The sequence below is a fragment of the Bufo bufo genome, chromosome 1 (assembly GCF_905171765.1).
Source record: "Bufo bufo chromosome 1, aBufBuf1.1, whole genome shotgun sequence".
In the NCBI taxonomy this organism is placed as follows: Eukaryota; Metazoa; Chordata; class Amphibia; order Anura; family Bufonidae; genus Bufo; species Bufo bufo.
Window position 1 is genome coordinate 254,721,517 of NC_053389.1, and position 144,179 is coordinate 254,865,695.

At 44.8% G+C, this 144,179-nt stretch overlaps 1 protein-coding gene across 3 annotated transcripts; it reads right to left on the reverse strand.

The window, feature by feature from the left end:
- Positions 1-24,009: 24,009 nt before the first annotated feature.
- DENND5B (DENN domain containing 5B) lies at positions 24,010-118,930 on the reverse strand. 3 transcript variants are annotated; one of them, XM_040438906.1, is made up of 22 exons: positions 118,719-118,930; positions 91,303-91,350; positions 83,162-83,271; positions 79,048-79,714; positions 75,601-75,788; positions 66,845-67,381; positions 65,863-66,094; positions 61,748-61,898; positions 60,298-60,391; positions 49,206-49,337; positions 47,511-47,663; positions 47,011-47,089; positions 46,761-46,842; positions 44,037-44,165; positions 43,294-43,415; positions 42,209-42,354; positions 40,807-40,925; positions 38,305-38,492; positions 35,743-35,825; positions 34,889-35,015; positions 29,339-29,513; positions 24,010-26,236 (listed from the first exon to the last, which is right to left on the reverse strand). In XM_040438906.1, the coding sequence occupies exons 1-22, from the start codon at positions 118,831-118,833 to the stop codon at positions 26,053-26,055; spliced, it is 3,861 nt and encodes a 1,286-aa protein (XP_040294840.1). In that variant the 5' UTR covers positions 118,834-118,930; the 3' UTR covers positions 24,010-26,052. The 3 variants fall into 3 exon arrangements, with proteins under 3 accessions (XP_040294840.1, XP_040294832.1, XP_040294848.1); XM_040438898.1 differs by having other exon boundaries at positions 91,285-91,350; XM_040438914.1 differs by lacking the exon at positions 91,303-91,350.
- Between the last annotated feature and the right edge of the window lie 25,249 nt (positions 118,931-144,179).

The following is a 144,179-nucleotide window of genomic DNA, read 5'->3' on the forward strand; positions in this document are numbered from 1 at the left end:
CTGAAATATGGCCAAACTGGTGGCAAGTGGCATCTTGGCAGCTGCACGCTTGACTTTTCTCAGTTCATGGGCAGTTATTTTGCGCCTTGGTTTTTCCACACGCTTCTTGCGACCCTGTTGACTATTTTGAATGAAGCACTTGATTGTTCGATGATCACGCTTCAGAAGCTTTGCAATTTTAAGAGTGCTGCATCCCTCTGCAAGATATCTCACTATTTTTGACTTTTCTGAGCCTGTCAAGTCCTTCTTTTGACCCATTTTGCCAAAGGAAAGGAAGTTGCCTAATAATTATGCACACCTAATATAGGGTGTTGATGTCATTAGACCACACCCCTTCTCATTACAGAGATGCACATCACCTAATATGCTTAATTGGTAGTAGGCTTTCGAGCCTATACAGCTTGGAGTAAGACAACATGCATAAAGAGGATGATGTGGTCAAAATACTCATTTGCCTAATAATTCTGCACGCAGTGTATACCCAGCAAAACCAAATACAACAGCACAGCACAAAATACTGCTCCAGGAGATGCAAAAACTACTGTCTAGAACAATATACTGCCCCAGTAAAACCATATACCCCAGTGTCACACAATACTGCCCCATCATCACCAAATACTACAGTGCAGCACAATATACTGCCCCAGCAAAACCATATATCACAGTGTCACACAATACACTGCCCCATCAGAACCAAATACCACAGTGCAGCACAATATACTGCCCTAGCAAAACCATATACCACAGTGTCACATAATACACTGCTCCATCAGAACCAAATTCCAAAGTGCAGCACAATATACTGCCCCAGCGGTACAAAATAGATTGTGCTGTACTGTGTTATTTGGCTCCGTTGGGGTAGTATTTTGTTCTGCACTGTGGTATTTGGTTCTGCTAGGGCAGTATATTGTGCTGAAATGTGGTATTTGGTTCTGCAGTAGAAGTTAATGCCACAGTGCAGCACAATATACTGCTCCAGCAGAGCCAGATACCAGAATGGAGCTGTCACGGTACCCTCTGTGACAGAGGTTAGAAGATCAGAGAGACTGACTGCACGTGAGGGTAACTGACAGTCTCTTGATTCTCATTGTTGTTGTTTGGTAATGACCACACCTCTTGTCAGGTGCAGCTGGCGGTCATTATTGCTTCCCTATTAAGTTTAGTTTCACACTTCATACCATGCAGTTGATATTCTCTGCTTGGATTTGGAGGAGTTGGTGTGTGGACCTTGCTTGTGTTCCTGCTCATCCATTTTCTATAAGATAAGTTTTACTGCTCTTGTATTTGGTTGTTCCCTTGTGCTTGTTGTTACTAGGCCTCAGGGAAACGCTGGTTCATTCACCTGGGAAGGAACCAGTAGTCTCATGCCATTTCACTACCTTTAGGGCATCTCAGGGCTCCTAGGGTTTAGGTTCCGGCGTATGTATTTTCCCACCTTCAGGGTCTATACATACTGACAGGAGTCAGGGCCACATCTAGGGGTTTCCTAGGAGGTGACCTTTCCCTTCTCCCTAGCCTTGAGGCTTAGTTCTTTGTCCTCTACCTTCTGTTGTCTTTCTGGTATCCCTCCTCTCCCCATTATTCGTGATATTATCAACCGCCCAAATAACCGCCATTTTGTTTGTATCAATGCGGCAATGGATCCTATTTCTGCACTGGTCGAACAACTCCAGGGGTTGTCTCTGGAGGTAGCTGACCTCCGCACGACCGTCTCACAGATCCAGAGACCACAGGTGGCTGGTTCCTACAGCAGGAACCAGTCTGCCCCGAACCCAAGGTGGCTCTTCTGGGCGAAGTGACAATTTTAGTCGGTTCAGGGAATCGTGCAAATGATATTTTAAACTGCGTCCACGCTCTTCTGGGGACAAGAGTCAAAGAGTGGGTATAATCATTTCTTTGCTAAAAGGTGACGCTCAATATTGGGCTTTTTTGTTGCGGACAAGATCACAGCCCCTCCGGGCGGTAGATAAATTTTTCAAAGCTCTAGGGCTTATCTATTATGACCCAGATCGGATATCCCTGGCCGAGTCCAAGTTGCGTGGCTTACAGCAGGGAGGACGTTCTGCGGAGACCTATTGCTCTGAATTTAGGAGATGGGCTACGGATACGGAGTGGAATGATCCTGCTCTCCGTAGTCAATTCTGCCAAGGGCTATCCGAGGGCCTGAGGGACGCATTGGCATTTCACGAAAATCCCGAGTCATTGGAGGCGGCTATGTCCCTTGCTGTACGTATTGATAGACGGTTGAGGGAGAGATCTAAGGTTCCTCACACTCAGGACGTACTATCATATAAGGTGGTGGCCTCTTCCGACACTTTGGGTAAAGAGACACTTGAGCACATGTCTGGTGATGAGCCAATGCAGATGCGGGGAGCTACCCCTGGATCTGGTAATAAGAACTTTAGGCTTAAGATGAGACTCTGCTTTTTCTGTGGAAAAGGGGGACATTTTGTTAATGTCCTTATGTTAAACGTCAAGGTGAAAAAGAGAAAAAAAAAAGTGTTTAGCCCTCATCTCACTCTCGGTGGTGTGGGTGGGGAATCTGAGAAATTAGTTTTGTCTTTTGCCGGTAGTAGCCGCTTTCTCCTGCCTGCCAAGGTGGCGCTAGACTCCAAAACTGTGGGAATTAAAGTATTTATTGACAGTGGGGCAGGGGTTAACCTAGTTGATGGTCAGTTCGTTCGTATGCAGGGGTTGACAAGTGCATTGGACAAAAATATTTCAGTGTTTGCTATTGATTCTGCTCCTCTCACACAAAAATATTTATCATAAATGGTGCAGGACATTTGTTTAATGGTGGGTGATTTTCATCAAGAATATATTTCGTGTTTTGTGCTGGAGGGTCTGCCTGCACCCTTGGTGCTAGGTTTACCATGGTTAATCAAACATAATCCTACCATCAATTGGCAAGCGACCCAGATTCTTGATTGGAGTGATTATTGCATAGACAACTGTCTTAGCACATCGCTTTCTGTTGTAACCATTAAAGTTATACCTTCGTTTATTTTTGATTTTTCTGATGTATTCTCTGAAAGTAGAGATCAGGAGTTACCTCCACATCGGGAGTATGATTGCCCCGTCAACCTTATTCCTGGAGCTAGGTTGCCCAAGTCTCGGTTGTATAATCTTTCTGAACCCGAAAGAGTAGCCATGCGAGAATATATCACCGAGAGTTTGGCTAAAGGTCATATTAGACCATCCAAATCCCCAGTGGACGCAGGGATCCCCAGTTACCTCCACATCGGGAGTATGATTGCCCTGTCAACCTTATTCCCGGAGCTAGGTTGCCTAAGTCTCGGTTGTATAATCTTTCTGAACCCGAAAGAGTAGCCATGCAAGAATATATCACAGAGAGTTTGGCTAAAGGTCATATTAGACCATCCAAATCCCCAGTGGACGCAGGGTTCTTCTTTGTTAAGAAAAAGGACAGAACTCTTAGGCCATGTTTGGACTTCCGTGAGCTTAATCGCATTACTGTCCGTGATCTTAGCCCCTTCCTTTGATCCCGGATTTGTTCAATCAGATTGTCAGTGCCAAGGTGTTCTCTAAATTGGATTTGAGGGGGCATGTAATCTGGTAAGAATCAAGGAGGGGGATGAATGGAAGACGGCCTTTAATATCCCTGAAGTTCATTTAGAGAATTTGGTCATGCCTTTTGGGTTGACCAATGATCCTGCGGTTTTCCAACATTTCAGTAATGACATCTTTCATCTGCTGGGCAGGTTTGTTGTGCTGTATCTGGATGATATTGTAATTTATTCTCCAGACATGGAAACTCATCAGGATCATGTGAGACAAGTGTTACAGATCCTAAGAGAGAATAAATTGTATGCTAAGATGGAGAAGTGTGTATTTGCAGTTCTGGAAGAGAAATTCCTGGGTTACCTACTCTCATCTTCGGGTTTTTGTATGAATCCGGAGAAAGTCTGTACTGTGTTGGACTGGGATCGACCCGAAAATCCGAAAGCGCTCATGCAATTTTTGGGGTTCACCAACTACTACCGTAAATTTATCTTGAATTACTCGACTGTTCTTAAACCATTAACAGATAGGACTAGGAAAAGTGTGGATTTATCAGTCTGGTCTAAAGAGGCATTACATGCCTTTTCAGCGGTGAAGGAGTGTTTTGCTTCTGCTCTTATACTGGTGCAACCTGATGTGTCACAGCGATTCATTGTGGAAGTTGACGCATCTGAGGTAGGGGTTGGAGCAGTCTTGTCGCAAGGCCCTTCACCTAGTAAATGGCGCCCATGTGCATTCTTCTCTAAGAAACTTTCGGCTGCTGAAAGAAGTTATGACGTTGGCAATAGAGAATTGCTGGCCATTAAGTTGGCTTTTGAGGAATGGCGGCATTGGTTGGAAGGAGCGATGCACCCTATTACGGTAATTACTGATCACAAGAATCTGGCTTACCTGGAGTCGGCTAAAAGTCTGAACCCAAGGCAGGCAGATGGTCGTTGTTTTTTTTACCAGATTTAATTTCACTGTCACCTATCGCCCTGGGATTAAGAACATTAAGGCAGACGCCTTGTCGCGTAGCTTTCCTTGGGGGAATAGGGGGTGATTCGGAAGTTCCTGGTCCTATCTTGTCTGAAGGGGTAGTAATATCCGCTCTTTATCCCGATCTTGAGGCAGAGGTGTTGGAGGCCCAGGGAGATGCACCGGATTCTTGTCCTCTGGGAAAGTTGTTTGTTCCTTTGGAATTATGGCACAAGGTATTTGAGGAACATCACTGTACTGTTCTTACAGGACACCCTGGGAGCAGATCCACGGTCGATCTCCTCTCTTGTAGATTCTGGTGGCCGGGGTTGCGTAAATGTGTGGAGGGCTATGTGTCAGCCTGTAGTACTTGTGCACGTGCTAAGGCGACACATACTCTGCCTTCAAGATCTCTACTTCTGTTGTCCATCCCATCCAGACCTTGGACTTATTTGTCCATGGACTTTATCACAGATTTGCCGAATTCCTCAAGAAAAACTGGGATTCTGGTGGTTTTTGATCACTTCAGTAAAATGTTGCACTTTATAGCATTACCAGGGCTACCTAATGCTAAAACTCTGCACAAGTGTTTGTTGACAACATCATGAAGCTATATGGTATTTCCTCTGATGTGATGTCTGATACAGGGAGTTTGTTTCCAGAATCTGGAAGGCGTTATGCTCTCGCTTGGAGGTACAATTGTCTTTCTCTTCTGCCTTTCACCCTCAGTCGAATGGACAGACTGAGCGCACTAATCAGAATCTGGAGACTTATCCGAGATGTTTTGTCTCAGAGAATCAGGAGGAGTGGTCTTCTTTTTTGTCTTTGGCTGAGTTCGCCATAAATAACCGTAGGCAGGAGTCCACTGATAAGTGCTGCATCCCTCTGCAAGATATCTCACTATTTTTGACTTTTCTGAGCCTGTCAAGTCCTTCTTTTGACCCATTTTGCCAAAGGAAAGGAAGTTGCCTAATAATTATGCACACCTAATATAGGGTGTTGATGTCATTAGACCACACCCCTTCTCATTACAGAGATGCACATCACCTAATATGCTTAATTGGTAGTAGGCTTTCGAGCCTATACAGCTTGGAGTAAGACAACATGCATAAAGAGGATGATGTGGTCAAAATACTCATTTGCCTAATAATTCTGCACGCAGTGTATACCCAGCAAAACCAAATACAACAGCACAGCACAAAATACTGCTCCAGGAGATGCAAAAACTACTGTCTAGAACAATATACTGCCCCAGTAAAACCATATACCCCAGTGTCACACAATACTGCCCCATCATCACCAAATACTACAGTGCAGCACAATATACTGCCCCAGCAAAACCATATATCACAGTGTCACACAATACACTGCCCCATCAGAACCAAATACCACAGTGCAGCACAATATACTGCCCTAGCAAAACCATATACCACAGTGTCACATAATACACTGCTCCATCAGAACCAAATTCCAAAGTGCAGCACAATATACTGCCCCAGCGGTACAAAATAGATTGTGCTGTACTGTGTTATTTGGCTCCGTTGGGGTAGTATTTTGTTCTGCACTGTGGTATTTGGTTCTGCTAGGGCAGTATATTGTGCTGAAATGTGGTATTTGGTTCTGCAGTAGAAGTTAATGCCACAGTGCAGCACAATATACTGCTCCAGCAGAGCCAGATACCAGAATGGAGCTGTCACGGTACCCTCTGTGACAGAGGTTAGAAGATCAGAGAGACTGACTGCACGTGAGGGTAACTGACAGTCTCTTGATTCTCATTGTTGTTGTTTGGTAATGACCACACCTCTTGTCAGGTGCAGCTGGCGGTCATTATTGCTTCCCTATTAAGTTTAGTTTCACACTTCATACCATGCAGTTGATATTCTCTGCTTGGATTTGGAGGAGTTGGTGTGTGGACCTTGCTTGTGTTCCTGCTCATCCATTTTCTATAAGATAAGTTTTACTGCTCTTGTATTTGGTTGTTCCCTTGTGCTTGTTGTTACTAGGCCTCAGGGAAACGCTGGTTCATTCACCTGGGAAGGAACCAGTAGTCTCATGCCATTTCACTACCTTTAGGGCATCTCAGGGCTCCTAGGGTTTAGGTTAGAGTGGGTATAATCATTTCTTTGCTAAAAGGTGACGCTCAATATTGGGCTTTTTTGTTGCGGACAAGATCACAGCCCCTCCGGGCGGTAGATAAATTTTTCAAAGCTCTAGGGCTTATCTATTATGACCCAGATCGGATATCCCTGGCCGAGTCCAAGTTGCGTGGCTTACAGCAGGGAGGACGTTCTGCGGAGACCTATTGCTCTGAATTTAGGAGATGGGCTACGGATACGGAGTGGAATGATCCTGCTCTCCGTAGTCAATTCTGCCAAGGGCTATCCGAGGGCCTGAGGGACGCATTGGCATTTCACGAAAATCCCGAGTCATTGGAGGCGGCTATGTCCCTTGCTGTACGTATTGATAGACGGTTGAGGGAGAGATCTAAGGTTCCTCACACTCAGGACGTACTATCATATAAGGTGGTGGCCTCTTCCGACACTTTGGGTAAAGAGACACTTGAGCACATGTCTGGTGATGAGCCAATGCAGATGCGGGGAGCTACCCCTGGATCTGGTAATAAGAACTTTAGGCTTAAGATGAGACTCTGCTTTTTCTGTGGAAAAGGGGGACATTTTGTTAATGTCCTTATGTTAAACGTCAAGGTGAAAAAGAGAAAAAAAAAAGTGTTTAGCCCTCATCTCACTCTCGGTGGTGTGGGTGGGGAATCTGAGAAATTAGTTTTGTCTTTTGCCGGTAGTAGCCGCTTTCTCCTGCCTGCCAAGGTGGCGCTAGACTCCAAAACTGTGGGAATTAAAGTATTTATTGACAGTGGGGCAGGGGTTAACCTAGTTGATGGTCAGTTCGTTCGTATGCAGGGGTTGACAAGTGCATTGGACAAAAATATTTCAGTGTTTGCTATTGATTCTGCTCCTCTCACACAAAAATATTTATCATAAATGGTGCAGGACATTTGTTTAATGGTGGGTGATTTTCATCAAGAATATATTTCGTGTTTTGTGCTGGAGGGTCTGCCTGCACCCTTGGTGCTAGGTTTACCATGGTTAATCAAACATAATCCTACCATCAATTGGCAAGCGACCCAGATTCTTGATTGGAGTGATTATTGCATAGACAACTGTCTTAGCACATCGCTTTCTGTTGTAACCATTAAAGTTATACCTTCGTTTATTTTTGATTTTTCTGATGTATTCTCTGAAAGTAGAGATCAGGAGTTACCTCCACATCGGGAGTATGATTGCCCCGTCAACCTTATTCCTGGAGCTAGGTTGCCCAAGTCTCGGTTGTATAATCTTTCTGAACCCGAAAGAGTAGCCATGCGAGAATATATCACCGAGAGTTTGGCTAAAGGTCATATTAGACCATCCAAATCCCCAGTGGACGCAGGGATCCCCAGTTACCTCCACATCGGGAGTATGATTGCCCTGTCAACCTTATTCCCGGAGCTAGGTTGCCTAAGTCTCGGTTGTATAATCTTTCTGAACCCGAAAGAGTAGCCATGCAAGAATATATCACAGAGAGTTTGGCTAAAGGTCATATTAGACCATCCAAATCCCCAGTGGACGCAGGGTTCTTCTTTGTTAAGAAAAAGGACAGAACTCTTAGGCCATGTTTGGACTTCCGTGAGCTTAATCGCATTACTGTCCGTGATCTTAGCCCCTTCCTTTGATCCCGGATTTGTTCAATCAGATTGTCAGTGCCAAGGTGTTCTCTAAATTGGATTTGAGGGGGCATGTAATCTGGTAAGAATCAAGGAGGGGGATGAATGGAAGACGGCCTTTAATATCCCTGAAGTTCATTTAGAGAATTTGGTCATGCCTTTTGGGTTGACCAATGATCCTGCGGTTTTCCAACATTTCAGTAATGACATCTTTCATCTGCTGGGCAGGTTTGTTGTGCTGTATCTGGATGATATTGTAATTTATTCTCCAGACATGGAAACTCATCAGGATCATGTGAGACAAGTGTTACAGATCCTAAGAGAGAATAAATTGTATGCTAAGATGGAGAAGTGTGTATTTGCAGTTCTGGAAGAGAAATTCCTGGGTTACCTACTCTCATCTTCGGGTTTTTGTATGAATCCGGAGAAAGTCTGTACTGTGTTGGACTGGGATCGACCCGAAAATCCGAAAGCGCTCATGCAATTTTTGGGGTTCACCAACTACTACCGTAAATTTATCTTGAATTACTCGACTGTTCTTAAACCATTAACAGATAGGACTAGGAAAAGTGTGGATTTATCAGTCTGGTCTAAAGAGGCATTACATGCCTTTTCAGCGGTGAAGGAGTGTTTTGCTTCTGCTCTTATACTGGTGCAACCTGATGTGTCACAGCGATTCATTGTGGAAGTTGACGCATCTGAGGTAGGGGTTGGAGCAGTCTTGTCGCAAGGCCCTTCACCTAGTAAATGGCGCCCATGTGCATTCTTCTCTAAGAAACTTTCGGCTGCTGAAAGAAGTTATGACGTTGGCAATAGAGAATTGCTGGCCATTAAGTTGGCTTTTGAGGAATGGCGGCATTGGTTGGAAGGAGCGATGCACCCTATTACGGTAATTACTGATCACAAGAATCTGGCTTACCTGGAGTCGGCTAAAAGTCTGAACCCAAGGCAGGCAGATGGTCGTTGTTTTTTTTACCAGATTTAATTTCACTGTCACCTATCGCCCTGGGATTAAGAACATTAAGGCAGACGCCTTGTCGCGTAGCTTTCCTTGGGGGAATAGGGGGTGATTCGGAAGTTCCTGGTCCTATCTTGTCTGAAGGGGTAGTAATATCCGCTCTTTATCCCGATCTTGAGGCAGAGGTGTTGGAGGCCCAGGGAGATGCACCGGATTCTTGTCCTCTGGGAAAGTTGTTTGTTCCTTTGGAATTATGGCACAAGGTATTTGAGGAACATCACTGTACTGTTCTTACAGGACACCCTGGGAGCAGATCCACGGTCGATCTCCTCTCTTGTAGATTCTGGTGGCCGGGGTTGCGTAAATGTGTGGAGGGCTATGTGTCAGCCTGTAGTACTTGTGCACGTGCTAAGGCGACACATACTCTGCCTTCAAGATCTCTACTTCTGTTGTCCATCCCATCCAGACCTTGGACTTATTTGTCCATGGACTTTATCACAGATTTGCCGAATTCCTCAAGAAAAACTGGGATTCTGGTGGTTTTTGATCACTTCAGTAAAATGTTGCACTTTATAGCATTACCAGGGCTACCTAATGCTAAAACTCTGCACAAGTGTTTGTTGACAACATCATGAAGCTATATGGTATTTCCTCTGATGTGATGTCTGATACAGGGAGTTTGTTTCCAGAATCTGGAAGGCGTTATGCTCTCGCTTGGAGGTACAATTGTCTTTCTCTTCTGCCTTTCACCCTCAGTCGAATGGACAGACTGAGCGCACTAATCAGAATCTGGAGACTTATCCGAGATGTTTTGTCTCAGAGAATCAGGAGGAGTGGTCTTCTTTTTTGTCTTTGGCTGAGTTCGCCATAAATAACCGTAGGCAGGAGTCCACTGATAAGTCGCAGTTTTTTGGGGCATATGGGTTCCATCCGCAGTTTGGCACATTTTCTGGTACTGAGACTTCTGGTATACCTGAAGAGGAAAGATTTTCCTCTTCTTTGTCATCTATTTGCCGAACAATTCAAAATAATAAAAAAAAAAAAATGGGCAAGTAGTATAAACGTATGGCTGACAAGAGACGTATGAATGGTCTGGACCTGAGAGTGGGTGATTCTGTGTGGCTGTCCACAAGAAATATTAAGTTGAAAGTACCTTCTTGGAAGTTGGGCCCAAGATATATTGGTCCATATAAGATCTCTGCTATTATTAACTCGGTAGCCTTTCGTCTTAAACTTCCGCAGACTTTAAAGACTCATAATGTGTTCCACAAATCATTACTGAAGAGATATGTCGAACCTACTGAACCGTCCTCCCTGCCCCCCCCGCCTGTCATGGTGGACGGTAATCTCGAATTTCAGATCACTAGGATAGTGGACTCCCGAATTCTCTGTAGATCCCTCCAGTATCTCGCTTACTGGAAGGGTTATGGTCCAGAGGAAAGAATGTGGTTTCCAGCAGCCGACGTTAATGCCAGTCGCCTTGTTAAAGCCCTTCACAGGGCAAATCAGGATAAGGTCGGTCATGGGTGTTCAGAGGTCACCAGTAGAAGGAAGGGAGGGTACTGTCACGGTACTTTCTGTGACAGAGGTTAGAAGATCAGTGAGACTGACTGCACGTGAGGTTAACTGACAGTCTCTTGATTCTCAGTGTTGTTTGGTAATGACCACACCTCTTGTCAGGTGCAGCTAGCGGTCATTACTGCTTCCCTATTTAGTTTGGTTTCACACTTCATACCATGCGGTTGATATTCTCTGCTTGGATTTGGAGGAGTTAGTGTGTGGACCTTGCTTGTGTTCCTGCTCATCCATTTTCTATAAGATAAGTTGTACTGCTCTTGTATTTGGTTGTTCCCTTGTGCTTGTTGTTACTAGGCCTCAGGGAGACGCTGGTTCGTTCACCTGGGAAGGAACCAGTAGTCTCATGCTCTTTCACTACCTTTAGGACATCTCAGGGCAACTAGGGATTAGGTTCCGGGGTATGTATTTTCCCACCTTCAGGGTCTATACATACTGACAGGAGTCAGGGCTAGATCTAGGGGCTTCCTAGGAGGTGACCTTTCCCTTCTCCCTAGCCTTGAGGCTTAGTTCTTTGTCCTCTCCCTTCTGTTGTCTTTCTGGTGTCCCTCCTCTCCCCATCATTCGTGACAGGAGCACAAAATATCACCTCAGAAGAACCAAATACCACAGTCCACAACAAAATAGTACTGCAGCAGAAGCAAATACCACATCCCGGCAACAAGAATACTGTACCCCCAGAAGCTGTCCCTCTTTGGTGGCCAGCACCATCTTCCATGTTCTGTCCTCTAGTTGTCTCAAAGTAAATGGGATATCTGGTAAAATAAAATGATGACCTATCCTCTGGGTAGGTCATATCAGATAGACTGTTAGAAGAGGCTGGCGCACTGTGAGCACCGCGGCCTCTTCCTAGGTCATGTGACGTCACTGTACCTCGGTCACATGGCCTAGTTGCTGATCAGCCCTATCCTGAGGATAGGTCATCATTATATTTACCAGGATAACCCCTTTAGATATAGAGGAGGTGAGACATGGGCCACAGCACCAGGCAAGCCCTACTGTTAGCATGCTGCCTAGTCATACAGCAGAAAACAGCAATAAATAGACCTTGCATTCAGTGTTTTCTCCTCTAATGTAAACATTCTCCTTTCCTCATCTTTTCTATTCAGTCAAGACCACCAAGATGACTTCTTTTAGCTCTTGTCTCGTCTCTGCAGAGTTTTTTTTTTTTTTACACAGACATCTTAGATTCCTCACTTTTCAATTATCCTCCCCAACTTCTCAACACAAATTTCCCACCCTTCTGCCACCCCCAATACTCTGCCTGCTGTGCTCCCAAATGGGGATGAGCGAATCGACTTCAGATGAAACATCCGAAGTCGATTGGCATAAAACTTAATTTCAATACTGTACGCAGTGAGCGCTCTGTACAGTATTAGAATGTATTGGCTCCTATGAACCGAAGTTATTACTTCATAAATTGATTTCTGCTGTAAAAAACTATTTCACGAACTCGGGTACAGTTCCAACTTGGAACAGTAGAAATCAATTTATGAAGTTATTACATGAAGTCTCACGAGACTTCGCAAAGTAATAACTGAGGCTACTTTCACACTAGCGTTCGGAGCGGATCCGTCTGATGTTTCATTAGACGGATCCGCTCCGATAATGCAGACGTTCGCATCCGTTCAGAACGGATGCGTCTGCATTAAAACGTAGAAAATTTTCTAAGTGTGAAAGTTGTCTGAGCGGATCCGTTCAGACTTTACATTGTAAGTCAATGGGGAACTGATCCGCTTGAAGATTGAGCCATATGATGTCATCTTCAAGCGGATCCGCCCCCATTGACTTACATTGTAAGTCTGGACGGATCCGCTCGCCTCCGCACGGCCAGGCGGACACCCGAACGCTGCAAGCAGCGTTCAGGTGTCCGCTCACTGAGCGGAGCGGAGGCTGAGCGCTGGCAGGCGGATGCATTCTCAATGGATCCGCCTCCACTGAGAATGCATTGGGGCCAGACGGATGCGTTCGGGACCGCTCGTGAGCCCCTTCAAACGGAGCGCACGAGCGGACACCCGAACGCTAGTGTGAAAGTAGCCTTAGCTCATCGGACCAATACATTCTAATACTGTACAGAGCGCTCACTGCGTACAGTATTGAAACAAAGTTTTATGCGAATCGACTTGGGATATTTCATCGGAAGTCGTTTCGCTTATCCCTAGCCCCAAATACTGTATTGCAGTAAAAATAAATCTAATAAAAATAGTTCTCCCACTAAAAATGCCCCTATAGTGCCCACCATGATTAATAATGCTCCTTATAGTGCCTTAAAGGGGTATTCCGGTTACCAAAAATATAACATGCTTTAGACTAATTCATCATCAATAATTACCTAATATTAGTAGTTATAAAAGTAGTTTTTTCCTATGCTACCCACTGTGTTTCCTCATAAATTACCATGCATCGACCTGTAGTTCTGAGCCTCTGTTAGGTCGAGCATGTTCAGTGTGTTGCTATCAATTCTCTAGCTAAATGTCTTGTGAAACAAGGGCTACAAGCACACGACAAAATCGCAGATCCTCAAAAAACGGAATCCGCCCGTGTGCCTTCCGCAATTTGCAGAACGGAACGGGCGGCCCATTGTAGACATGCCTATTCTTGTCTGCAAAACGGACAAGAATAGGACATGCTATATTTTTTTTGCGGGGCCACGGAACGGTGCATCTTTTGAAAATCAGGAGCCATGATACTCTGTCAGTGGCGTGCCTAGGGTGTTTGGCACCCAGGGCGGGTTCTTTCTCTGGCAACCCTCCCAAAAAAAACGTAAAGAATATTTTTTTTTACCCCCTCACAGTAGTATTGCCCTCATTGTACAACCATTACAGTAGTTGTGTACAGATGTGTGCTCCCTCACAGTAGTTATGCCCACATTGTGCCCCCTCACAATAGTTATGCCCTCTTTGCCCCTTTCACAGTTGTAATGCCCTCTTTGTGCTCCTTTTACAGTAATAATGCCCATTGTACCCCCTTAATAGTAATAATGCCCTCTGTGCCCCTTCATTGTAGTAATGCCCTCTGTCTCTGTGCCCCTCCATAGTATAAATGCCCATTGTGCCTCCTCCATAGTAATAAAGTCCACTGTGCCCCTCTATAGTAATAAAGTCCTCTGTGCCCCTCCATAGTAATAAAGTCCTCTGTGCCCCTCCATAGTAATAAAGTCCTCTGTATTAACCCCCCTCCCCCCCCAAAAAAAACAAAAAACAAAAAACTCTGTAACTACTCACCTTGTCCCATTCATTAAGCTCACATACCTCTCTTCCCTGCAGGCACAGATCGCTATGCAGCACTGTGTTGGTGGAACTTATGCAGATTTCGGGCTGCAGGCTCCGCCCACACAGGCTGGCAGCGCGATCTGTGTCTGCAGGCTGAATGGTGGAGCGGGGAGAAGTCTTCCTGCTTCACCATTCTGTGCGCTGCAAGCCTGAAGGAGGGGAGGAGCGCTGGGACCTGAGCAGTGAGTGACAGGACCGCAGCTCCCAGCGCTCCATCAATGAGCGCTTCCATCTGTATTGATGGAAGCGCTCAATGCTTCTGGTACCACCTGAGAGCTGGCACCTGGGGCGGACTGCACCCCACGCTCCCCTCCCTTAGTACGCCAAAAATGGATTGTGAGGTAAATTGAAACTCTGGTTATATGTATAGGTTCTGTTTGGGTCACAACTTGAAGCCTTAATGCAGTTTTTCAAAAATTAAGTTGGTTTACTGGAATACCCCTTTAAGGAATAATACCTTCCAATTGTGCTTCCAGTAAAAATAATTTCCCCTAAAATGCCCCTGGTAAAAAAAAAAAATACCCCCCATAGTGCCTCTAGTATTACAAAATGCCCCATACAGTGTTCTTGTTATTAAAATTCCCCCCATAATTCCCACAGTGAGTAATGCCTCCTATAGTGCCCCAGTATTAAAAGTTCCCTCATTGAAAAATTACCCCATGGTGCTGCCAGTAAGGCCCCTATAGGGTCCTAGTAATGTCTACTATAGTGCTACCACTAATGCTGATGTTAAAAAAACCACTAATACTCACCTGAGTCTCATTCCCTGCCACCTTCTGCGATGCAGGACCTCTTCCAGCCTGTGGCCTGACAGCAGCAGTCACGTGTCAGGCTTCGGTGTGGGAGGGAAACACCACACCGAGCATAGGAGATCTCCTGCCACTCACTGTCGCTGGGACGTCCGTATGTCTCGGTACGTCCATGACATCACGATGACATCATTGCGCCAATTGTGTCACAATGATGTCATCCCTTTGCGAATGCCTGTGCCATTTTACTGCCACATAAGCTTCAGTTTTCTGAAACCCATGAGGGTGAATAGTGGGGCAGAGAACCATCGTCTCAGATTCTCCACTGAAGTATTGAACTGTATTGCCATCTTCAGGACAGCGATACAATTAAATACAGTTGGCATTAATTAAAGAATTAAAGATGGGAGTGTCAGAGCATTATGCACCTGGCTGGCTGTTCAGGAGGCTGGGGGGGGGGGGGGGGGGGGGGTCGGAGGATGTAGTGGGCATCAGAGGGGCTGGGGGTGTTACATTATGTACTATGTGGGGCTGGGGGTGTTACAGTATGTACTATGAGGGGCTGGGGGTGTTACATTATGTACTATGAGGGGCTGGGGGTGTTACATTATGTACTATGTGGGGCTGGGGGTGTTACAGTATGTACTATGTGGGGCTGGGGGGTGTTACATTATGTACTATGTGGGTCTGGGGGTGTTACATTATGTACTATGAGTGGCTGGGGGTGTTACATTATGTACTATGAGGGGCTGGGGGTGTTACATTATGTACTATGAGGGGCTGGGGGTGTTACATTATGTACTATGAGGGGCTGGGGGTGTTACATTATGTACTATGTGGGGCTGGGGGTGTTACATTATGTACTATGAGGGGCTGATATTCATTGCAATTGCATTTTCATACATAAACGTATACAGATGGCGGGTTGTGAATTTTTTTTATTTCTTTTTCTTCATGGGTGATTATTGAAGGCGGATGATTTATATTGTTTTCTTTTAACTTAAACTTTGTTTCTTTGGGCTAGGTTCAATAGACAAAATAGCATAGTAGGGTAACCTGGTTTGTCAAGTAAAAAGCAGACAACATGGCGGAACCCTGAAGGAAAATCAATGAGGTCCATCGGGTGCTGCTGGTGTCTTGTCCTATAATGCTGTCATTTCCGTTGTTTTGCTCCTATGACTGAGCAGAACAATGGAAATAACCGCCGGTATGAAATAAGCTTTATATATTGATTACCACCATTTACCTCTAGGGCGGTGCACTCTGCAAACAAATAAATACGGCTCATAGAACTTTAAGGGATTTTCCGTGATTACTATGGTTTTTAACAAATATACTCAAGGAATTGTAGTTGCTTGGACACATTTCTGATTTGATATTACATGTATGGATAGTCAGAGGTGATAAACCAGTAGATGAAGCTGGAGGCATGCTCCGAGAAACTGCAGCGCCATTGTGCAGGCCTACACACTGAATCACTTCATGTGCGGGTGGTAAATTGGGAAAAGTCATTTTAATGTATTCTAATGGAATTATTGCTGTCAGTACAACAGTTCTCAGGCCCTTTATGTCAAAAAGACTGATCCACTGTTTAATTCTAGTTTTTATCAGGAAACAGAAGGTTTCACCAAGTTTCCTGAAGAGCTGACAGTCCACATTTAGAATAACTGTAGAACTGTAAGGCTACCTGCATCTTTCCGAACAGATGTACAGTAGTGGCCAAAAGTTTTTAGAATGATATTATAATAAAATATAAAATATTAGTTTTCACAAAGTTTCCTGCTAAACTGCTTTTAGATCTTTGTTTCAGTTGTTTCTGTGATGTAGTGAAATATAATTACACGCACTTCATACGTTTCAAAGGCTTTTATCGACAATTACATGACATTTATGCAAAGAGTCAGTATTTGCAGTGTTGGCCCTTCTTTTTCAGGACCTCTGCAATTCGACTGGGCATGCTCTCAATCAACTTCTAAGCCAATTCCTGACTGATAGCAACCCATTCTTTCATAATCACTTCTTGGAGTTTGTCAGAATTAGTGGGTTTTTGTTTGTCCACCCGCCTCTTGAGGTTTGACCACAAGTTCTCAATGGGATTAAGATCTGGGGAGTTTCCAGGCCATGGACCCAAAATGTCAATGGTTTGGTCCCCGAGCCACTTAGTTATCACTTTTGCCTTATGGCACGGGGCTCCATCGTGCTGGAAAATGCATTGTTCTTCACCAAACGGTTGTTGGAAGAAGTTGCTGTTGGAGGGTGTTTTGGTACCATTCTTTATTCATGGCTGTGTTTTTGGGCAAAATTGAGAGTGAGCCCACTCCCTTGGATGAGAAGCGACCCCACACATGAATGGTCTCAGAATGCTTTACTGTTGGCATGACACAGGACTGATGGTAGCGCTCACCTTGTCTTCTCCGGACAAGCCTTTTTCCAGATGCCCCAAACAATCGGAAAGAGGCTTCATCGGAGAATATGACTTTGCCCCAGTCCTCAGCAGTCCATTCACCATTCTTTCTGCAGAAGATCAATCTGTCCCTGATGTTTTTTTTGGCGAGAAGTGGCTTCTTTGCTGCCCTTCTTGACACCAGGCCATCTTCCAAAAGCCTTCGCCTCACTGTGTGTGCAGATGCGCTCACACCTGCCTGCTGCCATTCCTGAGCAAGCTCTGCACTGGTGGCACTCCGATCCCGCAGCTGAATCCTCTTTAGGAGATGATCCTGGCGCTTGCTGGACTTTCTTGGACGCCCTGAAGCCTTCTTAACAAGAATTGAACCTCTTTCCTTGAAGTTCTTGATGATCCTATAAATTGTTGATTGAGGTGCAATCTTAGTAGCCACAATATCCTTGCCTGTGAAGCCATTTTTATGCAACACAATGATGGCTGCAGGTCACCATGGTTAGCAATGGAAGAACAATGATTTCAAGCATCACCCTCCTTTTAACATGTCAAGTCTGCCATTTTAACCCAATCAGCCTGACATAATGATCTCCAGCCTTGTGCTCGTCAACATTCTCACCGGAGTTAACAAGACGATAACTGAAATGATCTCAGCAGGTCCTTTAATGACAGCAATGAAATGCAGTGGAAAGTTTTTTTTGGGATTAAGTTAATTTTCAAGGCAAAGGAGGACTATGCAATTCATCTGATCACTCTTCATAACATTCTGGAGTATATGCAAATTGCTATTATAAAAACTTAAGCAGCAACTTTTCCAATTTCCAATATTTATGTAATTCTCAAAACTTTTGGCCACGACTGTACATGAGATCAGTTTTTCTTCTTCTTCTGAGGGATCAAAAGAATGGAACGTTAAATGGTGATTTGAACTTGGCCTAACTGGAGCTTTACTTTGGTCACTATTAGGGATGAGCAAATCGACTTCGGATAAAACATCCGAAGTCGATCCGCATAAAACTTCGTTCCAATACTATACGGAGTAGGAGCTCCGTACAGTATTAGAATGTATTGGCTCCGATGAGCCGAAGTTATTGCTTCTCGAAGTCTCACTTGGAACCGAATCCGAGTTCGGGAAATGTTTTTTTACAGTACAAATTATTTTTTCCGGAAGTTATTATGCAAAGTCTTGCAAGACTTCACGAAGCAATAACTTCGGCTCATCTGAGCCAATACATTCTAATACTGTACGGAGCTCCTGCTCCATACAGTATTGGAACGAAGTGTTATGCGAATCGACTTCCGATGTTTTATCCGAAGTTGATTCGCTCATCCCTAGTCACTATGAATGATGAGAAGCAATGCTGATTAAAACCTGGCTGCTGTAGGAGGAATCCCAATCACTTTATACAGCGAATGCTTCTCTTCTCACCTGAGTCACTCACCATTCTCAGCCAAGAATGTGAAGAATGCGGCCTCTCATGTTACTTGGTTCTCAGGGAGCTGAGGTGCTCCATGCGGATATTTCAGGATAAGCAATCAAATACAAGTACAGCAGACAAAGGAAAAGCAGCTAAAATGAAACTTGCTATGGAAGGTCCGTGTGCAGTGCATGCCTAAAATTCCAGATAATTTAGACCTCATAGTAACTGCCATTTAATAGATTTGCAATGATTGTGTATTTGCTGTAATGAATGTACAAATGCTTTTTTACTTATCAAGAATGGAGATCAAAATCTATCGGGATTTAATCTTATAGCATAGTAAAACATTAGAAAGTCTCCAGGGCTGTGAATACTTTTTATTTGGATTGTATCACTAAGCTTATGCAGAGATGTATCTGTCTGTGCTATAGTTAGTAGGTTCTCCTATTATGAACGGAGCAGATTTTGACTTAAGGGTACAACCACCACTGTGCTCTGTATGGCCATGTCGCAAACACACCATGTGGCCATACCCTAAAATAGGTATGAGTGGCGCCCGTTTCCTTGCCTCCTGTATCCGAAGATCTGCCAGGTCTTCCCCTGCAGTATGTCGACTTTGCAGAAGTCATCAGCAAGAGGGTGAGACGCTACCTCCACACCGATCCTATGATTGTGATAGACCTCCTTCCCAATGTCACTCCTCCTCATGGTCAGGTATACCCTCTCTTGCTCCCCGAGACCCAAGCAAGGTCAGAATACATCAAGGAGAGAATCTCGAGGGGGTTTATCCAGAAATCTGCATCACCAGCTGGTGCTGGGTTCTTCTTTGTTCGAAAGAAATATGGTTCCTTATGACCCAGTATTGACTATTGAGGGCTGAATAAAGTCACAGTCAAAAACTATTACCCTCTACTGCTGATTTCTGAACTTTGAATAGATCCGGGGAGCTAAGATCTTTATGAAATTGGACTTGCGGTGGTGCATACAACCCGATTCTCATTTGTGAGGGCGATGAGTGGAAGACCACTTTCAACACCTGTGACTGTCACTACAAGTATCTAGTCATGCCCTTTGGTCTATACATTGCTCCCGCTGTATTTCAGGGGTTCATTAATCACATTTTCTGGGATTCGCAAGACTTCAGAGCCCTTATTATGGCACTACTGGTGGCAGACACTTCGGAGTGATGTGCACGACTACGTATCTGCCTGTACAGTCTGTGCTCAAAATAAGGTTGCTAGGACCAAACCTTCTAGGCTGTTACGACCCCTTCCTGTTGACCCATGGCAACACATTGCCATGGATTTTTATCACTGAGCTTCCACCTTCTGCCAGATGTACTGGTATCTGGGTGGTTGTAGACTGGTTCTTCAAAATTGCTCGCTTTGTCAGATTTACCCTCTGCCACAAAACTTGCCAAATTGTTCATTGAGCATATATTCTGCTTACATGGACTACCTTTGCACATAGGGGGACATGTATTAACCCCTTGGCTACTGAAGTTTTTTTCGTTTTCATTTTTCTTCCCTATTTTCCGTGAGCCATAACCTTTCTATATTTCCAGTCACATAGCTGTATGAGGACTTATTTTTTGCGGGACAAGTTGTACTTTCTAATGCCACCATTAATTATGGCATAAAATGTAGTGGGGAAAAATTCCAAATGGGGTGAAGTTGGGGAAAGAAACGCAATCCCTCCACCATTTTACGGGTTTTGTTCCCATGGCGTTTTGTTTACTGCAAAACCGACCCATGCCCTTAATTTTCTGGTTCAGTACGATTACAATGATACCCCATATGTATAGGGTTTTTATGTCTAAATAGTGTAAAAATAAATTTAAACTGGGAACTTATTTTTTTTACATCACCATATTCTGACCCCCATAACTTTGTTTATACTTAGGTCTACTGAGCTGTTTAGGGGCTCATTTTTTTTGCGGGACAATCCGTAGTTTTTATTAATACCATTTTGGAGTGTATGTGACTTTTTGATCACATTTTATTACTTTTTTTATATTTTTTGGGGTAAGAGAAGCAATGAAAAAATGGCAAATCGGACATTTTGACCTTTTATTCTGTTACGCCATTCACCGTATTGGAATTCTTTTTCTATTTTAATAGTATGGGCGTTTTCAGTCACGGTGATAGCCATGATGATATATATATATATTGTTATTTAGGTATTATTATTATAATACGGAAAGTGGGGCGATTTAAACTTTTATAGATTTTTTTAGATATTTTAAAAATTTGTGATAATTTTGTGCATCATATGAGTTTATTAATTATAATTTTTAATTTTGGTTTATCAGGGATTTTATATTTGCAATTTACAGTCAAATTTGCTCATTTCTTATCCTGGCCTGCCAACTGGTAGCCAAAATAAGAATTGCAGCATGAACACTTTCAGCCTTATCAGCAAGGATGAGTGTTCAGCCCAACCACAGATGGCATTTATGTGCTGTGATCTCACTCGATCACGTCATCTAAAGCATTTAATTACCGCGATTACGGTGCTGGTAGCAAAAGGGTTAAGACCGGCATTTTCAGCCGCCGGAATTAATAAGCCCTATAGCTGGCGATGGATCCACCAGTTATGTAGAGACGCTGGCCTCTCCATAACTTCAGTGCATCCAGTGCCAGTTCTAAATGTAAGACAGCTCAGAAGCATTTAGACCTTTTTTCTACACCTAAAACAGGCACTTTGTCTCTGCCCAACATGACCTCTGGGTTCAACTTCTTCCTTGGGCAGAGTTGTTCTACAACCAGTCTAGTGAGTCTACTGGATCCTCACTATTCTTTGTTGTTTATCGACAACATCCTCGAATTTGATAGAGGTTCTTGTCTTGTTTTTGACTCAAGTTGAGGGGGCATAAGGAAAGGAGTACTGTAACAGTGGTTGCTGACTGCAGATGTTCCCATACTCACCACCGCGGTCCCAGGCTCCATGTTCTGGTAAACATTGTCCACCATGGCCGCCTCCACAACATTGTCTGTGTCCAGTCGCATTGCAAGGTCAGCTGCTGGTGTCTCCCTATTCACTGGCGCAGTCCTGGGCTCTGTCCTTGCAGGCACCATCTTCCCCGGACACTGCCACCGCGGTTTCTTTCCAGCCCTGAGTGCAGCATGCTTTCCAGCCTATTTCCTGTAGCACATTTGTTTATGGGCCAGCACGATTCACTTCCTGTGACCTGTGCTGACCTTCTGACCAATCCCAACCCTCCTGCACCTAAGGGGTCCAGCCCTCTTCCCCGATGCCTGAGCGTCAAAGGTCCTTGTGTCCTGCTGTTGCTTTCGTACGCGTTTGTGTTTCTGAACTCCTGACCTGTGCCTGTCTTCTGGATTTCGCTACCCGTCTGATCCTTGCCTGCTCCATATCCACTCTCCTGTTGCTAACCCAGATTGCCTGGCCTGACTTCGCCTCTACCTGATCCTTGCACTGTCGCTCATTCTTACGACTCAGCCTGTACTACATCTGTACCTCTGGTACTTTTCACTGGTAACCCTTGGTCCGCCTGGGCCAGCTGTTTTGTGTGCCAACCCACCTCAAGAGGTAGCGACCTGGTGTTCTCAGAAAAGTCTTTCCCCACCATCAGGGGTACTGTGAAGCACGAGGGGTTCACTTAGACAACACTCTTAGAGGAGGTTGGTCAAGTGGTTTGTGACACGAGACATGGTTTGCCCATGGGTCCAGGTGTGTGCGGTTGGGATGTTTACATCTATTATATAGGAGGGTCAACCCTAAATTCTCTTTTCAAATTGTCAGGGACAGGCTATCCATTTCAAAGTACCATATAACCTTTAAATAACTCCAGGTGTTACCTGGGGGCAGCAGTTTTACAAAATGTTCTGCTAGAGAACGGCTATTTTCTTGATCTCTACAATGTAACATTAGGGCTAGTTCACACAGCTGCATTTTTTTCAGTTTGAAGGCCATGGACCTACTTGCAATTTAGCTCTATTAAATGCAGCTAAACTGCGAGCGGACTCCCACTGTGGTTTCCAGTACCATTAGTACAGTGCAGCCTTGACCTCCCATTGAAAAAAATGGTAGGCAGAATTAGGGTGCTTTCAATGTGGAGTCTGTGTCAAATAACCCTGTGTGAATGCGGCCCTAGACCATTGCAGGAAAAGGATCACATTAGATCAAACCATTTAAAAAAAATAAGCACAAAAAAATAAATACATGCTTAAATATGCCATAACAAGTGAGGTGAGAATAGAGTTGTTACTAATAGACAACTTGGAAGAGGAAGAAAATCTAAGGCTAGTTTCACACCGGTCTCCGGCAGATGACAACCTGCTGGAGCTCTTTGGATCCAGCACAGACGGATGTTACCGCAATGCCCACTGGCCTCTGACTATAATGGGATCCGCCCGTGTGAAACGTTTTTTGGCTGAATCCTGGTATATTTGCCGGGTACCGGCCGGATCTCCGCTGGATCCCATTATAGTCACTGGGGCTGGCGGGCATTGCAGTAACATCCTGCTATGCTGGATCCAGAGAGCTCGGGCAGGCTGTTCTTTGCTGGAGACTGGTAACGCTAATGTTAAAGAACCATTATACATTACAAAAAAAAAAATCTAAGTACAAGACAGAAAAACTAAAAATAATTCAGACGCAGTTATATAAAACTGTAAAACCGTTTGGAGATATAACACATTTTAATACTGAAAAAAGTGACAGTGATGTAATAAAATCATACAGTACAGGGAAGTTAATACTGATGAGGAAACAAAAGCAGCATTGCCCAAAGCAACTTTCACTGGTTACAGAGAAGACAGTTAAATCAACGGTTCCATTATACTGATACATTTACTAGATAAAAAGAAAAAAAATAACACAAAAACACTCTTTCCTGGGTCCTGAAGTACATGTAATGCACTAAAACTGAATACTGACTAGTCTTAAAGTACAGCATATGCATTATTGTATTGCTCAACATTTTTTGTTGTCTCAAGTCCAAGTGGTTTGACAGTGAAGGATTCCTTTAAGGGGATGGAAAATGCCGCTGCTTCATGAGAGTATCCCGCCACGTGTCGTGGCTCTGAGGTGCTACTGAACTACTACTCCCAGCGATCCTTACCAGCCTTTAAAAGTATCCCAATATAAAATTAAAGTTTTCACAATACAACAGTGTTACAAAAACCAGGCATTGTGGAGAGAACACTGTAGCCCAAGTCTAACTAGTCTTCTGCGTGAACAGGCTGATCTTAGGCCCCTTTCAGACGAGCGAGTTTTCCGCGCGGGTCCAATGCGTGATGTGAACGCATAGCACCTGCACTGAATCCTGACCCATTCATTTCAATGGGTCTGTGTACATGAGCGTTGTTTTTCACGCAACACTTCTGCGTTGCGTGAAAAATCGCAGCATGTTCTATATTCTGCGTTTTTCACGCAGCACCATAGAAGTGAATGGGGCTTCAGTGAAAGCACGTCTGAAAGAGGCCTTAAAGAGCACCTAAACCTTTACTGAAAGTACGGAAAGTGCAGCACCGCCTCTCAGAGCACTGTGCATGTGGAATACAGATCCATAAAAAGTATATACAGTCTGTACTCTGCATGCTGAAGAAGCGCTGCTGCATCTGCTGTGCTTTCAGTAGATGTGTAGGCCCCCTTTAAACATGACAACGCATTTCAGGTTCTCTGCAGATGACAAGAAAAAGAAAACACACAACTGAAAGTGGAACAACATATACAGTTAATGGAAGTTTTACTTTCACACAGTACAACCCCCTTATCAAATGTAACAAGTAGTGCAAAATATCTCTTAGTCAACCCCTGACCCCCAAAATCCCAGTGTATGCGAATAAATAGGTAGATTTACACTAAAATGATTACAGGAAAAAAAAAACTCTAGTATCATTTGACTGACATAGATATTCCCATTAAATGGAACAACAATCACACCATGATGAGACTTAGAAAAATAGGAGTAGTTGCTATAGAATAAGTAATCTATGCAATAAATGCATAATATCACAGCTTCTTGATTCTCCCAATGTCAAAATTGGAAAATTCTGGCCAGTCTTCCCCCATTACATGTTTACTGAGATGTAAAACAGTTTTCAGTCATAAAATGAAATCCATGAGTCAGGACAAGGGAAACGGAAATGTTTTAGGTCCTACAGGTAGGAGGTACATGAACAATATAAAAGACCAACATGAGAGATGGCCACGTCTTAATACTCGCAGTGGTTTCTTGCAATATAACTTAGGAAAATAGTTGCTTTAGGATTATCAAGGTATTTACAACTTGCATCATTTCTTTAAGCATGCTTATGGTTTATCAAATTTGGAATATATCTGAAACCTGTACGCGGTGGTTGTGCCCATTTTTGGGATAATGATATACCGTAATTGCGAAAATATATTTGTGATATGTTAAAGCAACCAGTTTGAGAATCAAACCCATACCTATGCAACACTAGGTCTTGTTTCCAGTGAAAACGGAACGCTCTTTGATGTCACTGTTTCTAGTATGGAATAAGCTGCATGCTCGGTGACATCACCGATTGGCAGCTTGCACAATGAGGTCACTAAATCTAGGGAAGGACAGGCTTCATGCTCAATGATGTCATCAGTTTTAGTGAAGGCAGAAATAGCGTGTTCAGTTAGGTCATTGGTGCTAGTCAAGCGACACGCTGCAAGCTTAGTGAAGGTGTAAACTGCATGTTCAGTGGCATCACTGACTCTAGTGAAAGATTAGGCTGCATCCTCAGTGATGTCCCGGCTCTAGCGAAGGCATACGCTGCATGCGCAGTAATGTCACTGGTTCTAGTAAAGGGATAGGCTGTATTGCGCAGCAATGTCACTAGCTTTAGTGAAATTGGAAACTGCATCTCAGTAACATAGGTTCCAGTGAAAGGATATTCTGCATGCAGAGTGCATAAGAGGCAAACGCCATGATCTCACTGGTTCCTAGTAAAAAAAAATAAAAAATTTCCTGATCGGCAGCTCAAAAAGAAAAGAAAAAAAAGTTGCCGCATTTACTGTATTCAAGTGCCAATTTTCTATGGCTCAGAAGAACGGTCTATGTAACGGAAACAAATGAGAATCTGCTGAACAAATGATCTGAGCACCATTTTAGGGAGAAGAAATTCTTGCAATCGTCCTACCATCCAGGAAGAACTTCAGAATTAGAAATAAGTAGAAGGTAAATCCACCTGTAATATAGTCTCGCTCTTTAAAAAACTACAGCAGTATGTACAGACACAACAGGAAAAATACTCTATTGTACTAAATATCTGATTCAAATTTACTAAGCAACAGTGTCGAGACGCCTCGCGGCAAGGCTACCATTCAGAGTCCTGCCGGCTTGACGCTGAAGCGCTTTGCAGCAGCTGCCAGTGACTTGCTACTATTCAGTGTATTGCACCACAGAACTCTGTAGAACATTATAAAGGTTCAGACACCGCTCTGAAATAAAAAATAAATCCAGAAAAAGTGAAAGCTATTTTTGAGTTCCCAAACAAAGTACTAAACATCTACTCCTTTAGTAAGTGACCCTTCCAGGACAATGTTGAAATCTTGTAGAGTCTGCAGGACCCGGACAAGAGAATTCACCATCATGGTGTCCCTTAGCAGAGCAGTCTCTTCATACATCCGAGTGATGGCCGGACACTCAGCCAAAAGGGAAATCCACTGGGCAAGTAAGTGATCCCTGACAAATATGAAGATGAAAGTAAAGGGTTACAGAAGTTTAGGCTCCAAAGGCAAATATGAATATCAAGGTTGAACTGCACTGCATCCATCTAGCCCCCCCCCCTCCTCCAGACTACAGTGTGTGTTTGTAGTCTGTGGCTATGGAGACACATAAATCTAAGACAGTTTTGCAATATTATTAGGAAAAGTATATACAGGCTGTAATTGACTGCAAAGGATTTGCAACCAAGTATTAAAAAGTGAAAGTTTGATTTATGATTATTATTCTGTCCCATTACTTTTAGCCCCTTAACAAGTGGGAGGCACATATACAAACTGTTGTAATTCCTACACCGTTCACCTGATTTGGATGTAAATACCCTCAAATTAAAGCTGACAGTCTGCAGTTAAGGCCTCCTGCACACTACTGTTTTTTTTTGCGGTCCGTTCCGTTTTTCCGTGATCCTTGACCGTTTTTTCGTCCGTGGGTCTTCCTTGATTTTTGGAGGATCCACGGAAATGAAAAAAAGAGTTGTTTTGGTGTCCGCCTGGCTGTGCGGAGCCAAACGGATCCGTCCTGACTTACAATGCAAGTCAATGGGGACGGATCCGTTTGACGTTGACACAATATGGTGCAATTGCAAACGGATCCGTCCCCCATTGGCTTTCAATGTAAAGTCAGGAGTTAACCATCACCATGGGAACGCCTCTATGTTAGAATATACCATCGGATTTGAGTTACATCGTGAAACTCATATCCGACAGTATATTCTAACAAAGGCGTTCCCATGGTGATGGGGACGCTTCAAGTTAGAATATCCTACGAACTGTGTACATGACTGCCCCCTGCTGCCTGGCAGCACCCGATCTCTTACAGGGGGCTGTGATCAGCACAATTAACCCCTCAGGTGCCGCACCTGAAGGGGTTAATTGTGCGTATCATAGCCCCCTGTAAGAGATCAGGGGCTGCCAGGCAGCAGGGGGCAGACCCCCCTCCCTCCCCAGTTTGAATATCATTGGTGGCCAGTGTGCGCCCCCCCCTCCCTCTATTGTATTATCATTGGTGGCCAGTGTGCGCCCCCCCCTCTATTGTATTATCATTGGTGGCCAGTGTGCGCCCCACCCCCCTCTATTGTGTTAATATCATTGGTGGACAGTGTGCGGCCTCCCCTCTCCCCCCCCGATCATTGGTGGCAGCGGAGAGTTCCGATCGGAGTCACAGACAGCGCAGCAGGTAAGTATGATGCTTCTAATATTGTAATATTGCTAAGTAACCATGGCAACCAGGCCTGCAGTAGCGTCCTGGTTGCCATGGTTACCGATCGGAGCCCCAGCGATTAAACTGGGACTCCGATCGGAACTCTCCGCTGCCACCAGTGATCGGGGGGAAGATGCACACTGGCCACCAATGATAATACAATAGAGGGAGGGAAGGGGGGCCGTACACTGGCCACCAATGATATTACAATAGAGGGGGGCCCGGGGGGGCCGCACACTGGCCACCAATGATAATACAATAGAGGGGGGGCGCGCACACTGGCCACCAATGATATCACAATAGAGGGAGGGGGGGCCGGGGGAGGCCGCACACTGGCCACCAATGATATTACAATAGAGGGAGGGAAGGGGGGCCGCACACTGGCCACCAATGATATTACAATAGAGGGAGGGAAGGGGGGCCGGGGGAGGCCGCACATTGGCCACCAATGATATTACAATAGAGGGAGGGAAGGGGGGCCGCACACTGGCCACCAATGATATTACAATAGAGGGAGGGAGGGGGGGCCGGGGGGAGGCTGCACACTGGCCACCAATGATATTACAATAGAGGGGGGGCCGGGGGGGCGCACACTGGCCACCAATGATATTACAATAGAGGGAGGGAAGGGGGGCCGGGGGAGGCCGCACATTGGCCACCAATGAAATTAAAACTGGGGAGGGAGGGGGGGGGTCTGCCCCCTCCTGCCTGGCAGCAACTGATCTCTTACAGGGGGCTAAGATACACACAATTAACCCCTCAGGTGTGTAACCTGAGGGGTTAATTGTGCGGATCACAGCCCCCTGTAAGAGATCGGGTGCTGCCAGGCAGCAGGGGGCAGTCATGTACCCAGTTCGTAGTATATTCTAACTAGAAGCGTCCCCGTCACTATGGGAACGCCTCTGTGTTAGAATATACTGTCGGATTTGAGTTTTCACAAAGTGAAAACTCAGCTCTGAAAAAGCTTTTATGCAGACGGATCTTCGGATCCGTCTGCATGAGAGTAGCCTACAGGCCACAGACACGGATGCCAATCTTGTGTGCATCCGTGTTTTTTCACGGACCCATTGACTTGAATGGGTCCGTGAACCGTTGGCCGTGAAAAAAATAGGACAGGTCTTATTTTTTTTCACGGCCAGGAAACACGGATCACGGATGCGGCTGCCAAACGGTGCATTTTCCGATTTTTCCACGGACCCATTGAAAGTCAATGGGTCTGCAAAAAAAAAAAAAACACGGAACACGGCACAACGGCCACGGGTGCACACAACGGTCATGTGCAGGAGGCCTAAAGCACATCTTGTTCATTTGTTTGTTTCATTTCAAATCCATTGTGGTGGTGAATAGAGCCAAAAATGTTAGAATGGTGTCGATATCCCAATATTCATGGACCTGGCTGTATACCCTTTAAGTGGTCTGTAACTTACTCCCTGTAATGAAACTTAGTTGGAGTTTTGCCTCAACTTCTCCCTGCTCAATCCACTATGGTCCCATGTCTAATATCCAAAAATGTATTTTCCCTTCATATGACCTAACCGGTCATTCCTCCCCCAAATTCAATGGTCATGAACCCCCTTGTTAGGCATAGTTCACGCTTTAGTTATTTGGTCACTTATTGTGATCCAAAACCAGTAGGGAAGACTACTCAGAGATAAGGTAGAATGGAAGGTTTTCCTGCTGGTTCTGTGTTTTTGACCCGCACCTGGTTTTGGCTCACAATAACTGATGGAAATAACTGACCAGATAACTAAAGTGTGAACTCAGCCTTATCAGAATTTTGCCCAGAATGTTTCTTGGCAATATATTGGTTGTCACCAGCTTACTTACATACAGAATGTTAGAAGCACTAAAGACATAGCTCACCTTGCTCCGAGGCACACGAGCAGCTGGAACTTCCCATCCTTGCCAATGTTTCTGGGAGCCGCTACTATGCGGTTCACATAGTGGCAGAAAGTTTTGCAGGATGATCTCTGCAGAAGCTGGTCTTCCTCACAGTCTCCAACTTGATCAGTAGTTTCAAAGAAAATCACAGCCTTTTCTGCAAAGGAGCACAACACATTGGTCACATTTTCTGAACAGACCTGTTACTTAAAAGGGCATCTGTCAGCAGATTTCTACCTATGACATCCCTGTGTTGGTCCCATGTTCATATGTGCCCGCATTGCTGAGGAAAATGATGTTTTCATATATGCAAATGAGCCTCTAGGAGCAACAAGGGCGTTGCCATTACTCCTTGGAGCTCTGCTCTCTCAACTGCTGCACCCCCTGCACTTTGATTGACAGAACCAGGCAGTGTAAATATCATCACGCCTGGCCCTGTCAAAGTGCAGAGGGCACGGCAGTTGCAGAGAGAGCAGAGCCTCTAGGTGTATTGGCAACGCCCCCATTGCTCCTAGAGGCCTATTTGCATATATTAAAACATTTTTCTCAGCAAGGTGGGCACATATGAACATGGGACCAACACAGATGCCTTCAGCTGCCAAGTGCACATGTAACAGGTCAGCCAGTTACATAGGTACAAATCTGCTGACAGATGCCCTTTAAAGATTAAAGAGGAACTTTTATAGGTCTAGACATTATGAAATAAGTAGGGGGTTGTGTAGGGCATGATTCATTGATGTAATATCCATGAATTATGCCCTACACAACCCCCTACTTATTTCACAATGTCTGGACCCATGAAAGGTCCTATTGAACTGCACTTTGTGAAAACTTTTGACGTTATAGGGACATAGCAAAGATTTTGATTGGTGGAGGTCAAATGCTGAGACCCCGGCAATTGCTAAGTGAGGACTTTTAAAACTTAGTTGGGCTCACAGACTTTCTATTGAGGCCGTTTACAACTCAGTTCAATTTACATTAATATAAAATTATGATGTGAATGCAGCTCTGGCTGTGAATAGAGTAAAGCCACTCAAGTAAAGTTACTCTGCATTATATTTAGAATGAAGTTCTGAAAGTGCGGTTACACTACAAAAGTGATATTTAACATTTTTAAGGAGACCTTAAAAACAGATAAAGGCCATCTGCCACTTTTATCTCACAACAGCAGGTCTATAAAGCTGTCTACAAAGGCCCATTTCATTACCCAAACATACAAAGGTTGTGTGCATTCCCTGCATGGACTTTCTTACAGTATCAGGATGCAATAGAACAGAACGCTTTCAATCCATATTGGGGAATGTGACATTTAATAAAATGTCAAGCTGGAACTTGGCATTAGTCATCAGCAATAACCGCACAATGTGACATATCTGGCATTTTAGCTACTGAAGGGTGGATTCTAGGTAGTGTAATGATCAGAGGATGCCTGCAGGTGGCAGCACATAGTCACAAGTCTCGCAAAAGCTAATTAATTAGCTGGAATTTAGCAAATGCCCCTTGTTCTAGGTATCCAGAATCCCCTCACTTATGATGGTTTAATAGCACTGCTACCATGCTGTGGGGAAGGTACCTTAAAACTAGGTCACATGGTGTTCATTTTTCTTAAAGTGAAAGTCCTTGAAAAATCAATCTGTCTAAAATGTTGTGCTGAACAATTTCCTAATATACAATGCATTTGGAAAGACCCTGTCACCCTTTTCCCCCACGTTTTCCTATATTGCAGCCTTGTGCTAAAATGTAAAAAAAAATAAAAATCCCCCCCCCCCCCCCCCCCATAATGACAAAGTGAAAACAGAATGTTAGAAATCTGTGCTAATTTATTAAAAGGGAAAAACTAAAATCTTGCATTGACATAAGTATTCAGACCCTTTACTCAGGACTTAGTTGATGCCCCATTAGTAGAGATTACAGCCTCCAGTCTTCTTGGGTATGATGCCACAATATTTGCACTCCTGGATTTGGGGATTTTTTTTTTGCAATTTTTCTCTGTAGATCCTCTAAAGCTCTGTCCGATTGGATGGGGACCGTCGGTGGAAAGCAATTTTCAGCTCTCTCTAGAGATGTTTGATTGGGTTCAAGTCAAGACTGGGCCAGTCAAGACATTCACAGAGTTGTCCCTAGCCACTCCTGTGTTGTCTTGGCTGTGTGCTTAGGGTCACTGTCTTGTTGGAAGGTGGACCTTCGGCACAGTGTGAGGTCCAGAGCACTCTAGATCAGGTTTTTATTAAGAATATATCTCTGTACTTTGCTCCATTCAGCTTTTTCTCTACCCTGACCAGTCTCGCTCTGTCCCACCCGCTGAAAAACACCCCCCACAGCAGGATGATGCCACCACCATGCTTCACTGGAGGTATGGTACTTGGCAAGCGATGCCTGGTTTCCTCCAAACAGGACGCTTAGAATTGAGGCCAAAAAGGTCACTCTTTGTTTAATCAGACCAGAGAATCCTGAAAGCCTTGCTTGGTTGTGCAGCGTCCCACTAGCTTATGTGGGAACTGCAAAAGCTTTTTGTTATCATCTGTAATATCATGCTGTATTGTGTTATCCTGTGATATTACTATTTACCAGGCTGTCAGGTGCACTACATACATCCACCACTAGATGGGAGTAGCACCACAGTATAAATAGTGCAGTTCAGGCCTAGTTAGGGGAGTGAGTCTCTCTAAGGAGATGGAGTGAGGAGCTATAGGGGGAAGGAGAGGTCCCCTCTCCTCTCAGCTCTCTCTCTGGAGCTCCACGGCCCAGAGAAGCCATCATACACCTCAGTATCTAAGCCAGGAAGACAGACGGAGGGAAGTCTACATTTATTCTTCAGGAGTGACAAGTGAATTTCTTGTATTTATTGGATCAAGACAAAGGAAGGACAAGGCCATTATTATAGGCTCTAGGCGCCTTTGTAATTTGGTGAAGGACATAATAGCTTCTGGCAGCCTCATCGTTATTCTTAAGACAGATAAGGATTCTGTCATATCACTTGTGTAGAAGCTCCGGATTGGGACTACCTCAACTAAGACTGAAGCAAGGAAAGAGCTGTTTTTCAAGTGAGTACATAACTTATCACCCTGGCCTGACACAGTACCACCAGCACAGCCTGTTACTGGGATTAATCACATCCTACTTGCATGTGTCTCAGAGACTGTTTTATTGCTGGATGTAAACTTATCAAGAACCTGGTTATAGTAAAGTTTACTGTTGGATTTAAACCTGCCTCATTCTTCTAACTCCACACCACTATTACTCTCAACATTTTGCACCACCAAGGTGCTGGCACCACGAGAAAACCTAAACAAGGGGCCCAGCCGCACAAGCACTCAGCAACCATGCACCATCAAGGGCACCTCAATGACCACCTGGCCGTTGTCCCCTGTAACCGAGTGTGCCCCGGAGAATCCAGTGCTAGTTCTCCCCTTCACTGCACTGCTGTCCCAGGGAGGTGACTGCTAAACCGTGAGTAACCGATGAACTGTATGTACATTCCGGCCCACTGTGAACCTCACATGTTCTACCCCTGCGGACTGGCACGTTGCAGTTGCTTTTTTGAAAACTTTCATGTGTCTTTTACGGAGCACAAGCTTCTTTCTGGCCACTGTACCATAAAGCCTAGATTGGTGGAATATTGCAGTGATGGTTGACCTTCTGGAAGTATCTCCCATCTGCACACAGGATCTTTGGAGCTAAGCTAGTGTGACCAATGGATTCTTGGTCACCTCTCTTACCAAGGTCCTTCTCCCCTGATTACTTAGTTTGGTGGGGTGGCCAGCTCTAGGAAGGGTCCTGGTTGTTTCAAACTTCTTCCATTTAAGAATTATGGAGGCCACCTGTGCTCTTGGGAACGTTTAGCGCAGCAGGAATTTTTTTTTGCACCTTTATCTGTTTCTTCACATCTGTGCCTCCACACAATCCTGAGCTCTACAGGCAGTTCTTTCCTTCTCATGGCTTGGTTATGCATTGTCAACTGAGACCTTATGTAGACAAGGGTATGTCTTTCCAAGTCATGCCCAATCTAATGAATTTACCACAGGTGGACTCCAATCAAGGTATGGAAACATCTCAAAGATGATCAAGAGAAATGGGAGGCCCCTGAGCTAAATTTCAAGTGTCATCACAAAGGGTCTAAATACTTATGTCCATGTGAAATTCTGGTTTTTCCTTTTTAAAAATTTGCAAAACTTTCTAAAATTAAGTTTTCACTTTCTCATCATGGGGTATTAAAGGGTTTCTATCACTTTGTTTCACCTATTTAGCTTTCAGACACTAGCGATCCGCTAGTGTCTGCTTTATCTAACCATCCTAATATAAGAGCTTATTGTCCTGCCGTTTAGCTAAAAAAATAACTTATATAGATATGCAAATGAGCCTCTAGGTGCTATGGGGGCGTGATTAGCACCTAGAGGCTCCGTCTACCTTAACAAACTGCCGCCGCCCAGCGCGTCCCTCCAGCCCGCCCATCTCCAGCTGAAGCGATCCTCTCCGTGCGCGTCTCTGTTCTGCGCATGCGCAGTGAATGTCTGATCGCTTCCCTGCTCAGACATCTCCACTGCGCCTGTTCCTCGGAGCACTATGACGTCATCGGCGCAGGCGCAGTGGAGATGTCTGAGCTGGGAAGCGATCAGACATTCACTGCGCATGCGCCGAATACGAGGACCATCGCATTCCGGAGGAGATGGGCGGGCTGGAGGGACGCGCTGGGCGGCGGCAGTTTGTTAAGGTAGACGGAGCCTCTAGGTGCTAATCACGCCCCCATAGCACCTAGAGGCTCATTTGCATATCTATATAAGTTATTTTTTTAGCTAAACGGCAGGACAATAAGCTCTTATATTAGGATGGTTAGATAAAGCAGACACTAGCGGATCGCTAGTGTCTGAAAGCTAAATAGGTGAAACGAAGTGATAGAAACCCTTTAAGTACAGATTGATGGGGGAAACTTTATTTTATTTTTTTAAATCTTGACACAAGGCCGCAACATAAAATGTAAAAAATAAATAAAATTAAAGGGTCTGAAGACATTCCCAATACATTGTATCTTTAAAAGGGTCAAAACTCTTTCCCAAATACAGATCTTCAAATCCCTTGCATAGAGTTAAAGGGGTTATTCCACAAAGAACATTTATTACCTATTCACAGGATTGGTTATACATGTATGATTGATGGGTGCTTCATCGTAAAAAAAACAGGGGTCCCAAGACCCCTTGGCCCTAAGGAGCACATGCACCGACTGAGAAAGCTTCCTGTAGTGGCGATTGTAAGCAGCGTTTTATCATTTAGGTATATGCATCTGATATTAATTATGCAAATCCTTTTATACTATTTTTCTGAAGGAATCGACCTTTATATTTTAGCTCCTGAGGTGTCAGGTGAAGCGGCAGTGAGATTATGGACGAAAATCCTGCACCCCATTCACTTAGAATGTGTCTGTCTTTGCAAGGTTACAATAAAATTCTGCTCCAAATCACACATCTGGACCAAAATAGCAGCGACAGCATTGTCCCCGTGCAGGGGACAATATAGACACCAGACTCTTAATTTTACCTATGAAATCCCAGATGAAGATACTCTTGTGGAAAATACGGGCAGATTTAAACCCGTGATGAAACACTTGCTCCAAAGCTGAGACGAGGCCGTTTTCTCCGCAGAGCAGGATGGTTAAACTGCCTCTCTGCAGGGAAACAAATCGTGTAAGAGGCTTTAAGGAGACGCCACTAATGTGGATTAGTGTTGAAAACCTGCACTGCATACTAACAGCTGAAGGGGAAGTTCACCAGCTCAGCAATGACATAGTAAAGACATTGGAGGATGGGGGAGTCTTTACCCCCATGAGAGGTGCTTGTCGCTCGCACTCATGTTCTCATTACTTCCCTTCATAACAGGTGGACATATATCTAATGATCATCATGGAAGGTGGGAAGCTTTGCCAACCTTGCATGCCCTAATTGGTCTAATTATGGGCACAGGGAATATATATCAGGTCATTACTGCAGTGTGCAATATCTAGGGCTTTCTATTATGTGAAGCATAGGCTCTAAAAGCATGCTGGGATTTATAGTTTTGCAGCAGCTTAGAGTCACAGGTTAATAAAGGGCGACTATACATACAAATCTATATAATCTGCATAGCCAGTGCTGCTGAAAACAATCAACTGGGCCTTATAATCGGCCATTTCAGACCGGGGAGAGATGAACAGTGCTGTATGATGTGCAGTGATTAAGAACATGTACAGTTACAGCAATAAAGGATCAGGAGGAAAGTAGGTTAATCCTTCTGGAGTAAGGTGGCGTTTTCATGTCAGAGAGAAAACTGTTCTGTGATCTGGGAATCGCTGCAGTCCGTGTTTCCTCCTCTTCTTCATATCAATACAGAATAAAGATAGCTCACATTAGTCTCACCTCTTTTTCCGGCTTGTGAAAATGTTTTACAATATTGTTCACAGCTTCCCCAATTCCTTCCTGAATCTGGCCGGCATTTGGTTCTGTAAAAGAAGACAGAAGTCCATGGAGTCTTGAGATGGCAGGAGATGCATACGGTATGTAACACACCCAATCTGCACATGGAAACACAAATCGGCTCACATTCGAAGTCCATAAACATAATAAAAAGCAACTAATATGGCAAGTTAAAGAAAAAAAGGGCCCTACAAACAAAAATTTGAAAAAAGGGAAAGAAAACCAAGGGCTTTTGTAGGTTATAATGGCTAAAGGGTATAGCAGAGGTACATCAGGGAGGGAATATATTGCCCTAACTACCTCTGACTACAGGGAATCACCCTGATGGTGGGTGAACACTGTACCAGAACCTACCTCTGGAATGCCCTAACACACCCCACACACTGTACCAACGCGTTTCAGCGGTAGGACCCCACTGATCACGAGAATGGGGGCTCCGCACTCCCTGCAGCCCCCTGAAATGAATGGAGAAGCCAGTCGGGCATGCGTGCGGCCACTCCGTTCATTTCTATTGGAAATCCGGGGATAGCCGAGAGCTGTATTTGGCTATCTCCGGAACTCCCATAGAAAAGAATGCAGCGGCCACACGCATGTGCGAATGGCCGCTACGTTCATTTCAGGGGGACGGCAGGGGGTATGGGGTGACCATTCTCATGTTCAGTGGGGGTCCCAGTGGTAGGACCCCAACTGATCTAATAGTTACTCCGTATCTTGTGGATAAGGGATAACTTTATCTAACCGGAATACCCCTTTAAAATCCCAGCGTTATTATTTTCCAATGTAAAATCAGGCAGGGGAGAGGTGCAGGGTGCAGATTCACGCTTCCTTGGGCCTCTGTGTGTAGCACGACTTGGCAGTTGGCACACTGCACCTCTAGCCTCCCTAATTTCATATTGCGAAATAAAATGGCAGAATATTAAAAGGGGTTGTGCCACTAATAACACATTGCTGGGGGGGGTCCGACCTCTGGGATCACGAGAATGGGGGTCCACAAAGCAACACTGAACTGACCTATGAGAATGGAGAGGGGCTGTGCATGTGCATCTTCTGCGTGTACTGTACTCGGCAGTCCCATAGAAGTGAAAGGAGTGTAGGGCGCACCACTGCTACATTCTCATGGGGCAGTTTGCTGTCACTTGCAAACCCTTGTTCTTGTGATCGCGGGGGGCCCATAGGTCCGACCCCCAGTGATCAAACACTTATCCCCCCCCTATCCTGTGGATAGGGGACAAGTGTTATTAGTGGCCCAACCTTTAAGTTTGTCGAGTGCTGCATTTTTGTTACTATTGACAGAAGAATTACTGTAGACTTTATATGCCTGGCATCACCAGAAGTCACAAGTCTTATGTTCTACTCCCAAAATTGGTTTGATCATTAAGGGGTTAAAGTAAGGTCTATAGGCTTGGAAAGTATAGTTTGTAATTGGATTAGAAACTGGCTGAAGGACCGTGTCTAGAGAGTTGTGGTCAATGATTCCTATTCAGAATGGTCCCGGGTTATAAGTGGTGTACCCCAAGGTTCAGTGCTGGGCCCTTTATTATTTAAATTTATTTATTAATAATATTGAGGATGGGATTAATAGCACCATTTCTATTTTTGCAGATGACACTAAGCTGTGTAGAACTGTACGGTCTATGGAAGATGTCCATATACTACAAGCTGACTTTAACACAGTGATTGGGCATCAACTTGGCAAATGAGGTTCAATGTGGATAAATGTAAAGTTATGCATCTTGGTAGTAATCTCTGTGCTTCATATGTCCTAGGTGATGTAACACTGGGAGAGTCACTTATGGATAAGGATTTGGGTGTCCTTGTAGATGGTAGATTAAATTACAGCATTCAATGTCAATCAGCTGCTTCTAAGGCCACCAGGATATTGTCATGCATTAAACGAGGCATGGACTCGCGGGGCAGGGATTTAATACTACCACTTTACAAAGCGCTGGTGCGACCTCATCTGCAATATGCAGTCCAGTTCTGGGCACCAGTCCATAGAACGGATGCACTGGAGCTGGAAAAAGTACAGAGGAGAGCGACTAAAATGATAAGGGGCCTGGAGGGTGTTAGTTATTAAGAAAGATTAAAAGAATTGAATTTATTTAGTCTTGAGAAGAGATGTCTAAGGGGGGACATGATTAACCTATACAAGTATAAATGGGCCATGTAAAAAACGGTTTAATGTAAAATGCCCTCAAAAGACAAGGGGGCACTGCCTCCGACTGAAGAAGAAAAAGTTTAGTCTCCAGAAGCATCAAAGCTTCTTTACTGTAAGAACTGTGAATCTGTGGAACAGACGTCCTCAGGACAGTTTCAAAAAGGGTTTAGATGAATTCAAAGTAAAAAACATTAATGCTTATGAAAACGTGTAGAAATCTGAGTCTCACTTCCTTCTGGGATTCGCGTCCCCACCTATTGCTTGTTTGAACTTGATGGACGTATGTCTTTTTACAACCGTATTAACTATGTAATGTTTATGTCCAGCACCAGCTGATAAAGACTTACTGGAATTCTTCCCTGTTAGGGTGGTAATGCTCAGCCTGCGGGCCATAGTGGGGGATTTCTGTAGAGGTGGGGTCCGACTTTGCTTTACAAGATCATCGTCAGACACAGGGGTTATAAGCTCTCCAATCAGGATCCTTTCCAGACTTCCATCATCTACTCCCTTTCCCAACCAACGTCCACATGGGAATCTAGAACCAAATATAAAAGGTTTCTCCAATCTGACAGAATTCAAGCATAGCTCATGAAATGAAGATCTAATGTTATGTTGCATTTTCAGTATTTACGCCCCCAACATTTCAAGTATTGGAATACTTTACAATGACCATGTGGTTAAAAAAAAAAGAAAAAAAAAGAAAAAAATAAATAAAAATCACAGTGGGAGTGAACAAAACACTTACAGGGTGACCCCACTCAACTTCTCAGCTACAGATCCGCAGATTCCTAGGCTGCTCTGCCATCCACACTGGTTCTAAAACTGCTTTATGCACACTCCAGTAACGCAAGATACTTCTTGCATGTCCAGCCCTGCCAAATCACATGCCACATATAATAATTCTAGGGCATTTACTGACTAACTATGTTGTACCATTCTTTCTAGAAAGCATGAATGAATTGATAGCAGTTTATAATTAAGGTCCAGATGTGTGTGATCAGTTGGGCGTGTGTCCATGCACAGACTGAAACTATCCAATTGGTGCTGTCAGTGTCAGACTGCAGGGACACACCCAAACTAGTAACACCCATCTGGACCTTTATTGCAAACTACCACCAATTCACTTCTATCAGGAATAATAAAGGAATGGCACAACATGGTGCCATAACAGATTCTCCAGAATAGTTATTACATGTAAGTAGTTACTAAAAAAAACACATCTCAGGAGAGGTTACAGGTCATCTTTAAACCCTTTCCAGATTTTACACAGTAGCGATAACGCAGATCACAGACATTTAATCCCCTAAAATGCCATGGTTAATTGTGGCCACAGCATAAAAGATAGGAGCACTCAGGGCCTAAATGGCTCTACATGCAGTGATCGGCAGAGCTGTAGGCTTGCTGTGGTAGCGCCTCAGAAGGATCCGAGGCTACCACAGCGATAGTTCCTATATAAAAATTCAAATCACTTCCTTTCCCCATATAAAAAAAAAATGAATAAAGATCATTTGCACTGCAGTGTCCCAAAACACCCAAACTATACAAATGTATTTATCCTATATGGCGAACGCTGTAATAGAATGAAATCAAAATGGCAGATTCATCAGTTCATCTCTCCAAAAAATTTGAACCAAAATGATCAAAAAGTCACACACACACTCCAAAATGTTAGCAACAAAAAGTACACATCACCCTGCTCTGTAGGCGCAAGTTATGGGGGTCAGAATACGGCGATGCAAAGGAAAACTTTTCCCCAAGATTTAATTTTTTTTCAGTATTAAAACACAAGAAACACTATATAAATGTAGCATTGCTGTAATTCTACTGACCCAGGGAGAATAAAAAGGTAACAGATAAGTTCTAGCTCCTAAGGAACGCCGTAAAAATCATAAAACCATAAAACTATGGCAGAAATTGAATTTTTTCCCGCTTCATAGCATGCATTATTAAGTGGTGCCATTAGAAGGTACAACTCGTCCCACAAAAACAAGCTGTCCTATGGCTATGTGAACAGGAAAATAAAGTTATGTTAAGAAGTGAAAAATGAAAACGCGAAAACAAAAAATCCGCAGGTCAGGTATGGGTTAAGGTGCCTGGCGTAAACACTGCATCTTCCTCAATGCGCACATCACAGTATGGTCTTTAGGACCAGCAGGGAGCTCCTGTGGCCGGACATATCTAGAGAAATTTAAACAGATGAGAAGGACTATGGGCTCTACAGACAGCTACATCAGGGAAGCTGGAGCACATGACCCCGATCTAAGCTGCCTCAAAGCGACTCCAATATGAACTTATTTCCAATTTCTCTGCATTACACTGATATGTCAGATCAAATCCATGAGCCAATTACTGGACAAGGGCATGTTCATGCTTCAAGGACCCAGATTTACAATGAATAAGGTGCTTTTCTCTCGGTATTAGGCTCATGCCTTCTATAGAATGTTCCTTACTTCCTCCTTCCTGCACCCTTGCCACCAAATGGAGCATGGGGAAAGTGTCTGCAGGTCCGACAGAGGCAGAGCCGTGATTTACCCAGTAGATCAGGAATCGGTAACCTGCGGCACTCCAGCTGTGGTGAAACTACGACTCCCAGGATGCTTGGCTATTCTCAGAGCTCCGACACAAGTGAATGGAGCATGCTGGGAGTTGTAGGCTCACCACAGCTGGAGCGCTGGAGGTTGCCGACCCCTGCAGTAGACACATTATAAACCTGCCTTCTAAAAGCTAGTCCGTGAGGAAAAAGATCTGCATGTTATATTACAATAACATCTTGAAGAACATTATCTCATTCCTAGAATTCTAGAACTACCGTACACATTAAATAAAAAAATCCCACTTAAATTGCTTACTTGTACGTGTGCCCAGTTATTTCGTTTCTGACCATGACGCAGTCGACCAACCATTTGGCCAGAAGTCCTGAGTTGTCATGCCCCAGCTGGACTGTAGTGAGCTTGCCCAGATTCTGACACTGATAAAGTGATATAAAGGGATATGAAAATAAATCAATATAGGCTTCCTTTATAACCTGCAATCATAATTTAAAGGGGGTTGTGCCTCAAAATATTCTACATTTCTTAAACCAGCGCCTGGATCTGAATATTTTTGTAGTTGCACGTAATAAAAAATTTAGGGGGTAATTTATTAAACAGAAATACACCTAAGTTGCTCCGCAATCTGCAACTTCTCCCCACTCATGCCAGGTCTAAAAAAAAGTGGGAGTGTCATGGGCAGGCCCGTCTCATTTACCATTTTATACGCTTGCTTTAGTCGTGGAAAATGGTCTAAATGTAAACCAGCAAGGAAGCCATCTTACATTTAGAATCAGCGGTGGATCCGCCGAAGTTATGGAGAGGCTGGCGCCGCTTCATAACTCCGGCGGATCCACCATCAGGTATAGGGCTTATTAAGAGCGGCATCGAAAACGCCAGTCTTAATAAATGTGCCCCTTAGTATAGCCTCTGAGCTAGTCAATAAAATGTATCTGTTTAGCGCCACCTGCTGTTTGTTCATTTCCTTATTTCTTGCCCTCCTTGAGGTGGTCGCACATGCTTAGTTTAAATCTTCACCTGTCACCAGCCATATATTCTGTTAGACACTGTGGCAGGTAAAAGGGAGAGAGCTGCAGCAGAAAGGACACACCCCTTGAGAAAGGAGCTTCTAGGCTGAAGATAATCTAACAGAGTAATTGGAAGTTCTCTGGATCCACAAGCTGGTTCTAGCTTTGTTAGACAGAGAAGGTCATGCACAATATGGCCCGATGTTTTTTGATCATTTTTACACCAATCATGGCATAACCCCTTTAAGCAAAATACTAGGTGGGAAGCTACTGTGAAATGTAAGGAGCTGGTTGAATCCATACTGTGCTGCAGGAAGGTATGTATGTATTACCTACAGTAAAGTCCTATCTCTGACTACCATTGGTTGTACGGTTAATAAATATATCTTAGAGGGTTTTTCCCCTACAACTTACACTCCGTACACAGGATAAGGGTCTGATCTGTGGAGACTGGACCAATGGGACCCTCGCTGTCCTCTGAATGAAGAGGTGGTTGCACATGCTCCGCTATTCTGTTAATCAAAAGCATCAGAACCTCGACGGGAAAGAACTAAAACTAATGATTGGCTAAGTGGGCTTTTCAATGCATTTCTGATATGCCGAGCAGGAACAGGAGAGAAGCACATTCTTGAGCCCCATTGAACAGACTACCTTCAATTTTTATTTGGTGAGAAACCCCAGTAGATGCAACAAACCTCAAATGTCATCTCCAGCAAGTTCTTAGGGATCTGCATGACTCCGGTGTCCCCCAGCTCGCCAGAAACGCACACCCATGGATTGGATGTGGTGATTGCATTGCTTAGCTTCTTGATGGGGATAATCAGTGCTCTGTATGGAATCACTGAGGACAAAGAGGATTCATTATGTCACATGAAGCGCTCTCACATCTTTCTGCATAAAAAGTGGGTCAGTGTCCTGGCAGAAAGGTCAGGTCTAGACTATTGGGATTTCACAATAAATTCTTTCAGCAAGTTGTTTTTAGCCTAATGCGGCATTTAAACTATGTGAGGAGCAGCAGACTGTAGGGAAGGAAGCCTTTCTTCTCGACAGTCAGCTGCTTGTTGAGTGGAGAAGCACTGCATTTACATCCAGCGATCACCTCCACAGTATGGACGAGTGATCGCTGCTGCTATCGCTTGTCTTCATAGAAAATCATTGCTCCTGGGGGCAGCAGAGTTGTTTAGACAGCATGATCTGCTGACCAGGAACAATAATTGAGTTGTCCACATGGCCTCTTTAGATGGGCAGATTATTGGGAACGAGCTGTCATAGGAATGGTCGGCCTCAACACTAGGCCGTGTAAACCCACCTTAAAAGTACAGTGGTGGTGTTAAAAAAAGAAAACACAATCTGTAGGGTGCTGGTAAAACCAAGATTTAAAGGGGTTGTCCAGCTTCGGAGCTGACAATCCCTGGGTTCCTTACCAGTGCCCCTGAACATAGAAGACCCCTTTCATTTACCTGTGATCCCACTGCTGCTTTGTTCCCATAGGACCTCGAAGTGGTTTGACCACTGCGGCCACACACAGGCTTCAGTGGTCACAGCGGCTTGAACGGTACATCACTTCTGTTTTTATCTAGTGGTATAACCACACTGTGGTATATCTAGTGCATGGAATGAGAGATCGGTACATAACCCAGGGATTCAAAAAGAACCATGCTCTGATTTATCCAGCCGTGCACTAGGCATAACACTGTATACGTTTCGCATGTTCCTTTAAAGTTCAGATAGTTATGTGAAACTTCGAATTGGCAAATCCCATGTCCACTGATTAACTTACTGATAGTTGTGAATACACTGGTAAAGCAGAAGTAGTCCACAGCATTCAGGGAGAGGAGATGGTAGAGAAACTGCTCCTTCTCCTCCTCACAACGCAGAAAGGCATAACGTTTGTATAATTTCCTGCAAGGGAAATCGCAGTCAGTACACCTAGACCCGTAAAACCTTCTACAACCTAGACACCAATCAGCGCACACAGAACTTGCCAAGCTTGCAAACCAGAAAAATCTGTAGGCATAGAACCATATTACCTCCTGCAACCGTGAAATCAGTCAGCATCCGTCCAGGTAATCAGCAGAGCTAGATCCACACAGCATCAATGCAGACAGGTAGCACTGGCAGATCCACACAGCATCAATGCAGGCAGGCCGCACAGCTAGCACCACACGGCACCAGTGCAGGCAGGCCGCACAGCTAGCACCACACGGCACCAGTGCAGGCAGGCCGCACAGCTAGCACCACACGGCACCAGTGCAGGCAGGCCGCACAGCTAGCACCACACGGCACCAGTGCAGGCAGGCCGCACAGCTAGCACCACACGGCACCAGTGCAGGCAGGCAGGCAGCACAGACAGATCCACGGCATCAATTAAGGCAGACAACACAATTTTCAAACCAGCAGATACACTCACACAATATGCTCTGCTTTCTACAGGCAAATTCAGCAGCACAAGAGCAGATTATTTTTTGTCCATGCACACTGTATACACAGCTCATCTGGCACACTCAGACCAATTACACTCACTTGGTGAGCATCTGGTTGGTTAGAAGCTGCTTGAGATGCTGGGAAAGCAATTTCTTCTCCAGGGAAAGTCGTATCCAGCCCCGAGCTCTGCCCACATCAGTCTTTATAACACTCAAGTGTTGAATATGTCTAGAAATGGAAAAAAAAAAAAAAGAAGATGCATACAGATGTATTTCATCACACATGGACAACGATCTTTAGAATTGCAGTCACCACTGGGGGGAGCACCGCTGCCTATTACATATGGATCGAATAATATTACATTCAAAGTGAGCTGTGTAAATAGCGCCACCCTGTGGCCCCTGCAGGTGGCAGGAATTGTATCAAGTAGCTATAACAGTGAAGTAAAGATGATTTAGAGCTATGTATCAAAAAAAGATATGTATATTAATGTTTTTAAAATATCTATCAGAAGATATAAAAGAAATTATCTATGTAGCTGGGCACCGTCAACTCTGGGTCAACTCACAACTGTAAAGTGCATATTAAATTTTCCAATTGAAAAATGTTAAAGTCCGGCTTCCAATAAAAAACTGTAGCTTTATTGTTATGCGGTAAAATCCAAACACGTAACACATACACAGTCCACGCGTTTCAGACCATCAAATTGCAGTCCTTACTCATGACATGTAAAATTGTGAATGTTCACATCCCTTTAGCCATGTGTTGCACCAATCAATCAAGATACCGGCATCACACGGTCCATGGGGGAGGAGAACTTGCAGAACACCAAAGAAAACCCAAAAAGTATTAAATAAAGAACATGAAAATAAATCCCTTTACCGATATTGTAAAATCAAGTCATGTTTCCTGTTCAGGCCTGTAGGAGAGCAGCTTCCCAATTCAAACATCCAGGAGGCCTCTCGGCTCAGGAGTTTTCGCTTATGATCACCGCCTCTGATTGGAGAAGAAACTCTCTACTCCCTGAACTACAAACGCTGTTGTATCACCCTTGTGCACCGTGGCACAATGCAGGCCTGCAGCAGATACATCTCGGGTTTTATAATGGGGAATGTCTGATATAGGTTTGCGTATCCTATTTTTTATCTGTTTGGTGGTACAGCCTACATATTGTACCAAACACTCCTTGCAGGTTATCAAATACACTGCAGATTCTGTGTTGCAATTTGAATATTGTTGCATCACATGGCTTCTGCCATTAGCGGTAGATGTTATATTCTGGCAGACTGACGCGATTACAACAGATACATCTCTTGCTGCCACATCTGTAACTCCCTCTACAGGACAGCCATACAGGTTGAGTTGCTGGCCGACCATAAAAAAGACTGGGACTGATCTTTTGTCCCAGAGTTGACGCTTTCCAAGCTACACACCTTACCCCTTCATTGACTATTGGATTGTCAGCTGATTAGTGATCAATAGCACTAAGACTATAAATATGCCAAAATAAGTTAATTCATACTCCCAATTCTTAGCCTGTGATGTCAGCATCTAGCAGAAAATGGGAGACTGAAACAAGGTTTTATTCATATCCAGTAGCAGGGCACAATAAAAATGTACCTCTGTCCCGTTAACCACTAGGGGGGATTCCAGAGACTGATTTACAGTTCCCATTGAACGGCCTCTTCAGTGTGCTCCCCCTAGTGTTGACTAGAGACAGCTAGAAAGGTTATCCCTTGAAGGGAACCTATAACATTGTACATGCAGTCCTATCTTATATAGAGCAGAAACCGAGTGATATGTAGTTCTTTGAAAAAACAAAAAAACATTTAGTACAAGATGTATTTTATTCATTTAGAACACAAGAGCTGGAAATGAATGCTAAGAGCACACACGGAATATAGTTGACTTCACTGTCAGTCTGCAGGATTTTCTACATGACCCTAACACAGTCTTGTAGAAATCCTGCAGAACGCAGAGGTCAACATCCTGCTGAGCCGATACACCTTGGGCTGTAGATGTACTGATTGGGCGACTCTAGGGAGCAAGGCTTAACAATCCTACTGCAGGACAGAACACAGTTTGGAGGCTCCTGGCTCCAGCCAGTTGTCAGTTTGCCAGAGGAATGTTGGATGTGGGAAAATATGGCTTACTTTCTGGAACACAAACGAATTGAGCAGTGTTGTTCTGGTGCCGGTTTCTGAAGTTTATGATAAAACTGTTAAATCAGCAGGGGTGCTGGGGTCCAGGACAGGTTATTAGTAAGTAATCCTGGAAAAACCCCTTTAAAAAAGATAGAATTCTGGATGCCTGATGTCACCACTAGAGGGAGCTTACTATATACTGTTTATACACTGAACTCAATAACCAAAAGGAAGCTGTCAAGACCGTGAACCCCTTTTTAAAAGGGACTCTGTCAGCCAATTTTAGCTATAGAGCTTTTCATATCTCGCGCTGCTTCACCTCTGTCCTCCAACTGTCAGGTGAGCTCGTGCCACTCCGCTCTTCCTTTCAGAGTCGAGCGAAGTGCGCAGAAAGCTGGCGCATGCACGATTCCCCTGGATGGGGCTGCTGCCAGGAGACCGCGGGCCTGGACTTAAGTATCAATTGCGCATGCGCAAGATTACGGCGCACTGCGAAAAAAAAAAAAAGAGTAGAGTAAATAACAACCGGGGCGGCGCTGGGCTCCAAAGGCAGAGGGAAAGCCCCTCGGCGCAGAATTTTGTACCTAAAAACAACTTGATGCTTTAAAAAAAAGGTGAAGAATCACAGTTCTAGCAAAGCACCCTCACAAACCACATGTATGCCCCTCCCCCAATATACCTCATGTCCTGAATTAGTGACACACGCAATGACGGCATCGGAACACCAGTGTCAGATTTCCTGCGCTCAGGGCCCAGTGCAACTGTAAGTTCAGAAAAATACAAAGTAACATTAAACACAAGATTTATAACTACTTATAATATCTTATTTCAAAAAAGGAGTAAAAAAAATTCCTGGTTCTTAAATTTTCCACAAGCAATACTGATTATTATTATTATTATTATTTTTTTTTTTTTTTAAGGAGACTTACTTGGCGATTCAAGATGATGTTCATTCCTCTCATGTCTTTCCTGGTACTTGAGCAGATGAGACCATAATGCAGATTTCCCCTGAAACAATTTCAAAAATGTATAAACCCAAACCGGTATCAATTGTATTATTTTTATTTTAAGCGAGTTTATCCTAAATAGCTCTAAAAAAGTGAAGGCCAAAATCTTCCTCTACATATCCTACTGTCACAGGGTTAAATGATAAAATTCTGACTGCCTGCAGTGGCCACTAGGGGGAAGCTCACTGAAGACAATCGCTTATAAAGTATAACCTAGTGCATGTGAGATCCAGCTCTCAATCTCTCACTGGTCACATACAACATGGACTAATCTGCAGTCTGGTACTTCATGGACACCACTAAATTTACTGAGGTGTTCCAGCAGAACTCTGCACCACCCTCCAATATGACAGTTTGGGTGTGTGTCACCTACATGCTCAGACTTCCTACATCTAGAACACATTGGCTATAGAATAGATTACCTGTTTGACCTGAAGGCCATGACTCCAGATTCTCTCCAGCAGGTCACACAGGCTGGCGATGAGCGTGTTCTCTTCTAATCCCGTTATATTTGCATCTGCGTGTCCCAGCTCCACCGCTTCATGGCCCATCTTCTCTACCAGCATTCGCTTTGTCTATCAATTAGAAGAGAGAATCATACCAGGAGCACTGCAAACTTTTTAACCCCCACCCCCTTTAATCCCTTCAGCCCCACTAGGAACAGAGCCAATCTGCTCTGTGCATGTTTTGCCATTAATTAATTTCTAGTCTAGACCTAACTTGACAGCAGTTTAGTTGGCAGCATGATTAATTAGACCGCTTTACATGCCAGCCTCCCCCTCTCCAACAGACAGACGCCCCATTCATTAATCAATGGCCATAATTCTCAGCTGCCCATTTACACCAGTTGATGTTTTGCAGAAATGATGAGCGAGCATTAAATGGACTATAACAAAGTTCACGTAGGGCAGATAATGATCAGATTCAAAAGTATAAAGCAGCGGTCCCCAACGGCCAGGCCGCAGCTCAGGACCTGGAAGATTGTTTGCCAGGCCGCGGCAAAAGGGCCCATCAACGACATTGCGACTGCGCCACAGTAATAGCAAATTACATATCTGCAGCAGCAGCACTTCACTTACCGCTGCCTGCTGCAGACTCAGGTTGTCCCCGCCCCCGTCAGCGCCGCAGTAGAAGAGAGGGCGGCTCCGTGACTCAGTCACTTACTTCAGGCAGCTCCGCCTTCTTCGGCACAGAACCCCCCTCGGGCACAGCCCCTGAACCCCACTCCCACCCCTGGGAAAATTGTCTTGCATGAAACTGGTCTTTGGTGCAAAAAAGGTTGGGGACCACTAAAGAATACATAAAATGTAACACTATTTATTATGAAGTGTAATACAAGTCAGATTTCCATGACCAATAAAGAAGGCATATGGGTTCTGAAGTATACATTATATGTATCTTTATCTCTGCCTCCATAGTGTGTGCTCTCTCCTCCAGCTCAGCCTCCACAGCGTTCATGCTCTTGTCTATGTGAGCCTCCATAGCGTGCATGCTCTTCTCCATCCCAGTCTCCTTAGCATGAATGCTCTTCGCTCTCCAAGCCTCCATAGCATGCATGCTCTTCGCTCTCCAAGCCTCCATAGCTTGAATACACTTCATCTCATCCACTATAGCGTGCATGCTCTTCTCCATCTCAGCCTCCACAGCGTGCATGCTATTCTCCATCTCTGCCACCATAGCTTGCATACACTTCTTTATCTCAGCCACCACCATAGCATGCATGCTCTTCCCCATCTCAGCCACCATAGCTTGCATACACTTCTTTATCTCAGCCACCACCATAGCATGCATGCTCTTCCCCATCTCAGCCACCATAGCTTGCATACACTTCATCTCAGCCACCATAGCAGGCATGCTCTTCTCCATCTCAGCTGCCATAGCATGCGCGCTCTTCTGTATCCTAGATGTCATAGCATGCATGCTCTTCTCTCTGCCTCCGTAGTGTGATCTATATGCACCTATAGCAATGTGCTTTATATTCAGAGCTCACTCTATCTAATATCCCATAGAATTTTTCAGATTTGAGATTTTTCTTGTTTGCATCAAAGTTATGTTTCCAAAGTCATAAACTTTAGTACAAAGTGGATAATGATAGAGACATAAATCACAGATCTCACCTTCATTCGGCATTCCTTCAGTAACCCTTCAACAAACTTTGAGTTAGTCTGTGCAATCACCGCTGGGGAAAGATCTGACAGTTTGGGCTGCCGAACGGTTTTCCCCAAGCACCGTGCTTCCTGCATATATTTCTGCAAATATTAGAAGGAAAAGTGATAAGAGTAAACAGACAAATTTCATGAGCATATCTGCTTTTGATTCATCACCCGTGCTCTTTTCATCCTTCCTAAAGATGCACTACAAAGTATACGAGCAGCTATCATCCTCTCCCTTGATCCTGTGACATAATACAATCCAACGTGAAGGGAGCTGCAATACTAATTACCTCCCATAGATTAGACTGGTGCTTTTTTCACATTTGTGCTCGAGAAAACCCCCTGCATGGGTTGAAATATCGAGCTATACGAAACATTCTAAAAGTCTTCAGACCCTTTGACTTTTTAAACATTTTGTTATATTGTGGCCTTGTGCTAAAAAAAGAAAAGTTTTCCCCATCAATCGGCACTCAATATCCCATTATGAGATACTGAAAATACAATTTTTGATTTTTTTTACAAATTTATTGAAAAAGAAATACTAAAATTGTGCATGGATATGGAAGAGCATTCAGACCCTTTACTATGATACTTGAAATTTACCTCTGGAGCCTCCCATTTCTCTAGATCTTTGAAAAGTTTCTACAACTTGAATGGAGTATACCTGTGGTAAATTTGTTTATTGGACATGATTTGAAAAGACACAGCCCTGTCTATATAAGATCTTACTGCATATCAGAGCCAAGCCATGAGGAGGAAAAAACTACGTGTAGAGCTCAGAACAGGATTGTGTGGAGGCACAGGTCTGGAGAAGGCTACAACAAATTTCTGCTGTTCCCAAAAGCACAATGGCATCCACAGGTCTTAAATGGAAGAAGTTTGGAACAACCTGGACTCTTCCTAGAACTGGCCGTCCCAAACTAAGTAATTGGGGGAGAAGGGTGGTGGTAGTATCATGTTGTGTGTGTATGTGGGGTGGAGGTGAGGGTTCAGCAGCTGGGACTGTCAAGAGTTGAAGGAAAGCTGAATAGAGCAAAGTACAGAGATTCTTAATGAAAACCTGATTCCAAGAGCTCTAGACCTCAGACTTGGCTAAAGGTTCACCTTCTAACAAGACAGTGCCCCAAAGCACATGGTCAAGACAACATAGTGGCCAGGGACAACTCTGTGAATGTCTTAAGTAGCCCAGTCACAGTCCTGACTTGAATCCAATCAAACATCTCTGGAGAGACCTGAAAGTGGTTGTCCACCGATGGTCCTCATCCAACCTGACAGAGCTTGAGAGGATGTGCAGAGAAGAATGGCAGAAAATACCCAAATCCTGGTGTGCAAACCTCGTGGTATCCTGCCCAAGAAGACTGGAGACTTTAATCGCTGCCAAAAGGTGTCCAAGTCCTCAGTAAAGGGTCTCAAAACTTATGTCAATATAATATTTTAGATTTTCAATTAAATTCTGTTTTCACTTTCTCATTATGAGGTATTAAGAGCAGAATGATGGGGCAAAACTGGATTTTTTAAAATATTTTAGCACAAGGCTGTGGAGTACCTTGTTGGATTTTTAATTTAAAAGTTTTTTTTTAGGTGTATAAACATAAGGGGAGGTTTTGGTATTATACTTATTATATATTCATGTATTACACCTTACCCATATCAGAACAGCTTTGGGTAACATTTATGAAGACTGGCATTTTACATGCAGTCTTAATCTCTCCCCCCGCTTGCATCATATGTGACACAATTATGAAGAGGCTTATGCCTCTTAAGGGGAACCTGTCACATTGAACATGGTGTCTGAGCCGAGGCCAGGGTTTTATATAGTAGGAAGAGCTAAACAGTTTTTTTAGGAAAAGATTCAGTATACATTTACAGCCACGTTCATTCTGGGCTTTGGAGTCCAGGAGGCGGTCCTATCAGTGATTGATGTCCTCCCCTCTATGACTGTGTATACAGAGAGAGCTGTCAGTCACTGATCGGACCGCCTCCTTGACTTGAAATACCCGAAAGAGCAAGAATTTAAATGAATAAAATACAAGTTTTGCTGAAACTTTTCCCACAAAAGTATGGTATATCAATTTGCTCAGCATCTCCAGCTCTATAACATGCAGCACTTAGCATGTTCATGGTGAAAGGTTCCCTTTAATGTTTGTGGCGCATCTGTTCACCAAAGTGGAGATCTACATTCTGTTCAACTACAGCGTGTGCTACATTTTGCCACTTTTTGGCACAGAGGGGATGATAAATTTCCCCCTTTGTACTAGTTAGACCATTTTTTACTTTACCCTTGTTATGCTACTGTACGCTTGTTACCTCCTTTATTTATTTTTGTCTTTTCTACTAGATTAATGCTAAAACAAAAAAAAAAAGTGTGTGAATATACCTTTCCTTGGATAGAGGAAAGGAGAAATGTAGGTGAACCTTTTTGTACATTATAAAAAAAATAAAAATTATTTAAAAAAATTATAACACCATTATTGCACATCTTGGGAATTGTGTTTTATGTTGCCTCAATGGCAAAATGGTAACTACTATATTGCATATATATTTATATACACACACACACACACACACACACCACCTACTGGAGTCATATTGTGTTTACTGAGATATTCTCTTGTCACAATTCCTGACTCTGAACAACTTTTTAATTATCTTAGAATATCCCTTTGAGCTGGCCATAGACATGAGATATTTATCTGCACATCGTTGGCAGATTTATGCTCATCTAATAAATGTATTTTTAATGGGGAGAGGGAATAGACACCTCAGGAGACAAAGGACCAGTCATGTTGATCCTTTTCCCCCAGACATCTACTGTGTGGGGGGAAAGTCGGGACAAGCCCATACACTTTATTTGACGATCGGTTGATCCAATGAACTAGTGTATGACAACTACAGACATCAGATTATCAGTAGATCCCAAATTTAGACAGATCTGCCAGTAGTCTGCAGATATCTCATGTATGTCTACGACCAGCTTAATCAGCATTCTATTTTTTTTTTTTGCCAATTTCTGCATTGGATAGACGGCTCTTTAATAAACAGTTTTGTGCATGTGAACTTAAAAACAGAATAAAACAAACCAAAAAATTAAAGAAAACAAACACAAGATACAGTAAAAAAAAAAAAAAAAAAGCACAGTGCATCTAACAAAGGCAGTAAATGCTTGGCTGTGATCAAAAGCGAGGGAGGGGGGATTCTATACAATGCAGCAAATGCATTTTATGGGATGTGAGCAGTGGGTTCAAAGCCATCGACACTACAAAGCATTTGTGAGCTTCTGTATGAGCCAGCTCTATGGACGTGGGCGCCCAACAAGGTGCCAAGCAGCTGTAAGTGAGCAAACAGACGGACATACCAGGCAGCACTCAGAGAAGGATTTTTTAGGAGGTCGTACTGGAGCGGGAGACCCCTGATCCCACTCCCAGAATGCCATTGAATTCTGGCGGAGTAAGTTCTCCTCTGATGGCTTATGAGGAGACCCAGGCGCCATAAGACAGAGAGAAAACAACGCAAAATGGGAGACAGGCAGGCATGCACATGACCCGGAGCAAAAGAAAAGAGAAGACAAAGTAAATACAGAATAGCAAAAAAAAAAAACTCAAACAATGACTGCAGCAACAAAAAGAAAATGTGACATCATGTATTAAATCACATGAAATGGCATCTTCAAGCGAGTTTGTATCTGTAACTGCTGAGTGACAACTAACGTGGCCTCCATTACAGCTCAAACAGGATGTCATACAGGTTTACTCACATTTTAAACAGCAATCTGCCTTTCCTACAGACCTTAAAGCGGTTTCCAGAATTAAGCTACATGCACACGACCGTTGTGCGGTCCACAAATCGCGGATCCGCAAAACACAGATGGCGTCCGTGCGCGTTCCGCAATTTGCAGAATGGCACGGACAGCCTTTAATATAACTGCCTATTCTTGTCCACAAAGCGCGGACAAGAATAGGACAGGATATTTTTTTTTCCGCGGGGCCACAGAGCACCGTCCGCATCTTTTGCAGCCCCATTGAAGTGAATGGGGCCGCATCCGAGCCGCCAAAACTGCAGCTCGGATGCGGACCAAAACAACGGCCGTGTGCATGAGGCCCAACTATGATTTTAACAGATCGGCTCATTTATTTGCTTAACCCGTACATCTCCCCATGTTTTTTTTCGGTTTGGACTCTCCTGACCCATTTCCACCATGTAAACCAATCCCTCTGGTTTGTTTCCACCCTGTATGTAGCATTTCATGTTCCTGTATCCAACCAAACCCATGATTCATTTCTCCGCCACAGCACTAGTACCGCTCTTAACACCTAGCTTATAGCTCCTCCCACCCAGCTGCATGGTCATGTGACCACAGCCCAGAACAGGCGATAGGAGCAAGAAATACATTACAAAATCACAGCTACCTTCAGAAAGGATTTAAAATTAAGAAAAACCCCTTTATAAAGGAAATCTGACAGGGCATATAGACAGAGTTTGTATCCATGAAACAACCCCTTTAAGGGTGCCAAGAAGTAGCCAATTTATGGGTTAACATGACAGATGTGAAAATTCTGACTCTAGTACCGTGAATGAGGCATGAGGCACAATGTGGTTCTAACAATCATCCTGGGCTGTCTACCACATACACCTCACACTATTTCCGAGATGTCTCACCGTCAGCAATTACCTTGAAGATCTCGCGGCAATCACACAGGATTCAGCACTCGGTATTCCAGGCATGCCTGCCGACTGCCTGAGAGCAGGTCTGGAAAATGATGTGCGTTGACTAATGGAGCACTTTAACGCCACACTCACTATCAAATCCAGCCGCTGAGTCCCCTATATATTAGTTTCTGGAGCCTGGCAAAGCTGGATGACAATTCCCAAATGGTGGTTAGGCGAGCTGCCACCCAACTTTCCCAGACACCAGAACGCAAAATATTCTAGGCACACCGAGGATTCCAGGATAGCCTGGTGTCATGATAGAAGCTGTAACGGCAGCCATGTTTGCTGTCACTCAGATGACTCAGGCCCTTTAGTTTCATGCAGTTTGGCTTTGTTTTATGTGGGCAGGAAACTTGCTCGGAGCTGAAGTAAACCCACTGATGACAGAGGAAGGAAATGGAAGGTGAAGCATGAGGAACAGGAGAGAACCACAGATTACAGGAGAGAAATGTCACCAGCCGGGAGGACAGATTATCCAGTAATGCAGGAATCTGGGAAACTCGTCAAGTACGAGGCATGCCCACCGACTACCACATTTCTGACCAAGCAGACAATGCCCTAAGAGATTGGGCCGAGGTCTTACACCAGAATGGAAGCAATCTCTCCTACCTCCCTCCCGATTGTCCACGAATACACAGGAGGGGAGTGGGCTTTATAGGACTTCCTAATGCCTTCCACTCTACAGCTATATGGTCCACCCTGAAGCCATTTATATTTTTGTAATACAGGATGGGACCCGAAAAAAAAATAAAAAATAAAAAAAAGAAGAACCCTTGTGAGGTCTGTACAGAACTATGCATAGCAGGCCTCCTTCATTAAAACTGCCTCCAATCAGAGCTTGGCTTTTATTTTACCAGAGCAGTTCAAGAAATGAGTGAGGCCCATGGCATAGGGCTGCCAGGCGGGTGGCATTTGTTGAGGAGGGCAGTAGTGCTGTGCCTGAGTGTGTCTGACATGCCATATTCAAATCAACTGAGAATTGGTAAAGTGGAGGCCTAAGTACACTCAGGTCCATTCACAGAAACACAGGAACGTTTTGTGGGTCAATTTCTGGACCTTTCCGTTCCAGCAAAAAACAGTATAGATTGTTTAGTGTGGAAGTGGCGCAACACAGCGTCTGTGGTCCATATAAATAGGCATCCATGTGTTCAGACACCTGTCGTCACTGCAGACATTAGGAGAAAAATTATGAGAGGATATCATTAAAAGCAGGATTAGAATGACAGAAAGACAAGATCCATCATTCACAATATATGAGAAAATAAACAGGGATTAGAAAAAAAGGGTGCGTGTTACTAACTGGTTTTATCCGGCAGAAAAAAAAAATTTGGTGACACATTCCCTTTAACCACGAAGAGTTAATTCACAGTACATAAGGTACTTGCACACAGAAAATTCATATCATCCTTTCAATTGTCAGATATGGGTATGTGGATTATGAGTCCAATATTCTTTGATGAAAATGTGAACACTGCCAGAAACTCTATGCACGGTTAAATACGTCAATCTTCTGCTATCCTGTACAAACCACACAAGTGAAACCGTATCATTTCCAAGTGTGGCCCATCCTGTATAAATTCTGGACCAATATGTTTCTCAAGGTATTAAAAGTTTACAGTGAGCTCCCTCTAGTGGTGGCTGCAGGTAACCAGAAATACAGGATATCATTTACATCTGTGGCTACACAGGGGGTTTGTAGCCCTTCCTCAGACTTATTAGGAGTAAATGAATTAGAACATAAATATATGGTGGTATTAAAAGGTGGACATTCACATTAAAGTTTAAACTATTCCCTTATATGCTAAATCCCGCCTGTGCCATCCCAAGACTGACACAAATGGTGACTGCATTATGCCGAGAGATTTGTAAAGCGAAAAATTGGACTATACACGATATATGCATAGTCAACATGCCTGCTGCCCTCCATTCCTCCCATGCTGCCTCCAGTCTTCTCTTTTGGTTCCCCTTTGCAGACATCCCAACCTGCAAAAACTCATTTCAGAGAGGTTTTCTTTTTTTTTCCTTTCACAAACTTTTTATGACATTTTCCAAACATATGCAGTAGCTGCACACTCTGTGCTATGGTGTGGAGGACTGGGCTCATTACCATGCCCCAAATTATCATATTTATGTATATGATTGAAGGGATTCTGTCACCACCTATAAGCCCTGTGAGCTAAACATCTGCTCATGTCCAGGTAGCATTCTGATTTCTAAGGTGGCCTTATAAAAGCTATTTGTGGCTTTATTCTGCGGAAAAACAGGTTTTACTAACTTGTCAATCATTGAATTAAGGTGCCCAAGCAGGGGAGGTCTGTGGATGCATGGTGCCCGGCCACACGCATCGCTGTTCGTGCCCAGCGCCGCCTTCTACTCCTCGGTGCCGCCTCTCCCTCCCCCTCCTCCCGCTTTGAGATCCCGCGCGTGCGCACAGGCTCAGCCTGATGCGCCATTGCGGACTGCTGGCATCGGCTTCTTCTTGCACTGTGCGTACGCGCCGAGAAGGGGACACTGCTACAGGTTGCCGGAAAGGTTTACTGCGAGTAAACTAGAGATGGGAAGTTCGGATCTTTCACATGAATCAGTTCATTCAAATGAACCGATTCATGAATCGAATCTTCGGTTCATTCGCTGAGCTGACAAGAAGCAAGTGAACCGAAGCTTAGGTTGCGCAATGCGCATGCGCGGATGCTTCGATTCACTTGCTGACGCGCTGAGTCGGCTCTTGGTCTGAATCAGGAAGTTTATTCTTTAAAACCCTGTGAGTAATTATCTACTCCACTGTAGGAAAAAAAACAAGCATCCAGGGGGGGTGAATTTAACACTGGGGTAAATAATATAATTAAAATGGAGGGTTAAATGTGTAAATGTATTAAAAACAAATACATCTCTCTCAATAGTTCTATAGCTACTGAATGAGACAGAAGAAGGGATGCCTTTAACATATAGATCTCCTTGAGAAGCCAATTTGACCCTAAAGGGTTAATTCAACCTGTAATCTAAACTCTGTCCTGTCACTTCTCTTATCTCTCTGCTCTGCTATCAGTAAACCTTTCCGGGATATATCGTTTCACATGCGGGCGTCAGGGAGCCGCTATCTAATAGCGGGAGACTCCCTGAACGTCCGGGAGACTTGAGATCCCTGCCTTTGGATTCCTTTCAAGATGGCCACCACTGTCTCAGGCTTCCCCATGCAGAACACTGTAGGAAATAATTCACTCCCCCAGAGACTTCAATAACGCCTGTACAAGCGTCCTAGATGCCTGTTCAGACCATTTTACCCCCTAAAAAAGTAATCACGCAATGGACTCGCTCGTGTGAAACAGCCCTTAGACTTTTCACTGCCAATCATGAGTGCAGGCACGCTGTGAATGGCACAGGAACCGCCGCAATGCTGCTGGTGCCTGAACTATCCAGTAACAAAGCTCTGTACAGCAGGGAGCTTTGTTATAGGTCGGTTTTAGCGGGCTGGCGGATAGGAAGCGATATTGTGCCCTGCAGCAGGCGGGAATAATAGCTCTACTTGAAAGAAGGCGGTGCTAGATCCTGCGTGGGCTGTGTGTGGTGCCACGTGGGATGAATGCAGGAATGCTTATAGACAAGGGATAAAGTACAGGGAAGATCCACTATATTGGACTATACTTTATCACTTGTCCATAATAGTCTGCTGGGGGGCTTATTAACACTATGCTTGAGAGTTGGGAGCGATGTTATTTACATAGGAGGTATGTTGGAGGGGCTGGAGGAAGGGCAGTGATGTTATTTACATGGAACTGTATGTTGGAGAAGCTGACTGGAGGGGAGAGGTTATTTACATGGGACTGTATGTTGAAGGGGGCTGTACAGAGGGGAGAGATGTTATTTAGACTAGTAATGGTTCCCCTGCATAAATACCAACCTCTTAGACTACGTTCACACGACCGCAATTTATTTATGTTGTTCTGCCCCATTAGATGAGCAGAACAACCAAAATAACGTAAGTGCTGGATCGGGCACCTAACTGACAGGAACAGAGCTGAGCAGACTCCACTGACTATGATGGAGTCTGTTCAGTTTCTGTTCGGGATCCTGTCTTTTTACCAGATAAAGTCCCGCATGTAAAGGTTTTTGTCCGGTCTTTTTGACAGAATCTGCAACAGAGCCTCCAACGCAGATGTGAACAAGCCCTTGACCTTATGTAGGCCTACATATTTATTTGAATTACTGCAACCTTTGTACTCCTCCTCTGCTAAAAATACTCCTCAAAAATGTAAGAGGAGTATTTTTACTCTTCTGGAAAAAATGTAGTGCGACCTCTGCACTCCCCTTCTTCGCTGCCAGCAGGTTGTGTCCATCCGAGGAAAGTGGAATAGGGGAAGCATCTCTTAGACCTAGATGGTGGTAGCCATCTTGAAAATACTCAGAGGGCTGGTGCCCTTCATTGCTCCAATGCTGCCTCTGGTGCTCCGTTCTAGTCCCCCAGCATGCAGCGTCCATCTGAAAAAGCTAAGAAGGGTCGTGTCGTGTATTCTTTCCTCTGCACGGGGATGTCTAAGACAGTGGTGGACATCTTGAAAGGAATCCAAAGTGGAACCAGAAGGGAAGAGAGGCAGCGCAGCACTATACATGCGCCGTGTACAATCAAATTTTTGTTTTGGACTAAAATAGTTGCTTTAATTTCCCTGTGGCGATGCAAAGCGGTCCCCGGAATAAGTGTACCTACCTAGGACTTCAACTTTTTCTTCGCTATCCTGAAGGCCGCCAATAGGACTGGCAGGGCACTGATTTAAATATACAATGCGTGCAATGTACGTCCTATTATATTAGTATGAATGCACGGCATTTCCCACAACATGCAGACAAACGTGAAACCACTAAACCGGGCCTTTAAGAGACTCGTCAACTGCATTCAGGTCTTCTGGCTCATTAAACACTGGGCTTGGCAATGGTTTCATTGGTGAGGAGGCCCAAATGAGATGACGTGCTGGTTAAATTGTGAGGAGAATCAATGTGGAGGGAGCAGAATTAATCAGTCGCCATCCATAAGCCCAAGGCTGCAGCAGTGACCTCCTCCTCCCCAGACAAAAGGGGGTCCTCCTCCTGCTGCATCCTAGACGCACGGGGCAGATGGCACTAACGTCTCAGGGGCGGAGAGACGTCTGGCACATACACCGCTCGTGACCTCAGTGCTGGGATGGGGATAGAGAAATGTTACTATGTGGAATCCCTGATCTCTACTAAAGGACAAAACAGTTAAATGTGTCCATGTGTAAGAAAATTCCTATAATCCGGCATAATTAAGACCTGTCACCATTTTGGATTATCAGGTCAAGGAAAAAAAATATAAAAAATGAATATCCATAAAAACAGAATAATTTATATTAATAATTAATAGTATTACTACCTAAAAATACTAAAAACATTTCTAGGAGGACTATAGGAACAGGGCTGTTTTTTTCCTCTATTAGAAAATTTATATTTCTGGATTATCAGATTGCAAAATAATTATACGGTTTACTTTAACAATATTTTATTCATTTCTGGACCCTCATATGCCAGATTAAAGGAATCCATTTGTGTTATTGGTAGTACTACTTTTCCATTTTCCTCAAACTGAATTTCTAAGCTATCGAATGCCTGATTAATGGAATTTCCCCCAAATTTTTTTTTTCATCCTATAAAAGTGCAATAGACTGGAGTAACCAAGCTGCAGTAGTCAAATCATATCATGGGATTCTGCAAACAGCGCCATTCTGGTCCATAGGTTATATATGGAACTGCAGCGCAGCTCCATTTACTTGAATGGGTCTGAAGTGCAATGCCTGACTCAACCCATAGACAAGGGTGGCAAGGTGTAACAGGGGGAAACAATCTGATTAGAGAACAGGAAAACTGAAGGTACATAATATTCCCTGCCTTTACCCAGCGAACCAGTCATCACTGGCGACCATGTATTAACAGCCTGCAGTATATAGCAGACTGAGGGTGTTGTAATTCAGCCAGCCTGCAGGGGGCAGAGGTGTATATAAAGAAAGAAAGCTGGGTGGAGAGGCGTACAGTTGTCATCCGGCTTATTTGGACTTCCGCATGGCATACCTGCCGAATCTGAAAGTGCATGACCAGGCAAGTCTGGATCCTGGGAGAAGCGGGTGAAACTCCATATTGGTTGTCGCCCAGCATTGGATATAACAAGGACTTCTATTGGATTTTTATATCATTTTGGGGTGAAATGCAACGAGAGGTTAATTCAGGACGTCTGCAACTAATCAGTGAAGTGGGCAAACAGATTATGCCATAAAATAAATGAGAGCGGAGCAGTTTGCCATCTGCTTCCTCGTCTAGAGCTGGCAATCACGCTGCGACTACGTACCTCCCTCAAGTCGTTGTCTAGCCCGAGGTGCTCAGAGTGCTGCCGCAGGCGGTCCTTCCTGCGCTGTGCCGTGGCGCTCCGGCTGACCCAGCGGCTGTAGGTACAAGAAAGAGAATAATAGGAGGCAATCTGCGTCAAGTACTGGTAGGAACAGAGGGTATACAGAGATACACAGCCGCAGTACATCATGCCACAGGGTCAACCAGACGGAATAAAAGGAATGCAAAGATCAGCTACTGTAAGCAATGCAGGGTATACGCAAGGGTGTGGACACCGGTAAACTCTCCATTGGCTGGGCACACAGTAGTATACCATGCTGGGCAATACATAAAAATGATGAAGAAAATCATTTCCCAGGCAGCAGGATCTCTCTAAGAGATCTGCACGGACTCAGCCGCCCCCCCTGATCGCTGCCACTGGCCCTGCTGATGGACTTCGGTGTCTGCAGCTTAGGAAGTTTTCATTTGACTTGGAAGGAGAGAAAAATAAAGCAACAGAACATCTCTCAAGGAAAATGGGGGGAAATTAAATCTACCTCAGCTCCTTTATAATAGTTATATTCTTGTACATAGGAGGCAGTATTATAGTAGTTATATTCTTGTACATAGGAGGCAGTATTATAGTAGTTATATTCTTGTACATAGGAGGCAGTATTATAGTAGTTATATTCTTGTACATAGGAGGCAGTATTATAGTAGTTATATTCTTGTACATAGGAGGCAGTATTATAGTAGTTATATTCTTGTACATAGGAGGCAGTATTATAGTAGTTATATTCTTGTACATAGGAGGCAGTATTATAGTAGTTATATTCTTGTACATAGGAGGCAGTATTATAGTAGTTCTATTCTTGTACATAGGGGCCAGTATTATAGTGGTTATATTCTTGTACATAGGAAGCAGTATTATAGTAGTTATATTCTTGTACATAGGAGGCAGTATTATAGTAGTTATATTCTTGTACATAGGAGGCAGTATTATAGTAGTTATATTCTTGTACATAGGAGGCAGTATTATAGTAGTTATATTCTTGTATATAGAGGACAGTATTATAGTGGTTATATTCTTGTATATAGAGGGTGGAATCATAATAGTTATATTCTTGTATATAGAGGACAGTAATAGTGGTTATATTCTTGTATATAGAGGCGGTATTATAGAAGATATATTCTTGTGCCTAGGTGCGGTATTATAGTAGTCACGTTTTTCTCTACAGAGGGAAGTATTGTGGTAGCTATAGATTTATGTACATAAGCAAAGGTATTACGATAATGTCCTTTACAGCCTCCTCCCTGCTCTGCAGGTGATGACAAGCTCGCCATCAATAGAGAACAATTATATATTTTTCCTTACAGATAATAGGACTTTGAAGTTAATCCAGACATGAAAGCGTTCTAGGAATCCAAAACTCTGAAATCCTCTCAGCGCGTTGTATAGAACAGGCTCTTACTTGTTGTTGATCGGCCCATTCATCAGAACATCCGACTGCAGCTTGGGGAAGAATCCTTGCTCGTATTTTCCTTGTCCAATTTTCATGTCCAGCAGGTGAGGGCGGATGGCTGTGTGATCCATCTTTGTCAAACGCTGCTCGATGGATTGAGCTAAAACAATGAGCACACAAGTCAGCAATCTACACTGTGAAGCAGCCCTTCCCCAACTAGGAATAGAAGGTGTATCGAAGATGATAAAAACGGATTAACTCTCAAACAAAATGTGAAAGTTCTGATTAAGGATGAGCGAATCGATTCGCAGTCAATTCGCATAAAACTTTGCTTGAATACTGTGCGGCGTGAGCGCTCCGTACAGTATTAGAATGTATTGGCTCAGATGAGCTGAAGTTATTACTTTGCGAAGTCTCGCGAGACTTCGGTAATAACTTCAGAAATTAATTTCTAATGTAAAAAACATTTTACCGAACTCTGGTTAGGTTCCAAGGTACCACTTGGAACCGAACCAGAGTTTGGGAAAAGGTTTTTACCAGTACAAATAAATTTTTGAAGTTATTACCCGAAGTCTCACGAGACTTCGCGAAGTAATAACTTCAGCTCATCTGAGCCAATACATTCTAATACTCTACGGAGCGCTCGCTCCGCACAGTATTCAAACTAAGTTTTATGCGAATAGACTTCGGATGTTTCATCCGAAGTCGATTCGCTCATCTCTAGTTCGGATACTCCCAGGCAACGCTGAATACATTAAATGGGTTGTCCCACGAAAAATATTCAAAATTTTTCAAACCAGCACCTGGATCTGAAGACTTTATAACTGTATGTAATTAAAAATGTACTACAGCCTATGTATAGCACCACCTGCTGTTTGTTCTTTTTCTTATTTCTCCGTCCACCTCACTAAGGTGGTCGCACACCCTCAGTTTAAAAGGGTTATCCAATACTATAAAAATCTACCCCATATGCCCCTGAGTCTCGCCCCCGTCCGCCATTGGCTGCTCCCCATCCCCCCAGACACCGGATATTTTCATCCGCGCACGGGGAGAAGCTGTGGGGGAGCGGGGTAAGTATATTCACTGTGAGGGGCCCGGCATATGGGGGACATTTTTATAGTATTGGATAACCCCTTTAAATCTTTCAACCATCACCAGCCATATCTTTTGTTAGAAGCTGTGACAGTTACAGACAAATGCCTGCAGCAGACAGGACATGCCCTTAGAGAAAAAGCTTGAAATTAATCTAGCAGAACAATTGGAACAATGAATGGGGAGATCTCTGGATCCATATGAGGTACAGGGCTGGTTCTAGCTTTGATAGGAAGAGGTTGTCAAGTACTATACGATATCCGATTTTCATTTTTTACATGATTCATGTCATATCTCATTTACTAAAGGGTATTATATCTGAGAAATGTTTGAAGCTGACCAAGCAGAAAAAGGTCCTTCACATTACTACATTAAAAATGTGAAAAAAATAAAAATAAAATATATGGATCGACTGAAGTTATAGACCCATTGTCTGAGGCTGCACTACTGTGAGATTCTGATGAACTAGCACCTGACAGACATCAAAAGGGTATATATTGTCATTGGGATTAGTAGGGATGAGCGAAACGACTTAGGATGAAACATCACAAATACTAAAATTCACCATTTCCCGAACTCGGGTTCGGTTCCAAGTGGTACCTTGGAACCGAACCAGAGTTCAGGAAATGTTTTTTTACAATACAAACTAATTTATTAAGTTATTACACAAAGTCCCCGTACAGTATTAGAACGAAGTTTGATGCGAATTGACTTTGAATGTTTCATCCGAAGTCTATTCGCTCATCCCTAATTGGGATCTCCCAGTAGTGCAGCCTCAAGCTTTTGGCCTGGACCTTCAAATATTCATATCTCAGAACAGAAGATGTAAGATATTTTATTGTACAGTTAAAGGGACATTTGTTCCAACAGCTTTCTTTTAAGCAACTGCCTAATAATCCTCTGAGCAGCAGGTGGTGCCCTGCTTTATACCATGCACAATACACTACCTCTGCAGTTAGAAGTCTGTGAATAGCCTAGTATCATAAAGTGAATGTGGAAACAAAGCAAAAAAGAAAAAAAGGTGAATTTAGTATTTGTGCGGAAAATAAAAATAAAACTGCATGTTTACGATCAGTCAGGTTTCCTTCTGTGACCAATGCATGTGGCTGTGGGGCTTCAATATGTACAGCAGCTAACCTCTGGAGAAGCAAGTAACCTAAAAGTAAGCACGATTTGCAGCGTTAAAGAGCAGTAGAATAGCTCTGAATGGCGTGAGCAACACTGACAAGTTCAGCTGACAAAGAAGTTATTACACAAAGAAAAGCGTCTCCACCCAAATGGCGAGGGCGATAATATGCGGCCCCTGCAGCTATAAAGGATTCCAAGCCGGCGAATGCATCACTGCAAGTCAATGTGCAAATCTGTCCAAACTGCTAACTGAGCAACCTGTTCAATGTGAAATAATGCAGTGAGCCCGCTGTTGAAGAGCTTTATACTATCTAAATTGACTTTTTACTCTGTTATCCCAAAATTCTGTTCTCTGTGCTGTACGTGGTGCTACCTACTGTACTTAACCTCGCTGGCGGTAATCCAGAGTGTGGCTCGGGGTTAACTTTCACTTGCAGAAGCGGTAACCCCGAACCACACTCGGAACCACCATGGTGCAATTACAACGGGGAAGGAATGGATGCGGACAACACGTAGTGTGCTGTCCGCATTCGCATTTCCGGAGCTCGGCACCGAACTTCCAGCCGCAGCTCCGCAAGAAGGTACCGCTTCGGGTACAAAATTACTTAAAGAATCAGACCACCAGGGAGGTTAACTGGTACAGAACTGCAGCACTGTTACAGAGATACAGTTAAGGGGAATGTTTCAGCAGAAAATGACCTATTGTTTAAATCATGTTTTTATGTTAAACGCATTTTTGAAGAATTTTTGTTGATGTTATTTTTAATCTTCCATGTCATTATCTATATTTAAACAAAAACATAAAATCCTGCATTTTTCACACTGGCTGCTAAGGGTACTTTCACATTAGCGTTTTTCTTTTCCGGCTTAAAGTTCCGTCCTAGGGGCTCTATACCGGAAAAGAATTGATCAGGTATATCCTAATGCATTCTGAATGGAGAGTAATCCGTTCAGGATGCATCAGGATGTCTTCAGTTCAGTCATTTTGACTGATCAGGCAAAAGAGAAAACCGTAGCATGCTACGGTTTTATCTCCGGTGGAAAAAAACTGAAGACTTTCCTGAATGCCGGATCCGGCATTTTTTTCCATAGGAATGTATTCGTGCCAGATCCGGCATTCAAAATACCGGAAGGCCGGATTTTGCGCAGACCTTTAAAAATGAGAAAAATAAATAAATACCGGATCCATTTTGCCTGATGACACCGGAAAAACGGATCCGGTATTGCAATGCATTTTTCTGACTGATCAGGATCCTGATCAGTCAGAAAAAATGACATGCGTTTGCATACAGTTTGCCTGATCAGGCAGTCAGTTCAGGCAACGGAACTGCCTGCCGGAATCAAACAACGCAAGTGTGAAAGTACCCTAAGCCTAATAATAGACGTCACTTCTTGATCTCTACAGATCACTTTACTACAGTTATCTGCGATTTTAATCCTGCCTGTAATGATAAGGAGATATCACCTCTGTGTATAGATAAAACAGTATCAACCATTCACAATAGGCAATTGTCAAACGTATCTATTCTTTCTTTGTACAATGACCTCTGCACAGATCACAGAGCATGCCTAGAAAACTCTCCCATGTAAGTCAATAGGGTCCCCTCCTGTCCAAATTTTTGAACACATTCTCTTTAAGACTGACACAGGTAAGGCAATGTGAGAGAGGGAAGCAAGGGGGTAAATGTAACTCTGAATGACATATAATGTACTGTACTGTGATGCAACGTCTGTGCAAACCCAGAAAGACCACCGATAGGAAAACAAAAAGCACAAGGGTTGTGATTTTCCCTTAAAATCATTCTTTCCACAATCTTAACACACATCTGTGGGCTACCTCAAAAGGAGAACACTGACCGCGCATCAAAACTACAGAAGGATCCAGAAACACCCCCAAGACATACCGGCTTCTTTCAAGGTGGTACATGACTGGTACGTGGAGGTCCGAATGGCTGGTGCTCTCACATTGTAAAGCCGGCTCTTCTCAATGCGAGAATCAAAAACTCGGAGCAAAGGTTCCTTCTCTTCCCACAGTGACATGATTTTATTGTCGATAAACGTGGCAAACATTTGCGTCTCAATAAATCGAGAGAGGAATGGGAGGTACGGCTCAGGCTGATCTGACAGGAAAGAGGCCTGCAAGAGACAGACTGTGATTACTGTAATTGTTAGACATGTATTTACTGCTTCTGGAGGATGGGAGAAGCTTGTACTGCTCAGAAAATCCATTTCATCCTGTATTACACTCCAGAGCTGCAATCGCTATTCTGTTGGTGGAGTCACTGTGTACATACATAACGTTACTTATCCTGTACTGATCCAGAGTTACATCCTGTATTATGCTTCAGAGCTGAACTCACTATTCTGGTGGAGTCATTGTGTACATTACGTAATTTATCCTGTATGGATCCTGAGCTACATCCTGTAATATACTCCAGAGCTGTACTCAATATTCTGCTGGTGGAGTCACTGTGTACATACATTATCATCCTGTACTATACGCCAGAGCTGCACTCTGTTCTGCCGATGATGTCACTGTGGTTATACATTATTTATCCTGTACAGATCCTTCATCCTGTATTATGCTCCAGAGCAGCACGCATACTTCCAGCTTTTTCAGTGTCTGCACAGAGCTTCTTTAAACCATTCACATTCTCCTGTTGGTAGCAGGAAAACTAGCTCCCCCTACATTACAGAAGCACAGCTGATTTAGGGGTGTGTCTGACAACAAGATGATTGATGGTTTCCAATGACAACCAGTGAGCGCTGCTCTGGAATAACATACATACATATACACACACACACACACACACACACACACACACACACAGGATGTAATTTGTAGACAAAACCTTTAAATAACTCACAAATTAATCTAGACTTTACCTTGTCAAAGTTCTGCATCTGCTCTCTGTTTGTTAGCCAGGACTCCATATCGTGTGCGGCTTGGATGACGAAGGCCTCATAGTCGGCAAACATCTGTGTGAAGCGATTAGCGAACACTTCCCGAATCTGCACATTGAGTTTATAATCCTTCAGTTCCTTCTCCGTACACTGGAGCTTGTGGACGTCCTCTGTGTCCGTCAGAGGAACGCTGATACTGATCTTATCCATGCTTATCCCCGTCCTTTTGGTTAGAGCTTCCAGTCGTGCCATGGTCTCGTTACCCTTGAGCAGCTCATACATGTTTATGTTGTGACTGGAAATGTTCCCATTCTTTTTGTCATTCACCAAGTCATCAAACATGAGGCTCTTCAGCTTGGTGGCGCTCTCGCTGCAATGTAAATTTCCCTCTGGGGGAATCCCATAGTTCAGAAGAACTTCAGAGATTTCCTGGATGAACTCCAATTTGTTTGGGAACTGAGGGAATTCCTCTGGTAACTCAATAAAGTGGTTATCGATATCCACAAAACACAGGTTAGCCTGCAACAAAAAAAAGGGAAAGCTAGCAATCAAATAGTCTAACTAGAAAAATAAATAAACTCGAGCTTCAATCAACAGTCTAGAATTTCTTGCAACCCCTTTTGAAATGGTGGTCACCCAGGATGGGAAGGTCTTGTGTGTGTTTGGGGGGCACTCATTGTCTTCTGCTTCTCTTTCATGGGTGGTGGTCACAGTAGACACCACAGTGAGGTGCAATGGCCGATAACGTATTGCTTGCTCATAGCATGGTTATATTTAGAGCTATGATGCCACACTGAACTTCGGACTGAATTGTAAGACGACATCTTCATAACTAGATAATGTAAGCTCATCCCGGGTTTTCACCGAGTCCACCTTTAAGACTTAGCAATCATATAGAAGTCCAGATGCGAAGACCACCGGCAATATCAAAAATATCCATTGAAATAATAGGGGTAACAAACATACGAGAACGTGGCATGAATTTCTTTGTAAAGCGTCAGCACACTACACTACAGACTTAAAAAAATAAAAATAAAAAAAAATCATAAAAAAGGTTAATTAAAAGCAAATTACTGGCAGCCTGGTCAAAAGTATCTACATGAAGGTAAGGCTACTTTCACACTAGCGTGGATATTTTCCGGTATTGAGATCTGTCAAAGGGTCTCAATACCGAGAAAAAAAAAAACAAAAAAAAACACTTCCGTTTTGTCCCCAAAACGTAACTGAACAGAACGGAATGCTCCAAAATGCACTCCGTTCCCAGACCGCAGAATGCTGCGGTTTGCTTTCCATCCTGGGACGCGGAGCAAGACGGATCTGTCATGACCCACAATGCAAGTCAATGGGGACAGATCAGTTTTCTCTGACACAATAGATAACGGATCCATCCACCATTGACTTTTAATGGTGTTCATGACGGATCCGTCTTGGCTATGTTACAGATAATACAACCGGATCTGTCATGACCCACAATGCTGTCTGATCTGTCAATGGGGACAGATCAGTTTTCTCTGACACAATAGATAACGGATCCATCCACCATTGACTTTTAATGGAGTTCATGATGGATCCGTCTTGGCTATGTTACAGATAATACATCCGCATCTGTTCATAACGGATGCAGATGGTTGTATTATCAGTAACGGAAGGGTTTTTGCTGAGCCCTGCCGGATCAGGTAAAACGCTAGTGTGAAAGTAGCCTAAGAAAAGCTAGACATCTCCGATTCTACACAGCAAAACCAGTAAAAAGGTTTAAAAGCAACTGATTGCTCTTTTCCCTATAATCACTCACACCATCATCAGCAGCCTCCATGCCTACTATCAGCCAATGTCTACGGGCATCAGCCTCTAAATGCCGCAGCTCTAGCACTAGGCAGACAGCTAATCGTCCATAGGAAAGCTGCAGCCAGAAGATTCAGGGAATAAGTAGTATTAGATGGCGGCTTTTCAGTTGCAGAGCAGTTCTTGTAGAGGAGGGTCCAGGACCCATATTTATGTCTACATGTACTATTAGGGCATAAGGAAAGGGACTGTCTTCATGGGACAAAAATAGTCTCTGTATACAATTTAATTGAAAACAGTGTAACTCGCAAATTTCTAAATCACTTATATAAAAATAAAAAATAAATAAAAAGCTGTAATGTTATGGCCACTAGGAGTCTCAATTCCACCTAATTTGCAGTCCACTGCCTGTTGCCAGGCAAGATCCATCCCTGGTAACAAAGACTCAGAAGACGGCTGAGAGGAAGTGGAAGCGTGTCCCTGCTAGCTGATCATGAGTCGGATAAAAACTGCTTTTACACTGCTTCTTAACATTACAGGAGCCTCCTGTGTGTCTGTGTGCCTCCTTATCGTTTTTGTGAGCTCCAGAGATGGAAAAAAATATATATATATATTTTTGGAAGTAAGGAGGTCACAGCAGTACAGTGCTGGCAGATTCCACAGAAGGAACCCCCTGCTTCTGATTTAAATGCATCTAGCTGTGCAGCTGAAACAGGAAATTATATGGCTGAAAGAGACATTAGGAAGTCCAAACATAACTGTTCCTTCACAGCTATGATTGTACAAAAAGCGCACAGCTATTACGTAAACTTTTTTGGAAAACTCAGGTACGCTTTAAGGCTGTGCGGACATCTGGGTTATGAATCTTTTAAAGAGTTAGTGCCATGTTAAAACCTTTATGGCAAGGCCAGGTGGGAAAAAGGGACTCCTGTTTATCTTTCATACTGGCCACATTCACCCACAGATGTCAAAGGATAAGTGGCCATGCGCAGTCCTCCCAAGTTATGTCTATGGGAGTTGCTTGAATTTAAAGTGGACTTGCCCCATCACCTGACTTGTCTGCTTTAGCCACTTGCATCTCTGATGTAATAGCAATTTTGGAGAATCTGTTCTTATGGCTCTATGTGGTGTCATTCCTTCATTATTCCCGCTAGAAGCTATGAATGAATTATTAGCAGTCTTGTAATGAAGGTCCAGCTGGGTGTTACCAGTTGGAGGTATGTCCTTGCACAGTCTGACACTGGCAGCACTCGCTGAATATTGTCGAACTGGGGACTGGATATCGTCAGATGGGGGATGCAAAAAGTTGCTAAAACACGTCAGGAGAGGTGACAGCTCCTTTAACAATTCAAATACCTCTACTATATTACTGGACTAAAGCATTGACATTTTTCTCTTATGCAAGTAGAACAATTATTCTTAAAAGTCCTGCAACTCTCTAATAGATATGGGGCCAGATTTATCATTAGCTCAAGTCAGAATAATGGAGTGAAAAAGTCGCAAATTTTTGCGCAATCACTAAAACTGAGCAAAAATTTGCAACTTTTTTCTGCTCGACACTATGCTCGCCAGTTTTCTGAAAGTGGGCGTGTTTTCTTATGTAAATGAATCTCTAGACAGATTTACTATTGCGGCCCTTTAAAAAGTCGCAAAAAAATGCGCAATTTCACTGCAGTGAGGACCACGCTTATGAGACTTTTTAATAGAACATGTGACTTTTTCGTAAAGACGTGCGACTTTTGTAAAGCTGCTTACTGACGGATAAACTGCTACCGTCAAACCACATTTATTACAGTCTTAAAGGGCCGTTCATAAATCTGACTTGGCTAAAACTGACTTTAGCCATATGTGAAAGTGGAGTGAGCTGTCAGAGTAATGATAAATCTGGCCCATGGTGTGCGAAATGTTCAGCTTGGTGTCAGTAAATGGAAACATTACTGTTAAACACTGATTTCAGGAAACCATGCGAGATGAGCGGCTTATCTCTAAGGCCTCTTGCAGACTACCGGATTAGTTTTGAGGTCTGCAAATTGCGGATCTGCAAAATGCGGATGTGGTCTGTGTCCATCCACCATTTTTGAGGGCCCCATTGTAGAAATGTCAAAACAGACAAGAATAGAATATGTTCTTAAATTTGCAGCTCATCCGCATGGATTGATGACACTTTTATGTGGCCCTGTAGAAAATCGACGGGTCTGCATTCAATTGGCAAAAAATATGGATTGGATGTGGACCAAAAATACGGTGGAGTGCATGAGGCCAAAGACAAACTAAAGGATTAGTTCAATTAGACCTCAGATTGTCTATAGATCTGGAAGAAACCAATGTTGTCTATGATCAGCTTTAGAGCTCCTCTAAGACTCACGTCCGGTTATGTGAACATCGAGAGCTGCAAGAAACAAGAGCTGGCAGAATCTCTTCTGCATCCATACAAGAATACAAATGATTCCTGTTACATCATCTGCATACTGTATACATACATCATCCCACCAGACAGACGGGCGAGATGACTCACGGGTGTTGGCACCCACATAAGATGCAGTACTCAGGCACACGAGACTAAAGGGAGAATACTACAAACCCACTCCAAGAAAATTATACTTCATATACAGTCAGGTCCATAAATATTGGGACATCGACACAATTGTAACATTTTGGGCTCTATACACCACCACAATGGATTTGAAATGAAACAAACAAGATGTGCTTTAACTGCAGACTGTCAGCTTTAATTTGAGGGTATTTATATCCAAATCAGGTGAACGGTGTAGGAATTACAACAGTTTGCATATGTGCCTCCCACTTGTTAAGGAACCAAAAGTAATGGGACAGAATAATAATCATAAATCAAGTTTCACTTTTTAATACTTGGTTACTAATCCTTTGCAGTCAATTACAGCCTGAAGTCTGGAACGCATAGACATCACCAGACACTGGGTTTCATCCCTGGTGATGCTCTGCCAGGCCTCTACTGCAACTCTTCAGTTCCTACTTGTTCTTAGGGCATTTTCTCTTCAGTTTTGTCTTCAGCAAGTGAAATGCATGCTCAATCGGATTCAGGTCAGGTGATTGACTTGGCCATTGCATAACATTCCACTTCTTTCCCTTAAAAAACTATTTGGTTGCTTTTGCAGTATGCTTTGGGTCATTGCCCATCTGCACTGTGAAGCGCCGTCCAATGAGTTCTGAAGCATTTGGCTGAATATGAGCAGATAATATTGCCTGAAACACTTCAGAATTCATCCTGCTGCTTTTGTCAGCACTCACATCATCAATAAATACAAGAGAACCAGTTCCATTGGCAGCCATACATGCCCACGCCATGACACTACCACCACCATGCTTCACTGATGAGGTGGTATGCTTAGGATCATGAGCAGTTCCTTTCCTTCTCCATACTCTTCTCTTCCCATCACTCTGGTACAAGTTGATCTTGGTCTCATCTGTCCATAGGATGTTGTTCCAGAACTGTGAAGGCTTTTTTAGATGTCGTTTGGCAAACTCTAATCTGGCCTTCCTGTTTTTGAGGCTCACCAATGGTTTACATCTTGTGGTGAACCCTCTGTATTCACTCTGGTGAAGTCTTCTCTTGATTGTTGACTTTGACACACATACACCTACCTCCTGGAGAGTGTTCTTGATCTGGCTAACTGTTGTGAAGAGCGTTTTCTTCACCAGGGAAAGAATTCTTCGGTCATCCACCACAGTTGTTTTCCGTGGTCTTCCGGGTCTTTTGGTGTTGTTGAGCTCACCGATGCGTTCCTTCTTTTTTAAGAATGGTCCAAACAGTTGTTTTGGCCGCACCTAATGTTTTTGCTATCTCTCTGATGGGTTTGTTGTGTTTTTTTCAGCCTAATGATGGCTTGCTTCACTGATAGTGACAGCTCTTTGGATCTCATCTTGAGAGTTGACAGCAACAGATTCCAAATGCAAATAGCACACTTGAAATGAACTCTGGACCTTTTTATCTGCTCATTGTAATTGGGATAATGAGTGTGAACACACACCTGGCCATGGAACAGCTGAGAAGCCAATTGTCCCATTACTTTTGGTCCCTTAACAAGTGGGAGGCACATATGCAAACTGTTGCAATTCCTACACCGTTCACCTGATTTAGATGTAAATACCCTCAAATTAAAGCTGACGGTCTGCAGTTACAGCACATCTTGTTCGTTTCATTTCAAATCCATTGTGGTGGTGTATAGAGCCAAAAATGTTAGAATTGTGTCGACGTCCCAATATTTATGGACCTGACTGTAGAAAAGACTTAAAGGAACACGCCAGGTGAGCCTACCACACTACGGTATACCTAGCGCAGGGAGTAAGGAGGGCAGCGCCCGACACAAGGTCCCCCCACCCAACTAATCAGCTCAAACAGATTCAAGCAGAAAAAAAAATTATAATAATTAAAATGCTGAAATTGCTGGTTTTTATCTCATCCCCTGGAAAAAAAGAGAATATTTAATATATTACTGTATATGGTTCCTATAAAAAAAAATTACAGCCCGTCTCACAAATTGCAAGGTCTCATATAGCTACTGTATTTTCCACTCTATAAGCTGCACCCCCCCCCCCCCCCCCGTCTTATAAAAAGTGCTCACTAGTATCCAGGAGGCGAGGGAAGCCAGATTGCTCCCTGGTCTTCGCCGGGTCCGCACTGCACTATCCCGACTGCGAACAGCGTCAGAACGTAGTCCACGCGCTATGACCTGAAGTTGTATGCAGTCAGGTCACAGTGCAGCACGGATCCAGAGAAGACTAGGGGGCGATGAGTGCAGGGCAGACCATCGGTTCTGTGGAGCAGGAGAGGCAAGTCAATCTCTGATGGGGGTGTCAGGCCTGACCCGACATCTGACGTGGGAATCTGTTCTGAGTAAGATATTTTTTTCTTATTCTCCTCCTCCTCCTCTAAAACTTTGGGTGCGTCTTATAAAGTGAGAAATATGGTACATTTAAAGAAAAAAAAAAAAAAAAAGTTATGACCAATGGATCACAGAGGAGAAAATGTTACTGGTCCTTAAGGCTAAAGTTTAAGATGTCACTAAAGGGTAACCTGCACTCAAGTCACCTGAGTCGTGTGCACTCTACAATTAAGAAAAGTGACTTTTCAGGCCCTGTATAGGTGTAAAAACAGCGCATACATTTTGATGGAGTCCTATATAAAAAGTCTGTCTGGCTGCAGCTTTCCCCCACAAAATTAGCTGGTTCCTGGTGGTGCCATGAGCCAACCGATATAGGTCACCTCTAATATTAAAGGAATTGTCCGCGAGACAGCCCCTTTAATTCAGTATGAATGAGATTCAAAGCTGCTACGACGACTTCCACTTTATTTTCATAGTCAGTCAGAGAAATTTCCTAAGGCCCCTTTCACATGGGCGAGTATTCCGCGCGGATGCGATGCGGGAGGTGAACGCATTGCACCCGCACTGAATACAGACCCATTCATTTCTATGGGGCTGTTCACATGAGCAGTGATTTTCACGCATCACTTGTGCGTTGCGTGAAAATCGCAGCATGCTCTATATTCTGCGTTTTTCACGCAACGCAGGCACCATAGAAGTGAATGGGGTTGCGTGAAAATCGCAAGCATCCGCAAGCAAGTGCGGATGCGGTGCGATTTTCACGCACGGTTGCTAGGAGACGATCGGGATGGAGACCCGATCATTATTATTTTCCCTTATAACATGGTTATAAGGGAAAATAATAGCATTCTGAATACAGAATGCATAGTAAAATAGCGCTGGAGGGGTTAATTTTTTTTTTAACTCACCTTAGTCCACTTGATCTCGATGCCCGGCATCTCCTTCTGTCTCCTTTACTGAACAGGACCTGTGGTGAGCATTCATTATAGATCAAGGACCTGTGGTGACGTCACTCCGGTCATCACATGATCCATCACATGATCTTTTACCATGGTGATGGATCATGTGATGACCGGAGTGACGTCACCACAGGTCCTTGACCTGTAATGAATGCTCACCACAGGTCCTGTTCAGTAAAGGAGACAGAAGGAGATGCCGGCATCGCGATCAAGTGGACTAAGGGGAGTTAAATTTTATTTTTTTATTTTTTAACCCCTCCAGCGATGTTTTACTAAGCATTCCTTATTCAGAATGCTATTATTTTTCCTTATAACTATGTTATAAGGGGAAATAATACAATCTACAGAACACCTAACCCAAGCCCGAACGTCTGTGAAAAAGTTCGGGTACCAAACATTCGTGATTTTTCTCACGCGAGTGCAAAACACATTACAATGTTTTGCACTCGCGCAGAAAAATCGCGGGTGTTCCCGCAACGCACCCGCACATTTTCCCGCAACGCCCGTGTGAACCCAGCCTAAGCGATGCTCTTTTTTTTTTTTTTTTTTTTAGGTCTTCTGTTTGGAAACTCCACATTTCTCAGACTTTCTGCATGATCAAATGATAGATCAGAGGAATTTTACCATATGTAGACCTCATTTGGAAAACCGGTCGCAAAAAAATTGGGTGGCTTTCCCCTTTAAGAACCTCCATCACACGTGTTTATTACCCAAGAGCTTTTCGTCCTAGGTTCAATGTCCACCAGAGTGAAAGTTCTGAGTCACAGACTAAAAAGCAGTCATCTAAGGGAAGAGGACAACAACAAACCACAAAGTCCTCGGCCCGGTCACAAGACGCTGCGGTCACCTCTTACGTCACAATTACTCAGCAGCACTTTCCCAATCTTTTCCTTCTCCTCCACTAAAGATATTGATGTCAAGATACATCTTAACGTGCAAGACTGAACATGAAACTACTTATTGCCAACTGTTCCACCCCCTGAAAATCAATGCTAGCCCAGTTACGAGGCTACACATCCCCTGCCCCACCACTGCTACAGCAGATATGCCATTAGGGCCCTGGGAAAGCCCACTCTGGTTTGATGATTTTTTTGTTTTTTGTTTTGGGATTCACAAAAAATGTCTTTTAACCTACCTCCTGTGGGAGTTCAAGTTTGGAGCGGTCAGTGCCTTCTTTTGACTGCAGGCCCATCAAGTATGGCACAGGGGCATCGAGGAAGTGGAGCAGGGAGGCTGGCAAGATTGGGACGTACACGTGCTGCCATTGGAAGGGGAAAAGGAGCGAGGTTATCCCCTCGGCTACAGTCATCAGGCGCTGGTAATCTGAAAGGAATAGAAGGGGTTAAGAAGAATAGCAAATGGTAAAAGAATGATCATCCTGTTCTACCTGGTGATAGACAACCAACATGGCCGCCACTGCAGCTGCCACAAGGGCTTTCATAGCACAGAAGGATCCAACTATTTCCCCTCCGTCTGATGTCCGGGTGCGGTCACATCCACAGGACACTGATGATACAGCGATTACATGGGTGAAATATGACCACGCGGCAGACCGAGCCTCACAGCTGTCTGGTAACTGCCATAAACCCATCATGTCGCAGCGACTGGACTTATTTCCTGCCATCTGTGATGTGCCAGGTCAGAGAACCAACTGAGCTAGAAAGAAAATTAGCACCACCATGAAACCAGACACATAGTCCCCTGTTTAAGAGGACCCATCACCTCATGTGAATGTCTGTTTTAGTAACTAGGTGCAATCCTCTCGTAATAATTCAGGAGCATCTATTCTTATGGACCTAGGTTGTACCATTCCTCTATTATTTCTTCTAGAAGCTATAAATTAAATGTTCAGCAGTCTATAATATAGGTGGGTATTACCAGTGGGGAGTGTGTCCCTGTCCAGTCTGACACTATCCAATAAGTGCTACCAGACACCTCCCCAACTGGTAACACCCATCTGGCCACAGCCGTATCAGCGCCGGTAGGCTCAGCAACCAAACTTTGCATACTGCTGAACCTTAGCCCCGTATTGGATCCTGATGAGATTGGCAACAATCAGAAATGCGTTGAGCGCCATATAGAAATGGAGCACTGGTTTGGATAAGTCTTAGGTAGCTACAGATACAGGCCTCTCCAGACAGAGTTTTTATACCACTATACTAGGTTCACAGCTGTCGGACCCCCAAGATGAGATACTGATGACCTATCCTTAGTTCTAAAGTCCTGGAAAACCCTTTTAATTTGCAAAACAGGCCTTTGCAATGAGGGCATCACATGGTTGCTCTTGTTACCCCCAAAGCTCCACTCCTTTCTGTGGTCGGACCAATGCTTTGCCTGATCCTGTCAAATCAATTAGAGAGTGAAGGGCTGGCCACAGAAAGGAGCGGAGCCTGGGTGCAAAAAGAGCAATGGTGACGTCCTCATGACAGAAACATCCAAGAAACATATTCAGTTGCTTGCCAGTAAGAGTACGTCCTCATGGGGCGGAAATGCTGTGGAATTGCCACTGAGAATTACCGACGGCGGCATTTTAGGTACCTGCTGGGAGTTGTAGTGTCACCACATCCACTGGTCTATAGCATACAAAGCACAGTTCTGTCCAGTAGACTAGCCATGGGTAAGCTCTGACTGCTGAACGAGGGGACAGCGCGGCCTAGATTTACTAATGTGCCGATGCTTAGAGGTCGCTAATACCTCCCGGCATAAAAAAGGGATAAGGCTACTTTCACACTCGCGTTTGGTGCGGACCCGTCCAGATAATACAACCGTCTTCATCCGTTCAGAATGGATCGGTTTGTATTATCTGTAACATAGCCAAGACGGGTCCGTCTTGAACACAATTGAAAGTCAATGGAGGACAAATCCGTTTTCTATTGTGCCAGATTGTGTCACCAGACGAACACCAAAACGCTGCAAGCAGCGTTATGGTGTCCACCTCCAGAGCGGAATGGAGACGGAACGGACGCAAACTGATGCATTCTGAGCGGATCCTTTTCCATTCAGAATGCATTAGGGCAAAACTGATCCGTTTTGGACCACTTGTGAGAGGCAAAACGCCAGTGTGAAAGTAGCCTTAGATGTGTTAAACCTTACGCTCCCTGACACATCAGACCTCGTTCTTTATCAAGTAAGCTCTGCATGTGCTGGGAAAATGCAGAAAAGTGAGCGAAGGGGAAAAAAAAACCCTACAAAGCACATTTTAAATAGGCAGGGATACTGAAGACTAATCTACGGGATATTTTGGGTAACGCTGTACTCCCTCCTCCATCCTGTGCTGGGTTACTAAGAGTGGGATAAATGGAAGCGGAGCTTAGCTTATTAGGGAACTGCATGCTTAGCGACTGTCTACGGTCATATTGTCTCCAGATAATACATAAGAGCGGCTGTGGGGAAACCAAACTCCATGCAATTTCCCTGCCCGCAGTCAGGGCCATGCTGCATTGTCATCAGTAATGAGACGTTTAAAGGGGTTGTCCCATGAATAATATTCTACAATTTTCAAACCAGCACCTGGGTCTGAATATTTTTGTAACTGCATGTAATTCTAAATTTAGTATAGCTATTGAGTTATTCAATGAAAGCTATCTGCACAGCGCCACCTGCTGTTTGTTATTTTTCTAATTTCTCAGTCCACCTCACTGAGGTGGATGCACATGCTCAGTTCCATCTTTCAACTGTCCCCAGCTGCAGCAGAAAGGACAAGCCCTCTGAGAAAGGGCATGCCCCCAAGCTGCCAGCTTGAAATAAATCTAGCAGGGCAATTGACACAATGAATGGGGAGATCTCTGGATCCACGTGAGGTGCAGGGCTGGATCTAGTTTGTTAGAAAGAGGTTTTCACGTACTAAATTATATATAATTTTCATTTTTTAAACCAATGATGGGATAACCCCTTTAATTACTTTATAAGCAATTCCCCATCATTCAAATACATATCTATAAATCAGTATATAGCTACAGCAGTATTATGCCCCATGCAAATTAGAAGAATATCAGGAGTCACTGATGATGAATTTCTTAGGTTGAGTACAGTAATCCAGACAATGCTCTTACAATTCAAAGGGGTGCATAATACACATCAGCTGCTGCAGAACTCTTTTTGAAAAGTGGAGTTTCCCGTCTAGTATTTGTTCATATTAAATACGCCTATTGTTTTTCATAAGGAAGTTCTACAGCACCTGAGGGGTGAATGAGGAGGTTCTGCAGAAGCTGGGGCACAGCAGTGCTTAATACACATGGCAGCTCCTGAAGAATCCAGGCGCTTCCTGCAAAAGTGAAATGTGACAGGCTGCCTCGGGCAGGAATAGACAAATGGTTTTCTAAGTAATGCTGCTTACTTTGCATAATCATCAGGTTCGAATGCCAATACAAATGCCAATTTCAAGCTGGTCAAGATGCTCAGGTTGCTGATCTGCCTAGCTCTACTGCATAAGCACAAGCCCACCAAAGACTTCTTGTTGAGATTATTTCCCTTACACATAGGACAGTATGACTATAGAACTAAAACAAACTAAAGGTTTTGACTGTGCCACACAACACTGGGGCAGATGAGCCTCAATGCCGGAGAATGAAGGACAACTTACCTTGGGAGTAGAGCAAGATCTGCATCTCCAGTAAAACACAAGTGAAGAGCTGGACAAGGTTCTCCAATCCCAGTAACTCGAAGGTCTCCCTCAGAGGGTAGTCAGACAGGGGGAGCTCATTCGGTCCTGGCCGTTGACAAACGATCGGCTCATAGACACCGTAAAATTTCAGTGACCTCCCCGGTGCTGGGAGTGGCACTTCATAGAGGATATTATGGATGTAACTTTCTAGAGGTAACGGTGGGGGCTGGGTGGATGTAACGGCTTGGTAAAGTTGAGTCAAGAATTTCTTGCAGGACTGCATGAACGGGAGGGGAGTTATCAGACATATACATTTGGATACGTAGAGCGTGTCCCTGCTGAGGTCATAAGAGTTATAGCGCTGGAGCTTGGCTAGAGATGTCGCGTCACCATCATCAACGCTGCTCGCTAAGGAGTCCATGCTGCACGAGGACGAGGCGTAGACACTATTGCACTGCTCTGCGTTGTGCATCTGATATAGCGTCTGCATGGCTGTGCAGATTTGCTTGCTTGTCACCTCCTCGAAGAACGTGAGGACAAACCCGTAGGTTCTGGAACCGTCTTCTCTTGTGATGATGAATGAGTGGAACTGGGGGTCCCTGTTGTCAGCCTGCGTCCTGAAGGACAGGCCTTTGGGCATGCAGAGCTGTGGAAAACAAGGTCAGAGGAATTTTAGTTTAGTATTCATTACAGGGACAAATCCAGAATTACTAAAAGGAGCAGTAAACCTAAACGGTGGTTAATACAGTGCAGTAAGGGGACTAGTAGGAGGGGCTGATAAAAGCCACCCCTATGGGGGTCCAAAAAATCTAAGGGGTTCTCAGCAGAGCCTCTTCCCAGACTGGCTCCCATTGCTCCTTGGAAAGTTATTTTTCTCAAAAATGTACCTCAATTGCAGTTTTCTCTTATCCCCCATGCTTGAATCCTAGTTCCTGGTTTGTCATGTGTCTGCTATCCCGTCATGCCTTAGGGCTGAGAGAGGTGTCCTGACATCAGCACTAACCAAGCCCCTTCCTTGTCCTACAGTACAAGGCTCCAATACAGGACGTAGCCTACAGCAACTGAATATCAAAACCGATTTGCCACAGGGCACAATGATGGGCATATAACTTTAGAACATGGCAGTATTTGCGGAAAATGATATAACAGCGATATCTATTGGGAGGGATACATTTATATTAGTGCACAACCCCTTTAACTGAGCAGCATCCATTCAATTCAATGGGTCCGCAAAAAATTAGGATAGCACACCGTGTGCTGTCCTCATCCGTATGTCAGTTCCGTAGCCCCGCAAAAATTATAGAGTATGTCCTATTTTTGTACTTTTTGTGGACAAGGATAGGCATTGTTACATTGGATGCGCCAAAAAACAAACAAAAAAAAAAAAAACACGGATGCACCACAGATTTTTTGCGGATCCGCATTTTGCAGACTGCAAAATACATACGGTCGTGTGAATGTAGCCTTAGACTGGCAGATGATCGCTAGCGAGAGTTCGTAAGATCTGCCGCCGATTACCCAATCTGCCTCTCTGTACGGATTACGGATGGCTAGAGAAGACATAATACAACCGGATCCGTTCATGACAGATGCATGCGGTTGTATTATTGTAACAGAAGCGTTTTTTGAAGATCCATGACTGCTCCGCAAAATACGCTAATGTGAAAGTAGCCTATCAAGGACTCTAATAAAGGGATTATACAATTTGCAATTAAGCACAAGAACAATAAAATTCAAGGGGCCCAGGGTGTAATATATGGATGAGGGTCTACTGAGGCGAGGGGCACTGTGCTGGAGCTATCTGCTCTAGCTAATGGGGAGGGGTCCTTAATTACACCCATACCCTCCCCTAAGCGATGCCTGCAGAGCATTGCACCAGTATATCCATCACCCTTCCCCAGGTATGTCGTCTGCCTTCATTTAGTATTATTGACTAGAAATGGGAACGTCTCCGAGCTCATCTGCAGCCCAAATTTGGGAGAAAAACAAAATGTTCAGCCTCTTCAGAGAATGTAAATGATTTTCTCGCTAGGTTTAGATTTGATTTCCCAAAACATAATTACCCGAGGTAAAACAACTCATCAGAAATGGAATACATTACGGGGATTCGTTTTGTCACTTCTTGCCCTCAACGAAATGTGTTTCCAGAGCGACATTTTAAAACGTTAACAGTTGTAATTAGCTCCACTGAAATCCCAGGTATAATAGAGACAGTCTCAGCACCTGCTGACGACCAACACGTATGGAAGGCGAAAATCGTACAAGTTCTACAATTCTTTAAAAAGGTCACTTTATTCTAAAATGTATTAATACTTCTTACATGAAGTATTATGTCATCAGGGTTTCCAGGTAGCAGACGTAAGGTGACAACCACTTATGACAGACATTACAGTGAACTAAGATGTTGTCACCCAGCTCTCTACAGACTCTGAATGAACACACACAAAAAAAAAAAAACACCATACTTTTTTTGACCATTGTAAAATACGTATACATTTTGTTCACCAGACTGGGCAGAATACAAGAATGCGGTGTGCTGCGTTTTTGTATGCTTTTTCCTAACGTGTATGTCAAACGGAAGCATAAAACATGACGCAAAAATAATGGTGTCAATTATGCCAGTCAGGATCTGTGAAAAGATGGGTGTCATCCCCAATGGGCACTGTAATGGTGACTATTAGAAGTTCTAATACCTTTAGGGGACCTGTTACCTCTGTAAGGGGCCAAGAGAATCTGCTTGAAGCCCACTAGATATTGCTTTATTATTCAGTTCAAAGTATAAGTAGTATGCCATGAGCTCCCGAGACCCTCCCATAAACCTAAGGGTCCTTTAGAGAGGACGCTTTCAGCCTTGAATGAGTGCGGATAGGCGATATAAAAATAAAAATAAAAATCAGCAGTCATTTAAAAAGGGCCTTTAAGGCGGCCAAGGCAAACTGAAAAGGGGGAGGAATGATCATTACTATGACCGTTCACCTCCATAGAGTTTGCATAATGTTGACAGCACATCCTCTGTTTACAGGCAGAGGTGTGTTATCGATCGGCAAGCATTTGTATACTCCCATAAAAGATCTGATCACTGCCATGTGTACACTGGCCACTGATCAGGGACGATTGTTCTTATGAACTGTCGTTCATCAGATCATCAAGTGTACAAGGGTCATAAGTATATAGCTAGGAGCTGGAGCACTGTATAAGAAAAATCTACATCTGACTGCTATAAAGCTATATTTAGAGATCAAAGGCTATGGAAATTAATTATTTATATTTATTATTTTTATTTATTATTATTAATATTTATTAATGTTTTATTATTTTTATTATTATTCTACTCATTTTTGGCCCAAAAAATAATTTTTCGATTTTTTTAATTGGTCTTTCAAGCAGTTCTTGTACTACAGGGTTAATCGAGAGTGTATTTGCAGACGGTCAGTTTCTACTTACCTTGAGTGCCCAGCAGTGCTGCCTGCTCAGCTTGTAGCCCTGTTGGAACTACAGCTCAAAAAATTCTCATTACAGCTCAATAATTGCCACACTGACAAGAATATTGCTTAAATAAGTGTTTATGCGGTTCAGGAGACCACAGGTAAAGATTCACATGAGTTGTCAGATGAGGGGATTCAATGTAAACACAGAACCTGCTGTTCTGCAACTACACATATGCCATTATACTGTGAAAGAAGCTGAATTTTTTTTTAGAATAATCACTTGAAAAAATTATTTAGCCCAAAGTAAGTAGAATGGAATAATAAAATAAAATTGTCCCCAAAGGGTATCCATAGCCTTTTGCACAGCACGTAGACTGTTACGAATAAGATTGTTTCGAAACGCGTCAACAGCCGACACCAGAGAGAATTCGAGTCCTGTATTGTCTGTGTACAATTACTGAATAAAGATGGAGAACTTGATACTTCAAAAAAAGTGACTGCTGGAGTCTGAATTTACCCATTATTTCACAGCACGTAGAACTTTGGGTCCCAACAAATTAATCTGAGAGAGATAACGAAGCGCCATGGACTACCACCTGAACTTTGCCCACCTAAGTCTGGCTTTTTGACGATAAAGGTTCGGTCTACCATCACGTAAGTCTTACCATGTTGACGGCATCTTGATCAAAAGGATTCCATTCCACATTCTGAGGGTAGTGGGCGAGGACTTTTGACTTGAAGGTTCTTCTCACAGGGCTTTGGTCAAAGTTTTCACCTAAATCACAAGATAATTATATAAAGTACAGAACATTGATTTCTCTATGGGATGACCCCACATAAGTCTGTTAAAACAAATAATGTCCATGTAAATAATAGGCCAAAAACCATCTTCACCATCTTCTGTTACCTGCCATTGAGTCCATTAGAGAGTTCTTTATAACGGTCCTATGCAACCTTGGAAGCACTGTGGGGACCACATATAAAGTCATGTTCTGCCAACATTACAGACTCCCTGAGTTATGCCATGACCATAAGATTTTGAAGACCGGAATAACGTATAGGGGAGGTCCATCTAGGTCTTTAATCTTCAAACATATCATAAGAGGATGTCATTAGGAATTCATGGGCTTTAACACCTCATCAAAACCCAATGCGAAGAGGCCACAGAGCACCACAGCACAATCAATCTCTATGGTACTACTCAGAGGCTTCCATCACTGAAACCTTGTGACAATACATATCCAAGAAATGAATGGCCCTCTACTGCGAGAGAACAGTTTTAGATTTCTGCTCACTGAAGCAAGTCTTTGAGTAGTGTTGACAGGCTCATTGATTTCAGGATCGTGAGCCCATGGACTGCCAAACAAAGTCCCTTTCGATACAGGAGATGTTAAATTTAGGTGGAAATTCCCTTTAAAATTCAGCCATAAATACTCCCACTAGAATCGGATAAGACATCTCAGCAGTGGAGATCGCATGGTTGCCTGTCTGTACATGCAGTGCAGTTACATAGTTCGCTTCTAGGCAGAGTGCCAGGGCTGACATCAGAGGACAAACACATTTAATAACCAAATTGCGTACAAGCGCTTCTGTCCTGTGCTTGGGATGTTAACAAGGGATAGAAAATAAAGAAAAATAAATAAATAAATAACTGTGCGAAAAATTTTAAGAAAAAAAATAATAAAAATACAAAATTTGAATAATTGAAAAAAAAAATAAAAAAATTGACCAACGTGCATCACACTACCCTCCGTAGTGAGTCGATCTTCTCAGTACTGATGGCACAGTTATTAAAAGGCAGTTTATTAATAATTCATAAAACTCACTTGGCCCTGGCTGCGAAATTACACATTACATGAATGGCAACATAGTCAATAAACCGCAAGTGCTCCAATAAATCTCCCATCAGACACCAGAGAGTGCGCATTAGCAGTAGTAGCGGATGAAGTAGTAATTGCAGATACTGGTGACCAGAATTAAAGGAAAACTCAGCGTCTAAAACCACGTTTACAATGTTCTATGTGCCGTAAAGATGCGACCAATACAAGGTTTTTTCTCCATTTACATATAAAGCCAATTCACCTGGATTCCTGTAACCGGAGAGCACTGCATTGTGGGAGCTCAGACAGCGGTAACGCAGTTATTATATATGTGGCTAGTCATAAGCATTATTAAACTATCAGTGCCGATGTTCAATGGTTTAATATGCCCGATTTATGTTTACTTGCAGGTCTTCTCACCAGCTTCCTGAAGCACCTCAAAAAATGGCCACTGATTGCCACGTCCATCAGCAGCCTCCATTCACTAACAATAGGGTCGGACTGCGCATGCGATAGTTCCCCTGCTCGTCCCCAGTTTAAAGGGGCTATACAATTTCAAGAGAACCCCCCTCAAAAGTTCTGGGCACCTGACCGGTAATATACTTACCCCTCTCCCCACTCCAGGCGGCGCTCCTGGTCCCCGCATCACGGCTTTTGCTTCTCCCTGCACAAGGAAGAAAACCTCCGTTGTCCGGGGGAGAGCAGCCAATGGCAGGCAGGGACGAGCTTCCCCAGCATCGTGGGTGGCTCTAGGGAGGCTCCTCCCCGTACCCGCCTGCCATTGGCTGCTCCCCCTCCCCCCGACACTGGATGTTTTCATCCGTGTGCAGGGAGAAGCAGCAGCGGCGATGTGGGGACCAGAAGCGGGGAAAGTATATTACTGGTGAGGGGCATGGCACATTGGGGGTGGGGAAGTGGGGTTTCTTGAAATTGGATAACCCCTTTAGGTAAAGAAAAATTTGGCATATTAAACCATTGGACATTGGTGCCGATAGTTTAATAGCGTTATCCTGGAAAAGATAATGATGACTAGGGATGAGCGAATAGACTTCAGGTGAATTGGGAGCTGTGTACAGTATTAGAATGTATTGGTGCCGATGAGCCGAAGTTATTACTTCGCGAAGTCTCGCAAGTCTTCGTGTAATTACTTTGTAAATTATTGCTGTAAAAAAAAACCTTGATACCGAACTCTGGTTCGGTTCCAAGTGGTACCATGGAACCGAACCAGAGTTCGGCATCAAGGTTTTTTACAGTAATAGTTAATTCCCAAAGTTATTACACAAAGTCTCGTGAGACTTCACAAAGTAATAACTTTGGCTCATGGTAGCCAATACATTCTAATACTGTACTGAGCCCTCGCTCTGTACAGTATTACAACAAAGTTTTATGCCAATCGACTTCAGATGAAGCATCCGAAGTTGATTTGCTCATCCCTAATGATGACCTATCGTCAAGATAGGTCATTATTATCACATCGTGGGAGTCAGAGTCCAGGTATCCCTGCTGATCATATGCACTTACCGAAGCTCTGGTGATCGCAGCGGGCTCCCGGTAGCTCCCCAAGCACAGCGCTGTACATCATATAGTGGCTGTGCTTGGTATTGCTGAGCTGCAACTTGGCCACGTGACCGATGTATGGTGACGTCATTGGCCTAGGAAGAGGCAGCGGTACTCATATAGCTCCAGGCCTCTTTTAACAGCTAATTGGAGGGGATCCCGGGCTTTGGACCCCCGCTGATCTGATGAACTATCCTGAGGATAGTGGTATAATACCACTTTAATTCAGAATAATACCCATTCCCCGGTTTTGCTTGTATGTGTAATGTTGTGCTGCCATACTTTTTTATTTTTTATTTTATTTCTGCATGCTAGCTTTATGGATGTGCACCTGCGACTATGAATGTGCTAGTCTAAATTTTCTTGTAGTATGGTATATATTGAGGGTAGCTGCCTCTTTTAGATTGAGCACTCCCCGGCCATCTGCCCAGGGTTTATGAGCAGAGTATAAATGTAGCTGGTTCCTACATCGCCCTGAACATTGTTGGCTTAGGTAAAGCCCAGGAGAGGCAGTTGTTAGTGTTAGGTACCCATCTGCAGAAGCCACCTTGATGCCTGGTAGATGGGCCCGACAAATGTGCACAAAGAACCCTATTCCCCAGTTTTATTGTTTGTATGTGTAATGGTGTGCTGCCATACGGTTTTTTTTGTTTGCTTTCTGCATGCTAGCTTTATGGATGTGCACCTGCGACTATGAATGTGCTAGTCTAAATTATCTTGTACTATCCGGAGGATAGGTCATCAATATTATTTCCAGGATAACCCCTTTAGGGTCCATTCACACGTCCGTTGTTTCTTTCCTGATCTGTTCCGTTTTTTGCTGAACAGATCTGGACCAGATCTGGACCCATTCATTTTCAATGGGTCCTGAAAAAAAAAATCGGACAGCTCAATGTCTGATTTTTTTTCAGGACCCATTGAAAATGAATGGGTCCAGATCACTAATAACGCTTCTCATTTTCTGCATGTTCTGTTCCCAGCACATGTGCAGCAAGTAATAGATAGTGCATAATCCAACCAGACTCCCTTATACACATGCTTGCTTGACTCGACGAGCGCGCATATTTCTTCAATGGGGAGACGGGAATAAGTAGTTGCCAGTTTGGTCAGGCAGTGTCAATCCATTGTGGGAACAGGCATATTCTAATTGGGCATGCCTAAATCCTCCCCCCGACATCTGCTATTTGGGGAGAGACTGTACACTGGTCCTGCAGAAACCAGAGGGCTTGGCTAACCTTCCTCTCATGTGTATGGGCACCTTTAGGTCTCGTGTCTGACGGGTGGCGCTAAACTGTTGTTTGTTTCTAAGCAGAATTTCGAAAGCAGCTTCGGACCTGGAATAACTCCAAACCCGAAAAATTACAGCAAAGTGTTACTTCACGTTTTCTGCAGCTTCGACCTGTGAAAGTGGAGGCTTTATTTAGCACAGTTAATTCACATATTTTAAATCAGCAACCATCACCGCGACTCATTCTAAAGCAATGCTATACCAGAAAACGAAATAAGGCAAAGTCATCAAGAATAACCATACTTACCACAAAAATAGAATATATTGAATAACTATGAACACAACCGATACATGAAAATTCTAAAACAATCACTCAATATTGTCTAGCACAGTAAAGATATGGATTGACAAATACTGTGTAATATAAATCACTCAAAAAATGACAATGTTAAAGTGGAGCTCCACCTCTGACAACTTTGCAATACATTCTCATTCCTTCCTTTACTATTGATTAAACCGTTTCTAAGCAAAAAAAAAAAAAAGTCAGTTCTTACCTGGAAATAATCAGCAAGCAGGCCGACGGATCTACTTGTATTCAAACATCCAGTATAACACTATGCCACCAGACATGCCTGCAGATGGTTTCCACTTAATAGAAGACGTTTCTGCACACACTCAGTGGAAACTGAAGAGTCTCATCTGGTTTGGAAACAAACTGATGGCCAACTCCGATATATTTCTGGCTGCATGACCCTTGTATCAGGCTGGCTGAGACCATGTACAACTGGCCAAAGACAGTCTAAGGGCCCATTCACACAGCCGTCTGCTAAACTCAGGCACCAGCCGTGTGAACTCCACATTGCAGTGCGGATGGGTCCACGAAAGACCAGATACGGCGAAAGATAGGACCTGGACATGTCCTATCTGTTGTAGAGCGGAAGAGTGGACCTGGAAGTCCACGGAAGGGCTTCTGGTCCCGTGTCTCCGCAAAACATAGAACATGTCCTATCTTTCTCCATGTCTTGTGGATCATGGACCCATTGAAGTCAGAGTGGGTCCACACCACAGCATAGAGTTCTGCGGTTTGCGGCACTACGGCTGTGTGAATGTGCCCTAAAGCTAGGGTTACATCACGTTTTTGTCTTATGCTTAATGTATACTTTTTTATACCCGACTCTTCAGGATGGAAAAGAGTAGTGCATTATGCTTTTGCATCCTTTTCCCCCCAAAGTATATGTTAAACGTAGGGCAAAAACGTGATGTGAACCCAGCCTTACTGAAACTGGATCACCAACCCCGACTTCCTCACGACTATCCAAATTCAGCTCTTAGTAGGGTCTTCTAATGCCACCAGCCTTATACAGGCAGAGTTTATGGGTATGTCACAGCATGAGGAAAGTCATTAACCACATAATTAATGATTAGAACTGGTACCATCTAATCACCGTCACCATCAACCACCACCATAAGATTACTAGAAATGATAACCACGCATAAATGGACTGTCTAATGAGCAGTACACGGCCAATCTTGTAATAGTCAGGTGGACAGGGGTGCCATTCCAACGTGACTCCACCAATGACCTCACCTTTTGAAGCTCCACTCAAATTTAGCCCTGACAGCTAAAAAAAAAAAAAGGGCAGAGCCCAAGATTCAGCTTTTCATGGTACATCGGCTTTGGGCATTGCATCTTGGCAAATCTCATTTCTTGTGTGGCTAGCATAAGAATGGAGGTCGGAACGGCCCCAAGTCAATCACTACTAAACACCACCAGACAAGAGGAGGAGGAGGAGGAAGGAGGTTACTGCAGCTTTATTTAAAACCTACTGGAAACAATTGAGCAAAACATCTTGACACATATTAGGAGGAGATCTGCAGAGTAGTACAGATGTCCACGTGAGGAACTACAAGTCTCAGCAAGTACTTGGTTTGATAATAAAAGCACACCAGTCCAGAAAAAAGGGGACGGTAACATTTGGCCGGTTTCAATTTTTTAGAAAAGCGTCTGTTTCTACAAAACCAGCAATTGAATACGCCCCCGGAATGTTGTTAAAAATGCTCTTTAGTAGTCTCTCTGAAACGGACTCTAATGGGGTAATTTATCAAACTGGTGTAAAGGAAAACTGGCTTAGTTGCCCATAGCAACCAATCAGATTTTGCCCTTAATTTTCAAAAATGAAAGGTAGAATCTGACTGGTTGCTATGGGTAACTAAGCCAGCTCTGCTTTACACCAGTTTGATAAATCTCCACCATTGTCTTTATATAGCAGTAATTTCAGAGAGGTGGGAAAGAGTCTATGCTTCAGGTAATCCGGATTATATTGAATAGGTGGAGGACTGGAATGACTCCTCCCCCAATGACTTCAAATTATTAACTTTTGTTCTTCTTTTCCAAAACTGTCCTATAAATGAGGTGATTAAAGGGTTTTTTGGGGTCCTTAGATACTGATGGCCTATTCTCAGGATAGGTCATCAATATCAGATCGGTGTAGGGGCGACACCCTGCGATCAGCTGTTGCAGGAAGATGCCGGCCCTGTATACAGTGGACGGAGCTGGAAGCACAAGGGGACGCCGCAGCTCAGCTCCCATTAAAGTGAACAGGGGATGAGCTGCAGTACGCCGTGCCGGAAATTACACAGTGGATGGAACCTGGATGGATCCATGCGCTTTGTAGGCACAAGTACAAAACAATGATCTACTTTGAACCTATAGCTAGATTTTTCCCTTCACTGTTTGGGACTGTTGGTTCTAATTAATTACCAGTACCCAACACTGGTCATACTGGATGAAAATAAATAATAATAATAATAATAATAATAATAAATACCCCTCTCTAAGATTCTCCACTGCTGCCAATCCGATGCTGCTGTGGTCCCACTACTCCCTAGTCCTGACTCGACATGCCAGAAATGGTCTGTCAAGTGGGGACCAGGTGGTGAAGTCCAGTGAAGACTGGGGCAGCACCTGAGCGGCCAGGGGACTCACACAGCGATCCTATTCATAATAATAATACCGGTATATATTTATATAGCGCCACCATATTCCCCAGCGCTTTACAAATTCATAGGGTTCATGTTTCATGTACAAAACAACTGGCTAATATACAGTCAGGGCCCTGCTCGCAAGAGCTTACAATCATTTCTATGGGATCACCGCTACTCTGCTATCCTGGCCGTGACACGTCATGCAACCAGTGTCACCGCACCCTTAGGCCTAGTTCACACGAACGTTTTTTTTGCGAGTTAACGGGCCGTTTTTTAGTGGTCCGTATACGGAACCATTCATTTCAATGGTTCCGCAAAAAAAACGGAATGTGTTCCGTATGCATTCCGTTTCCGTATTTCCGTTCAAGGATAGAACATGTCCTATATTTGGCCGCAAATCACGTTCCGTGGCTCCATTAAAGTCAATGGGTCCGCAAAAAAAAAACGGAACACATACGGAAATGCATCCGTGTGTCTTCCGTATCTGTTCCGTTTTTGCTGAACCATCTATTGAAAATGTTATGCCCAGCCCAATTTTTTCTATGTAATTACTGTATACGCCATATGGAAAAACGGAAAGGAAACACAACGGAACAACTGATCCGTGAAAAACGGACCGCAAAAAACTATAAAAAAGCCATACGTTAGTGTGAACTAGGCCTTATTTTGAACCCATTGTGAGCAATAAATAAAGAAATTAAATATTTTTTTACCGGTGGACAACCCATTTAATGAAAGCTGACCCCCGATGGGCAAGAAGGCGAGATTATCTGTCAGATTTGGTAAACGAGGGCCTAATGGGCTTTTGTGCATCAAAACAAATCTTGAAGAAAGTGGCCTGGTTGCCCATCACCGTGCAGCTTTCATTTCCCCAGATTACCATGGAGGAAAAAAAAATAAAAAATGTAATATAATTTTTAAGAGAAAACTCCATCCATGAATATTGCTTTATTGCTTTAAATGCTTGAGACAGACACTCAGATTTACAATGTTCACAAGATGCTTTGGCTCATTTCTACCACAGCGGCAATTACACCCGACAAGACGCAATAAAAAGGCCTTGGAGGGGGGGGGGGGGGGGGGGGGAGAGAGGAGGTGAAGCAAGCGACAGATCATAAGTGAGCAATCATTGTGATTCGGAGAGGGATTGAAAGTGGGTGAAGTGCAGAGAGTACTTATGGTGTGGAGCCTAGGTTACCTGCGCCTTTATTCTCACCGTCTTGGCTTCTGCCATGCAGGTCTGCTTCTAGCCATTGGTAAAAAACTATGTGAACAGAAAAATGGATGTGTGAATACAGTAATGAGCATCCTAAATGGGAGGCAAAACAGCAAGGTTAGTAACATAAAATGAAAATGCAAATATGATCTACATGGAGCAGGTGACGCTATACACTAGATAATAAATAATGGAGCAGATATTGCCCAGGCGGTGCTTTTTTTCCCCATTAAACCTTCAGTTTAAAAAAGTAATTATTGTCTTTCTAAGCAGTAATCTCCGAGAGATGGGGGAGCAAATGTCTATCACTGCACAGGAAAGCGTCTATGTAAGGTAATCCTGATTATAAATAATAGGTGGAGGACTGGAAGGACTCCTCCATTCATTTCCTGATAGGCCAAGAACAAGATGCAGAGTAGAATTACATGGATAATGTTAGAAGCCCTCACCAGCCTCACTGCTGGGAGGTGTAGTGCTCTAAGGGCCTGCTCACGCGGCAGAACTTTGGAGTGGGCATCCCCAGTGTCTGCCTCCCCTTGTTTAACGGTTTATGGGCCAGCAGTTTAAAGCTGCAACCTCGCAAGAAACGTCTTTTTGGGCACAGTGTGCGGACCACTGCTGCTTGCACCCTACATATGAAATTGGGTGGGAGTCATGTGCGTGGGCACTCTAAACTGTTCACACACCCTGAACAGCAAACAAATTGTTATTTTGCAGAGCTAGAATACCCTCAATACATTCCCCCTATTACTCTGCCTAAGTGTCAGTCCTTACTGCAAGTTTTGCCATTCTAGTCATGAACCCGAAATCTATAAATCATTACTAATAAGCAATGTGGCACATGTGCCTAGGGCTTCCTGGTATATCTCTTTAACAGGGCTTGACACGCTGTCCCTATGTCATGCATGTTGTAGATTATCGCATGCCATACCAGCGCAAACATTATCGGAATCCCAGAAAAAATGCGAACACAATCTTCTCAATACAACAAACAAATTGCGCGTTGTGACCTTGCTTTGGAGGAATCTTATCTGTGGTGTAATTTTAGAAGCTCTCACTGCCCGTGTTAGTGCCTTTAAATAGCTGCGGGCCCAGTAGCAACGGATAATTGATACAACATTTGCATACAGCTCCAGCGGAGACAATAAGGAATGATTATAGGGCGGTGCGAGAAGCTGATGCGTGAGTAAAGGGTCAATGTCTTCTGTGGGAAGGAAATAAAAATTCACTGCAACGTTTTAATGGTGGTGGGGGGGGGGGGGGTGTGTCTCAGGCAATCCTGGCTGCGGAAGACATGAGTTGAATAATTCATTGTAAAAGTAAAATAAAAAATCAGTCGGAGGCTACTTTCTGACATTTGTCGTTGTTATGGGATGTGCGGCCATAAAAGCTTTATAAGATGAGAGAGTCATCACCATGGCTAAAATACGCAGCAAGGAGAATACGAAATACCAACATGGCTGCCATTACTCCCACAAAAGGTTTTATAAACCACATTTCCAAAACATTCATCATCAAAAAGTCAAGGTACTAAAAACAACCATCTTAGAGATTTTATATTAAAAGGTAGCAAAGCCACATTAAATACGGATAAAAAAAAAAATAACAAGGGGGCAGGGGGCTGTATGCCTAATACAAGACATAAAGCGACAATAACCAGTAAAAGTATAATACAGGCAAGTGCCCAGGTATCTCAAGCAGGACTAAAGCCGAGACCCCCTACATCAAGGCTTACCCACCACATCACCAACGCCTGCGGGAGGTCATTATTATTTATGTCAGGGGGCACAGAGGCCATAATTATGCACTTCATGGGGCACAGTATACATCATTTTGAGGGGACAAGTAAACTTCAGTGAGTAGAGCCATTTTCAGGTGATAACATGTGTAGATATTACTTTTAGGGGCACAGCGTTATGATGATATTGTTTTTTAGTGGGCACTATGTGTGGCAATATTCAAAGCTATTATTGGCTGCCAGGATAAAAAAAACAAAAAAAAAAAAACATCTTGGCGGGAAACGTCTGATGTGGCTGGAAGAAGTCTTCATGGAGGTTTGGGCCAAATGGAGAAGAAAATGAAAGAGAATGACTCCAATCACAAAACATCTCTGGATGTAAAAGTATATCACGTAAATGTCTGTTTTGCGGACAAGAATAGCCAGTTATATTAATGGCTGTCCGCGCCGTTCCGCAAATTGCCGTGTCTAGCGGATCCGCAATTTGCGGAACGCAAAACACACAACGGTCGTGTGCATGAGGCCAAAGTCTGCCGCGAGTCTGGTACCTTTTTAGTGTCAGAAAACAACAACTCTGATCAGATCCTTACAACTGTTGATGTTAGGAGCTGTAGTTTCACATACTGTAGACTGAAAGCACATCTAACATGATGTGACAATTTGTTTGTTATTGGGTTAACTAGGTTTGGAAAATGAAACACAACAGAAAAATTTGTAAAACATTAATTCTCATTCCCGCTCCCCTTCACTGTTGGTTTCTCAGTTTTTGATCTAATTTGTATCTGTTTATGGGTGTCTCAGATCCGTGAAAATGGACATGAATAAGACATGCTCTAAAAATATTGGAAGGGGTACACAGATCCGGTAAAATAATGGAAGTGCGCCAATAAAATACATTGGTTCTATTGTTACCCAAGTGACATCAGTTATAAAAAAATTTAAAAAAGGGTCACTAGGTGAGGGGCGAGGGGGAAATCAGTAAATGTGAAAGATTTTCCATTCAGAAATCGGAGGCCGCTGGGTGAAACGTGCGTCAGCATCTGTTCAATGAAAAACGGAGAGTTTTGATGCAAGTTGAATTCGTTTTGTCTGTGATTACATTTCAAGTTTTTTGTATCCGTTTTGAAGATGGAAGATTAACACACAGCATCTCCTAGCAGCCATCAGTGAAAAACGGACTGCATCCGGACGCCATTTACTGACCCACAGTCATGAATGGACCAGCCCTGTCTGAAAAGCGGATAAAGATAGAACATACTGTGATTCTTTCTAAACGGACAGATTGTCAGTGGGGAAAAAAAATAAAAAATAAAAAATAAAAAAAATAAAAAAAAATCAATGCTCATATCTTAGGATGTTGTTCATTCGCAAAACGAAACGCATCCAGACAGAAAAATCGCTTGTGTGAAATTAGCCAAAGAAAGCTGGACGACAGCCCTTCTGGGAGCTGTAGCATCAGCATATGGGTCATTACCCAGCTTTCAAGGATGCCAAATATGACTAGATCAGTTACAGTCACTGGCCAGATTTCACTAGTGGTCGAGGAAAACTGGGTGACCGCCACTTAATGACATCTGGGTTGTCACCCAGGCCTTCCAGATACAGATAACGTTTATGTAATACAGTATAGGGGGCTCCCAACTGTTCATATTCTTCCTCGAATAGGTGCGCCGGGGTCAGGCTCTCGCCATTGAGAAAAACAATGTCCCCGTCTGATACAGATGACTTTCAGCTGTTTTGCTGGAATACAACAAGCGGTGTGCTGCTGACGGCTCCGACAGGGAGATTATGGGGCAAACGACAAGTGCAGACAAAAGGCTTCCTGCAAGTAAACTGGAGGCGCGCACTCAGCGGCATGAATGATTACGTTACAGGTAAGGCTACTTTCACATTACCGTTATTTGCAGATCCGTCATGGATCTTCAAAAACGATTCCGTTAGCATAATACAACCACATGCATCCGTCATGAACGGATCTGGTTGTATTAGGTCTTCTATAGCCATGACGGATCCGTCATGAACACCACTAAAAGTCAATGGGGCACGGATCCGTTTTCTATTGGGTCAGAGAAAACTGATCCGTCCACATTGACTTACATTGTGTGCCAGGACGGATTCAACTTGCTCCGCTTGCAGCGTTTTTCTGTCCGCGATGGGGACGCAACCAAACGCATTTTGGTGCATTCCGTTTCATTCAGTTTTGTCCCCATTGACAGTGAATAGGGACAAAACGGAAGCGTTTTCTTCCGCCATTGATATCCTATGACAGATGTCAATAGCGGAATTGAAAACGCAGATGTGAAAGTAGCCTAAGGCTCAGTTCACACCTGAGCGTTCTGAAACGAGCGCTCTGTATGCGCGATTGTACGGGCGTTTACAAGCGCGCATACAGAGACAAGTGTGCACACAGTGTCGCGCGTTCCCGAAAGTCTATGTACGGGAACGCGCGACAAGCGCCCAAAAAAACGCTACCGAACTTGTGTGAGCGTCGGGCGTTTTACAGCGCGATCGTACGCGCTGTAAAACGCCCAGGTGAGAACCATTCCCATAGGGAAGCATTGGTTTCTCCTTGTTGAGCGTTTTACAGCGCGTAGGAACGCGCTGTAAAACGCTCAGGTGTGAATTGAGCCTAAGGGTATATTCAGATGGTCAGGTTGGGTGGAGTTCAAAAATTCAGCAGTAAAACTACATGTGGTATTTTATGTAATTGCGGCTTTTACAGGTAAAACACATCGCTTTAAACATATTACACGTGTATATTAAAAAAAAAAAAAATGCCTACAATTTTTTCATGTGCAGTTTTAACCATACCCAACCTCACCATCTGAATTCACCCTAAAGGAAAAATGAATCTCATATTAAGAAGGTGCACACCTAACCCAGGCTCAGCTAGAGTCTGAATGTGTGTGGCCCACTGCTTAGGCTACTTTCACACTGGCGTTCGGTGCGGATCCGTCTTGTATCTGCACAGACGGATCCGCACCGATAATGCAAACGCTTGTATCCGTTCAGAACGGTTTGCATTATTTATTCGAAAAAAAAGGATCAGTCATGACTTACATTGAAAGTCAATGGAGGACGGATCAGTTTTCAATTGCACCATATTGTGTCAGTGAAAAATGGATCTGTCCCCATTGACTTACATTGTAAGTCAGGACGGATCCGTTTGGCTCCGCATCGTCAGGCGGACACCAAAACGCTGCAAGCTTCGTTTTAGTGTCTGCCTCAAAAGCCCAACGGAGACCAAACACAGCCAAATTGATGCATTTTGAACGGATACTTATCCATCCAGAATGCATTGGGGCTGAACTGTTCCGTTTTGGACCGCTTGTGAGAGCCCCGAAACGGATCTCACAAACGGTATTCAAAACGCCAGTGTGAAGGTAGCCTTAGCAACCAAGGCTGAGGGTGATGGGTGACAACCCAGGACCAATACCAGAGATCTTGTGATGGGTTTCGGTTTTATATCACACTTTTTTTTTTATTCAAAGTGAGGTCAGGAATAATGTTCAGAAACGATAAGTAACCAAAAAAAAGAAGAAGTGAAAAATGCAAATTCTCAGCTGCCAGGTATCAGAGTTCATACGCCCCAACTACATGGGGGGAAATGACAGAAGAACACCTGGAGAACAATGTGGTTGAGCCGTGACTGAAAGAATAAACCACACGTGGTGCTTGGTCAATCACACAACCAAGGTGGTGCACCCTTTATTTTGGGTTCTGCGGCAAGGTCACATTATTACTGGGTGGCAGCTCCCCTTGCTGTGACACAGCCTGACACTCTGGCCCATAGCTGAGGTAGAGACGTGGTGTTCCCCCTGAGAACATCTACACACACACAATGTGCTCTTCAGCATATCCAGCATCACGCATGGCCAGCTTGCTCACCAGATCTCTCCCCCATCGAGAATGTTTGAGACTGGACGGGGCGACGGATCATGCATGGACAGCAGCCAACAACCACCTTGACTGAACTACAGGTCCAAGTTGAAAGAGCTTGGAATGACAAACCACAGGAGGATATCCAGCATCTGTTTGATGGTTACCATGCCAGAGTGTCAGGCTGTATCACGGGATGGGGAGATGCCACCCACTATTAATGTGACCCTGAATAAAGGGTGCACACCTTGGTTGTGTGATCATTGACCAAGCACCACGAGTGGTTTATACTTTGTCAGTCTCGGCTCAAATCACATTAAGTTTTCCGGCTGTTCTTTTGTCATTTTCCGATAGCGTACTAAATTGCTCCCTGCAGATCCAGACGCGAACTGAGCGGCTCGGGGCTGCTACGTCTGAAATTGAATAATTAACATTTTTCGCGCTACAAAGTAGGTCAAGTCTTCAAAAAAAACTAACAAGTTTATTCTTCTGCTAAAATATTCTGTTTTGGGGATCTGCCGATTGAATATTCACATTTCGACTGATACTTAATAGGGGTCATTCTCAAAGGCCCTTTGCGCTGGCAGAGGGTGCACATAACTTACGATGGAGCGTGTACCCCGTCATAAAGTAGGCCCCCCGCATGGCAGCCCAAGCGTTGATTGGTAAATTTGTCGCAACGCCCTTGACTGTCCCAAGTGTTGAACGCGGCACTAAAAAAATATTGTCACAGGAGCGTTTAAAGAAGTTGGGAAAAAGGCACTTGCGACTTTTTTTAAACACCAAAAACTGGCGTAGCGCCGTTCGTAAATGACCCCTTAAAAGAGGTCCTCCAGGAAGAAAAAGCTGCCCGTACACATAGGAGCAATGCTGGACGATTACCCCATTCACTTGAATGGGACAAGATGTGGTACCAAGGACAGGCCTAAGGATGGGTGACCAGTGTTCATTTCCTGGAGAACATCTTTGGGGATGGAGCCTATCGTGCCCCGGAAGAAGAGGTGTCCCCTCTCCTGACAGGTCTGTTTTAGTAAAGACTTGTGATCTCCATAAAAACAACAGTACAGGAAAATATTTTATTAGAAATCTGCCTTGTGCAGTTCCTCTGTTATTCCTCCTGGACATGTCAGAATAAATTCAAAAACTTGCCAACAAGGTGTGTCCCTACAAAGCTAGATAATATCAGCACTGATTGGCGATTGGCCAATTGTATGCCCATGAGATCCCAATCTAGTAGGCCAGACAGATGTATGTACCGGTAGTTCCATGCTAAGGAGTCCAAGTCTGCAGCAGCTCTTTGCTCTGGCAGCTGGGGGTGCCAAAACTTATGTCAATATTATAAGGAAAGCCTAAGCTAGGGCGACATACAGAAGAGAGGCATCCTATGTATGGAAGTCAGTGCCCAGCGCCGCTCAGATCCCAGCGCCGCAGGGCAGGATTCTGCTGCATCTTTATGACGGCTTATGGCTGATCACTCCTGACAATTTCAGCTTAGGTTCCCTGCCAAGCGGGAGGATGAACCAGATCAATGTGTCCACGGGGGCAAATGACGAGAACAGGCAGAGGGGCTCAGATTTCTCATTTATTACAGCCACATCCTTGTTTCCTGAGATTAGGCTAAATTACCTCGGTGTGGGATGGCGACAAAGAGAACGCAATTCCCATGGCTAATTTACTCACCGGGAGGATGCCTGCTTATCGGGAAAACTAATTTATCGCTGCCAAGAAATAAAATGAGGCCATCTTCAGTCAGAATGTGGAGATGTGGGCGCCAGTGCACAAAAGGTGGACACCCAGCTTTCCTGGGCACACCATACAGCACTCATCCCTAAAGTCCTGATATATTTGATGGAATAAATAAATTCTGCCGTGTTAGGCTAAATGCACACGATCAGGATAGCGTGCGGACAATCCGCACCGTAGGTCATGTACATTGTATTCTATGAGAAGTTGAAATTCTCATGTACACAATAAAGATTTTTTGTTCTGTCAGGATTTTAAAATCTGCAGCACGTCAATTTATTTACATTTTTCCTAACTGGATTTTCCCCATTGACTTGAATGGAGAGAGTAAAATCCGCATGTAGAAAATCCACGCCAATTGATGCGGATTGTCTGCACGGATTTCCCTGCGAACACCTGCGGATTTCAGTGCGGATTCTCCACACAAATCCTAAATGTGTGCAGTTAGCCTTATAACTCAATGAGGTCTGTCCGGCCGTATGACTCGTACCGCAGCGTAAATTTTGAAGAGAAGGAGAAGGAGAGAAAAGAAATAAAAAAATAAAACATGTCCTATTATTGTCCGCATTACGGACAAGGATAGGACTGTTCTATTAGGGGCCAGCTGTTCTGTTCCACAAAATACAGAATGCATCCAGATGTCATCTGTATTTTTGGCGGATCCGTTTTTTTTGCAGACCGCAAAATACATAGTCATGTGAATGAGTCCTTATTTCTCATAAAATAACGTTTCTGGGCATCTTTTCTTAGAACACAACATTATGCAGTTCCTCTGTTTTCCTTCAGGAAATAAAGTACAAGCACCTCCAATCAATATGAAAAAGTGCAGGGGCACACCACCATCGCTGACATGCACGAGCAAACATTATGGGGGTCATTTACGACATTTTTCTGCAGTTTTGGGGTCTTTTAAACACCTGTGTGACAGCATTTTGTGGCATGTGCTTTTATGCTGTCTTCGCCACTTGGGATTGGTAGAGCTGGGCCCGAAACAACGACCTTAGCAACAGGTGAAAATGTTGGCGAAAAACTAATCCATTCAGAGGCCAGAGTAGTTTTTACTTCTAGCGCACAGACTGCTAAAGGTGCCCCTAATTTAAGACGAAGCGCACACCTTGGGTGAATCCTCCGGCAGCACAGGGGACAAACCTGGTTTTTGTAAATGACCCCCTATATATAGAAGCACCTTATTCCATGAGCAAAGATGCGTGCCACCACTGGGAACATGGATTATACTAAACGGCAAGATGGCCTCTGCAGACGAGACAATTCTTAGGCCTCTTTCACACGGACGTTTTATTTTTTTTCCGTTTACGGGCCGTTTTTTATGTTCCGTATACGGTCCATATACGGAACTATTCATTTCAATAGTTCCGCCCCAAAAAAATTAATGTACTTTGTATGCGTATTTCCGTTGAAAGATACAACATGTCCTATTATTGCCCGCAAACCACGTTCCGTGGCTCCATTCAAGTCAATGGGTCCGCAAAACCACTATACAGCATAGGGACGAGCTACGGCATAGCAATCACGCCTTCCCATACTGTGGAGGAGATCGCTGCATGTAATAGCAGTAGTCTCCTCCACTAGCGAGCAGGCGATTGCCGGGAGGTAACTTTTCCCTCCCGAAAATCGTCTGCCATATCGGGCTGTGTAATACAGGCTTTATAGAGAAATGACAACACAGAGTTCTAAGAAAAGATGCTAAAGAAAAACTGCAAGCTTGATTTTCATCTATTTCAGACAGAGAATTGGTGGTGTCGCTGTGATCTGTATCAGTCTCAGGTCTCACCTGCGGAGATCCCTTCTCTCACTCAGTAGGACATTCTTGGAGGATTAGAGCCGATTACACAAAAGAGTTAAGATACATTTGATACACTGTAAAATGGTGCTCAATTTATCTCCAGAAAAATGCAAAGCGTTGAGATCGAAACGCGTTGGGGGCGTTACTACTTTCCATGTGGAGATATATTTTTCCATGAAGCCAAATAAAGATTGAAGATTTTATTTTCATCTCAGTGCTGGACAAATTTTCCCTTTTTCTACTGATCCTAAGTTCCATCCAGTATTATACTCCAGAGCTGTACTCACTATTCTGCTGGTGAAGTCACTGCATACATACATTACTTATCCTATACTGTTCCTGAGTTACATCCTGTATTATACATCAGAGCTGCACTCACTATTCTGCTGGTGAAGTCACTGTATACATACATTACTTATCCTGTACTGATCCTGAGTTACATCCTGTATTATACATCAGAGCTGTACTCACTATTCTGCTGTAGGAGTCACTGAGTACATACATTACTTATCCTGTACTGATCCTGACTTACATCCTGTATTATACATCAGAGCTGTACTCACTATTCTGCTGGTGGAGTCATTGTGTACATACATTACATATTTTGTACTGATCCTGAGTTACAGCCAGTATTATACCCAAGAAATGCATTCACAATTTCACATGCTTCAGAGCAGAAATATCCCAGCATTCCCTACTTGTTTAGTGACCACACAGAGCTTTTTCACTCAGTCATCTGATACAGGAAAAATAAACTGCCCCCTCAGTAGTACAGGGTAGGGGAGGCCACAGCTATCCCTCTACAAGTACTGCAGGGACCTCCAGATTACATATCTCATATATGAGCTCCAACCAATATAGGGAAAGCGGGCCGCCCTATGTGAATTATTAATGCCAATAACGATCAGACCCGGCTTCTGTAATAAAGTGCAGATGGGGGAATATCAAATTCTGAGACGCCAGCAGGAGGCAGAAAAAAGGATTAGTAATGAAATGTGTCTATCACCCTTTATACTGATAAAGAAAAAACTAAAATAAAAAAATAATTTGAATGGCTAATAATACATATACATTCTAAACTACACATACAATCAAGACCTAATGGGGAAAAAACTGTAAAACTGATCTAAGAACGTCAGATTATTTGATTTGCACATTTTTGTTTCTATGGACAATCGGTTGTCCGGGTTCAGAGCCGAACCCGGACATACCCTTATTTTCACCCAGGCAGCCCCCCTGAGGCTAGCATCGGAGCATCTCATGCTCCGATGCACTCCCTTGCCCTGCGCTAAATCGCGCAGGGCAAGGTCTCTTGTTTTCAAAAACACACTGCCGGGCGGAAACTTCCGCCCGGCAGTGTGTTGGTGACGTCACCGGCTCTGATGGGCGGGCTTCAGCGTGCCCTAGCCGTTTTACTGGCCAGGCCAGCGCTAAATCCCGCCCATCAGTGCCGGTGACATCTCCAGGCTTTCTGGCAGCACCATGGAGAGCCCCAGTACGTCACCGGATCTCCAAAAAAATGCCTTTGCCCTGCGTGATTTAGCACAGGGCAAAGGAGAGCATTGGAGCATGAACTACTCCGATGCTCATGTCAGGAGGGCTGCCGGTACTTTCACACTTGCGTTGTTGGATTCCGGCAGGCAGTTCCATCGCCGGAACTGCCTGCCCCATCCGGCAATCTGTATGCAAACGGATGCGGATCAGTCTCACAAATGCATTGCAATACCGGATCAATCTCTCCGGTTGTCATCTGGAAAAACGGATCCAGAATTTATCTTTTTCACATTTTTAAAGGTCTGCGCAGACCGCAAAATCGGGTCAGTTTTTCCATAACACTTGGGGCCAGATCCGGCATTAATGCATTTCAATGGATAATAATGCAAGTCTGGCAAGTATTCTGGAATTCTGGACGGAGAAAATACCGCAGCATGCTGGGGTATTTGCTCCGTCCAAAAAACGTACAGTGACTGAACTGAAGACATCCTGAACGGATTGCTCTCCATTAGGATAAAATTGATCCGTTTTTTTTCCGGTATTGAGCCCCTAGGACGGAACTCAATATCGGAAAAGATTAACGCAAGTGTGAAAGTACCCTTAATCAGCCTTGTGCTGGGGATGCCGTCATGACCACCCTTATCCCATGACCTAGATATAGGGCCCATTTACACAGGCACATATTCTGCCCAGTAACTAGCGCTGATGATCGATAACAGCATGTCAAATCACCGCTCGTTACCCTAAATTAGACTCCGAAATTATTGTTAGTACGGGGACAATCAATCTGTAATGCGATCATTCCTTCTCCTACAATTGTCATTTTCATCTCGTTTTCATGGGGAGATGCGCTGCTGTCAGACAAGCATTTTTAATGCTGTATAAAAGGTGCAAGTGTTTGCTCGTCTGTCGGATAATTGGCTGCATGGGGCAATGATGGAGTGAGCTAACGCTCACCTCATACCCAATTACTGGCCCATGTCAAAAATCTACCAATTTCTTTGCCGTCTATTCGGCCACTTCAAGTTTGTAAGATCCCTCCGAGCGTCAGCAGCTCTTCTTAGAATGCGGCTGCCCCTTTACTGGCTGCAAGCTGTGCCACCTTCAAGACTGGCGAGAATGCCCCTGGCACTAAACAACAAGGAGCTTTCAGTTTCCTGTATATTACATTTCACCCTGGCACCTGCGAGTTTCCCCTCTTGGGCACGACCTCAGACAACACTTGCTGGTTGCTGCTGTCAGTCTCGACTTGTTGCTGATCATATACAGCGTAACGTCTGTGTCCTCGCAGTCATCTGTCGCTTCTCATTATACGGAAAGCAATATGCATCCCACTGGCGAGCCAGCATGAGAGCCTCTGCAGAGGGCATTGCAAAAGACAAACACAGTGCTGCAATGCGGACAGAGCACGGGGAAAGCGGGAGCAGGACGGAGTGTTCCCTCAGAAATGGATTGGAATAGCAAAGTCCAAGTCCATATTAAAGCCATTAGCCTTAGGGCCTATGTTCACATTTGCGATAATAACTCCATTATTCTGTTCCGGCATATGCCGTGCCTGTCAGATCCACTATAAAGGGGTCCGCGGCATGAATACTTGCTTTCTGACAGAAAAATACCGCAGCAGGTTTCTAAGTCTATATGGTCATATGGGCCCGGGAGCATATTCCTGACTACTTGCATCCCCCTTGTAATAACTATTCTGGAGCGTCTATTCTTATCACTCTATGATAATCCTTTACTATTCCTGCTAGAAATTATAAATTAATTGCTAGCAGTTTGCAATGGAGGTCCAGATGGGGGCGTGTGCCTGCACAGTCTAAGGCCCCTTTCACACGGGCGAGTTTTCCGCACGGGTGGAATGTGTGAGGTGAACGCATTGCACCCGCACTGAATCCGGACCCATTTAGTCCAATGGGGCTGTGCACATGAGCGGTGATTTTCACGCATCACTTCTGCGTTGCGTGAAAAAAAAAAAAATCGCAGCATGTTCTATATTCTGCGTTTTTCAGGCAGCCCTGGCCCCATAGAAGTGAATAGGGTTTGCGTGAAAAACGCTGAATATAGAACATGCTGCGATTTTCACGCAACGCAGAAGTGATGCGTGAAAAACAACGCTCAAGTGCGGGTGTAATGCGTTTCTCACTGATGGTTGCTAGGAGATGCTGTTTGTAAACCTTGCGTTTTTTATTACCCACGTGAAAAATGCATCAAAACGCCTTGCCCCCGCGCGGAAAAAACTGAACTGAATGCAATCGCAGACAAAACTGACTGAACTTGCGAATTTCACTGAACTCACTTTCTCAGGCTCCTGAATGGCAATCCTACTTCTACAGTACAGTGTTAAGAGTGAGAGCTCATCACAACGGTGAAGTCTGGCAGAATAATACCTCCACAACTGCCAAGATCACCCGGCATCCCCAGATTCCGGAATGGCAAACTTGCTTAGGTCTATATCTACCCCAGAAGATCTGCCATCCAGGAGTCAAAGAAAGCCACCGATACCTAGCTTTCTCAGAAAAAGATCTCTCTATAGAAAGCTCAATGCATTCCCCATGGGCTAACATCTTCAAAATGTTCAGGATTATTTTATATGGGTTCTTCTAAATAAAAGATTTACCCGAAATTGTGATTTCTTCGACAAAAAAAAAAAAGAAATGTACAAAATAAAATGTATTAGCCAGCTGGTAAAAACAGTTCTGTCTAACAAGCGTCGAGGCTTTTTGTGGGCTGACTCTACACATCTGCTTCTAGAAACAGATGGTGACTTGTAAGGCCGGCGCTGCCATTGTGCGAGATGCAGGAGTGGAGGTCGCTCTGCCCGTCAGTGTCAGCTGTCTCATTGTGATGCGCTGACCCACACACATCCATTATCCGTTTCTTCTTTACCAGTGACGCTTGTGAGGACAAAAAGCCCTGCAAAAACTCTGCTACGCCGACACATCACACACGGTGGGGGAAGAATCTCTGTCTACACCCAGCAAGCGAAGATACCTACCTTTCTAATCACCCACTGTTCTGTGGCTGCCTGTGTTTGGGTCCCTCACAATGTCAGTTTAGAGGCCTGCTCCATAGCGAAGCCACCACAGTGGTACAGTTTATAGGTCACATTAAAGGTGGAAAAAGTTCTGAAATGATTTATCTTTGTCTCTTTTTTACAGCACAGAAACCTGACATTTTAACAGGGGTGTGTAGACTTTATATCCACTGTATGTGGGCCGAAGACAAATTGACATGTGAGCAAAAAACTATTTGGAAGGATCCCGTTTTAGCTGGAGGAAGGAAACTCCATACAATTACGGGATGAAAATAGATGTCAACGTGGACAAGACATAACGGCACTCAATAACTACTGTGTAATTGAGCAGCTACCATTTAAATGGGACAAGTATATCATTACCATAAAAAAAAGTCTGAACTAAACCAGGAGCTGCATACAAAAGCAACAGAAAGTGGTAGTGTTCCTCACTGAATACCAGAGACATGGTCAAGCCATCAAGAGGCCCTATACGGTACATGGTAAGCTGTGGTCACATCTGAGGGTCATGGTAAATTGTAAATCGGCCTTAGGCCTCATGCACACAACCGTTGTGTGCATCCGTGGCCGTTGTTCCGTTTTCCGTGATTTTCTGCGGACCCATTGACTTTCAATGAGTCCGTTGAAAACTCGGAAAAGGCACAGTTGTTCATCCGTGGCCGTGATCCGCGTTTCCTGTCCGTTAAAAAAATATGACCTGTCCTATTTTTTTGACGGACAACGGTTCACGGACCCATTCAAGTCAATGGGTCCGTGAAAAAACACGGATGCACACAAGATTGGCATCCGCGTCCGTGGTCGTAGGCTACTTTCACACAGACGGATCCGCAGATCCGTCTGCATAAAAGCTTTTTCAGAGCTGAGTTTTCACTTCGTGAAAACTCAGATCCGACAGTATATTCTAACACAGAGGCGTTCCCATAGTGATGGGGACGCTTCAAGTTAGAATATACTACGAACTGTGTACATGACTGCCCCCTGCTGCCTGGCAGCACCCGATCTCTTACAGGGGGCTGTGATCCACACAATTAACCCCTCAGGTGCCACACCTGAGGGGTTAATTGTGCGTATCATAGCCCCCTGTAAGAGATCAGGTGCTGCCAGGCAGGAGGGGGCAGACCCCCCTCCCCTGTATTTAACTCATTGGCGGCCAGTGCGGCCTCCCCTCTCCCCCCCTCCCTAATTAAAATCCCCCCCCCCCATCATTAGTGGCCAGTGTGGCCTCCCCTCTCCCCCCCCTCCCTAATTAAAATCCCCCCCCCCTAATTAAAATCACCTTCCCCCATCATTGGTGGCAGCGGAGAGTTCAGATCGGAGTCCCAGTTTAATCGCTACTGCAGTCCTGGTTGCCATGGTTACTTAGCAATTTTTTTTAAGCATTATACTTACCTGCGATGTCTGTGTCCGGCTGGGCGCTCCTCCTACTGGTAAGTGACAGGTCTGTGCTATAGGCAATGCGCCGCACAGACCTTTCACTTACCAGTAGGAGGAGCGCCCGGCCGGTCACAGACAGCGAAGTTAAGTATAATGCTTCTAAAATTGCTAAGTAACCATGGCAACCAGGACTGCAGTAGCGTCCTGGTTGCCATGGTTACCGATCGGAGCCCCAGCGATTAAACTGGGACTCCAATCGGAACTCTCCGCTGCCACCAATGATGGGGGGGGGGGGGGCGGCCGCACTGGCCACCAATGTGTTAAATACAGGGGGGGGGGGGGGGAGTCAGGGGGCAGTCATGTACACAGTTCTTTTAGTATATTCTAACCTGAAGCGTCCCCATCACCATGGGAACGCCTCTGTGTTAGAATATACTGTCGGATCTGAGTTTTCACGAAGTGAAAAATTAGATCTAAAAAGCTTTCATGCAGACGGATCAGCGGATCCGTCTGTGTGAAAGTAGCCTACGGACAAGGATGACTGACGCGGATAGCAATCTTGTGTGCATCCGTGTTTTTTCACGGACCCATTGACTTGAATGGGTCCGTGAACCGTTGTCCGTTCAAATAGGACAGGTCATATTTTTTTGGACGGACAGGAAACACGGATCACGGATGCAAAACGGTGCATTTTCCGATTTTTCCATGGACCCATTGAAAGTCAAAAAACTGAAAACGGAACAATGGCCGCGGATGCACACAACGGTTGTGTGCATGAGGCCTTACAAAAATAAAAAATCTTGCAACTGACCATAAAATTTTGTAATCCAGTATGTATTAGATCCTTCTGATGCCAGGTTAATGGGATATTACTTCAAACTACAGAAATGATGAACAACCACCAGGAGTGTTCTACTCAAGAGGAGGGCAATGAACAGAGACCACTGGTGGCCAGACCGCGAAGGATACAACTGCCATTTACCGACCAGAGGCAACCACCCAACCCCACCCAGTGCTTCCCATTCATATATAAATCAGACCTGCATTGTGCATGAAGTCAGCACCTCATAAATCAGTAAGTAACTAGGGACCTTGGAAGACAGACAATGGTCAGCCAGGGGGGAGGTGGTCGAGGCACTCCAGGAATTTATATTCCGTTCACTACAAAGAGGAACACGATTGTGGTCAGTAAATTCTTTATTACATTCCTTTTTCAAAGAAGTCAAGGGAAAAATAAATAAAAGAAAAAAAGAAAAAGAAAACAGCACAGAAAAACCAAACACATTAAAGGAAGCCTTAAAAAAGGCACCATGTGACCACTAAGGCTACTTTCACACTTGCGCTTTCCCTTTCCGCTATTTCAATAGTGGGGGAAAACGATTCAGTTTTGTCTCCACTCTGTCAATGGGGACAAAACTGAACTGAACGAAATGGAGTGCAGCAGAATGCATTCCGGTCAGTTTGGTTGCGTCCCCATCGCAGACAGAATAACGCTGCATGCTGCGATGTGGTGCGGAGCAAGACAGATGAGTCCTGACACACAATCAAAGTCAATGGGGACGGATCCGTATTCTCTGACACAATAGAAACCGGATCCGTCCCCCATTGACTTTCATGACCATTTTAAAGATAATACAACCGGATCCGATGACAGATGCTGACTGTTGTATAATCAGTTGCGGAAGCGGTTTTGCTGATCCATGACAGATCCAGCAAAAAACACTGGTGTGAAAGTAGCTCCAGTCACACGAATATTCCGTCCATAGGAACACAACAGCAGGAGACAAGAAAACAAGCCAATGGTAGACACACTATCTAGGATATAGGATCACAAAATCTGGATACAACCTTGAAATGGTTGTATTTGGAATGAAACTTCACACCAAGTGAACCAGAAGGGGATACCCTCAGTTCCAGAAATCTGTGGGGCAGAAGGGGTAGAAGATCATTTCAAAAGGGACACCTAACTGTCCAGCTTCAGCAGTCCTTGTGGCTGCCCCTCACCAGACCTGTGGAGGGAAGCATACTTGTACCTACCTGCTTCCACTGCTGGGCTACTCCTCGGTTCACGGCTACGCACACATGACCCCCATACGCTCCAGAGGTTAATAAGTGCGGGGGGGGGGGGGGGGGGGGGACAGGTGTGCTGAGACTGCTGTAGTAGACTAAAGTAGGTTTCCTTAGCATTTAGGAAGGTTTCCCTCCACAGGTCTGGCATGGTGGTGGTGGGGACGCACAGAGAGGCTGCCAAAGCTGGACAACCCCTTTAAGCAGAGTAATAATTTCAAACGTGCCTTTAGAAAATACTGTTATTTTGAAAATGTATTAAAATTCTTGAAACAAGAGATGCAGCTAGTAAGAAAAAATAGAAGGAGATTACTCCTGCAGTGCTGTCCATTTGATAGTGGCCGTGCTTTGTGTTGCACCTCAGACCTATTCACTAGGCCATGTGACCAACGAACGTGACATCACTGGCCACGGTTCTCATGGAGTGCCACAGCCTCTTGAAACTGCTGATCGGCAGGTGTGATGGGAGTTGGACCACACCAATCAAATAATATTGATGACCTATCCTGAGGATAGATCAATATTAAACATGCACAAAAACCCTATTAAGGGCTTATCCAACCAAATCCATCTTTAGATGAATCCAATCAATCCCACAACCTGAAATGGAGAATGATGTGGTGTGTCTACTGCCAAGCTGCTTTGTCCCTTCTCCTATCCATCTTCGACCTGATGAGCTGTGCCACATCTGACAGTACAGTGGATATGGATCCATTGCCATGACGTTGTCACACAAACCATCCCTAGCAACAAGGCTGAATTGCCACTAAGGGTTTTTCTCTCACTAACAAGGCCACAAAATGGGAACTCCTAAATAGGGAGGATACCATTGCTAGGCCTCCACACCTATCAGACATTGAAGGCCTGTGCAGTGACAAATCCCCCACTGAATGATTTGCATCAAAAAGATTGGTCAATCTTTCACACATAAAGAGGACCAATCCTAGCTACCTTCTATCAGGCAATTAGCCAGGAAGATAATGAGGATTTCTTGGCAGGAGTCCTAACGAGCTGCTCCAGGTTACAGAGCAGATGTTGAGTTGTTGGCCTTTATTCAGCTTCACATGATCTTCTCCACCAATTCTACATGGGAATTGCAATGGCCATGAAAAAGCTGGCTCCCTTTTCCTTCAGGAAAACCTCAACTAACTCCACAGAAGGTCAATATCGGGGTGGGAAAAGCCTTTCACAATTCTCCAACTGGTGCCATGTTTCAGCAAAACTGAGATGTCTCCTTTCTCCAAAAAGAACCACTGAACCCCGCCCCCCTTCCTCCAGCGTTCCAGAGACCCTAAATGGCATATCTTCATTACCACGCAGGAATGGAAAAATACCTCTTCCCCCCAATGATGCAGGCTCATGACGGACAGTGCTAAAAGGTCAGTGCTGCATCTGGACCTCTTGGTATAGATCATATAACTATATAAAATTATATATAAACTGAGAACACACACATGGCTGACTGCCAGATAGGACTCTATTCTCAGCATGAAACAGGGGTCAAGCCTCACCGAACAGAACAGTAACCGTGCTTCCTCCACACCTGGCGCTCCTGCCCTACAGTACACGCTCCATAGCCATCACAACAAGTGGATACGACGCTCAACAGATACATCATTTAGGAGCCTAAAAAAGCTAGTTGACAAGCTGTGCTGACTGATGGTTCATCTCTGACCATAGCTTACTAATAATTGAGGCTCGGTCAATCGATTGGAAGATACAAAAGGTGCTTGTGGGTACACAATGAGTACACAGTTCAGTTTGTGACTTCTTGACGTTTGACCTTGTCTTCATATTGTAAACAGTCACGAGAGAAAAAATAAAAAAATAAAAAGTAAAGGTGACGCTGCAGCCAAGGTAATATGCTGTACACATGCCGAATGTCAGACCGATCCTCCGCCTGTCAGTCACACAGGCTTAACTTAAAGGGATATTCCATCTCAAAAAGGTCTATTTTAAACTCAATATCCATAGAAACATTTAAAAAAAAATGTTTGCCTGTTTCTTTTTCATTGATTGATCAGTTTTATCCTAATGCATTCTGAATGGAGAGCATTCCGTTCAGGATGCATCAGTTCAGTCCATCTTACGGTTTTTAGACGGAGAAAATACCGCAGCATGCTGCAGTTTTCTCTCTGCCCAAAAATACTGATCACTTGCCGGAATGCCGGCATTATTTACATTGAAGTGTATTAGTGCCGGATCCGGCAAAACGGATCCTGGTTTCTGGTCTGCGCATGCTCAGACCTTTAAAAATGCAAAAAAAATTAATAAATACCCGATTCATTTTTCCGGATGACACCGGAGAGGCGGATCTGGTATTTCAATGCATTTGTCAGACGGATCCGCCTGACAAATGCCATTAGTTTGCGTCTGGATTGCCGGATCTGCCTGCTGGAATACTCTGCCGCAAGTGTGAAAAGTACCCTAAAATGCTTGAAGGGGGTTGTCCTATCTTGGACATTAAGGGCATATCACTAGGATATGCCCCTAATGTCTGATAGGTACCTCTAGGACCCGCACTTAGAACGGATCTCAGAAAGTGCAGGAGGACGTACCAAGCATGCGCAGCAACACTCCATTCATTTCTATGGGAATGCGGAAAATAGACTACTGTTGGCTTGGCTATTTCTGTAAGCCCCACAGAAGTGAATGGAGCTGTGGCTGCGCTTGCGCAGTGCACGACCTATTCATTGCCATAGGACTTCTGAAAATACTCATGGTTGCCATATGGTATAAATCTCACAATATTGTACAGATCTTTACAGATGCAGTAATACCAAATATGTATAGTTTTATTTTTCGTTATAAAAATAAAGACCTTTGTAATCAAAATGGCAACCCTTCAGTACCCTGCGCGACAAAAGAGGGAGGCCCCTTCATCTCTCCAACTTATGGTAGGGCTACATGGCAATCATTGTAGCGCTCAAGTATCACAGTGTAGCAAATGAATGGGGTTGGTTGTGGGATTTAAATGTTTGCCGCGAAAAACCCAACTCTGCTGGATTTTATTTTTTTATGTTGGAGTCACGGTTGAGGCAAGTTGCGCTGCAATCCCTATTCATTTCCATGGCTGCCCTGCTACACTTCAATACTTGGGGGACGACACCTGTCACTGGGCCAAAATTACCATGTAGCCCTACCCTTAGCCTGATATGCCAACCGCAACGCCAAAGTTCAGGATTTAAATTCCAGTATTCTGTTCTGGCACAGGAATAGAATATGCAGGACACCGCCAGTACCCACAAATCCCACCGGGTTTCAGGCATCAGTACCGGCACTCTGCCAGACAAAATACCGCCTTGTGTAGTGGCATTGCCTTTTTTTTTTTTATTTGCCAGAATCTGCGACAGAGGCTCCTGTCAAAACCTCCATCGCAAACCTGAACCTAGGCTAAGGGGTTAAACGACTTGCACCCCTGCAAGTGCCAACATGAACACAGCTTCTAAACCAGTATCATCACTGCACTGTAATAGTGCCCCGCAGAGTGTTAACTACCTTCTCACCTCAACATACCGCTACACCGCAGAGCGGGGAGGAGGGTAGAGAAATGTTACATTACAAATCCGAAAATCTTCTGAGAAATAGGGCTTGTATTTATCCTCTAATTGCAATCTCTGTACCATTAAAAGTACAGTGTCTACACAGTAGCAACTCTTTACTGGGGCCTGGACACTTTCCCCCAGTGGTGTCCTCCTGCCTATCTAGTCTCCGGCAGCACAGCAGAGCCATCTTTCAGTCTAAGGCCTCATGCACATGACCGTATCTTGTTTCCGTGTCCGATCCGTTTATTTTGCGGATAGGATGCGGACCCATTCATTTCAATGGGTCCGCAAAAAAACGGACAGCACACCGCTCCGCAAAAAAAATTGTGCATGTCCTATTTTTTTCTAGTTTGCGGACAACGATAGGCATTATTACAATGGATCCGCAAAAAAGAAAAAACAGATGCCATACGGAACGTCATCCGTTTTTTTTGCGGATCCGCAAAACACATACGGTCGTGTGCATGTAGCCTTAGGCCTCATATGCACATAGTAGGGAAGGATTGCACCCACCTCTGTTTTGACAGGGTTGCTGATTCAGCCCCTACCCAGTGGTGTCCTCCTGCCTATCTAGTCTCCAGCAGCACAGCAGAGCCATCTTTCAGTCTAAGGCCTCATGCACAGTCCGCAAACAGAGGATCTACAAAACACAGATACCAGCTGCGTGCGTCCCGCACTCTCTTGTCCTGCCTTATTGTAAAAATGCCATTTGCAGACAAGAATAGGACATGTTCTCTCTTTTGTGGGACAGACATACGACTGCATGGATGAGATCAGCACATGGGTGACATCAGTGTGCAAATGCCGCCCCATAGAAATGCAGATTGGACGTGGACTGAACATATGGTTGTGTGCATGAGCCCCTATCAGCATCCTCTAGTGATAAAGTGATGACCCATGTGAAAACATTAGGAGCAACAGTTGTTTCGTGGTTCAAGCTTCATATTTCAGCAATGATCACAAACACAGCCGTAAATCCTAAATCTGTGGTGTCCTCCTGCCTATCTAGTCTCCAGCAGCAAAGTGATGGCCCATCTGAGAACATCAGGAGCCACCAGATCTTTCCTTGGGCGAACCTCATCTCTTTTCCCATTTCTGAACAGAATTATGCAAATGACGGCCAATATGGCAGCAAACGCCAAGTCACCAAGTCATCGGAGAGTCTGATCGCTCCTCTCATCACTCTGCTGGAACAGAACACATCATTAATCATTTATCACCTAATTCATTTTACTTTCTGGAGCAAATGATGCAAATGACACATTAAGTGGCAGTAGAAGGATGGCCTCCGAGCGAAGATGGGGGCTAGCAGATATCCTGGAGACAAGCTTTTGATGGAGGAGCGGAATACTAATACACGGGCAGATTATAGCCGGCCATAGATATAAGTACCATCCCCCATAGTCTCCCATGAGCTGCTCCAATCTTTCTTCTAATAGGCTGACTACCAACAATGGCCCCGATTTACTAATCCTGTCCATGGTGTCTAGACCTGTACCAGATTTATCACAGGGGCTCAGGCAGGAGTAGACACCTTGTCTAGCTCTACACTAGTTATCGGTCGGCGTAGGCCTGTTTCACACTGACACAGCCTGGCTGTTCACAGCATAGAGTGCCGGGAATCGGCTTGACAAAAAAAAAAAAAAAAGTCTCGTGTGGCGGCATTTGTCCATCCGTTTCTCGCCATGTTTTGACGGATTGCAGCCAGATCAGCGCCATTTCAGCTAATGTGGCCAGACGACACTCCCACAGCGTCCAGCAATGCTGAATTTGACAGGCTTCTCGGCCAGATCGGTAAACGCTAGTGTGTAACTAGCCTTACTTTGTGCAATTTTGGTTCAAAATAGTGCATCTTAGGTCTCGTCTCTTTTGCCACCAAACTTCCCCTTTTTGAGCAAATCAGGGGGGGGGGGGGAATAAAAAAAAAATATATAATGTGTAAACCCCAAATTGGGCCAACTGCATCATGTTTCAGGTTTAGACACATTAGTCAGAGTCCATTCACACGTCCGTAAGTGTTTTGCGGATCCGCAAAACACGGGCACTAGCAATGTGCATTTTGCAATTTGCGGACCGCATATCGCCGGCACTATAATAGAAAATGCCTAATCTTGTCCGCAATTGCGGAAAAGAATAGGACATATTCTATTTTTTTGCGGAAACGGAAGAACGGATGCGAAAGTGCGGATCCGCAAATGCGGACAGCACATTCCGGCCCCATTGAAAATGAATGGGTCTGCACCCGTTCTGCAAAATTGCGGAACGGATGCGGACGTGTGAATGGAACCTAAATCTGTATAAAAGTATACTAATGCTCCCACCACCTCCAAAAATAATGTCCTTCCTTATAAAGCAAAATTTCTTTTTGACAACCCCTTTTTATTAGGACAGGTACCACCAGCAACATGGTCAGAAGTTCTATGATAGTTTTCAGGGTTCGGCCTGAGTCACAGAGGTGTGCTGTCCGTGGTCTCCACAAACCGCTCACGTATCCATTGACTTTAATGTACGGGGTCACACATCAGATTCCATCAGGACACCACAGAAGAATGCCCCATTTTGACCGCGATTACAGATCCCTCACACACATTATAGTCTACTGGTCTGTGAAAACCACAGACACAACACAGATGCCATCCATGTTTGGTCAGTGGTTTTCACGGACCATTGGTAGGAGACTCTCTGGAAGCTAATTCTCAGCCTAGCAGTGTCCGTCGAACATGGATGACACAAGGAGGGCAAACAACGGACACATGGACCAAACATGGATCCTTCACGGATGACCCACTGACCATCTCATAACCACAGACGTGTGAATGAGCCCTTACTGGTGACTTTATGCCTGATTTTCAATGTCGACAGCAGGTCATCCTAAGAGATGTTTAGCTTTGTGGGTGCTTGTTGTTGGAGCACCCCAATATATCAATAAAAAAAATAAAAAAGCATTAGGAGGTACCTTCAGAAATCAGAGCACCCTTGTAATTCTCAGATGTGAGTGGTGCCCTAGAGTAAGAGCCCCCCTCCACCATTGGTTCTGTGGTCGGGGTGTCTCAAATGGGGTCACCCTCCACTACTACTATTCATCCATATGGACAAGTAACAAATCGCTACAAGAAAGGACAATGGGCACGGAAAATCCACATACCCATGCCCGTCTGACATCGTACATACCTTTTGGGGATATCACCCAGCTCTCCCGGATGCATAAATAGCAAAAATGCTAAAAGGAATATGGCAGACTATGTGAATATGTCATTTAGGGCTATGGGAAAGCTGGATGTGAGTAGTCCTAATGGATACCACCGGCACCAGGGATCTGACCTCTGCCCTGTGTGCCAGCAACAACCACTTGACCACATGATAAGGAAGAGCAAACATCTTCACTTGTGCAAACAGAGACATTACCCCAAATAACCTGCGAAAATGAGATGTCTGACTGAGAAGACGTCGCCCTCAGCAGATCCCATCAACCCCTAATCAGATCAATAACAGGGTCCAGCCTTTAATTCGGCAGGGGGGGGGGGGGTATCGTCTAGGTCAGAGGGATTTCAGAGAGGGGGGCGCACCACCTAATTAATCAATGAAATGCTCTCTGTTAGTGATGGTCCAATAGCTTCACTACTGGATGACGCCCAGAAGAAGTCATTTGTGATGTAGATGACGTGGAGCAGTACGAGAACCCTGGACGGCCTGGGGGCTTCTAAATTCAGTGCCAATCACCTGCACTTTTAACACATCACAGCCAATTAGACTGCCCCTGTGGAATAATTAACACGTACATGACGGCGGCGGCACAGCAAGGAAGGTATACCTACCTGAAGAAATGCTATAGACATAGCAGAGCTGAACTGCTCATTTTGCACAACACATGGAGAAATAATAATGCATTTTTGCATAGGACTGCAGGGGGAAAAAAACGGCACCAACTCAGATGACATAGGACTGCAGGTAAGTATATTTTCATTGTGAAACTATGTGGCTCTACTGAGTTAAATCACAAACTGAGCTCTGCTGCATCTATACACACACAAATGGACTGGGTACATCACAAGAAAAGGCAGCAGGTCAACCTGCAGTCCCATGTAAAACCAACAAAGTGATAGCATCAGGAGTTGTGACAATGACAAACCATCCTTTTGGAACATCTTGTAGTGGTGGATTAGACCCGAGACTAGCAGCGCCCGGGTGACAGGGATAGAAATATCAGCACACCTCACAAGCGGCTGGTTCACTTCCACAAGACTCTAGGAAAGCTGGGTGACAACCACGGGAGCCGCCATATTGGATGTCACTCAGTATGGCAAAAGAAAACAATCCCAGGGCTTCTTAAGGCAGCTAAATTTTTTCACTTCAGCGGCGCAAATGCGCAACAGACAGGACTGATAGGCCGAGGCGCAGCCGGCGACTGTGGTCACTGGAAAAATGAAAGCAGTGACCCAACTGGTTGGTTGCTATGGCAACTGTGCCACGCTGGCAAAAATGTAACTGGGTGTTCGGTGCTATGCAGTGCTAAATCCACCATAAATTATTAATTGAGGTACAGCACAGGGCACTGCCAACATACAAATCTTACCGGAATGGCACCCCAAGTCCCCTGTCACTTGGCATAATGCCAGGTACCACTATAATATTTCACATAATCATGGTACCTATATAAATATCAGGGAGAGATTGACGTTACATGGCACAATAGGTTTCAGACTGGTAACCATCAAATTGACATCTCCTGCCACAGCTAGTGTCACCTCAGACAAATCCGTTCTCCGGCCTGCCACCCCTGCTCAATTGTTGGATGCTCTGGTGGGCGGTCTGATGCTGTCTGCTCCATCCTAACACCCCAACTGTATCCTAGCTCCATGCTGGCACCCCAACTGTATCCTAGCTCCATCCTGGCACCCCAACTGTATCCTAGCTCCATCCTGGCACCCCAACTGTATCCTAGCTCCATCCTGGCACCCCAACTGTATCCTAGCTCCATGCTGGCACCCCAACTGCATCCTTGCTCCAGCCTAACACCCCAACTGCATCCTTGCTCCATGCTGGCACCCCAACTGTATCCTAGCTCCATCCTGGCACCCCAACTGTATCCTAGCTCCATGCTGGCACCCCAACTGCATCCTTGCTCCAGCCTAACACCCCAACTGCATCCTTGCTCCATGCTGGCACCCCAACTGTATCCTAGCTCCATCCTGGCACCCCAACTGTATCCTAGCTCCATCCTGGCACCCCAACTGTATCCTAGCTCCATGCTGGCACCCCAACTGTATCCTAGCTCCATGCTGGCACCCCAACTGTATCCTAGCTCCATGCTGGCACCCCAACTGTATCCTAGCTCCATGCTGGCACCCCAACTGTATCCTAGCTCCATGCTGGCACCCCAACTGTATCCTAGCTCCATGCTGGCACCCCAACTGTATCCTAGCTCCATGCTGGCACCCCAACTGCATCCTTGCTCCATGCTGGCACCCCAACTGTATCCTAGCTCCATGCTGGCACCCCAACTGTATCCTAGCTCCATGCTGGCACCCCAACTGTATCCTAGCTCCATGCTGGCACCCCAACTGTATCCTAGCTCCATGCTGGCACCCCAACTGTATCCTAGCTCCATGCTGGCACCCCAACTGCATCCTTGCTCCAGCCTAACACCCCAACTGCATCCTTGCTCCATGCTGGCACCCCAACTGCATCCCTGCTCCATGCTGGCACCCCAACTGCATCCTTGCTCCATGCTGGCACCCCAACTGCATCCTTGCTCCATGCTGGCACCCCAACTGCATCCTTGCTCCATGCTGGCACCCCAACTGCATCCTTGCTCCATGCTGGCACCCCAACTGCATCCTAGGTTCAATCCTGGCGCCCCCAACTGCATCATAGCTCCGGCCTGGCTCACCAATGATACCCCTACTCCATCCAGGCGCCCAAGAGTGCACCGCCAATGAGGCGAGGCGATTGCCTCTGGCAGAACCAGATAGGGACACATGGGGGCAGCGGAAAGTCCTTGGGCAATGAGTGTTTTCATTGTGGAAGCGTTTATCTCTGCGTATTCAACTGTATGGCTGTATTACCCTGTATGTTTTGTAGCACTATATGTAATGTTTTCCAAGTATGTCTTTAACAGTAGGGCTGGAGGGAAGGGGTTAGGTTGAGAATTTGGCTGGGGGGGGGGGGGAGGAGGAGGAGGAGGCACGTCATTTCAGTTTTCACCTCAGGCAGCAGAAAAGCTAGATGCACCCAAATTGTACCCCTGCCCCAGCCCGGCTCACCAATGATGCCCCAGCCCGGCTCACCAATGATGCCCCAGCCCGGCTCACCAATGATGCCCCAGCCCGGCTCACCAATGATGCCCCAGCCCGGCTCACCAATGATGCCCCAGCCCGGCTCACCAATGATGCCCCAGCCCGGCTCACCAATGATGCCCCAGCCAGGCTCACCAATGATGCCCCAGCCAGGCTCACCAATGATGCCCCAGGCAGGCTCACCAATGATGCCCCAGGCAGGCTCACCAATGATGCCCCAGGCAGGCTCACCAATGATGCCCCAGCCAGGCTCACCAATGATGCCCCAGCCCGGCTCACCAATGATGCCCTCTCTCATGCCCGGTACTTCCACCAATATTCCCTGCTCCAGCCTGTCACCACTGCCCTCCGCTAATTCCCAGCCTCAGCACAGAACTCATTCCAGCCGCAGCATCCCTCCGCCATGCATCGTGACCTCCGCATATCCCTGCGCCAGTCTTACCGGCCAGCTCGTCAGGCTCCAGCCCGCTGTCCGCATCCGTCCCGCAGATCACGAAGTAATGGGCGAAGCGACAAGGAGGGGCGGCCGAGCCCGAAGCTGAGCTGCCCCCGCTCATCCTGGCTTGTGAGAAGTGTATATATCCCGGGCCTGCCGCTCTCAGCACCGGCCCCGTCCACAGTCCATGTCCTCTGGCACTGAGCAAACGGCGTCTACAACCCCAGGCACCTGAATGAGTGAGTGTGGGCGTCCCCGGGATCTCGATCCAATCTCTGCCCGCTAGGTGGTGCTGCCACAAAATACCGCCCACTGCTAGGAGCGAAGGAGAGCAACTTGTCTGTCACACCGGGAAAAACCACGCCCATAACATGGAGATAAGGCTAGATGCTGCCAATCACGGCGTGAAGGCTGTATTCCTACAGCAGGAATTTCGCTCTATGACACGCCCATAATAGGAGCGAAGGTGTCAATCAGTCTTAAAGCCACGCCCACTCAGTAGCCAGCGTAAACCCGCCCTCTGTCCGTGATTGACAGCTAGTCTGGCCACTGTTTCTCTAGCCTGAGGCGTCACATACCACAGGACTATGTGACAAGGGCTGCGATGTATTTGTGCCCTAGGGGGATATATAAAAAATGTTATGTGTAGTGTGTATCTGATTACTGCGCTGTGTGAACGGTGTTTAAGGTTACTGTTTGAATATGTTATGTGATGGTGTTTGTCTTGAGGTAAAAGGTCAACCTGGGCAATTGCCCAGGGCAGAACCTCCTGCCCATAGCAGGTGGGAGCAGGGGCAGACTGGCCATAGACTACTGGGAAACTTACCTGTGGGCCCAGGGGCATACATAGAAGTCATTGGGCCCCATAGCAAAAATCTGAATTGGGCCCCCTAACTCCGCCCCCTACCCACCCCTGGCCCATCCCACCACCTGCCCTGGCTCCTCCCCTGCCACCCCGTTGTATTCCTACTGACCCAGAGAATAAAGGGCACAGGTCAGTTTTTCCGCAAAGGGAACGCCATAGGAGCAAAACCCGTAAAACGGTGGAGGATTTGTGTTTTTCTTTTCCAATTCCACCCCATTTATTTGCGGGGGGCCCCCTTATTGTTTTTCGCCCCAGGGCCCCATTTCACCTAGAACCGGCCCTGGGGACACCAGTGGAGTGTGCTGCCCAGAGGTCGCACTACATTTTTTCCAGAAGAGTAAAAATACTCCTCTTAACAATTTTGACTATTTTTAGCCGAGGAGGAGTAGGAATTTTGCGGTAATTCACATATATAATGGACAGGCTCACATAACGTTATGAGGCTGATATTTATACAGGAAACCATTGCTAGTCTCCCATGCAGAAATAAATGTAGACAATTTTACATTTATCCGACATCATACACTAAACATAAGACCACTGCCGCCATACACAGCGCCCACCTGACGCCACCATCCACTGCGCCCAGCTGACGCTGCCATACACTGCGCCCACCTGACGCCGCCATACACAGCGCCCACCTGACGCCACCATACACTGCGCCCACCTGACGCCGCAATACACTGCGCCCATTTGACATCGCAATACACTGCGCCAACCTGGCGCCACCATACACTGCACCCACCTGACGCTGCCATACATTGCGCCCACCTGAAGCCGCCATACACTGCACCCACCTGACGCTGCCATACACTGCGCCCACCTGACACCGTCATACACAGCGTCTACCTGACGCCGCCATACACTGCGCCCACCTGACGCTGCCATACACTGAGCCCACCTGACGCTGCAGTACACATCGCCCACTTGACGCTGCAGCACACTGCGCCCACCTGACGCTGCCGTGCACAGCGCCCACCTGACCCTGTCATACTCAGCGCCCACCTGACGCTGCCATACACTGCGCCCACATGACGCCGCCATACACAAATTACATACACAGCTCTACCACATGCCCATTACACAGACAGTTTACTATATAAACATTGCACACACACAGCTCTGCTACATGTCCATTACACAGATAGAACTACTGTGTGCACATTACACACAGAAAACTGTACGATAGACTGGTTAAACTGACATAGCCCTGCTTTATACACACCTTCCATTCTGCATTTCTCTGGATTCTCCACCAGCACAGTCCTACAAGGAGCCTGTGTTCCCCTAACTCCTCCAACACACATGGCTGACCACATGACTGTGACATCACCACAGGTCCTGTAACCACAATGTAGTCTGGAGCTGCTCCTGGGGAGAGAGATGTGAGGGGCGGGGCTTCTCGGGAGAGGGACGGGGCTTTATGTGTGCTGAACCTGGCAGTAGAGGGGGGGGGGGGGGCACCCTGACTAAGCATAGGGGAAGCAAGCATGGCCTGAAACGGAACAGAGGACAAGTGGGCGGGGCCTTCCATTCCCTCCGGGGCCACAGGCCCCATAGCAGCTGCGTGGTCTGCCTATATTGGCAGTACGCCACTGTGTGGGGCGATGCCCAGGGGGCTGTCAGAAAGATTTTTACATCCACTGGCTGGGTACATAACGACCTGACAATGCCAGCATCAACGCTAGAGCCAGCTGGTTGTCGCAGGTAGGGGGCACTGCCCATGGACCCTACAGCAGGGGTGGGGAAACTTTTTGCTGCCGAGGACCATTTGGATACACCGGCCGCGGGCCATACAAAATTCTCAATGGAAAAATTTGACTGCTATAGTTGGTCAAACATAGAACTGACTTAAGAGTAAGTTACAAAAATTCTGAGAGCTGTTTTCTTGCAGCACAAAATGGCGCCTGCACTATATATAGTGCAACACCATCCTTAGGTATGACAGTGCTCATCCACGGATGATGGTGCGATCATTACCTTATAGCCAATTTATTAGAGCTAAGAGGATAGTTGGTGATACATCCATAGGCCCCTTTCACACGAGCGAGTATTCCGCGCGGATGCGATGCGGGAGGTAAACGCATTGCACCCGCACTGAATACCGACCCATTCATTTCTATGGGGCTGTGCACACGAGCAGTGATTTTCACGCATCACTTTTGCGTTGCGTGAAAATCGCAGCATGCTCCTCTTTGTGCGTTTTTCACGTAACGCAGGCCCCATAGAAATGAATGGGGTTGCGCGAAAATCGCAAACATCCGCAAGCAAGTGCGGATGCGGTGCGATTTTCACGCACGGTTGCTAGGAGACGATCGGGATGGAGACCCGATCATTATTATTTTCCCTTATAACATGGTTATAAGGGAAAATAATAGCATTCTGAATACAGAATGCATAGTAAAACAGCGCTGGAGGGGTTAAAAAAAAATAAAAAATCATTTAACTCACCTTAATCCACTTGCTCGCGTAGCCGGCATCTCCGTCTGTCTCTTTTACTGTATAGGACCTGTGGTCATTAACTATAGTTCAAGGACCTGGGATGACGTCACTCCGGTCATCACATGGTACGTCACATGATCTTTTACCATGGTGATTCACCATGGTAAAAGATCATGTGACGTACCATGTGATGACCAGAGTGACGTCATCTCAGGTCCTAGAACTATAGTTAATGCTCACCACAGGTCCTATACAGTAAATACAGTTTTTTCCCAGGGACACTTTATTATTATGTTGTACTCGTTTTGAGCTAAAAATAATGTTTTAAATTGGTCTTTATTAAAAATATGGCGTCCTTTTTTCTGTACAGAGCTGACATTATCTAGTAGTACCCTTTGGATTTTCTGTCTTTTCCGTCAGACCAGGAGCAGACAGACTACTTATCTCTACTCTCTGACCTTATAAACACTCATTATAGCTCAATTCTTATCTTACAGATAAGAATGTGGATTAAATATTTGTTTATGACCTCTTAGTAGTTTAGAGATAAGGTTTTGGCACAAAATGAAAGTGAAAGTACCAGTCACACAGCTAGAAAAACAGTTAAACATTCGTGACAGAACAGCTCAATATTTTTAATAAAGGCCAATTGAAAAAATTATTTTTAGCCAAAAATTAGTAACATGCAATCATAAAAACAAATTGCATCCGAAGGCGTACATAACCTTTAAGTTCCGAGTCTGCCCCTGGTTGCAGTTGCCTTCCTGAATTCAACTTTATTGCAGTGCTTGGGACAGTTATACAGCTAAATACTGTGGCGGGTCATGGGAGCAAATTCCTCTCTGCCCTTCACGCTCATAGGCCACCAGTCCCGAAGCTAAGAAAAGTGCAAGTGGCGCAATGATTTCATGGCGACCACCAGGACACAGACATCTCACACCTACACTGCAGACGGCAATATGGGACGGGCTCAGGTATCTTTTTCTTTCCTTGGCCACTTGGGGAGCATACTACTGGGGGCACTGTGGGGGCAATATTAATACTGGGGGCACTGTAGGGGCTTTATTATTACATTGGTAAATCACCCACGTATGCTGTCCATGTTCTCCATGGATAGCTCACATGCTTATTCACCCATCCGGTGACACGCACCACTTTGGTCCGTAATGCAGACCAAACAAGCCTAGTTAAGTCTATGGGTGCAAAGGAAAAATGGCTTATTTGCCCATAGCAACCAGATTCCACCTTTTATTTTTTAGAGCTCCTTTAGAAAATAAAAGATGGAATATGATTGGTTGCTGTGGGCAACTGCCAGCTTTCCACCAGTTTTGATAAATTTCCCCTATTGGGTCAGTGAAAACCACTGACAGAACAAAAAAGGCATCTGTGTTCTGTCAGTGGTTTTCACTGACTACTGGTTGAAAATGCTCTTGAAATCCCTTTTTCAGCCTTGCAGTGGACACTGGACATGGAGGACAGAAAATCGGATACACAGACCCTATAGAGACATTTCCACTTTGAAATAGTGTCCGTCTTGTCACAGACATCATCACATACATGTAAGGCTAGGTTCACATCATAGTTTTGCAATCCGTTTAACGTATGCAAAAAAACATTTACGTTAATGGATGCCTAAGATTGATGCCATACAGTGGCATCCGTTCACCATAGAGTTAAATTTTTTTAAATGTATACGTTTAAAAACGTAATATGAACACACCCTAACATAGACCTTTTTACTGGGGGCACTATTGGGAGCATTATTACCAATGGGGGCACTATAGGGAGAATTATGACTACTGGGGGCACTATGGGAGGGCTTTATTTCTACTGGAGCGATTCTGGAGGATGCTATTGGGGCCTCTATAGGGGGCATTATTATTATCGGGGACCCTATAACTATTGGTGGCACTCCGCTTAGCACAATTATTTTTGTATGTTATTTTGTGGGACTTTCTTGTGGTACTATTATTTCTGTAATATAGTATTTAGGGGCATTGGGGAGCACAGCGGCACATTATTAGGGTGGCAGAAGGATGAAATTGTTGGAGCACCAGAATGGGGATTTTGTGTTGAGAAGGTGGGTCAGAAGATAGAAAAGTGAGGAATCTTCTAAATGAGATGAGACATGGCTAGAGAAAGTCATCATGGCGGTCTGGGACAAATATAGGAGATGAGGAAAGATAATGTATACAATCACAGGGCACATTACTGGATGTAATAGGCATGTAGTGGTGTATTCTGCTATGTTTTGTAGCACTGTAAGATCAGGCCACATGTGTCACCGCCAGTTCTGTGAGAAGATCTGACAGACGTCCTTCTCTACCTCTTGCATGATGTTCTTTGTTTTGGTTTCACTTTCTCATCTCATTTCCTTCTCCCAGGTGTCAGACTAATCCTCTTTCCTTTATATTCCCTCCCATACTGCCTCACTTTGCGGTTTATATTACTTCCTGGATTGAAGTGTTCACTGCTGGAGGCTTCTGCTGCTGCTTGTTCAGATAAGTCCTTTCATGTATTGTGTTTCCTTGCTGGCTTGATTCTAGGTGACCCTGACTCCCTCCGTATAAAGTGCAGGGAGCCGGTGGTCATGTCCCCTCACTATTATAGGGTTTTCAGGTGTCACACAGTCTTAGGTACGTGGGCATACAATCGTCTACCTTTGAGACCCTTGTATGTGCTTAGCAGTCAAGGGGAGCTCTTAGGATTTTATAGGGGTCATCTATATGCTCCTTAGTTTGGGATCAAGCCAGTCTGACTTTTAGTCATAACTTCCAGCTATCTGCAACATCATCCGTGACATTATAAACCGCCTTTACCGTCTTAAGCATGGATCCGGTTTCAGCCTTGATTGACCGCATGCAAGGTCTTTCACTGGAGGTAGCAGATCTCCGTAAAACTGTGTCTCAGTTTCAGGTGACCGGTTCTGCTTGCGTTCATGGAGTTTGTTCCGAGCCTAAGATCTCGCTTCCGGATACGTTCTCTGGGGGTAGTGAGAATTTTGTTCGCTTTAGAGAGGCTTGCAAATTCCATTTTCGCCTACTTCCCCATTCCTCTGGTGATGAGGAGCAGAGGGTGGGGATCATCGTCTGGCTGCTCACGGATAACGCTCAGTCTTGGGCCTTTTCGCTGCCGGTGGGGGCACGGCCCCTCTGATCGGTGGATGAATTTTTTGTAGCCCTCGGGCAGATATATACCCGGATTGTATTGCTCTGGCTGATTCTAAACTGCGTCTTTTATGCCAGGGTAAACAGTCCGCAGAGATATATTGTTCTGAATTTCGGAGATGGGCAGCTGATACTGGTTGGAACGATGCTGCACTCTGAAGTCAATTTTGCCATGGTCTTTCGGAGGGATTGAAAGATGCATTTGCTTTTCATGAGAGACCTGCCTCGTTGGAGTCTGCCATGTCTCTAGCTGTTCGTATTGACAGGCGTCTTAGAGAGAGAGGAGAGACCACTCCTTCCTGTCATATTCAGCCCAAGGACAGTGGGGCTGTCTCATTCAGTACGCAGGGGTCTCAGTCTCTCTCAATCCCCTCTGAGCAGGAGGCCATGCAGCTGGGTTTGCTTGCCTCAGATAGTAGAGGATTCAGCTCTCAGAGGAGGGTTTGTTTCTGTTGTGGGGGTATAAATCATTTGGCTAATGTTTGCCCCTCTAGGAGATTCATGGAGTTTTCTGAGGGTAATAAAAAAGAAACAAAAAGAAAAAAAAACTCTAAAAACTTTGCATTTGCTACTATTGGCAAGCTTGATGCGGAAATTGAAGGTTTGCCGTTTGCTTGTAGTTCCAGTTTTCTCCTACCTGCCAGGGTGGCGCTAGACAGCAAGAACATTGTTTGTGAGATTTTTTTAGATAGTGGAGCAGCTGTCAATCTCATTGATAATCAATTTGCTATAACGCATGGTTTCCAGGTATGCACTTTGGAAAAGGATATACCGTATTTTTCGCCCCATAAGACACATTTTTTCTCCCCCCAAAATGGGGGGAAAGTGACCCTGTGTCTTATGGGGCGAATGCTGACAGTTTAACATCGCAGGCTGCGATGTACGAGTGAGCGGGGAGGGACTGGGAGGAGGAGCGGGGGGCCGGCAATAGCGGTGGGGCGGTGCAGTCACTGTACTATAGCCCCGCCGCTCCAGTGCTGCAATATTCAAATATAAAATGTCTTATTCAATTAAAAGTGATTACATATGCCCCCTCACTCCTATTATTACCGTACATCCTAACAGCTTCAGTAGAATGCAGGCAGGCCGGGCGGGCGGCAGTGTACTACTTTATGAATGAAGCTGGCGGCGCATGCAACTGACGTCAGTGTGTGACGTGCCGGCCGTCCGGCCTGCCTGCATTGTACAGAAGCTGTTAGGATGTACGGTACTATTAGGAGTGGGGGGGCATGTGTAATCACTTTTAATTGAATAAGACATTTTATATTTGTATACTGGAGCGGCGGGGGGGGGGGGGGGGGATCTGTGGATGACAGTTTTATGGGGAACATCCGTGGATGGCACAGTTAAGGGGTGGGGGGTCTGTGGATGGCACTGTTATGGGCTGGGGGGGTCTGTGGATGCACTGTTATGGGGTGGGGGTCTGTCGATGGCACATATATAACAGTGCCACCCACAGATCCCCCATAACAGTGCCACCCACAGATCCCCCCTGTAACAGTGCCAGCCACAGATCCCCCTGTAACAGTGCAAGCCACAGATCCCCCCATAACAGTGTCCGTCACAGATCCCCCCCATAACAGTGTCCGTCATCCACAGATCCCCCCATAACAGTGTCCGTCATCCACAGATCCCCCCATAACAGTGTCCGTCATCCACAGATCCCCCCATAACAGTATCTGTCATCCACAGATCCCCCCCATAACAGTGTCCGTCATCCACAGATCCCCCCCTAAGTGTCCGTCATCCACAGATCCCCCATAACAGTGTCCGTCATCCACAGATCCCCCCATAATAGTGTCCTTCACAGATCCCCAGTAATAGTGCCATCCACAGACCACCATTAGTTCCAAACCCACCAAAAGCACACCTTTTGGTTAAAAATATTCTTTTTCTTATTTTCCTCCCCAAAAACCTAGGTGTGTCTTATGGGCCGAGGCGTCTTATAGGGCGAAAAATACGGTACCTGTTTTTGCTATCGATTCCGCTCCACTTTCTCAAAGATCGTTAAAGGGCATAGTTCACAATATCCGTTTGACTGTGGGTGATGCTGTGGTTGAGGATATGTCATGTTTCGTCCTAAGCGGATTACCTACTCCTCTAGTGTTGGGGCTACCCTGGCTCACTAAACATAGCCCCACCATTGATTGGCAAGCAAGGTAAATAAATGGTTGGAGCGACTTTTGCAGAGAGAATTGCCTCACGGCGTCTCTTTCAGAGGTTTCTACCAAGACTGTACCATCTTTTCTCTCTGAATTTTCGGATGTGTTTTCCGAGAGTGGTGTCCAGGAGCTGCCCCTCACTGGGAGTACGATTGCCCTATTAATCTGATCCCAGGCGCCAAGCTGCCAAAATCACGTTTATACAATCTCTCCCAACCTGAAAGAGTCGCTATGCGTACTTATATCTCTGAGAGCCTGAGAAAGGGACACATCCGACCCTCGAAGTCACCTGTTGCCGCTGTTTTTTTTTTTTGTTAAGAAAAAAGATGGTTCTTAAAGACCTTGAACCGTATCACAATTCGTGACCCATATCCGCTTCCTCTGATCCCGGACCTGTTTAACCAGATTGTTGGGGCTAAAGTTTTTTCTAAGTTTGATTTAAGAGGGGCATACAACCTAGTCAGGGTCAGGGTAGGGGACCAATGGAACACGGCCTTCAATACCCCTGAGGGTCATTTCGAGAATTTGGTTATGCTCTTTGGTTTGATGAATGCTTCGGCCGTCTTCCAACATTTTGTGAACAGCATTTTTTATCATTTAATGGGGAAATTTGTACTGGTGTATCTAGATGACATTTAAATTTTTTCTCCCGATTTCAAAACTCATAGGGACCACCTACGTCAGGTCTTGCTCATTCTGCGGGAGAATAAATTGTACGCTAAACTGGAAAAATGTGGGTTTGCGGTTCCGGAGATTCAATTTCTTGGTTTTCTTCTCTCCGCTTCTGGTTTTCGCATGGACCCTGAGAAGGTCCGCGCTGTGCTTGATTGGGAGTTTCCTGAGAATCAGAAGGCACTGATGCGGTTTTTGGGTTTTGCCAATTATTACAGAAAGTTCATTTTGAATTATTCCTCTGTTGTTATGATATGACTAAAAAGGGGGTCGATTTTTCCTCCTGGTCGGTAGATGCGCTTAAGGCCTTTTCTAGTATCAAAGAGAGTTTTGCTTCCGCTCCCATTTTGGTACAACCTTATGTCTCTCTACCTTTTATTGTTGAGGTGGACGCTTCTGAGGTGGGTGTGGGTGCGGTCTTATCTCAGGGTCCCTCTCCTGTCAAATGGCGACCGTGTGCCTTTTTCTCAGGGAAACTCTCCTCTGCAGAGAGAAATTACGATGTGGGAGATAGGGAGTTGTTGGCCATCAAATTAGCTTTTGAGTAATGGCGCCATTGGCTAGAGGGAGCCAGACACCCTATTATCGTGTTTACCGACCATAAGAATCTGGCCTACTTGGAATCAGCCAAGCGTCTGAACCCGAGACAGGCCAGATGGTCTTTGTTCTTTTCTAGGTTTAATTTTGTTGTCACGTTCCGCCCTGGGATTAAAAATGTAAAGGCGGATGCCCTGTCACGTTGTTTTCCAGGAGACGGGAACTTTGAAGACCCGGGTCCCATTTTGGCTGAAGGGGTGGTCGTCTCTGCTCTTTATCCTGATTTGGAGGCAGAGGTTCAGGCAGCCCAGGCAGAGGCTCCTGATCTTTGTCCTCCTGGGAGGTTGTTTGTGCCTCTCGCTTTACGACACAAGGTTTTTAAGGAGCACCACGATACTGTCCTTGCTGGGCACCCGGGGAGTAGAGCCACAGTAGATCTCATTGCTCGGAGATTCTTGTGGATGACTCTTCGTAAGACGGTTGAGGGTTTTGTGGCAGCCTGCGAGACCTGCGCTCATGTCAAGGTCCCTCATTCACGGCCATCGGGTTCTCTCCTCCCGTTACCCATTCCTTCCCGTCCTTGGACCCATCTGTCCATGGACTTCATTACGGACCTGCCTCGTTCCTCGGGGAAGACTGTGATTCTGATTTTAGCAAAATGGCGCATTTCATTCCCTTTCCTCGGTTACCCAATGCTAAGACGTTGACATAAGCGTTTGTTGATCACATTGTTAAATTGCATGGCATTCCTTCAGACATTATTTCTGATAGGGGCACGCAATTTGTTTCCAGATTCTGGAAGGCCTTCTGTTCTCACTTGGGGATTCAGTTGTCATTTTCTTCTGCTTTTCACCCGCAGTCGAATGGTCAGACCGAACGCGTCAATCTGGAGACATATCTGTGCTGTTTTGTGGCGGAGAATCGGGAGGATTGGTATTCTTTTTTGTCCCTTGCTGAGTTTGCTTTAAATAACCGTCGCCAGGAGTCCTCTGATAAGTCACCATTTTTTGGTGCATATGGGTTTCATCCACAGTTTGGGACATTCTCTGGAGAGGGGTCTTCTGGTTTACCTGATGAGGAGAGATTTTCCTCGTCTTTGTCATTTATTTGGCAAAAGATTCAGGGTAATCTGAAGAGGATGAGTGAGAGATATAAGCGTGTGGCGGATAAGAGACGTGTGCCTGGTCCAGACCTGAATGTGGGTGATCTGGTGTGGTTGTCTACAAAGAATATCAAACTGAAGGTTCCCTCCTGGAAGTTGGGTCCTAAGTTTATTGGGCCTTACAAGATCTTGTCCGTCATCAATCCCGTTGCCTTCTGTCTTGATCTTCCTCAGACTTGCAGACCTGTTTTTCACAGGTCCCTATTAAAACCTTATGTCCAACCCACTGTACCCTCCTCTTTGCCTCCTCCTCCGATTTTTGTTGACGGTAATCTTGAATTCCAGGTCTCTAGGATTGTGGATTCTCGCATTATCCACGGTTCTCTCCAATACCTTGATCATTGGGAGGGTTATGGTCCCGAGGAGAGGATGTGGGTCCCAGTGGCGGACATTAAGGCCACTTGTCTCATCAGGGCTTTCCATAGGTCTCATCCTGAGAAGGTGTGTTCTGAGTGTCCGGAGTCCACCCGTAGAGGGAGGGGTACTGTCACCGCCAGTTCTGTGAGAAGGTCTGACAGACGTCCTTCTCTACCTCTTGCATGATGTTCCTTGTTTTGGTTTCACTTTCTCATCTCATTTCCTTCTCCCAGGTGTCACCTATTTAGACTAATCCTCTTTCCTTTATATTCCCTCCCATACTGCCTCACTTTGCGGTTTATACTACTTGCTGGATGAAGTGTTCATTGCTGGAGGCTTCTGCTGCTGCTTGTTCAGATAAGCCCTTTCATGTATTGTGTTTCCTTGCTGGCTTGATTCTAGGTGACCCTGACTCCCTCAGTTTGAAGTGCAGGGAGCCGGTGGTCGTGTCCCCTCACTATTATAGGGTTTTCAGGTGTCACACAGTCTTAGGTACGTGGGCATACAATCGTCTACCTTTGAGACCCTTGTATGTGCTTAGCAGTCAGGGTGAGCTCTTAGGGTTTTATAGGGCTCACCTATATGCTCCTTAGTTTGGGATCAAGCCAGTCGGACTTTTATTCATAACTTCCAGCTATCTGCAACATCATCCATGACAACATGCTAAAGGTCGGGCTAGATCGGTGCTGTGGCCTGCGCCTCACCTCCTCTTCCATATTATCATTAGAGACAAATGGATGTCACGGCGGACATACCCTTAGTACAAACGATAACACACCAACCAGGCTCTGGATGAGAGACAGGGGAAGGGTCACCTCCTAGCTTATCCCTGACCTCTTTCCCTGCACTGCTCAGCCCACAGCAGACCTTGATGGTAGGTGTGCTAGTGTCCTCCAGCCTGGGCTAACAAAACCCTGAACTCCCTAAGATGGTGAAGTGGGGAGATAGGAGCAGTCTGCTCGCACAAAACCTGGATAGAATAGAAGACACAAACAACCGAACTAGAAATGACACTTATCTCAGAGAGCAGGAACTGACAGCCAACTTTCCCTCCAAGCTTCCCAGACCAGAATGATCAGTATAATCCACTCAGGACACTGGGCAGTGTGCTATTTAAACTAAAGACCCCACCCAGTGCACCTGATGAGAGGCGGATCCAGCACGGCTCCAAAACAACATTAAACTCGTGCTGCTATCCTGGCTGACCTCCGCACATCAGCAACGTGGGGCATGACAGTACCCCCCCCCCCCCTTCTACGGGTGACCTCCGGACACCCCGGACCAACCTTATCCGGATGGGACCGATGAAAGGCCCTCACCAGTCGGCTGGCGTTGACATCAGACGCCGGAACCCACATCCTCTCCTCAGGACCGTATCCCCTCCAGTGCACCAGGTACTGGAGGGAGCCCCGAAGAACTCTCGAGTCGAGAATCCTGGAGATCTCGAACTCCAAGTTTCCCTCGACTAGAACAGGAGGAGGAGGCAATGGCGATGGTACCACCGGTTTAACATATTTTTTTAGCAAAGACCTGTGAAAGACATCATGGATCCTCCAAGTCTGCGGAAGATCCAGCCGAAACGCCACCGGATTGATCACCGCAGAAATCTTATACGGACCCACAAATCTTGGACCCAGTTTCCAAGATGGCACTCTCAACTTGATATTCTTAGTGGACAACCACACCAGATCACCCACACACAGGTCCGGACCAGTCACACGTCTCCTGTCAGCCATTCGTTTATACCTCTCACCCATCTTCTCCAAATTCCCTTGAATCCTCCGCCAGATAGAGGACAAGGCAGAAGAGAATCTCTCCTCCTCTGGCATCCCAGAGGAACCAGACCCAGAGAAGGTACCAAACTGGGGATGGAAACCGTATGCGCCAAAAAATGGCGACTTACCCGTGGACTCCTGCCTACGGTTATTCAACGCAAATTCTGCTAAGGACAAGAATGAGGACCAGTCCTCCTGATTCTCAGCCACAAAGCACCTCAAGTAGGTCTCCAGGTTTTGATTGGTACGCTCCGTCTGACCATTCGACTGTGGATGAAAAGCCGACGAGAAAGAAAGTTGAATGCCAAGCCGAGAGCAGAACGCCCTCCAAAACCTGGAGACAAACTGCGTGCCCCTATCAGAGACCACATCCGAAGGAATACCGTGCAATTTCACAATATTATCCACAAAGATTTGCGCAAGAGTCTTAGCGTTAGGCAGATTCGTAAGTGGTATAAAGTGAGCCATTTTACTGAAACGGTCGACTACCACCAAAATCACTGTTCTCCCGGAGGAACTCGGCAGGTCCGTAATAAAGTCCATGGACAAATGCGTCCAAGGACGAGACGGAATAGACAATGGAAGAAGTGAACCAGGCGGTCGAGTATGAACAACTTTTGACCGAGCGCAGGTTTCACAAGCTGTCACGTAATTCTCAATACTCTTACGTAACCCTGGCCACCAGAACCTCCAGGACACCAGATCACAGGTGGACTTACCACCAGGATGTCCCGCGAGAACAGTATCGTGATGTTCCTTGAACACCTTGTATCGTAGGCCCTCAGGAACAAACAACCTCCCTGGGGGACACGAACCAGGAGCCCCCTCCTGAGCTCCCAATACCTCCATCTCCAATTCAGGGTACAGAGCGGAGACCACCACCCCATCCGCCAAAATAGGCGCTGGATCTTCTGAATCACCTCCCCCAGGGAAGCTGCGAGACAAGGCATCTGCCTTGACGTTCTTGGCCCCTGGGCGAAAGGTAACCACGAAATTGAACCTGGTAAAAAACAATGACCATCTGGCCTGTCTAGGGTTCAGACGCTTGGCAGATTGCAGGTAGGCCAAATTCTTATGGTCTGTATACACCGTAACGGGGTGGGACGCCCCCTCTAACCAGTGACGCCATTCCTCAAAGGCCAACTTGATCGCCAACAACTCCCTATCTCCAACATCATAATTCCTCTCGGCGACCGAGAGCTTCCTGGAGAAGAAGGCACACGGGACCCACTTGCCAGGAGAAGAACCCTGCGAAAGCACCGCCCCAACCCCCACCTCTGATGCATCAACCTCCACCACGAATGGCTGAGATACATCCGGCTGCACCAGAATAGGAGCAGACGCAAAATGCTCCTTAATAGCCGAAAAGGCCTGCAATGCCTCATCCGACCAGACAGAGACATCAGCGCCCTTCTCGGTCATATCAGTAAGGGGTTTGACTAGTGTGGAATAATTCAAAATAAATTTTCTATAATAATTCGTAAACCCCAAGAACCGCATCAAAGCTTTCTGATTCTCCGGTCGGTCCCACTCCAGAACTGCCCGGACCTTTTCGGGGTCCATACAAAAACCGGAATCAGAAAGCATGTATCCTAAGAACGGAAGCTCTTGCACCGCAAACAAACATTTCTCCAGTTTAGCATATAACTTATTCTCCCGAAGGATCGTCAAAACCTGTCTCACATGATCCTGATGGGTCTTCAGATCAGGAGAATAAATTAAGATGTCATCTAGGTAAACTACTACGAACCTCCCCACCAAGTGATGAAAAATATCATTAACGAATCGCTGAAATACCGCTGGCGCATTCGTCAACCCAAAAGGCATTACCAGGTTCTCAAAATGACCCTCGTGCGTATTGAAGGCCGTTTTCCACCCATCCCCCTCCTTGATCCTGATCAGATTGTATGCTCCTCTCAAATCCAATTTGGAGAACACCTTGGCTCCAACAATCTGATCAAAAAGATCAGAGATCAAAGGCAGGGGATATGGATCCCGGACTGTAATACGGTTCAACTCCCGAAAGTCCAAACACGGTCTCAGTGATCCATCTTTCTTCTTTACAAAGAACAAACCTACTGCCACTGGAGACTTAGATGGTCTGATATGACCCTTTGCCAAACTCTCGGCGACATATTTTCGCATGACCTCTCTCTCAGGTTGAGAGAGGTTGTAAAGCCGAGACTTAGGCAATTTAGCCCCCGGAATGAGATTCACTGGACAATCATAGTCTCGATGAGGGAGCAATTCCCGAGCCCCACCCTCCGAAAAGACATCCGAAAAATCTGAGAGATACTGAGGCAAGGCCGTAATGGACACTTCAGCGATAGATGTGACAAGACAATTATCCGAACAAAATTTGCTCCAACCAATGATTTGTCTTGCTTGCCAGTCTATAATTGGGTTATGTCTAGACAACCATGGCAACCCCAACACTATTGGAGCTGACAAATCCTTCATGACAAAACAAGAAATAATCTCAGCATGTGAATCACCCACCCTTAAATGAATACCATGAACAATGTGAGTAAGGCTCCTTTGAGAAAGAGGGGAAGAATCAATTGCAAAAACAGGAATCTCGTTCTCTAACGTGCAAGTACTTAGTCCCAAGCCCTGAAGAAAAAGAAAGTCAATTAAATTTACCCCAGCACCACAATCAAGGAAAACATCAACAAACACATTTTTAGACTCTAGCGCCACCATAGCTGAAAGGAGAAAACGGGAACTGCAGGGAGCTTGCATACTCGTCTGCTCCACCACACCATTCATACAACCAAGTGTGAGGGGAGTTTTTTTTTCTTTTTCTCTTCTACCTGTGGTTTAACATAAGGACAAGAAAAAATTAAATGACCCTTCTTCCCACAATAGAAACATAGATTGTGCACTTTTCGAAAGTTTCTACTATCAGAATGGCCAGTAATCTGACCTAGCTGCATGGGTTCCTCCCCTACCCCAGAGTAACAAGCAATATCACCCTGGGCAGCTGGTGAAACAAAACCGCACGCGGGAGGAATCCCCCTCACAGAGGGACCCTTACACCTCTCTCTGATGCGTCTATCCCAAACGTATAGCCAAAGACATTGCATTCTCCAAAGTATCTGGGTATTCATGAAAAGCCAGGGCATCTTTCAACCTTTCAGATAACCCCTGACAAAACTGACTACGTAACGCGGGGTCGTTCCACCTCGACTCAGTAGCCCACCTCCTAAACTCTGTGCAGTAAACCTCAGCAGTATGTTTACCCTGTAGTAAGTTACGTAATCTCGACTCCACCATCGAAACTCGATCTGGGTCATCGTAAATCAATCCCAGGGCTTCAAGAAATTCCTCCACCGACCGGAGGGCCGGAGAACCGGGCGGCAGAGAAAAAGCCCAGGATTGCGCGTCCCCTTTAAGCAAAGAAATGATGATACCCACCCTCTGATCTTCATTACCTGAAGAAAATGGGCACAATCTAAAGTACAACTTACATGACTCTTTGAAGCGGAAAAAATCATCAGTACCCCCTGCAAATTTCTCAGGAAGAGCGACTTTAGGCTCCCCAACAATTTGACCTGTACCTGCTGCCAGCACCCTCTGACACTGTGTGACCGAACTACGCAGATCCGCAACCTCTAGGGATAAACCCTGCATGCGGTCAACCAGTGCATCAATTGACGCCATCACAAACGCGCTGAGCAATGGCCGTCACAGTATGGTGGATTATAATGTCACGGCGGACATACCCTTAGTACAAACGATAACACACCAACCAGGCTCTGGACGAGAGACAGGGGAAGGGTCACCTCCTAGTTTATCCCTGACCTCGTTCCCTGCACTGCTCAGCCCACAGCAGACCTTGATGGTAGGTGTGCTAGTGTCCTCCAGCCTGGGCTAACAAAACCCTGAACTCCCTAAGATGGTGAAGTGGGGAGATAGGAGCAGTCTGCTCGCACAGAACCTGGATAGAATAGAAGACACAAACAACCGAACTAGAAATGACACTTATCTCAGAGAGCAGGAACTGACAGCCAACCTTCTCTCCAAGCTTCCCAGACCAGAATGATCAGTATAATCCACTCAGGACACTGGGCAGTGTGCTATTTAAACTAAAGACCCCACCCAGTGCACCTGATGAGAGGCGGATCCAGCACGGCTCCAAAACAACATTAAACTCGTGCTGCTATCCTGGCTGACCTCCGCACATCGTCAAAGTGGGGCATGACAATGGAGGTCAGAACGTGGCAGCTGGTGCTGGTTATCACAGAGGCACCTTCTGTCAATGTATTTAGTGCTGCTGAGGCAGTATTTTCGTAGAGGTTTTGGGGAGATTTTTGTCATCCCCTTGGACTGTTCCCAGTACCCTGGGGTGGCCGCATATAGGTTGTTTCCGGGAGGGGAAAGAGACGGATAGAGCTAGTTTGACGTGAAAAGGTTGTTTGACATGTGCCTGAGATTTGGTGCGCATTCTCTGTGCCAAAGACAGAGCCTTCAAAAGTATGCAGGGTCGGAGTCATATTAACCATTTGCTTACCGCAGCAAAATTATATACATTATGGCTTTAAAGGGTATTTACACCTTTGAAGGCATTTTTTTTTATTAGTGCATTGTAGTGCATTAAGCTAAAAATCTTTTTTCCAATTGGTCTTTATTAAAATATGGAGCCCTTTTCTCTGTGCAGAGTTGAGATGCTCTACTAGAAGGATCTGAATGTTCTCTCTGCTCTGTCAGACCATGAGGTGGCGGGCTCCTTATCTCTGCTCTCTGCCATTATAAACACTTATTATAGCTGAGTTCTTATCTTACTAATTAGAATGTGGCTTAAATAAGTGTTTATGAACTCTAGTAATTTAAAGATAAGGGTTATTAGATGACCGGCACAAAGAGAAAGTAGGATGCACGCAGCTAGAAAAGCAGATAACCCTTTGTGACAGAACCACTCAATATTTTTAACAAAGACCAATTTAGAAAAAAAGATTTTTAGCGCCAAATGAGTAAAATGCAATCATAAAAAAAATTGTCCCCAAAGGTGTATATAGCCTTTAAGCTGTTATGTGTAACCCAACCCATAATAGCATCGGGTTACATTGGGATCTGCCAGCTTCCTGTGGCGATGCAGATCGCTGTCACCGTGTTGTTATTAGACAGCTGCAGTCACAGTGTGTATGTCTCAAACCAGCCAAAGCGGTCTTGCTGAGCAGCATCATTGTAGCACTCTGCTACAACAATCCATGGCAGTATAAATTGAAAGTTTGTGCAGTTCAAAGTACCTTAATGGTTTTAGAAATGTTTTGTATTGAGATCTTTTGTAACAGAAAATAAAGTTTATAAGAAATTTGACAGTTTTTTTACTTTACAAAGTCTGATTCGACTTCTGCCTGTCTGATCAGCACCATGGAAAGCCTCTGATCAGCACCATGGACAGCCGGATGCCTGTGAAGGTGTTTGGTTGCCATGGTAACCATCACTCGCTGCCACAGTAGAGCAGTGGGTATTGGGGAGGGGGCTGAAAAGGCATAGCAGCCCCCTATGGGAGAGGGAGCTCCCTCCCTGTTAACCTCTTCCATACAGCGGTCCCTACGGACCGCGGTATGGTAGGGGTTAAACGCCTGACATCTGTGCCAGCACAGATGTCAGGCGTTTCAAGCAGAGTGTCAGCAATGTGCTGACACTCTGCAAACAGCTCGGCCATCCTGAGAGAGGGAGCGGGCGGATGATCGCGTGCCTGCCCGCTCCCCCCTAGCCGCGCCCTGATGATCGCGGCCCTCCTGTCCGCACTGGCACACCGCCCCGCACCCCCCTTGCTACGCCCGCCAGCACATAACACAGAGGGCTACGGGGGGGGGGGTGTTAAACATGAAATAAAGGCATTTTGAAGTTTCTGATCCCCGCGGTCATAGACCAGAAACCTCCCGAAAGCACTGCAAATCGCAGGTCTGAATTGACCTGCGGTTTGCAGCGATCGCTGATATGGAGGGCTCACAGGACCCCCCTGGGCATTGACCCTGGGTGCCTGCTGATTGATTTCAGCAGGCACCGGGTTCCGATCACCGCCGGCCGAGCGGCAGTGATCGGAAATACATAGGACGTACCGGTACGCCCTGTGTCCTTAAGGACTCGGACATCAGGCCGTACCGGTACACCCTATGTCTGGAACAGGTTAACTGCCTTAGGTCCGAACAGAGGCAAAATTGACCATTGGGTTTGAGAATCCCAAGTATAGGATGGTTGAATAAGCTGTGCACCGGATGGATTTACGTCCCGCCTCTCCAAGTTCTTGACAATTTCCGATAGCGACTCGTAAGCTGCCAGCGGCAGTTGGTACTGTTTGACATATACAGGGGGTGCATTGGGATCCGTCTGGATTCTTGCAACGTGCAGGTCAGTTTCGCCACAGTGATAAGAGTCCTTAGCAAACGTCCTGGAATTCTGCGAAGAGCCCCTTTAGCTGTTGATGCTCCAACTCATCGGATCATGCGTCAGCTATAGAGATTTGCTCTTCCACCCGTTCCTGAAATTCTGGAAAGATTTCAGGTTGACTTAACTTGTAAGCTTCTTCAAGCTCACTAGTTAAATCGTTTTGAGTATCGCGTACCTTCTCTTTTCCCTGTTGGCACGACATCGATCTCATGCCTGAAAACCAAAGATGATTCTTCAATGTGGGATGTATCTTCTTCAGGACTGAAAGGATAAACAGATTGGATATTGAATAACCCCTCAGGTGTTGAGGAAAAATGTTGTTCCACCACTTGTTCTTCTGTCAAGTATTCATCTGGAATAAGTCCAATGACGTAATTCTGGAATCCAAAAGTATAATACCCTGAATCCATACCTAAACCAATTATGGTGCCCTTTTGTAAGGATATGCTATGGGGAGTCATATTATGGATTACCATATGCAATGGATTCTGATGGATGTTTACCATAGGAGTGGGCTTTACCTTCAAGCCGAGTTGCTGTATCCGGTTAGAGAAACAGATAAAAGCATCTGCATTCTTCAATTTTTGCCCCTTCTTTACTTGAATGGAAAGAACAAATGGCTTGCACCCTTCAGGGATTTTAACCTCATGAGCAACCATGATACTTACGGCATAGGCCATCTGTTGTCCCCATCTCAAGGCTTGCTCTTCATCCTGGAACCCCTCTGAGTCTCCAGGTAATCTGGACCATAGAGTATTGTTGACCAGATCAATCTGCACAGCAAATCGGTGTAGAAGGTCATTATCTACAGTACAGACCAAAAGTTTGGACACACCTTCTCATTCAAAGAGTTTTCTTTATTTTCATGACTATGAAGGCATCAAAACTATGAATTAACACATGTTGAATTATATACATAACAAACAAGTGTGAAAATATGTCATATTCTAGGTTCTTCAAAGTAGCCACCTTTTGCTTTGATTACTGCTTTGCACACTCTTGGCATTCTCTTGATGAGCTTCAAGAGGTAGTCCCCTGAAATGTTCTTCCAACAGTCTTGTAGGAGTTCCCAGAGATGCTTAGCACTTGTTGGCCCTTTTGCCTTCACTCTGTGGTCCAGCTCACCCCAAACATCTCAATTGGGTTCAGGTCCGGTGACTGTGGAGGCCAGGTCATCTGGCGCAGCACCCCATCACTCTCCTTCATGGTCAAATAGCCCTTACTTTCAAAGTTTTCCCAATTTTTCAGCTGACTGACTGACCTTCATTTCTTAAAGTAATGATGGCCACTCGTTTTTCTTTACTTAGCTGCTTTTTTCTTGCCATAATACAAATTCTAACAGTCTATTCAGTAGGACTATCAGCTGTGTATCCACCTGACTTCTCCTCAACGTAACTGATGGTCCCAACCCCATTTATAAGGCAAGAAATCCCACTTATTAAACCTGACAGGGCACACCTGTGAAGTGAAAACCATTTCAGGGGACTACCTCTTGAAGCTCATCAAGAGAATGCCAAGAGTGTGCAAAGCAGTAATCAAAGCAAAAGGTGGCTACTTTGAAGAACCTAGAATATGACATATTTTCAGTTGTTTCACACTTGTTTGTTGTGTATATAACTCCACATGTGTTAATTCATAGTTTTGATGCCTTCAGTGTGAATCTACAATTTTCATAGTCATGAAAATAAAGAAAACTCTTTGAATGAGAAGGTGTGTCCAAACTTTTGGTCTGTACTGTATGTACATCTGGTACCGTGGTTCATTCAACACGATGAATAAATGTTCCGTAGCCTTATCTCCTATGGAAATAGACAATAGACATCTTGCAATCACATTATAAATCTGAGAATCTCCATCCAGATCATGAATCCATTGGTCCTGTGGAGAGGAACCTTTAATCACTTTAGGGTTGGTGACCTGTTTTAAGAGACTTAGGCTTATATAACTGGCTTTGGATTTTAGATCCAACTTGGCATATGTCACCCGGGCTATATTGTTCACCTGTATGGGAATTAATAAGTTATCACTGACCTTCTCAATCCGTCAGCTATGCGACTTCTGGAGAAACCCGGACATCCTTACTGCACGCGGCAGCAGCCCCCACTTTTGGGGAAAACTGGATTATATCACAGCTTACAGACGACAGCTCACAGATTGACGCTGAGTTGACGGGATAACTAATTGGAGAAGACACATTAATGCACAAATCTACATGGTTAGACTGCAAGATAGACAACACGTTAGACACCTCCTCTTTGGCCTCAATTTTAGGGTCAAGATCGCTGCAAGGCAATATAGGATTATGAATCACATTAGATTCTTTTACAACCAGCTCGATAGCCTTGCGTTGGCCTGGGCTCTGACCCCGCCCAGCCTGCTTTATAGGGCTGAGCTGGGACCTGCAGCCAGCCCTAAAAAAGGTTCAGGTTGTTTTTGTGATAGACACCTGGGACATCTTATTTACTATTTCGCTTAGTTTAGCCACTTGATCTGCCAACTGATCAAACCGATCATTTGATTTGTGCACAGTTTGGTTTTGTGGTGTAGAGGTATAGTAGAGGGTTTAGGCCTACCTTCCTTCTGTTGTCTGGGCCTGGTATTCCACTGCCTGTATCCCAGGGGACCCCTATTGTAATACTGGGGACGGTGGTTAGACCTCTTATCACCATTATTACACCCCCCCCCCTGACCCGTTACTACTGGGGCTACAAGGTTTTGTTTGCTTGGGTCCTACCTGTTATCACTGGGTTAGTTGGAAAGGTCCTGTAGACGGAGGGTACCTGCGTGACTACGTTTCAAATCCCAGGTTAGGGTTTATTTTAGCTTCTGCTACGTTTTGTTCTGGGGACCTTTTGTATCATCTCTCACCCACAGCATGGCACTCACTGATATTATACAGTGAAGTGGCAGCTGTCACCAATCTGTCCATGGGAGCTTTAAGATCCAGATCTCTAGCTAGGCTAAATTTAATTTGCATAGGCATTGCATCATAAAACAGTTGTTTGAATTCCCCAGATTTCCAATTTGGGGACCTATACGCGAACCCATTGGCATTTGTAAGGATAGAGAGAAATTTTCAGGGACTTTGATTGGGTCTACATGTGAGTTTATAAATATCACGTTTTGCAGCAGTAAAAGTCTGAATACTAATTTCACCTTGTGCAAAACATCCTGCCAATCCTGGATCCCCCTGTCCTTGAAGGAAATGAAGTAATGACGATATTTATTCTCAAATGCCCATGGTAGGATTCTGATCCTGTCCGCATCAGAAAACAATTTTAAAGAATCCATGGTGGACTGGTACAGTTCTAAGTGATCAGCAATTTCAGGAGAACCTCTTCTGGCATTTAGAAATTTAATGATACTCAAGGAACTCGGATCCCCTTCTGAACACTGAGCATTTTTCTTTCTAGACACCACCTCAGCATATGACGGTCGCCTGGAACTCTCATCCCCCTTGTGGGCAAACTCATGCCTGCGCAGTAGGGAATAAGCCACACGCTTTTCCACATCACTGTCATAATCTCTCATACTCCGCACACTTCCATCGTACTCACTTGGCACAGGTGAGTTTAACCCTAACATTTCTCTCTAGGGGAAGGTATGGGCGGGGGGACACTTCTGTGGCCTTCAGCATCGCTAGTGCCTAGTAAGGCGGTTACAGCTTGAAACGCATGATTTAATTAGGTTAATGCCTCCTGTGTAATCATGCCATCACCCTCAAGTGGCTTAGGGTCTCGGATGGATTCCGCTGTAAGAACACATGATGATGACATATCTGTATTTTGGGGTGTGAGAGTTGGAGGATCAAAAAATTTCTCATTATCAGACAGATCACTTTCAACATTGACTATAGTATGGCTTGGTCCGTCTGTTTGCTGAAGTCTGCAATAACGGAGGTTCAGCTTATCTGCCTCCCACCATAAAAGAATTTATGGGAATTCATACATCAGATAACACAGCCCTTTCCTTGCAATGGGAAGCATTGAAATGTGTATTACGTGGGGTACTAATACAGAATGGAGCTAGACTTAAGAAAGAAATAGTATCAAAGTACAACGATTATGGTCTCAAATAGCTACTTTAGAACAATCTCATAAGCAGTCTTTAGACCCCAAGACCCTCTCCGAACTCACACTACTTAGGGAACAGCTCCAGGGGATTCTCACAGAAGCCTCCTGCAGGAACACCGAAAGGTTCCGTAGTTATCTCTGAAAATTCTAATAAACCTGGGAAACCCCTAGCAAGGTTCATTCACCCTCGCCAACAAACAAGCTATATTCCTAGTATAAAAGATGCAATGGGCACACCAATTCATCTCCCTTTCCAAATAGCTGAAGTCTTTAAATCATACTACTGATGTCGCCGTGTGCTCCTTTGTCTCGTTCTCACAACCGAAAACGACCGCCAGAAGTACAATCGGGAAATCACTGGTGTAGTGTGCGTCGATGTGTGCGCAATTCCTCCAAAATAACATCACAGAGATGTTCTCAAGTAGGTTCCAATAATGTGCCTGCCTCCCAGCGGCTAGGCGTGGTTTATTTATACCAGAAGATGGGAGGTGGTCTTACAATCATGACCAATGAGGAGACAGGTTATGGTATGAAGTGATTGGCTGGCAAAGATGTGAATGATCGCGTGTTCACACACATATTTGCGCCCTGTCCATTGCCGCGCTTATCCTCGTGGATGAAGAAACCCCCGCTCGACAGTCCCCATCCCTTCCCCCTCAGCCGGCACCATGACACTGGTATCCTGCAGTAATACCAGGCCGGGCACAAATCAGCTAAAGGTCGGGACGACCAGACCATCGTGCGAAAGTCTCTGCGCAGATGCGAACGCGAATGCGAACGAATCTGCGCATCTCCATAGGATAGATGGCGACCAATAAATTTTCCACAACACTACGAAACACTTTACAATATTAAGGGGCAATTAGCTGATATGTCTACTACAGATTTGGAGGACAGGATAAAAATGTATGTAGACGAAACTGCGCTCCCTACAGTATCTACGGAAGCGGCTACCATTTTAGAGGAGGAATTCTCGGAATCCGAGGTTAAGGAGATTTTGACCACATTAAAGGGAGGGAAGATCCCTGGACCAGACGGTTTTACGGCACCTTTTTTTTAAGCAATTTAAAGATGTTCTTGTACCATTCCTAGTGAAAGTTTTTATTAGCATATCCCCTACCTGCCCCTTTCCTAAACAAGCTTTGGAGGCACACATAGTTGTGATCCCAAAACCTAACAAAGATGCATCTCTCTGCAATAATTACCGTACTATATCACTAATTTATTGCAATATCAAAATGTACTCCAAATTATTAGCAACCCGCCTCAACAAAGTGATCCCTGAGATAATCCTCACAGATCAAGTGGGCTTCATATCAGGCAGACGCTAGAGACAATATGATTCGGACTATCAATCTTATCTCTACAGCATATCGCTGAGTCCCTATGTGCCTCTTGTCGATTGATGCTGAAAAAGCATTTGACAGGGTCCACTAGGGATTCATGACAGCTACATTAAGACAATTAGGTCTAGGTCCTTCCTTTGCGGATAGAGTATGTGCTCTTTACACAAATCCCTCAGCTAGAGTTAGAACTAACAGCATATTGGCACCATGTTTTGACATTAGGAACGGTATCCGCCAGGGATGTCCGCTCTCGCCACTACTATATGTACTAGTAATGGAACACCTAGCAAATGCACTAAGAAACAATCAGGACATCACTGGGGTTGACATAGGAGGTCACCAACATAAAATGGCGCTTTATGCTGATGACTTACTCATGTATATCTCAAACCCCCACATCTCTCTTCCATCTGTCCTCAAAGAGTTTCAGAGGTTTGGACATCTCAGTTACTTTAAGATTAATTTTACCAAAAGCGAGATGTTGAACATCTCATTGCCAGACAATGAGGT

Excerpts from the sequence above, each read along its gene's own strand:
- DENND5B (XM_040438898.1), bottom strand. The coding sequence starts at position 118,833 with ATGAGCGGGGGCAGCTCAGCTTCGGGCTCGGCCGCCCCTCCTTGTCGC. Across the intron at positions 47,090-47,510 it reads ATGGCCTTCAGGTCAAACAG|GGGAAATCTGCATTATGGTC; the intron begins GTAATCTATTCT and ends AAATTGTTTCAG. Across the intron at positions 46,843-47,010 it reads ACATCATCTTGAATCGCCAA|TTGCACTGGGCCCTGAGCGC; the intron begins GTAAGTCTCCTT and ends CTGAACTTACAG.